We start from the raw sequence: 144,179 nt of genomic DNA on the forward strand, positions 1-144,179 counted from the left end.
GTGTCAGGCAGTCCCGCTGCAATCACAGTCTCTGGCCAGCAGCAAGACCACGATCCAGCATCAGGATGGATCCACTATAATCCACAGTCATTGTCCACCGCCGCCAGTTAGAATCCATTATCAGCTGCCGCCTCGGTCGTGGTCCCTCATCATCCGATGCCAACGCGACAAAGGATCCTCCATTACAACGACGATCAGCTGGCACGATACAGAATCCACCGAACTGGATCCACCATTGCGACCTCCGACACGCGATCCACAATCATAATCCATGGTGCGGCCACAGCTGTGGCCCTGCATCCGCGGGCGCTAAGGCACAGAAACTCCGGGAAAGGGGTCAAGTTAGTAACATGTACTGATCAGATAAGAATTATCTTGATGTGATAAATATGGAGAAAAGGAAGGAGAAGCAGGAAAGAGAAGCTCCGTGTGTCTTGTGTCATAAATTCCCTGTGCGTCTTAGCATCATCAGGGGTTTTTGCCATTTAATCAAATTTGGAACATCGCACAAATTAGCTCTAACTATAAGCTTTATAAAAAAGGAAGGTTTTGAGTCTACTTTTAAACGAACAGAGCGTGTCTGCCTCCCTAACTGAAAGTGAGAGATTATTCCACAGCAGTGGGGCTTGATGGCTAAAAGCTCTGGCTCCTACTCTACTTTTAGAGACTTTAGGGACAACAAGTAAACCTGAGTTCTGGGATCGGAGTGCTCTAGTAGGTTGATATGGAACTAACATCTCTTTAAGGTAAAGAGGTGCCATATCATTAAGGGCCTTGAAGGTGAGGAGGAGAATTTTAAATTCTATTCTAGATTTAACAGGAAGCCAGTGTAGCGATGCTAATACTGGAGAAATGTGCTCTCTTTTCTTAGTTCTCGTCAGGACACGTGCTGCGGCATTTTGGACCAGCTGCAGAGTCTTTAACGACTTACTGCTGGAGCCTGATAATAGTGAATTACAGTAGTCCAGTCTCGATGTAACAAAGGCGTGGACTAGTTTTTCTGCATCTTTTTGCGAAAGGACATGTCTGATTTTTGAGATATTACGCAAGTGGAAAAACGCGGTCCTAGAAATTACTTTTAAGTGACTATTAAAGGACAAATCAGGATCGAAGATCACTCCCAAGTTCCTGACTGTGTCATTGGAAGCAAGGGCAATGTCATCTAGCGCAGCTATATCATTAGATAATGTATCTCTAAGGTGTTTAGGGCCGAGTATTATAACCTCTGTTTTATCTGAGTTTAATAAGAGAAAATTGCGGGTCATCCAGGTTTTTATGTCCTTGAGACATGCTCGAAGTTTAGTTAATTGATTACTTTGATCAGGTTTTATTGACAAATATAACTGGGTGTCATCCGCATAACAGTGAAAATTTACCGAGTGTGTCCTGATAATGTTTCCTAGTGGAAGCATATATAATGAGAATAAAATTGGGCCGAGCACAGACCCCTGTGGGACACCATGGTTAACTTTGGTGCGCACCGATGACTCATCATTGATTTGAACGAATTGGGAGCGATCAGCAAAATAAGATTTAAACCAGTTTAAGGCCGTTCCTTTAATGGTAATTAACTGTTTTAGTCTCTCTAATAAAATTTGATGGTCAATTGTGTCGAATGCTGCACTGAGATCTAACAGAACGAGGACAGACACAAGTCCCTGATCTGAAGCTATTAGAAGGTCATTAGTGACTTTTGCCAGGGCTGTCTCTGTGCTATGATTGGTTCTAAACCCAGACTGAAAGTCTTCATATATATTATTTTCCTGGAGAAACTCACACAGCTGATTGGCTACAACTTTTTCTAAGATTTTAGATAGGAAGGGGAGATTAGATATTGGCCTGTAATTTGCTAAAACCTCTGGGTCTAGGGTGGGTTTTTTGAGTAGGGGTTTGATTACAGCTATTTTAAAAGACTGTGGTACATAACCTGATGATAATGACAGATTGATTGTGTTAAGTAACGAATTATCTATTAGGGGCAGAATTTCTTTAAGTAATTTAGTTGGAATCGGATCTAAAATACAGGTTGTTGGTTTAGAACCTGAGACTATTTTGGTAAACTGATCACGGGTGATCAGAGAGAAGCTGTCTAAATAATGGGAAGGATTCTCAGCCGTTTCTGAGATCTCTATTGTTGGGAGGGTATTAGTGCCAATTGAGGGCAGGAGATGATTGATTTTATTTCTAATAGTTAGAATTTTATCATTAAAAAAGGTCATAAAGATATTACAATTTAGGGATCGAGGAATACTGGGTATAATAAGGTTAATAAGATACAATCATTCACCAAACCAGCTTAAAAGTTCCCCACACCTTATCTGTTTAAAAATACATTATATAAATCGTCAAAGACAGAGAGAATTGATAGGAATGACACAGACTTATTAAGTTACAATGATTTTAAAGGGCACATATTTTGAAAATTCCACTTTTGTAGTGCTTCTACACGTTAATTTGGGTACCTGGCATGTCTACCGTCCCAAAAACTTTGGAAGAAAACAACTCCCGCGATTTGTTGTGGTTCCTCTATGTCATTTTGATTTTCATCTACCTTCACAAAAAAAAAAACATGCCCCATACAAAGGCACAAGGGCACACTGCTTCCTGAACTGGCCCTGAATGAGGTCACTGGATCCTAATTATGACCCCAACTGACTGAAACCATGCCTCCAGCATGCATTTCAGCTGGGATTGCTTAGTTCAATAAAAACACTCTGGGTCTATGAAAATGTTTATTACAATTTGTAATCCAACTAGGATTTTCTGCCTGAGACATTTTGCAAATACTTATAATCTTCATTCAAAAAGCGATGAATTTGTAAATCCTTTTTGGTCCTACTGTCTATTTGCTGTAGGTGCTCCATTTCTATACAGAGTGGGAACACCATGTGGCAAGGTCACTTAACATTGTACAATTAGTCCAAATGGCAGTGGCTGACCCTGTTACAAACTGTAAAAAGTGTTAAGTCAATAAACAGAATATTTAAAATATGAGTGGAAATTATGTCTTACAAGTTTTACTTGATTAAACAATACAGCATTTTGTTAGTTACGTTTAGATGCAGTAGACTTTCTCCTTTAATCTACAAGACACATTTCAGAGAGGAGGGGGGGTAAATCAGGGATAAATCACTAGCTGGTGTGAAAGAAAAGTGAGGGTCAGAAATTGCTACTGGAAAATGCAGTTTTCTGAGTTCATTTGATTGTGAACTCAAACATTGATCGAAAAATTCAAATTTGAGAATACACATGCATAGCTAGCCCTCAGTTAACATCTGTATTTGTACTACTTTCTGAGGCAAACAAATGGGGTTTCCAAACATTCTTCCAGATAAATTATAGTGAATAATGCAAGGCATTTTTAAAAACATGTTCAGCTTGAACACTATTAGAAATGTCTGATCATTCTGACATGCAGTATGTATACATACTGGCTACCCATGAAGTAGTGCTTTTCAGGTTGCGTCAACAAACGTAGTGCGAAAACTTTTTTTAAACTATCTCCATTTAAGGAGCTACACACAAATGACTAATCATTTGAACATGTAAAGAGAGTTTCTAATAAAGTCGCTCCTCCTGAGAACCATGCAGGTGAAACTAGCTGGGGGGTCATAAAAATTAAAAAAACATTCACAGTAAGAGAAACAATTTTTGTCTGTAGTGTGAAAGACATGAAGTGAGCTGTTGCACTACTACTGTAGCTTATATGAGTTTCCTGTTCCAGCTAGAAATGTCGAACCAGAATATGACCATTTAGTGAGGTTACAGTTACATCAGAAATCAGACACTTATAATTACAGTAGTAATGGTCTTATTCAGTAAGTCTTGAAAGGGCTTTGAAAGAAAGAGACTGGTTTTCCCTCTGGGCAAGGTTTCACACAAGCCCCTTTGCTGTAAAATAACTTCGGTCCGATTTAATCCTGACATTGTGATTGTTATTTATACATGAACATATAATTCACTGAAAACTCAATGTCAGACACAAGCATTTACAGATTTGGGACAAGTTTTGCAATTATGTTTATCCATACAATCTGCCCATACTGCAAAATATCAATCTTGATATTTTTCTAACCAATACAACTTTTATTTAAAATGTTTGGAATTCAATGTTATAGCACAAAGACGCTTTGAAGAAACTTCTGAGATAACAACAATCAAACGATAGTTTGACAGTGGCTTACACTTTGATTCCTCACAGCTTTCAGACACAGCTGATAAACCTTTCTCATTTCATTCAGCCTGAGTTTACTTTTAGAAAGATTACACATTTGTAAACAACACATTTGGGCGGCTGTGGCTGAGGGGTAGAGTGGTCGTCCTCCAACCTGAAGGTCAGCGGTTCGATCCCCAGTCTGAACCATCTGCATGCCGAAGTGTCCTTGGGCAAGATGCTGAACCCTAAATAGCCCCCCATAGAATAACAAAGTGCTGCAAGTAGATGCACTGTATGAATGTGTGTGTGAATGGGTGAATGTGAAACTGTACTGTAAAAGCGCTTTGAGTGGTCTTCATCAGACTAGAAAAGCGCTATATAAATACAAATCCATTTACCATTTAAACATAATTATAGTCCATTTTGCTGCTGACTGTGAGTTTCATGCCTCAAGCGGAGAGAGCTAGGATTAAAACACTGGACACCCAAAGAATAAACAGATTTTAATCGAACCTAGTTTTTCTAATACTATCACTGCCAAAACAACAGCCAGTTAACTTAAAATCTTGACTTTACTGTTCCGATTGTTTAACACATATTATCATATTAAAAATACTTCTGTGGCCAGATAAAGTAAATGTTAATAGCATATAACAAAGGGAAGAAAGATTATCAAAATATCTATCGGCTTTCAAATCCCCATATGGCAACACATCAAGAGGCTAAAAATAATAAAGGAAAACGAAATCAGTTAACATATCGTGGCATAAGTGGTATAGACTTGCAGTACATACATTGTTGTTAATGCCCACTTTCTGTTGTCATAAAGTTCTTGTTGCACTGGTGTAGGATCTTATTAAGTTAAAATGCATATTTTTTAATGTTATCCTTAATGGTGATAAGTTTGGTGCTACCCAATGGCAGAATATTCCAATGGCTTTGGAGCATGGCAGAGGTCCACTCTTTGATTAAAAAATAAATGTAAAAAATGTATTTAAAGAAAGAACTGAAAATGTAACTCCATCTTTGGTAGTTGGATGTATGTATCAAGCTGTAAAGGGTAGACAATCTTTGTTTTGGGCATTTGAGATATATATAAATAAAGGGTTTTATCATTCAAATAGTTTTTTTCATGTTTTTGAGCATTTTTGATGTATACATAGAATATTAACAATGGATTTGTTTGTAAGAAAAGCAAGGACAGTTTACAGCTAGTGTACATGGTAAGCAGGTAAACAAAGGTAAAAACAAAGTAAAAGTGCTTTTTCTAAGACCATTTCCTTTTTTCTTCAGTGTTTAGAAAGTAGTAGGCCCTTTGGTCCATCTTTGGGGCGATAGACAATCACTAAGGCCATATCTCAAGGCTCAGTCACGGAGGGTCTGGTAAGGCGCTTGGATTAGTGAACAACTTGGTAAGCTAACACTAGACTCAGAGTGGATGGAGTATTTAGGAAGGCTTTGTAGATGAAGATTCTGAAGCATGTTTAGACTAGACAAGCAAACAGTGGCTGATGGTCATGTGAATACTGCATTCACTTAAAGTTAAGCCAGGACTGACCCATCATCCTTTCATTGATTTATAGGAGCATTAATAAATCATGTTTGGGTGAAATCAATATAATCTAGGACTGGATAAAAAAAGCCAATCCAAACTCTACCAGATTTGGCCAGGCTAGGATATAAAAAACTAGGATAGATATTAAGCTCACTGATCTGGACAGGGTGAAATGTGAATGCATAAGCTACGATATCATGGATAAAATGTTTTACCTAAGTTATAAGGATACAAAACCCAAACCAGACCAGTACAATTAGGTTAATCCAGTTAATTACAGTTTGATGCAATCTATACTACATAGTCCTTGTAGTTCTTTTGAAAAGGGGCAAGACCTGACAATAGAAGTCCGCAGCCAGTCATGGAAGGTAGGCCAAAGCCATTTGCTGTTCATTTACTTTATATTGTAATGCAGTGCTGTGCAATCCTGTTAATTACAACACACATTACTCCACTTTAAGGAATTCTAATCTTCAAAGGTTAGGTAATTGGATACAAGATAATAATTCTGATTTACATTGTTCCATCAGAGGCTATGGTGTGAATCCACGGCAAATTGTGGCTCCAAATCAATCAATTTACCTCTGATCCAGTTTTCTGGTTTCTATTAACGTAATTTGGATTGAGTCCAAGCTGAAAAACTCCTTTTATCCTTTCCTATCCTAGTATATCCAGATAGACTGGTGTGGCCTTCATTAAAGTTATGAGCATCTTCTGAATGTCCTTAATGTGGAAGCGCTGTTGTGGCTCCCTCTGCCAGCAGCCCAGCATAATATCGTAGATTTCCTTGGGACACAGCCAGGGGCACTCAAGTGCCCTCCCCTGAGTAATACACTCTATCACCTGGGGAGACAAAGAGACACATGATTAACAAGACAGTGACTTGTCTGGTTTGAGAAAAGCTTTATTTTTGTGTACATAACATTTAAAGTCATATGTTGAAAACATATTCAGAATTACATCACATGAAATGCCGCTGTGTTTTGTGAAATGTATTATTGATGTGGGGCTGTTCATCAGAAGATATGGTGCATCATCCACTAACCAAAATGTTGGTGGTTCAGTCCCCATTTCTCCTATTCAGCATGCCAATACTTACCTTTGTCTTGTAAAATGTGTCTCGTCAAATGTCATTGTGCGTTGCTGTACTTTGTAAAATATTGTAGTATTTTGTGATATGTGTTTAGTCATTTCAAGAAATGCCATCGTGTTGTTTTAAATGTTGTATTGTATTGTTTTTGAAAATTGTTTGTCGAGGGTGGCGCAGGCCCAGAGCCAAGCAAAGTCGATTCTTATTACTGAGCTGTATTTGTTGTCTTTAATTATGCAGCTATATAAATAATGTTGCACATGGTAAACAATCTTTTCTAATGTTCCTTACACAAGGGGGTCAGAGGGCTATATTTTTCCTTTACTCCTATCAAAATGAAACTACACAATTAAAGATCCCATGAAAAGTAACATTGTTTGTATTACAAGTTTCTTTGAAAATGAATTTTAATATGCAAATGAGCTATACACTAATCGAATAGTCCCAAAATACACCCAAATAGGCTTAATTATTTTCTTTACTCCTACCACGATAAAACATAGTAAAAGTATACATGAAAAGTAACTTTTTTTGTATTGCAAGTTTCTTTTGAAATGAATTTGAATATGCACATGAGCTCCACACTTATTGAATATGTCCTAATTTGCATAGGCAGAAACACCATTCATATGTATGACAAATACATCGGCCCAATCTTCATCCAATCATCCTACTGCCAATGGGTGATGGCAAAGCTGCCTTTAGACTGGCCTCTAACCTGAAAACTGCCTGGCTTGGAAGGAAAAAAATAGCTCCATTGGAGTGTGTTGTTGCCTGGCCTTATCGGCACACATCTCGGATTGATGAGAATTAAACATATTTCCTCAACTAGGATTTCTTAGGACTTTTAGTATGTTCTTCTGGACACCTCATAGAAATGATCTATGCTGAAAAAAATTATTTTACAATTAATACGATTTTTGGCTCCAAAATTAGTTACTTTGCCTGGACTAGTAACCTTTCTTTAATTTGCATAGTTGGTTTCTCTTTGCACATGCACGTTACAGAGAAATAATTGGACAGGTAGATTTTGGTTTCATACAACATACTAAACTTATTTATATCTTTTTTCTGTGATAATTAATCAAGTTTTCTTTGAGCTACCAGTTCCTGGGGGTTGCTGCTGGAGTTGTCTGCCAGCTATCAAAAAGAAGCCCAGCTGCAGCAGACAACCTTAAATGGCTTTTAGCACTAATTGGACTGCACCATGTCACTCGTAATCATGGGGAGGGGCACTATTTCCTTATTCAGATTTTTAGTTGTTAATCTTTGACTACTTATTGATATTTATGTTTAAATTTTTTTCCTTAGGTGTTATGTTGTGGCTGTAGTTTGTTTTCAATGTTAGTATGTCTCACTATATCCCCCTTTTGTGTTTGAGTGGCTTGATAAGCCACTATATATGTTTCCCCTGCCTCAGTTGAGGAGCAATTTTTGGCTGCTTTTAACTTGTCTTCACTTGTTACCGGAGGCTAGATTGCATAGTTCACCTTTTCTGGCCCAAATGTGTTAAGTTTATATTTTTGCAATTTTCTTAGTGAAGGCTTTAAAGAGTTATGCTTCTTTTAACCTGTAGCTCTTAGGTATATGCTGGGAATGAAACTCCCTTGTGTTTCTTTTGCTGCACAGATCTGGTCATTGGCACTGACCACTGTAGTCTTAAACCACAGATGAAGATGACATTTGTCAGTATTTGCTCCTCACTCACTCACTTTGCCTGTTTATAGATATTTTATTACTTTTGAATGTGTTGCCTGTCCAAATTGAACACTGCCTCTTTTTGGACCTTTAAAAGAACAAATATGTCAAGAATGAAGATGATATCTGCATTAGGTAGATGGATTAATTATGGTTTGTGAAGTGTATTTTTTTTAAATGTAGTTACATTCTGAGAAATGTGATTAATTAAATGTGGTCTTTTCTGCAGGTACACAACTAAGAATAAGTCCTGAACATCTGCTGGTGTTCACTAACATCCTACTACATTAACTGGCGGTAGGCATTAATTAGTGCGCCGTAACATACATTACATATTCTCCATCTTGTCCTTCATTCGAAAAGGGTTTGTTTAAAAAGGCCAGTGTTCAGAGTAACGCGTTACTGTAATTCCACTACTTTTAGCAGTAACGAGCATGTAACAAAGTATTTTTTTAAATCAAGTAACGCAGTTACAATTACTGAAATTGAAATGAGTTTGTTACTCGCGTTACTATCTTTTGTGAAAAATGAACACTTGCAGACAGGAAGACAGGTGAAGCAGATCCCCCGAAAGATGGTTGAGACTTAAACTGATGTTCTGGTCGTTTATTTGAGCCGTCCTTGTAACACCGTACACCTTAATAAAACTTTGAACAACTTAGAAACACCTTAAAACAACCGTTGACACCGTAAGAAATAGTGCTTCTTCGGAGGGTCGCTAAAAACATAAACCTTTTCCGTAGCACCGTTGTCGTCATCACAGGATGTCCGCGACTCTACCGGAACCGTTTAAAAATAAAATAAAATCATGTAACAGAAAGTAACTTAAAATTTACTTTCCCTAGTAACTAATTACTTTTGATATACATTAACTGGTGAAGTAATTAAATTACCTTTAAAAGAAGTAACTGTAACTAATTACTAATTTTCAGTTACTTGCCCAACACTGAAAAAAGCATAGTGGTAATGGCGTCTGATCTACTGAGCTTTCATATTACTGCCATTCAAGCCAGTAGCCAGTCAAATTTATCTTTAGCCTCAGCGTACTCTTAAGTTCCTTATCAGTTAAGCTGCTGTTGACTTCCAGACACTGAATCCCGGGCCAAATGGTGCTCGGGCCACCGCTGTGTCCAGTGATGATGTAAACTCTCCAGGTGAAACTGCCCTAATCAGCTCCTGTCGCACACAGTGTTGCCAACTTGGCGACTTTGTCGCTAAATCTGGCGACTTTCCAAAGCCTCATGGCGACTTTTTTTGTCAAAAGCTACTAGCGACAAATCTAGCGACTTTTTCTGGTGTTATTGGAGACTTTCTTGAGTTTTGGAGTCTGACGTGAAAGCACGTATCGTTCTGCAGTTACTGTCCTCAACGAGCAGCGGGTGCCGCCGTGAGCCCCCCCGCCGTCCCGGAGCACTCACAGGCGGTCAGTCTCCCAGTAGCCTTGCAGGCAGAGCAGAGAGAGAGAGAGGAGAGCCAAGCTCCCGCGTCCTTTTGCCGGTGCCAAGCCCGGATAAAGGAGGAAGGTTGGACGTAGAGCCAGCAATTCCACCCCACTTAACACCCTTTTGATTAAATTTGATATTTTAACATTTAACAATATAGTACAAAATTGATTTTGTATGTGGGTCTAGACACAGCATTAAGTCATGAAGTTATTTTGAGATGTGATGGCCTATTTCAATGGCAAGATAACAAATAAAAAACAAGAATCAACAGAAGAATACGGAAGCGTGTTGCATTCACTTGAAAAACAAAAGTTGTTTTTTATTTTATTTTATTGAGAACCTATAATTATCTCAAAAAAAACATAATTTAGTTTTTTAAGTTAATGCAATACACTTCCGTAGAAGAAAGCTCATTTGTAGTTCTAAACATATTTAGGATATTTTTTTCTCACTTTTTGTACGTCCTACAGCGACCATTACAATTATGCAAATTAGGCGATGACGTCATTTAGCGACTTCTAGCGACTTTTCGATCAGCCAATAGCTACTTTCCTTACTGAGGAGTTGGCAACACTGGTCTCACAGCTACCATCGCTAACGGCTTTCAGTCACTTCTCTCATCTAAAATCTCTGCATACAGTGGTGACAGTCCACCAGAAATCATTTTTTATATGTGACTCAACTGTTAGGTTGGTTGATCTCCCAGGCACCATCACCTACTGTCTTTTTGGTGGCAAAACGGCAGATTTTATAGAACTGACACCTGCTCTGCTCAATGTCCACACCGTGCTTTTGCACACGGGTACCAATGACGTCATGCCAAAACAATCCACCAAACTTCATTATGATCTTGAGTCCCTCGTCTACACAATCGAAAGCCTAGGAGGAAGGTGTGTACTGTCTGGCCCACTTCCCAATATGAATTAAGGCTCACAGTCCTTTTAGCCTGCACATGTGGATGCAGAATTTCACAAATGCCATTGGACTAGGTTTTATAAGCAATTTTGATTATTTTTGGACTAAGTGGGATTGATGGGTCACATTCAAACAGTAATGGTGTGGGCAAACTGATTATCAACTTAATAAATGTCATTGCTCTTAGCCTAAATTGATGGTCCCCTCAGCAAGACCCTGACCAGCATCATCATTTTTTATCCAACAGCCCTGTCCCTGACATTGTGGCTCCTGCTGGTTCTGGTTCAGTTTTTAGCACTGACTCACTTATTCTTATTATGTCATCTGTAAGACCTGATCCTCTTTCACCTATTTCACCTACACACATGTGATTTTAAACAAGCCATCCATGTTATAATCAATGATAGAAGTAACAGGTATTCATCTAGCTACCTCTCTCCTTGTACAGTCACACTGTCCAATCTTATCTACAATGCCTGCCATCCTCCTCCAAACCAACTCCAGACTTCCTCACATTTTCAAACCAGGTTTATTGAATGTAAGATCTCTGACAAAATTGTGTAATGAATTTATTCTGTCACAGAATGTGGGTGCAACCTGAAGATTGTGCTCCTCTTATTGAAGCCTCTCCCCCTGGCTACTCTTTCTTTTACCAGCTTAGACTACTAGATAGGGGGAGTGTTAGCTGCTATTTTAGGAAGTCATGTCAATATTTCCAATATTGACTGAGGAACATTTACTTCATTCAAGGCTCTTTCTTTGAATTTCAAGGAGAATACCCAATGCCTGTGTCTTCTAATCTACAGAGGCCCAAAATCACTGCCTGGTTTTATTGATGAATTTTCTGAAGTTAATAATATTACCCAGATATGACAGGCTTTTAATCATAGGTGATTTTAATATTCATGTCTGCTGCTCTAACAGTTAAGGTGCAGAATTTCTTTCCCTGAATGACTCTTTCAATCTTTCTCTCTCTCAAACTGGACCAACACATTGTCTGGGCCACACTCTTGATCTTGTTTTAACCTGGTTTTACATTATCTGATGTGACATGTTTTAATCCTTGTATTTTGGATCACTATTGCTTATGTTTTGATTTTGTTTTATCCCCTGGTACTAATAGCTCTCTCCTACTCAGTCTCAGTCTAGAGTTTAAGTTATACCTTTGCCAATTCCTTTAGTAAAACTTTTAACTCTATCCATATCAAGCCTGTAGCATCAGTTGATGAGCAGCTAACACGTCTTAATTCTGCCTGCAATTCCATGCTGGATGAAATTGCACAATTTTAGATGAGAAAAATTAGGCACCTATCTCAGCCTTGGCTAAATGAAAACAATACTTATCTTATTGAATCAAATGCTTCGTACCCCAAGGTGCTTGTTAACATTGTAATTCGTGCCACTGATGCTCCCCCTATCCCCTCTGAGGTTACTCCTTAAGCCTGCAATGAGTTTTTTTAACTTCTTTAACCCCAAAAATCTCCACCATCTGTCAAGAGTATTATCACACCCGTGGATCCTCCATCAGTTTCTGTACCAACTAGGCCCAATATTTGCTTCACTGTGTTTATTCCAATCTCCCAGCCTACACTGCTCAATAAAGACAAAAAATAAAAACTCCTCATCCAGCCCCCTTGACACTCTTCAAGTTTTTAATACAGTGTGTCCTTTAATACTGAACATTTTAAATAGCTCCCTCTCCTCTGGGACTGGGCCAAATAAAAAAAAAAATGCTATTATCCAACCCCTTTTAAAGAAACCAGGACTTAAACTTAAACATGTTAAACTTCCATATTTAGCAAAACTCCTGGAGAAGATCGTTATCTAAATCTAAATGCAATACCCTTCTAAAAACAAAAAAAATTCAAATAAGAACATATCTGATGCATGATCAGTTTGCTAGATATGATGAACACAATGGTGCGCAGAGAATGGATGAATTTCTACTGAATGTGTGCAGTGCATGTTGGATGATTGCATGCTTTGTGTTTGCTGGGGGATTGGTTTGGGTAACATTACAAGCCTCTGAACAAAGTAAAGCATTGAATGGGAGTAATTAAATATATATACATATATAACTAACGTGTTGGAAAAGAACTCTAGTCTTAGTATCTGGCCCCTTATTAGACTTTTTGAAAATATTTAGGTAAAAAAGAAGCAGCCATACATAACCAGGGTTTAATAAAACTAAATAATCAGTTTAATGTTCTGTTTCTTACTACTGCTGTGCCATACTGAAAACCTAACCAAAGTGCGTACCGAACCGTGGTTTTTGTGTACTGTTACAACCCTAGTTAACACACAACCATTCAAAATTTAACGCACACCTTTTAAATCATGTTACTTAAGGACCATATAAAACTAAAATTCATCAATATTTATTAGGGTCTACGGGATAATTTGCTCAGACATGGGCAAGAAGAGCATCCTGTTAATGTTACATTTGGAACATTAGGTTTCATTGTGGTGAAAGAATACGTGAATGGTTCATCAATAACCAGCATTTTGTCAATGTTTGATTTCGACCATACTCTTCCTAAACCTTAGAAGAATTTTCTCGGCATGGCGGTTGTAAGTGTATGACCGCAAAACCCCTATAACCAAGAAAATCTCCTCAAGTCAATGGATGCAGCATGTGATCCTCTATTGCAGTGGTCCCCAACCCCCGGGCTGTGGGTCATTTGGTACCGGGCCGCAAAGAAAGAATAAACGACTTACTTATTATTTGATTCAAAATAAAATGGTGTTTTATTTTTTTGAAAAATGACCGGATCCTCTCCGTTATGACTCATGCTTTACGTATGTCAAGATGCTTGTCTCGGTCACGTGACTTTTTTGCTAAACAAAAACCACAACAGCACTAGAAACTCTGTTGCCATTTCCAACATCATATCTGTAGTGACATCAGTGGAATTTCTTTTAATTATTGAATACATTTTTTATTTTAAATAACAAAAAACTCTCCAAAGCGCACAGAAGCGCAGCGTGTGCGTGATGGAGCTTTGGTATCCGTCCTTCTCCGTCTTGCTGGTAACTTGCTACGAAATAATTAATTTGAGGCCGCATATTAACAATTCGTTAATTTCGTTAAATAAATAAAAAACTACCGATGTCACCAGAGGCCGTACCAGAGGGCGTCCGTAGTGAGGCTCCGTGAAATGGCCGGTCCGTGAAAATATTGTCTGACATCCGACCGGTCCGTAGCGCAAAAAAGGTTGGGGACCACTGCTCTATTGGATCTATTCCATCTGGATCTGATCAAGGCTGGATTCGGCACTTCAATGATTCTTTCCTTAATCTTTAGCAAGTGAGAGGATTGCCTGTGATGTAGATGAAGTCCTGTTGTCTGACCCGGCCCAGAGGCATGATGTTGAGATGTAAAGAATTAAGCATTCTTAATCAATATCAATTTGCTTATTTCAAAGTCATATTGTGCATTTTTACATACATTAAATATTTTTGGTAATGATTTTTTCTTTGTTACGCCCAGAGTTTAGTACTTTGCATTTATTTGTGTAGTGTGTAATAATTGCCAAGTAAATGGATGGTATTTATATAGCACCTTTCTAGTCTTGAAGACCAGTCAAAGCGCTAAACAGTACAGTTTGCCATTCACCCATTCCCTCACACATTCATACAGTGCACTATTAGCAGCACTTTTTCTATGAGGGGCAATTCGGGGTTCAGCATCTTGCCTTCGGCATGTAGATGGGGAAGACTGGGATCAAACAGCTGACCTCCTGGGGCGAGGACGACTGCTATACCCCTCAGCAACAGCTGTCTACGAGTATTGTTTTGTGTGTTATGTGATTGCAGTTTTATTTGCTACACAAGTCAAAGGTTTTGTCAGTGTAGCTTGTAATTTTTGGACATGTGTTTACTATTTTGAGATAAGGAGAAGAAGTTTTAGGAAATGCATTTTAGCAATCAACTGTAACAACCAGATATGGTTTATTTCATGTTAATACTATGCCAGAGGACTGTCATCAATGTAGAATGTAGGCGTAATGAAAAGAAGCAAATTTGAATATAAGCCTTGTAAACATCATTATCCATTGAAAAAAGAGGCATCACTGGTTTAACACCTGTTTTTGAAGACTTAAGAGTGAAAATTGTTATTGTTCCTTGTGTGAATCCTCTCATCAGAACTCCTTTCCACCCAGTAAAAAGAGAAGAGGCTCAAAGGGGAGAGCATTACCAAATAATGTTGCTTTAATGTAGCCGTATGGCATGTCTCCCAACTGATGTTTGAAGTCTCCAACTAAATAAGTTTCTTGGAATTCGGATTTTGTCAGGTGGTCTAGCTTAACTGCTTTTCTTGATTTGATTTAATGAAGTACTTACCATCAAAAAAAAAGAATTGAAGAAAGGAATTTAGCTAAGAACGGACACAAAGTTAAAGGCCTGCAGCCACTTGTTGAAAGAGTGTTAAATGAAATGAAATTAAATGTTCAATCTCAGCATGTAAAAGTGAACAATGAAATCAAAATGCCTCTTCATGCCATTAATTAAAATTAATATGTACTTCATTATTGGCGAGCTGGAACCAAGGCTGTTTGCCGTAAGTGAAGATCTCCCACAGAATGACTCCAAAGCTCCATACATCACTCTCCGTGGTGAACTTCCTGTACATGATGCTCTCGGGGGGCATCCAGCGGATAGGCAGCATGGTGTGACCTCCCACCTGAACACAAACACAGAATTAGTAGATAGACAGCAATAATTTAATTTACTAATGAATTGAACAAATGTATGAAAAACGATGAAATGTACACCCTTTCATCCGCGTCATCTCTATAAAAACCTGCTGAATTCATATTTATGTTTCTGGATAAATGGGGCATCACTTCTTCTGCCACAATTAAGTTAAAACACAGTTTAAAGTCGTAATCTGCAGGACAAATCTTCTGTCTGCAGGTGTGTTTGTGTGTTCGTCTCTGTCCCCATTTAGTTATTAATCGATGATGTTAGATCATGTCTCAGGATCGTTCCGCTCACTTTAAGCCTGATTTCCTGACTGCACGTCACGTCACGTCTCGTGTTGTGTAGCAGGTTCAAACGTGTGTCTCATAATCTCTAAAGTGAATCAAACAAACACAAATTAAATATCAGCACTGTACGTGTCGTAATAAATTGTGAGCTCATCCTAACGTGCCCTCTCCCCGTGTTCCGCAACTGCGGTCACACACGGACACCACAGTTGCACAGAACCGTCTGAGACGTATGAACATGCACTGTTGGGGTTTTTAACGTTAGGCAACTTCTGTCAACCACGGTGATGCTGCTTGAGGAAAACACTAATTTCTGTATGTCTTGCTTTTGTCATGGGAGAATTGTACTTCTGTCCACTGGTTTAAAGAAAGTTACAGGGATTTACCCAGGTTTGCGGGAGGCTTAGGTGCTGCACTGTGTATGTGTGTTTGTGTGTGTGTGTATGCCATAAACAATTATAAGTCTTATAGTGAATGGATTTGAACTGTGATTTTCTCATCCTCCCAATTATCAATACTTGTTTTTATTAATTTAATTATAAAATATAATAAAACTATGAATTCAGAACAGAATTGGATTTGTGATATTACAAAATATTGAGGCGGGAAGCAGACTCCGACAGAATATAGGATGACTGGACCTTTAATGAGCGTCTGTCCTGATCCTGGAGCAGAGGTGTTATAATTATTCAGTGGAGTCCACGTCCCCGTCGCAATGCATCGAAAAGAAATGTCCACAGCTCTAGTGCTCAGCTCTGTCAAGGACACAGTATTCGTCTCTTCAGTTATTACAGCCCAGGTTTAATTTTAAACATCGTCACTCTGGAGGACACGTTACAGAGAAGTGTTCCTTTTGTGTCTTTCACCTCCGACACAAATGTTTCAATTTTTGCTGTGAAATTCTTATTCTCTCTTCTCACTTCAACTTGTCTCTTCAGCGCATCGCTTCATGACAAACGGATGTCCCTATATGGCGAAATAGAGGCGTGGCAGTATTCTAATTGCAGAAAGCAGATATGCGTCAATTTAGATGGATTCTGATTCACAAACATACGCATGTTGGTGAGAACAAAATCAGCTGGTGCGCACGTGTCATGAATCCGGCGGTAATTTTGCGTACACGCTTATTTTCTGCAGAGAGTAAGAACATTTCACATATTAGTGAATGATGCCCTATGAGTGTAGGTTATAAGTGTATGAATAAAAAATTTATGACAGGGTCTGAAGTATCAGTACGACACGTCCAGTTCAAAGTGGGATTAGTCCAATTGCTATTCCAAAGGGACTATGCAAATGGTTGGGTTTAGGAGGAAACAAGTGTTCAAGGACCACAAAGATTTGCTGCCCCAAGATGATGACTAGCCAATCCGGGGACAGGACCAGGCGTCGACCTCAACCGTCCTGGGGACAGGACCAGGTGTCATCGCCCCAGTCCACGTGGGACTGGCAGCTGGGGAGAGCGTCAACATCAGCAGAGATGCAGGAACAGCAGCTGGCCCTGATTGGGCCAGGAGATGCTCCAGCAGCATTGTCTGTTCCTGTTGATTTCATCCAACCGTCCCTATGCCCCGACATTCAAATTTGACTCCTGGAATCCTCCACTGGAGCCGCTATCATGTTCACACACAGAAGCTTTCGCTCACTGGGTACATGCAGGGTGGCCGGTAGCATCGCTACTTCCGTCTAAATAAATACATTGAACTATCCTTTAACACTTGGCCCTGAGGTTAAGTATGCTGGGGAAGGCGGTCAATACATGTCAAAAGTGTTTCAATTTTAGGAGTATGTGCTAAGCAACTTCCCTAAAACATTTGCCCGTTATATTTACCACTTTATTCTATACAGTACTGTGACATTGTATTGTGAGGTAGTGTGAGTTACTCCATGAAAAACTGAACAATTTCAAATATTGGTAAAACAAACAACGATGGGATGCAGCAGCGAGATACTCACCCTGTAATAATCTGTGCTGTAAATGTCTCTGGACATGCCAAAATCTCCTATCTTCACCAGCATGCCATTCCCAACCAGGCAGTTCCTGGTTGCCAGATCACGGTGCACAAAGTGTTGAGATGCCAAGTAGATAATTCCAGCTGCAATCTGACTCGCTATGTGAAGCATTTGTGACAGACCCAGCTCTCCGTTGGTCTGTAGAGGTTGTCCATCCACCAGAATAATGGCGTCTGGCCCATGGGCTCTAAGGAGGAAGTTACACAGTCAGAATCATCAGTCAGTGTAATGTTTTTCGACATTTTTGTTTTAAAAGGCCATACTGCTGGTTTTGAATGTTGTGGCCCATTAAGTTTGAATTGGGTTTACTTTAAATTATGCTTACTATTTTAAAACACATATAACAGCTTACTCTCCTGTGGAACCAGCTACTACTCTGGGTTCTGGAGGCAGACACCATCTCTACATTTAAGGTTAGACTGGCCCCACTTTCGCCAAAGTGCTTGCTCATTGTGGGAACCGTTGGGTTTCTCTATAATTCTTAAGGACTTGACCTTCTATGTAAAGTAATGATCAAACTTTTTGGGATCGGTTTAATGTTTTTATTTAAATGTTTTCAGGGAAATTTGCTAAAATTCCTACACTTTTCAAAGACCTAATGAAAGCTAATTAAGAATTTAGAGGTCTGAGATAATCATTTAACTTTAACTCTTCTGCTAATGCTGACGTTTTCTATAGTACTACGGCTAATCGCCGATCTATAGTGACACATTCACATATATCACTCCCTACTCTCTGGTGCTCTAGTAACCCTGTGTTTTTCATCTGCGTTTCAGCAGACATCTCCGTTTGAGCTCACCCTCGTAGGGTAACAGGCTTATTTATTAGCTATGACTGCTCTCCCTCCCTCTTGCTCCACTGCTCTCATTAAAAGAAGAACATAAAAACAACTAGGGACGGGAATCGGCAGGGACCTCCCGATAGGATACTATCACGATACTTAGGTGGCGATACCATATGTATTGCGATTCTGTGTGTATTGCGATTCTGTAAGTATTGCGATTCGATATTTCCTGGGATTTCTTTTTTTTTTTTTTTAAATACTGGACCATGGAAAAATGTTGAATTATACCTTCAAATACAACACAGTCAAATTCACTTAGAGCTTTACAAGCTTTACTTCAAATATTAACATTAACTTAATGACTGCCGGGCAGCCAATGGAGAAAATAAAAATAAAAATGTTCCCTATTATTGTATAGCCCCTGTCAACTGCACACAAATTGACAGATTAAGAAATGTAAGCCACCACTACTTTTAAACAATAAATAAAAGGTAAATTAAATAGAATGGATAAAAGTTTACTTAAAGTATAAACTTTGAAATAAACAAAAAGTAGGCTATTGTTGTTTGCATGTAGGCGATACAAAGCTAGTGCTTGGGTATGCTTAGATTCTTGTGCAAAAACAAGAGCTGGTCAACATTGCTCCCCCCATATATCCCCCCCGTATAAACCAATAAATATGCTTTAAAAAAAACTTTAAAAAAAAATCGATTTGGGAGGCAGCATGGCTATTTAAAATCGTCATTCACAAGAATCACGATTTGTAACTGAATCGATTTTTCCCCCCATCCCTAAAAATAACCCCAGGTTTCTCTTCAGCACTGTAGCCACACTGACAGGGAGTCACACATCCCTGAATAGCAATATCTTTATGAAGTTCTTCAATGATAATTCCAACAATAAGATTAAAATCTAACATCTCCTGCCCTCAATTGATGCTAATATATCAAGCACAAAAATCGAGAATCCTACCAATTATTTATACAGCTTCTCTCTGATCACGGGCGGCGTGATCAGAGAGAAGCTGTGGCTGAGGGGTAGAGTGGTCGTCCTCCAACCTCAAGGTCGGCGGTTCGATCCCCAGTCTGAACCATCTGAATGGCGAATCCAACCTCCGGAGGAAGGGGAGGTTGGATATTGGTTATTGGTTGGATATCGGTCAGTTGGGGTTTAGAGCTCAATACTAATGGCATTCAAAAAGCTTTAGATCAAGGGTTTGTCTCTGTCCCCATCCTGTTCTTAGTGCAGCATTCAACAATATTGATCATCATATTTTATTACAGAATCTAGAACAGTTAATTGGCATTCAAGGCAATATTTAACCCTAGTTTAAATTCAATTTTTCAAATTGATTACTGATGAGTAATCAGTGCGCACCAAAGTTAACCACGGTGCTCCTCAGGGTTCTGTGCTCGACCCAATTTTATTCAATTATATATGCTTCTACAAGGAAACATTATCAGGACACATTGTAAATTCCCACTGCTATGCAGACGACACCCAGTTATACCTATTAATAAAACCAGAACAGTGTAATGAATTAAGTAAACTTCAAGCATGTCTCAAGGACATAAAAACCTGAATGACCCACACTTTTCTCTTATTAAACTCAGATAAAACTGAGGTTCTAATACTTGGCCCTAATCAACTTAGATATTAATTATCTAATGATATAGCTGCACTGCAGGACATTGCCCTTGCTTCCAATGAAACTCCCTCCCAGGGGAGGGATCGTTGATCTGATTTGTCCTTTGATTCTCACTTAAAACATATTTCTAGGACTGGATTCTTTCACTTAGGTAACATAAGACAAGAAAATAAGACATTTCCTCCCTCAAAAAGATGCAGAAAAACGACTTTGTTACATACAGACTTGATTATTGTAATTCCTTATTAGCAGGCCCCAGCAGTAAGTCGTTAAAGACTCTGCAGCTTGTCCAAAATGCTGCAGCACGTTACCTGACAAGAACTACGAAAAGAGATGACATTTCTCCTGCATTAGCTTCACTACACTGTCTTCCGGTTAAATTTAGAATATAATTAAAAAATTCTACTCTTTACCTACAAGGCCCTTAATAATAGGAGACCATCATACCTTAAAGAGCTCATATCACATATCACCCCACTAGGTGCGCTGCACTTCAAGAATTCAGGCTTACTCATTCTCCATAAAGTCTCTAAAAGTACGGGGTTAGGGTTAGAGTAGGAGACAGAGCTTTAAGCTACAGTATCAAGCTCGTCTTCTATGGAATCATCTCCCAATCATTGCAGTTCGGGAGGCAGATACCATCTGTACGTTTAAGAATAAGCTTACTTTATGGTACAGTAGGTAGTTGTAGTTAGAGTTGACTCAGGTTTGTCTTGGACCAACTCTTAGTTATACTGCTATAGGTCTAGAATGTCGGGAGACAAATGACACACATAGCTTCTTTTTCCTCTTCTCCCTCATTATCACATTAATGTTGAATCAAGACACTTTACTGACTTGATTTTTCCCCTGGAGTCCTTGTGCCTTATCGTTTGCGGAGTTGCGGCCACATCATGGATTACGACGGTGGATCGCGAATGAGTGATCATATTGGTGGATTGTGTTGGCGGCTGGTGATCATACTGGCGGATTCTGTATCTTGTTGGCAGCTGATGGTGAATCAGGATTGTGGATCCCGATAGAGTCAGTGGATCATGAAGATGGATTGTGGATTATGGTGGCATTTGATTCTGGTAGTGGATTCTGAGGATGGTGGAAGCTGACCGTGGACTATTATTTCTGATTATTATTAAGACTGCCTAATAAACAATACACCTACTCATATACTCTACCATTACTGACAATAATTCATTATCAAAATGGTTAATCTTATCAATGCTGCTAAAACCCTTATTTTGATGATGTTCTTTTTTACACTTGACATCTATTGCACATCTGTCCTTCCAGGGACAGGGATCCCTCACATGTGGCTCTCTCTGAGGTTTCTACATTATTTTTTGTAGGTTTTCCTTACTCTTGTTGAGGGTTAAGGGCAGAGGATTTCACACCTTGTTAAAGCCCTATGAGACAAATTATTAATTTTGAATATGGATTATATACATAAATAAAATTGTATTGATTGATGGAAAATAATGCTTTATTTTTTTAATGCTTAGCAATTTTATTGGTACCTTGATTGTTTTTTATATGAAACGGTGGTTGTATTATGTAAACAAACATTGAAGGGTCTTTATTTTATGATCAGGTCTGATAATAGTTTTAAAAGTATTTGAAAGTAAAAAAATAAACAATATTTATAATACTTTAGAGCAGGGTTATGGAGAGGACATTTTTGTCCACAAACATGCTGAGGGGGATTTTATTTGTGAAATACCACACAGAAAAATTATAAAACAAAAACTGATGTAATTGCTAATCAGTGATAATTGTCAGACTGTGTTGACACTGGACAAGAAATTCTATCATGTAGTATAAAGAAAAAATGACGTGATTGATGACGTAACTGTTGATCATCTGTCCATCATTGTATAAAGCCCGCCCTGACAATTTGATTGGTCCGAACAGCTTCTGTTCGGAGATAATTTCTCGCCAACGGAGCAACTTTAGACCAAACGTCCCGACCAAAACATTTTGTGGGCGGGGCTAAGTTCGTCTGGCACCCAGGCTAGTAATGTGTTGTGTTGTGAAATTGATGAAGATGTTTTCTTACTTTGAAATTGAATTGAATTGAAATGTTCAAAGAGAGATACTCTTGTGTAAGTCTTCTGTGAAAGAACAGAGCAAATGCTAGTTTACATTGGATATTTTTGCCTTCATCTGTTGGGCATACTGAGAAAAGACTTTTCCGTCAACATTCCACTACAAATCTGCTCCCCTCCTCCTCCACCAACTGTTGTTGCTCTGGTTGTCTGCTGAACTCACCTGAGAAACTTATTGAGATCTCCATGCTTCATGTACTCAAAGACCATGATGAGTGGGTCTCCGTCCACACACACTCCATAGAACTTTACAATGTGGTCATGCTGGAGGTTCGTCAGCAACTCAGCCTCACGCTGAAAATCTTTCCTAGCTGCAAGAGTTGGATCCTTCAGAGTCTGGAGAGAGATAAAGGGAGAAAGAAAGATAACATAAGCAATTCATGACTGAATCAAGGGTTGGTATCCATCATGTCCTTCCTGTATCGATACTACAGTGGTACTCCTGCTGTAGCCGTGGAAACATCCCCTTGTGCTTAAAAGCATAGTCTGCATTTATAATGTTTCTGTAGATTATTTTTTCTCTTTAACAAAGACCTATAGATCAGACCTAGATTGGACTACTGTAGAAAAAAACATGGCGGCCTCCGTATAGAGGACCTTCTCCTGATATAAATATAAAGTTTTTGAATATAAAGAGTCCATTTTAGGGTAAAGAAAACAATTGGTACAATTTAGATGATTACACCCTAGTGAAAACACTTGGATTATTATATATTTAATTTCTGTAGATTCCAATTTGTTAATTCTAAAATTACTCCACTTGGTTCTGTACTGTTCTCTTTAAACATGCGTTCTTTTACATCATAAATAAATGTCTTTTAGACTGGATGGCCTATGATTTTTAACTCCTAATTTCAGACAATAATTAGGGCCCGAGCACCGAATGGTGAGAGGCCCTATTGAAATTGTAAGGATTTTTCTTATTATTATTATTATTTCCCTTTTTGGTCTTTTTAAGGGCCTAGACATGCTCAAATTCCGACCAAAGTTTGCAGGAAGTACGAAGCCCAAAAAAGTAATTGTATTCTGGAGTAATTTGAAATGGGCGTGGCAAAATGGCTCAACAGCGCCACCTACAGAAAGCCCCCTCAGTTGGCTTTCACCGATCCTACCGGAAATGAAGGAGGTGGTGTATCATGACCAGATGCACAAAAAAGTCTCTCAGTGCATTATAAAAAACGCAACAGGATGGCCGCCATTTTGGATTTAGTGGCCATTTTGGCCATATTCCACATTTTTCGCCATGACACACGAAATTGCTGTAACTTCCGTGTTCATGGTTCCATCTCACTCAAACTACATGTGTGTGTTAACATCCCCCCCCCGAAGATATTCATATGGTTTTAAGAAATGGGCGTGGCAAAAAAACTGACTAGCGCCCCCTGAAGGGCAGCCCCGGCACTACGATTGACCGACATGTACAAAAATCAATTATGGCATGTGTCTTTTCATAACAAACAAATAAGTCTCTTGGATCAATGTTAGATCAAACAGGAAGTCCGCCATTTTGAATTTAGTGGCCATTTTGACCATATTCCCCATTTTTACTTTGATGTACTTGTCCCAGGGCTTTCATCAGTTCATCTTTAAATTCAGATGAGTGTCATCACAACAAGAGGGAGATAAAATCTGATTTAGGGATTGTTTTTTCGTCATACCGTGTGACTGTGGCGTGGCGTCAAAGTTCATCAACTCGCCGTGAAACACGAAAAATGTTGTTACTTCAGTGTTCATGGTTCTATCTCACTCAAACTACATGTGTGTATCAACAGCCCCCCCCCCGAAGATATATATGGTTTTAAAGCCGTGTGACCGTGGCGTCGAAGTTTGATTAAACGCCATCAAAACACATGATTCTGTATCTCGGACATATATTGTCCAATCGAGTCCAAACTAGACATGTAAGACAAGAGTCCCGGCCTGAAGACATCTACACAGAAATCATGACTTTAAATCACAGCGCCCCCTGGTGGCTACAGGAACTGAAGCGTTTATTGTCCAATTGAGTCCAAACTAGACATGTAAGACTAGGGTCCCGACCTAATGACATCTACACAGAAATTATGACTTGAAATCACAGCGCCCCCTGGTGGCTACAGGAAGTGAAGCGTTTATTGTCCAATTGAGTCCAAACTAGACATGTAAGACTAGAGTCCCAGCCTGATAACATCTACACAGAAATCATGACTTTAAATCACAGCGCCCCCTGGTGGCTACAGGAAGTGAAGCTTTTATCGTTGCCAGAGAGAGGAAAACGCATCCAACGCGGAGACGTACGCTTGGTCATCGACCGGTCTCTCCCCCGACTGCAACAGGCTTCAACGTGCAGGTGCTCGGGCCCGCAAGTGCTACAACGTAGCCCTAGTTGAAGTTATTATTTACTTGGCCCTTAACACCTCAGAGAAACATTATCTGACAAGATAGTTACCTTGGATAGTATTAGCTTTTTGCCCCAGCTTTACTGTGAGAAACCTTGGAGTTATGAATGTAATTCTACACTCACAGCTAAGCTACCATGGCTGAGCTGTGCCACTGGGACAGGGATATCATGATTCCATTAAGCAGTTATGGCTTATTAAGCAAAATGCCATTTAGGTGGGTCTTTTGTCAATTTTGTATCCACATATACTCAACAACATGGCGCATGATCCAAGATCACAATATTAGCATTGTAGCAGTTATGAATTTTGGACCACAATTCTCAGGAAATCAAACAGTAATATATTCCAGAGTATGACTTGAATATGTGAGAGTAACAAGAGTAGGCATGTGGTTTCAATTCTCTCCATATATCTAACAGCCGTAATTCTTTACAAAAATTATTTATTAATGTTCTACAGCTGTTATGGGATAGATCTAGTCCTGTGGATCTATCCATACTGGGGTTTAATGTACAATTAGGCCCAATCCCATTTAACCCCTTGGCCCTACCCCTTTGTTTTGAGCGTTCACGTATAGGGGTAGGGTGTCCCAATACCTGCTGTTGGGAAAGAGGGGTATGGCTCTATACCCCTCCAAACGGAGATTTTTCAGACCCTCACTTCAAACGGAAGTCCCTTGGTATTATGTATTGGCCCACAAGTTTTGAAAGAGTAAGAAACAGGTGTTCAAAAAAGTTAGGATCCTCTATGTTGGGACGATACAAGTCTAATGAATTAACATTTTCTGATAATAGAGTACCTTGGACTATTAAATATCATCCCATTCTATCTGTAATTACATTCTTCACTTGAAGTGGGACTGTTTTGTAAACAAGAATAATTACTCCTCTATCCTGGGATGAAAATGATGCTGTGAATACACTACCCTGCCACCTCCTCCTAATCTGTTTGTTGTCCTCCTCTTAAAGATGAGTTTCTTGTTAAAATACTATTTGAGAGTTCATATCCTTTATTTTATTCATAACTTGTTCAACTCTTCTTAACTTTTGCAGACCCCTGCAGTTCCAAGAAACAAAATTAAGATTTACTCCTTGAGATATGTTCAACAAAGAGTATTAGATTACCTTGCAATATAGAAATAACCTACTGAACCTCAAATCTTGATGAAAACTCTGTTCTCTTCGCTATTTTCTTTACTTTTCCAGCCTTCGACATTACAATATCCACATCAACACTGTGTTGGGAACATTTTGTTGCAAATTAGAGTATTTTTAGTAGGGATTGTATTAGCTAAAGCAGAGCTCTGTGAGACACGTCTTCTTACGTGGCCACCATAATTGGAAGTCCCCTTTTGGCTTTTAAAAGCTAATGTACTTACATGATTCTTGCTGTTCTGGGTTTGTAACCTCATGGTTGAATGCAGTTATTGTAAGTCGTCTCGGGTAAAAGTGTCAGCTAAATGATATATAATGTAATGTAAAATGCAAGGACACACACATCAGTGTTAATTTTGGCAGCTATTTTTGATTTAGTCTTAGTCTTTTGACGAAAATGCATATTAGTTTTAGTCTAGTTTTAGTCATTTTTATCCTTCTTAGTTTTAGTCTAGTTTTAGTCGACGAAAACAAATTACATTTTAGTCTAGTTTTAGTCGACGAAAAAAAATTACATTTTAGTCTAGTTTTAGTCGAAGAAAACGAATTACATTTTAGTCTAGTTTTAGTCACATTTTATAGCCACATTAAACTCCTTATCTTCCCTTCTCAGGTCCAGGGACCCCCTGTGTTGTGTCTACAACTGCGTACTAGTCTAGCTTTCAGTACTTAGGTTGTCCATTAGATGTCCCTCCTATAGGTCTATAGCAGGGGTCGGCAACCTTTACTATCAAAAGAGCCATTTTGCCCCCTCTTCCCCCAAATAAAATGTGTCTGGAGCCGCAAAACATATTTGATAACAAAGCTGATAAAATTTTATATAAAGTTATACTATACTAATCTGTAGATTATTGCATTTATGAAATTATAGAACAACAATAAAGAAAACTGTTACAACAAAGGTAAACACCAAATGCTTATGAAGAGAAGATAAAATACACAGGCAAGTGTAGGCCTACTTTGAAATAAATTAAACGCAGAACTATGTAGGGTTATTTGAGTCATCCCCATATTTGTGGGAAATGTATGAAATAAGAAGTACCCTATTTTGAAATAAATAAAAACATATAGCTGCAGCCTATATATTTTAGTTGGAGTTGGCGAAAAGTGAAAACAAAAAGTGAAAGCAGATCAGACCGGAGGAGGAAACTGAAGCTCGGTAGAAACCAACTGCAGCCTCTGCTCTGATCCAGAAGCTGCGGCGCTGATCTCTGATCAGCTGAGACCAGAGAAACTCTGTGTTTTCACTGTTTCCATAGTTAAGAAGCAGCCGGTGAGTCAGGGAGCGGCCTGCTTCATGTGAACGAGCTCTGATCTCACTGTCTCTCTGAGCGAGTGCGCGGGGGCGGAGCAGCGGGACCGGAGCACACACACACACACGCACACACAGACAGACACACACACTCGCCGCTCCGGGTACTTCATGACGGCCTGAAACGAGAAATGTTTTTAAAAATTGTTGTGACTTAGTCAACCCCCAACATTTTCGTTTCGTCTCGTCTCGTTAACGAAAATTAAAATAGATTTCGTCATAGTTTTTATTTTCAAAGATCCATTTCGTTACGTCTTCGTCTCGTCTTAGTCATGGGAAAAGGGGCGTTAACGAATATTTTTCGTTATCGTTATCGTCAACGAAATTAACACTGACACACATACACATCGTCTGTCTCTTACCTTTATAGCTACCAGCATCTTATCCTTGGTAAGACTCAAGTTGTAACAATCAGCCAGGAAGACTTTGCCGAAGGCTCCCTCTCCCAGCTCTCTTTTCAAGATAATGTCCCGTCGTTTAATATGCTGAACGTCTGCAAGAAAGAGAGAGTTTGGGTAGACTGCCATTACAATCTTTGTTTAATGCTACCACAACATAATAACAATAAAAATTTCTATTACGCCTTCACACTACTTATGATCCCTCAAACTGTCTGGTGGTCGGTGTGTTGTGTTTGTTTCTCATTTTGTTTAAAGCTCCATTCAGCCAAGTTACAAATCTTGTCAAAAGTTAGAACTAGAACTAACTTCAACATAATAATTTAATATGTTAAGAAAAATCTGTTTAATTACAAACTACAATATATTCTGTACCAAAAAACATTGAAAAACATACTGCCATTTTTTTTAGATTTTGTGGATACAAATACAACAAATTGTAAAAAGGTATGTCTTAGTTTAACCCCTTCTGGCTTAAAGTGGAAGTGTTTTATTCTGATGCACAGTCCCTTTAACCATAATGACATAATGACATTTTTTTGCCTGGTCAATTATTTTGCAATTTGCAGCATCTGGGCTATTTATAGGAGACTGATTTACACCACCCTAAAGCATCGCTAAATAGTGAGCTAGTGTAGGCTACACTTAACAAAAAAATATGCAACCAATACGTCCCATCAACTGCCCCCCAAAACACATGACACACACAACACGCTAAAAGCTATCATCTCTGATTCAGCAGTTTGTGCCTGTCTGGCTGTGAAGACTGATCATGCAACATAAGTGCATGGGCAGGGTACACGCTGGCAGGCAGGTCAGTTAGTGACCGACTAACCTCAGGAGGAATTAAATGAGACAGAATGATGAGGGTGTGTATGACACCCACCCTCTATATGAATCCAACCCCATATGTTAATTTGACTTTACTTTCCACACATAAAACTGTAACTTGAATTCTATCAAGAAATTTCACATTGATTCAATAAGCTTAAGCTTGTGACGTGAAAACACAAGATGATAAGTGTGTTGCCTGTTAAATACTTCATATGCAATGTAATATGCTTTTTGCTCAATTTTTTCACCAGTGTGACTAGTATGTTTCGCCTTGCTTGAAGTGAGCGCCCATTTGGGTTAACAGTACAGGTGGTAACATGCAGCTGAACTGAATGATTAACAAGTACAATTACTTTTGTTAGTAGTTCGTTAATAAACTAAAACTGTTCCAAATATTGGGATGTTTACAGACCCACTTAACATGTTTGCACAGGATTACTGCTAAGTTTTATATGAGGAAGGAATTACTGTCATTACAACTGTGCAAGGATTTCTTTGAGCGAGTTACTTTAACAAAAGCCAGCTGCAAAATTTGATGCCTCACTAAAGAAAAGTTCAAGACATCACATCAGGGATTTAGTGTGGTATTCGTCTAGGCATAGATACATAAATAAAATTTCTAATAAGTCTTGTTAGGAAAAATTTTCTCCCCTTTTGTTTTGACAAAAGGCCCAATGTTAATGGAAGCATGTACTTAGTGTGAATGCTTAGGTAGATGGATCTGCAAATACTGCTTCCACACACCCAAGGACACCAGAATTTTAACAGCTTTCATATATGTATCATTATGAGACATAGAATTTAAGAGGCTTATGAAGCCCCCTGGTGACATTGGTGCAGAACCTTTGTAGGGATGAATTTGTATCCATAGGATTTCAGTATTCTCTGAGGTTTATCCTCTGAAATTAAAAGGTTATTAAGAAAGGGGCATAATAGAAGGTGAAGGATAAGGTTTGATTTAGTCCATAACTCTGGTAAAGCCGCCAATCAAACTCCAAGGTTCATACCGCCACCTACTATCGTTGTTCTCTCAATTTACAGGCGTTACATGCTAAAACCTCACTTTGCTCTGCTTCACTTGATTAGAATGCAACGTGGCAAAGCTAACAATCAGATGTTGTACATGATGTCATAAGAATTATTTACTCTGAAAGTTTAAAACTTAGTCTTTGCGTAAATGAAAGATTTCCTTTCAGAGTGCCATAAAACATGTGCGTTGTTCGGTCCAGGGAGAGTGGTACAGAACAATTACATGTTGTGCAATTACTCAAACAAACAAAGAAAAAGGAGATTATGTATAAATTCATGTAACAAACTCCTATTATATTTATATTATCGGAATGTGTATATGGATACAGAAATGTATTAAATTTCTAACTTTTAAAATTACTTTCTTGTTACAAGCATGTCTCTATAATCCTTGTCATCAAACAAATGATTTGGGTAAATATTAGGTGTGTGCATGGGGATGTTCACAAATACCGATGGTGACAGTGGAAATTAGACACCAGGGGAAAAAGAATAGAACAAAGGTCGCGGTTAGCTCCCACCTGACGCACCCCCTAATCCTGGGAACTGATTGGCCGGGGTTTCATTCTGTAGTGGGGCAATGTGTGGGGGTGTGCTCACGACAGACAGGGACATATGACGTGATCGCTGCGCTCAGAGGTGATGCGAGGTTGTCCGACACTGCAGACAGGGGGGAGGAACCAGCAGTGATTCCACAGGAGGCACCGCTGGTTCCTGAATTTCACTCCATGGAAGATTTTCCACTCGAACAGTCTCGTGATGACATTCTACGCTCAGCCTTTGATCAGGTGATACAAATTGATGGTCACATGGTGCGCCCTGACGCTGCGCAGACGTTCCCATATTTTTCATTGATCAGGGACAGGCTGTACCGAGTGAGTCGTGACGCTCAGATAGGAGGAGAAACCACCCAGTTGCTGGTGCCTAAAAGCCGTGGCTCATTTTAACCCAATGGCTGGTCACCTGGGGTATGATAAAACACTAAGCCGGATAAAGACCCGATTCTATTGGCTTAGAATGGAGGTGCGCAGCTGGTGCGCGTCTTGCTGTGAATGTCAACTGGTGAACCAACCAGCCATTCCTAGAGCGCCATTGCGCCCGCTACCATTAATGGAGGTTCCATTTGAGCGCATTGGTATGGACCTCATCGGGCCATTTCATCCGACTGTACGTGGGTATTGTTTTGTGTTGGTCCTGGTGGATTACGCAATGCGATATCCAGAGGCAGTGCCGCTGCGCACCATCTCTGCAAAGAGTGTTGCGCAGGCACTGTTTCAGGTCATCTCCCGAGTCGGGATCCCAAAAGAGATCCTGACTGACCAAGGCACCTTGTTTATGTCACAAACACTTAGGGAACTCTACGGATTACTGGGAGTCAAATCTATTCGGACCAGCGTGTACCACCCACAGACTGATGGGCTGGTCGAGAGCCTGAATAAGACTTGTTCGGGGCTCCGGCCACTTTTCAACACCTCATGGACGGGGTACTGCATCCGCACGCTGCATATGCCGCCGCCTACCTGGATGATGTCATCATTCGCAGTGACACCTGGGCGGAGCACATGCAGCGGGTGCCAACGGTGCTGGAGTCTCTGAGGCAGGCCGGACTCACGGCCAACCCGAAGAAATGTGCAGTTGGATGGAGGGAGGTTCGGTGTCTGGGGTACCACTTGGGCGGCGGGCAGGTGCGCCCTCAGGTGGATAAAATGGCAGCTATCGCAGCCTGCCCGCGGCCCAAGTCCAAAAAAGAGGTGAGACGGTTCTTGGGTCTGGCGGGGTACTACAGGCGGTTCATCCCCGCGTTCGCTGACCTGACCAGCCCACTGACCGTTCTGACCCGAAAAGGTACCTCAGATCCGGTCCAGTGGTCGGAGCGGTGCCAGCAGGCATTCGAGAGGGTAAAACAGGTCCTCTTTTCTCTGCCCTTTCATTTGCAGACTGACGCGTCGAACAGGGGGCTGGGGGCTGTTTTGTCTCAGCAGGTGAGGGGCGTGGACCGCCCGGTGCTGTACATCAGCCGTAAACTGTCAGAGAGAGAGGCCAGGTACAGCACAATAGAAAAAGAGTGCCTGGCAATCCGGTGGGCGGTCTTCACCCTTCGATATTACCTTCTGGGATGCTCTTTCACCATCTGTTCGGATCATGCTCCGCTCCAGTGGCTCCACCGCATGAAAGATGCCAACGCGCGGATCACTCGTTGGTATTTGGCCTTACAACCCTTCAAATTCAAGGTGATCCATAGGCCGGGGGCGCAGATGGTTGTGGCCGACTTCCTCTCTCTTTCAGAGGGGGGGAGTAGGTTTGTGCACAGGTGTTTCAGATCCACTAATGACTCTCTCCCCTTATGCGCTGGGGCGCAGGACAAGCATCACAGGAGCCAGTCCACGCCCGGACGAGGAACGCTCGGCTGCAAAGCTTATTGTGAGATTTGTTTGTGTAAAGTGTCTGGAGAAATAAAGAAGCTACTGAGACACTTACCTGTGGTCCCCCTGATTCCTGACTAAGAACCCCGGTGACAGAGAGATCTTGTTACATAATGGATAGCTAAAAATCTGGGCGCAAATCATCTTTGTGTTAATCCAATCTCATCGCCTGGACTTTATTTTGGGGACTAAACATTAAGATTCCAATAAACTAGGCCAAATTTGGAAAACTGGCATAATATGTCTCCTTTAAGATACCACATTGACAAAGCAATACAGTGTTTTGTGATGTCACCATGACGTTTAACTTTGAATGGATTGAAAAATTTCCAGACGAAGAACTGACTGACATTTCAGCAGAGAATGAAACTTGATAATCACCTTTAAAAATCAATACAAAAATCCATGTGTACTCACAGGTGGTGGGTTTATTACAGTTGTGTCCATGTCTGAAATACTGTGGGTTCTCTATAACAGGGATTCTGTTCATTCCAATCACCACAGAATCTGGCCCTCCATCCAGCGTACAAGGGCTGATAATCCCATGATTCACATGATGAAGTGGGCTGGCAGAATCTTCCTCACCATTTATCACTGCTACTGGTCCTAGGAAGACAGTGGGAATTAGTACAGGCTGGTTGAATATCGAATTACTGTCAGAGGGACTCACTGTATATCTGCAGATGAAACAAAAATAACCCTAACCCCCCCCCCCCCATCACAGCCTACTCTGTCCTAACTCCTATCCATTAAAAAAGGCAATGAAAAGCCCCAAAAGTACATAAAACAAAATGCATTGACACAGACAGCTATCTTAGATGTCACACAGGTGACCCATCTTACTGACCACCAGTTATCATGGTGTAATTTTGCAGATGACCATATAATGGGTTGAGGACCATATGCTTGCCAGTGGAGGTGTGCAGGAGAGGGTTTGCAGGTCATTCCCTAAACAAGGCCCAATGGGCATCACAAGATGAGGGCCATGAACAGCATGGAGGCAGTTGACAGAGCATCAAGATGGCTTTGTTTGAAGAGACCTCATGAGTGGAGGCAACAGAATGCCACTTGCTCAACCTCAGTTGGGTCACCCAGATGAGGGTCTGTTGTATGACCCAAAACGCCCGAAAGTCCATTGCAAAAATGAGAATCGATTGTAAAAAGATAAAAAGATATTCTGTTCAGTCCAATTTATGAGCCAAATCATAACATATTAAGGTTGAGACCTTAAGTTTGTAAAGAAAAGAAGAAGATGTGTCAATGACTGAGTGCATGTCTGTGTAAGTCCGTGTGTGAGAGGCATAATCCACAAATCTGATGGGAAGGAATAACATCAGAAAACAAAAAGCATACCATGATTTATGTATTTTTACATTTTTGAAAAATGCAAAGATATGTTATAATGCCACTGACTTGACTGACTAATCAGTAATTTTACACAACATTGTAGGTGCTGACAAAAGCTTTGTGCTGACGAATAGCCGTGTTTTGACACGGCTATGCTAATTGCTGAAATTTCAGCAATTGGTTTTGTGTCTTCTTGGATGAGCTTGCACACCTGAATTTTGGCTGTTAATGATCATCAGGGTTAATTCAGCGTTTCCGCTGGTAACACTTCTGCGTTTCGATCAAACAAATCAATCATTTAATCTAGGGGTGGTGTACCTCTGTTCTTTAAGTGCTATTTTAATTTTTATATCATGTTTCCAGTGCAATACTAATGATTTGTTATTATTAACATTTATCACCAGGGCTCCAGACTAATTTGTTAAATTGGTTGCGCTTGTGTGCCTAACTTTTTCATTAAGGTACACCAGCTTATAATTGACATGCTTCCAAAATGTTTCGCTCTGCCTTTTGGCATTGCAATAATACACCTATTTAACCTTTTCTTGACCGTAAATTCTTTACAAGGGCAGTGTATCGCCACTGATTTCCCATATCGATTCGATTCCAATTGACAAGTTCTCGATTCGATTCAGTATAGATTCAGTCAAGGATATTTCATTGTACAATAACAATTTGGCTTGGATATGTGTTACTGTGCAAGGTAACCTCTATCTGTTGCATTATTAAAACCATTAAGGTAGGCCAGTTTATTTTAATTATTAATTATTATTATAAATTATTTTAATAATGATATTATTGACATAATTTTTAGAGCATTTTATTATACTAATATAATGATAATATCATAGCATATTCCTGCAAGTACAACCTTGAGCAAAGAGCAATTAACTTTTTTTCCAAAGATTATTCAGTTTAAAATTTAATTAGAGCTTAAGATGTTAAAATATCCTTGTGACTTCTGACTCCAACAGTGGTTCCATTATGCCAGACATGTCAAACTCAAGGCCTGCGTGCCACTTCTGGCCCATTGTACAATTATATCAGGCCCGCGATAAAAAATCATATGTCTATCTTAATTGGCCCACTGGTAAATAGTGTGAAAAAAAAGCTCCATAGGCCGAGCCACGGTGCGCAATGCCCGGCTAGACACACACAGAGCGAGCGAACGCTCCCCTCCACTTACAGTCCGAGTATTTGATGATATTAAATAATTTTTCCAGCGTTCCAGAGATCCCAGTGCCTGGCCCAGCAAGTTCATCGTGTCTCTCAGGCTTATCCCTCTCTCTTTTTCCTTGTGTCTTTCTCTCTCCATCTCGCTCCGGCCAGAGAGCCAGACGGCATGCAAGGGCTCCACTAGCTGAGCCACAGTGCACAATGTCCGGCTAGACGCACACAGATAATATTCAGTATAATATCTCTTAATAGATGATTGACATGAGAAGATTCATATTAAATGACGTTTCCCCAATTTTATGTGAACAGCTCAGTAAATACAAAATGAAGACTCTGAAATGTTCTAAATTTACTGTGTATTATATAGTTAATATAATCAAACATGTTGATATATATAATGTCGAAATTTTACCCACAAGCCCGACATTTGTATTCAACTCGAAACGGCGTAATTTACACTATGTTTTTAGCCTAAATTTCCGCTGATATCTTTCTACGAGGTGCATAGAAGGACTATTGGACACACATTTGCGTGGCTATGTCCGCTAGCTTATTATATACACAAGTTCTACTTCTTTTAGCTGTTGAGTCTATGTACGAATGTACCCATAGAATTGGATGTGTCATGCACTTCCTCTTAATCTCCAAAGGAGAGATACAGTAAAGGCTCACAAAGAAAGAGAGATGGAAAGCGAGACAGACACAAGCAGCCAGACACATAGATATCTTGTAGTCCTCTCTGGACATTAAAATAATATTTGATATAAAAGCAGATTACAGTGGGAGAAAGATAACAATAGTCTTCTTAGGAGAAAACACACATCATTTCCTCTTCCAGCAGAGGAACAGAGTGTATGAAGGGGAGGATATATGGAGACTTAATGAAATCATCAGTCTTATTCAGTCTTATCCATCTTCTTTCAAAAGCATCCAGTGTGAGTGGCTGAGACCCTGTGAGTGTGTGTTATCTCTTTGGGGAGTGGTGTACCAAGGTGGTCTTGTAAGACACATATTTTGTTATTGTTCTGTGGACCATTTGATAGTTGTGTTACTGACAGGAGCATTTCATAGACTAGACCTATGTGTGACAGTACTGCAGAATTAGGAGGATTGCTATTATATTGGAGAGCATACTTTTCTGCAAAGGAAACAGACCTACCTGTGCCCAAAGCAAACAAATATAAATAATAGTGAAATACTGCCCCATTGTCTTCATTACAGATCACTGTTGGTCAAAACTGCATCACTGACTGGTTCTTTAAGTAAGCAATACACCAAGAAACTGACCACACATATTTTAAGGATAATATGCCTCTTTGCTCAGATGGGAAATTGCATTTGCTAATAACAAAACTTGGATGCTGGACAGATTTTCATCGGTTGTGAAATAGGGCCCATTGAGTACATGTGCAACATTATCATTTGAAGTCTTGAAACCATATCCAACCAATAAGCATAACATTTTAACAATTAATAATCTGTAAAAATTCTGAGAATCTTGAGAACTACACATTTACTATATAATACTTGTGCCACAAATAGGCAATAGAAAGTTGGAAAGATGTGTTACCAGCAACATCATTTTTAGGTGGAAAAATATTGCAGCAACAACATCTGAAGATCAGAAAAGCACAGTTGTACAACTTGAAATAAATTACACCCAGGTGTAATCTCAGCACGCACTCTACCTGTTCTCCTCAATTTGCTTGTCTGCTGCTACATTCTACATTTCAGCAGAATCCAGTCTTAGCGTTTTTTTTCTGGAAATTCTGCTTCCTGAGACTTCTGCTTTCATGTTTGGTAAACCCATTAAAAAGGTTCTTGAGATCCTGAAACCTTGTTCTCGACCATGTTCACATTTTTTAACCTTAAATCTTTGAGTTTTACCAGGCTTGATATATACCGTAAGGAGTTACATCCTCAGTTTTAATTCAAAAGTTACATTTTCACATTTGTAATGTACAAAATAATGCACTGCTCTATGTTTCTATTTTTTAACATTTAACATTTTATTACTTCTGATAACTTCAAATAAAAAAATCCCAATAGCAATTGGCAAACTACAGAGCCCCCCAGGGGACAGGGGAAAAAAAATGATGGGTGAAAAAAAACATAAAAAAACTGACTTTTGCGAGATCCCGAGAAAGTTTTGCGAGATCTCGAGATACTTTTGCGAGATCCCGAGATACTTTTGCGAGATCCCGAGATACGGGTTGTGGGCGGGTGCCACAGAGCGGGGAAGCCGAGGCTGAGCGGCTGCGGTGACAGCCGCCTTACACACAATTATCTGTCATGGGAGACTGTGTGTGTGTGTGTGTGTGTGTGTGTGGGGGGGGGGGGGGGGGGGTTGTGTGCGTGTGTGTGTATGCTTGTCTCTGTTCCTCTTCACTAAAACTGATAATCACATGTATTTTTTAGTTATTATCCGATGATGACCGATCATGACTTCGGATCAGTGCTGGTGTTTATTGTTAAAGTGTAAAGTGAGCGCGGAACAGAGGGAAGTGAGGCGGAAGCAGACTCCGACACACACAGGACGACCGGACTTTTAATGAGCGTCTGTTCTGATCCTGGAGCAGCGCTGGTTATAATTATTCAGCGGCAGCACATCGCTAAGACAATGAACGGAGCAGAAAACATGGATCGATCCTGTTATGTCTCTGTATCGATGCACAGTCACCCACTTCCGCGAGTAAGGCGGCTGTCCCCGCAGCCGCTCAGCCTCGGCTTCCCTGCTCTGTGGCACCCGCCCACAACCCGTATCTCGGGATCTCGCAAAAGTATCTCAGGATCTCGCAAAAGTATCTCGAGATCTCGCAAAACTTTCTCGGGATCTCGCAAAAGTTTTGCGAGATCTCGCAAAAGTCCGTTTTTTTTTTTTTTTTCCACCCATCATTTTTTTTCCCCCTGTCCCCTGGGGGGCTCCGTAGCAGACACAAAACAAAAAGCAGCAAATGTTACTTTCATATAAGGCTAGACCTAGTGGTATGAGAGTGTGAATGTGCAGCAACTTAATAAAGTACTGTCTTGTAGAAAAGAAGATAAACATAGTAAATCAATATTCATCAGCCTTAGAGACTAATCTACTCTAATTGAAATAGCTCAGATAGGGCTTTACATCCACAAAGGTAAGGATTAACAAGTCAATGGGGAAATAATGGGAAAAATGGGGCCCTAAAAGTCTACATTTGGAGCCTCTGGTACATTCTAATGCTACTCTTCCTTCATATTCACTGCGCTCGAGTATGGCTTACTGAGTGTTGTATCTGATTGTTGATGGAGAATTATTTAAAATGAAAACAGGAATTTGATAATCGAGAATAAACATCCACTTAGTTTCACACAAAGCAGGAAAAAAAATAGTCAGTGACAAAATGAATCAAATATAAACCATGGATAAAATATATGATGTGGCCAAACATATTGATAACTAATATCTTAATGCAGGAAAATCCATTGGGTAACATTTACTTTATAAAACAGGAAAATCTGATACAAAAACTACATATAGCTTCTAGTGGAGTGAGATATGAGTCAGTATCTGTCTTCTCTCCTCCTCCCTCTGCTGCCGGATAGGGGGTCTGGATCGTCTCAGACAGTAGATACGTTTTTATGGGTTTAACAAATCTTGTCAAACCAACATAATTAGTAATACAGACACACAGCTTTTGTTACCTTAACTACTGTGTTGTATTGTAAAACAAGTCTCCTTCACATTGCATTGGTTGAACAGTTGGTTTGATTAAGTTCTTAATTAACCTTATACTTCTCCCAGCTTAGATTGGGTGTGTGTGAGTACCTGAGCGTGATTTAATTCTTCTAGACCCCAGGGGGATAATTCCTGTGATACATTCTGTTCCCCGCTCTCTTAATCCCAATGACATCACATAGGGGTTTATTACACTAAAGACTATAACATTCACATCACTTCCTGTGCGCATGTCAATAAATGTTGTTAAAGTGTTGAATCAAAGTCTCTGATTTAAGTATAATATGTCGTTGATTTGTTGAGTGACTGTTTTCTTGCCTGACCTTCACATCTTTCTGTGGCCATTAAATACCCTCTGGTTTCTCTTATTGTCTTGGGTTTTAAAAAAAACCTTATGCATACATCGATTTTTAGGGGCAAATGCAAGTGAAGTAATCACACTGTAGAGCCCTGTATAATGATATTGGTGAAGTTGATAGTTTGAGCCTTTACGTCCACTAGTACTGGTATTCAGATTCAATAATAGGACAAATACAATAATACAATAGGTCCATGCAAGAGTAGCAATATAAGCATGTAAGTATTTTAACAGAAAAAATAAAATAAAATATGAAATATTTATACAATATGTGCGCTCTATTTTCATGTATAGCACCAAACCACACCTTTAAGTGTTAGTTATGTCATAAACTTTGAGCCTGAATCTTCAGAAAGTCCAAAGAGATTAAGTGATATATTGGCTTCTTACCTTTCAATCCAAATTTAGAGCGTGGTCCAAACTTGTTGATGAGGAGAAGGAGAACCACCAGCATCACACAGACAAACACTGCCAGGCCTACTGCTATTGAGACCTAGAATCACACAAATCATCACTTAAAGATCTTCTGTTCAGATAAAAGAAAGTTCGAGACAAAAATCTTGTTAAGAAGAGGAACATTTTTTGTAAAGCAAACTCCTCAACAGGTGTTATGGTGCTACTGCGAATGTATTTAAATAGCTAAGTAAGTGGATTTGTACTTCATGTAAAATCTCATTTGATTATGCAAAATGTATTAGCAACATAAAAACTGTATTTGTTAGCTACAGCTGATCAGTAGTCATGTTTAGTCATTTTGGTGTATAATGGAATTTGTTTAATTTATAGTATAGCGCTCTAAACTATAATTGGAAGTGAAATTGTGATTTTGAATCTTAAGGGGACTGCTTATGTTGAACAACACAAGTTTCAAGTTCAAGTGTTAATCCCGATGATGTTTTCCTACACTTGACATCTATTGCACTTCTGTCCGTCCTGGAAGAGGGATCCCTCACATGTGGCTCTCTCTGAGGTTTCTACGTATTTTTACCTGTTAAAAGGGTTTTTAGTAGTTTTTCCTTACTCTTGCTGAGGGTTAAGGACAGAGGATGTCACACCATGTTAAAGCCCTATGAGACTAATTGTGATTTGTGAATATGGGCTATACAAATAAAATTTGATTGATTGATTGATTGAAGTTTGTGAATAGTAATATTAAGTTGAGTTCATTCGCCTTATCCTATGATCAGTATTACTCATAGAATCAGCAAAAGGTAATTTTATCTTGACCTTATTAATAGATAAGGTTTGATTTGTTTGAATGAGATGATGCACGACTGATCTCTTAGCCATGAGAGAAGATTTCAAAGAGATTCCAGAGGAAACCTTTTCCGCAACTGGATCGCGAAGATACATAACCTGTTGCCTGCAGTAAGGAGGTTCTGAACTGAACACCTATGTCTGGTTCTGCTAGAGGTTTCTTCAAGTTAATGGAGTTTTTTTCTCTTCAGTCACCAAAGTGCAGCTTATTGTGGAAACTGTTTGGTTTCTCTATAATTTCAAAGGTTTTAACCTCCAATGCAAAGTGCATTGAGATAATGTATATTATGATTTGGTGCTAAACAAATAAATTGAATTGTCTGTCGAGGTCCCACCTTCTTATAATCTGTTCAACCATTTATTATGTGCAGTTAAAATTTATAATAGTGCCCTGTGTTTGTATTTCACTATAATTATCCATCCACTTGGCTTCTGTCATTCCTTCTGAGGAATGACAAGTCTTCTGAGTCTGGTCCGATCCTTACAGATACCTTTGACACACTATTCTTCATACTGTAGTTATAGGTAACACACGTTCACTACAGTAGAAGACCAAAGACTTCAGATTGTTTTTTGTGAAAAGTAAATTAAGACCACACTCCCTGTCAGTTGTGTACCTATCCTAAATACACAGTCTTGAGCAAAGAAAAAAGACATTAACTTAACTTCAAATATTGCATCCAGCCAAAATAATTTATCTTCAATGTAAAGAGTAATTTAAAAATTACGTTTCATTGCTATATTGCTGCTGTTGGTTGATAGTATGATGCCCTTTTTTTGGTGAACATCAAACTACAGTTCAGGCAGGAATCCTACAACGCTCTTGTCTCTTTAAACGAATAACTGCTTTACAAAGACTAAAATGGAAAGCGGGGCTCTGTGCTGTGTGGAACACTTTTTAAATAACATACTTTGGGCTCGAGGTATTTTAAAGGACCCATCGTATGCCCATTTTACCACAAGTTGATATGGTTCCTTGGGGCCTTAATGAAATGCCTGTAACATATTTTGGTCAAAATACCACAAGGATCATTTAAAACAGCACCCTTTTTTACCCTGTCTAAAACAGCCCTGTCTAAAACAGCCCTGTCTAAAACAGCCTTCACCCCTCCCCCCTCCTTCACGAGATACAAGCGCCCAGATTTTTAGTTATCCATTACCTCTGTAGAAATATGGCTACTGGAGACAAAGATACAATCTTGCAACCATATCGTTTTGAACCAGAGTCAGGTGGGCCGATGCCTGGCTGCGAGAGCCCCAGCGCCGCCCCGCAGTGGGAGCAGTGGGAGCTGGAGCTGGCGCAGCAGCAGCATCCTTCCACACTGTTGAGTCAACGTTTAGAGGTGTCCCGGGGGTCTCCGCCTCGACGATCGGCATGTTTATGCGGCCACTTTAGATGATGATGGTGGGGGGTGGTCCAAGGCCATGTAGCGAGACTCCCTACATGGGCATGTTTGGAAAATTACGTATTTTTTGGTCGTAAATAATCCCATTTGACGCACTCTAGCATATTGTTTCTGACAGAGAGGAACCACAACAAATCGCGTGAGTTGTTTTTTTCCAGAGTTTTTGGGACGGTACACATGCCAGATACCCAAATTAATGTGTAGAAGCACTACAAAAGGGGAATTTTCATAATATGTGCCCTTTAAGCTTTATAGTCCAAGTTGAGTTGCAAGTCCAAATCAACAAATGTATGACTGAGTCAAGTCCAAGTCATGTGACTAGAGACTATATCATTGCTCCACAGTCTAAAGAAAAATGCCCCTTGTGTGGCATGACAGAAGGCAGAATCAAAAATTGATTATCTCTTCACAACCTCTGCTCAACATTTATCTGTCCTCAGTTAACTATAAGAATAACATAGAATTAATAAAATTTCTAATAAGCTCTCAGGCTCACTAGCCACCAAAGAATGTCAGCAGACTGAAACAAATGGCTGAACATGAACATAGGTGAAGAATATGTTAATATAGAACTGAATAATACACCTTAATTTTCTTTGAAAACACAGCTTTGGGAGGCCCTCAACAACGAGCACCTCTTTAATATTATCTGACGCTTTTCATAAAGAGAAAAGATAACAATGCAGTTATGCAGCTTGGCTCTGACTTATTATATTTAGTCTTGATTACCAACACAATCATCAAGTCAGGCCTGGAGTTCATTTAAAAATATATAAAAATAAGTAGAATTTTAAACAATACAATTCAAATATTTTTAATTAAGATACTTTAAGCTGTTCACTCCTTTCTCTATATGGGCTTTTGTTTACAGATATGTTTCTTCCTATGGGTGACTAGGAAATTAGAGGAAAACAGGCAATACTTTTCTTTAATATTTCAGTCACTCACCCCAAACGTATCCTTCTCAGGCTTATGTGTCTCTGCAGTTGGAGTCACTGGTAGAAAAACACAAGGAGATACAGATTGTATGAATGAAAGAATGAATCAATGGAAAAAAATGCAGAAACCACAGGAAGAATCACAAGTGAAGGGTCACTTAGGGACATAAGTGCAATAGATGTTGAGCGTAAATCTATATTCTCTATAAAGCACATCTATAAAATAACAGCGTGAATTAATGTTCAGTTTTCATGATCAAAGTCATTAACTTATGATCTGTTAATACTGAATACTAAATAAATCCTAACGTGAAAAGGACATTTAGTTTTTTTTCTATATCTGTTCACTAACGATGGAAACCACAAGGATTTCTGATCTAAAACTTTACCTCATTTGCTGGCTGTGTTATCACTCTACACCACCTCAAATGTTCTTTCTGTACTTTCTTTGTCTTTCTGCCAAGACAACTGCTGAATGGTTGAGTCATTTGCAAAGGTTTAAATAAAAGACAGCATGGTCTCAACCAACTTATTGCATTTCCAAAACATAAGGATCATTCAGTATTTATTTTTGTTAAGGCTATAGCTCAACAGTATGGAGGACCATACATGACTTAAGTATAAATAAATAAATACAGAAATAAATAAATAAATGAATACACAAAAAAGGAAATAAATTAATTAATACAGAAATAAATACGTTAATAACAACAGAAATGTCTAAATAAATGTCTTAAATATATTTGCACATTTATTTATTCCCTGATTTATATTTTTCACGTTTTCAATCACCTTATGCTAATGAGAAAGGCGGGCCTAACCGCAGTCTCATGTAGGATTGGTCAACTGAGCTATACACACACACACGCACACAGGTCCCGTGACTCCGCCCCCATCAGTGCCACACACTCGCACAGACACAGAGACAGAAACTGAGACTTGAGCTCGTCACCGCGATGCAGCCGCTCAGTGACTTTGTAAAACAGTGAAAACACAGAGTTTCTCTGGTCACATCTGCTCAGAGATCAGCTGCTTCATGGGCAGAGCAGAAGCTGCAGGCTTGTTTTTTTCCGAGCAGGAGTTTCTGCTTCCTCCTCCTCTCTGCTCTCTCCTTGTGCTCAGGAGAACACGAGACGTGACGCTCACAGTCAGGATTACTGACACCTTAATCATCCCAGTAAAAAATAACCTGAACTAACCCTCTGAACTTGAACTAGTTCATTTTAAGTGTGAACTGGCTCAACACTACAAACAGCTACTGGACACCAGTCAGCATTGAAAGGCTGGATAATTACACTCCTGTGACCAATCCTGCATGAGACTGCGGTTAGGCCCGCCTTTCTCATTAGCATAAGGTGATTGAAAACGTGAAAAATATAAATCAGGGAATAAATAAATGTGCAAATATATTTAAGACATTTATTTAGACATATCTGTTGTTATTAACGTATTTATTTATTTATTTCTGTATTTATTTATTTATACTTAAGTCATGTATGGTCCTCCATACAACAGATCACTGAGCCTAATATGCATCTGATGCAGTGCTGACGTGCTTGGTGGGTCCTTCCGCTACCAGCAGCGAAGATTCTTCCTTCCCAGTCCGTCTTAAATAAAGTTGAGGCTTCTTCTTCACATCTTTCCTTGAACTCATGTCATTTTCTATTAACGTCAAGAAATATCTGTTGAGAAAATAGATTATTTTTGTCTTTTCGACCGCAGCGTATATGACCAAAAGTTCTGGCTTGGCATATTCCATTGTTCTAAATTGTCTTGTTACCTTCATATACATGCATTCCAGAGTCCTTCTTAATGTTGTTTTTTTTCATGTACGACCCTTGCTAGCATCATTAGACTGCGGATATTTGCTTGCCTCTTGCCTTTTTTGTTTGTTTCTTGTAAATACTTATTGTGTATGATTAACTGAGCTGTGAGGAAAGACAACAAAAAGTAAGATTGAAATAGAATTAAACTTAAGTTTAGTACAAGTACTTTAAAAACTGTACACTCCAGTAAATGTTTCTTTTCAGCATTTAGATCAAAATAGTTTGGCCTATTCATGTATTATCCACCATATGCAGAGGGATTTGGAGACTCAATACAAGGCACATCTCACAGTACAAGACTACAATATAGGAGCTCTATAATAACCAATATCCATAATATTGACACAGTCTACAAACTTTAGATTCAAAGTCTGACAGTATATACTACATATCAGTCAAGCTTGAAGGCCGGCCCATGTGTTTTGGAATCCACATGAGTGATGGATTATAATTTTCCTCCTTTCCTGCAACTAAATATTTGACACTAAATGTTGTTCGGGAAGTTCGGTCTGGAGTCGCTCCGTTGGGGTGAAACTATGGCCGATCAGGAGCTGATCGGACCAATCAAATCGTCAGGGCGGGCTTTATACGATGATTGACAGATGATCTACAGTGACGTAATCAACCACGTCACCAGAGAGCGCTGCCTGCAGAGCTGAGGTGTCAATGCTGCCATCGAGTCTGTTTCAGCAGACATCGACAGCGCATTCATTTTGAAAGAGGAACAGAGGAACGTGATCAAGGCATTTGTAGATCGAACAGATGTTTTTGCCGTCCTCCTACGGGATTCATAAAAAGTAAAATTTTTCAGCTGGCCCCAATGCTGCAGCCACACAAGCAGTCATATAAATAAAAAGAGAGGGGGGGGGGGGCGCTACGCTCCTCAGCACATATGAGACAAAAGACACATGTTGGGACGCTGTTAATGTTGGAGCAACAAGGAAGTGTAAAACGCTCCTGCAGAGCCATGACAGCGGAGCTCTGCCACGCAGCGTGCGGATCAGCAGCTCCGTGGATTTCTGGTAGGGACGGATCTCTCTCAGAGCCCCGGGCCGGTCCCGGAGCCGGTCGCGGTCCCGGGCCGGTCCCGGGCCGGTAGCGAGGCTCTGAGAGAGATCCGTAGCGGGCTTCTTCACGCCGCCGCCGGCCGGGGCTCTCACGAGCAGCCCTGGTCTCCAGCTGCTTCCTGGGGGCTTTGCCTCCGGTGGATATACGAGCGGCATTAGCAGCATTTCCATTGATTTATTTAGAGAGTTAATAAACTCGTGAAACAGACAACTGACAACAACTATGCGTCGCTTGACATACGTCACATACTACGTTGCTCTGATTGGTTGTAGGTCTATCCAATTGAGCGAAGAGGCATTTGGTTTCCTGGTTCTGTTGAAACACGCCCCATAATCACAGCCCAATGGAGCGGTCTCAGACTCATATTCTGACTAGAATAATGAGTATGACAACATCAGGCTAGCCTTACACCACAGGCAGGTAAAATCTATGTCTGTAGTCTTCATATTCTATGATGATAATATTAAATAAAATGAATGTTTGGGGCCTTAAACATAATTTAGAGAATGCCATATTAAAGTGTTAACTCTTTCTTGACAATCCTGAGAATGAAAAAATAATTGTTTAACAAATATGACAAGAAAAAACACTTACCATATTCATAATCTGTTTCTGGAACTGTGAAAAGAAAAGAAGCATAGATACAGAAAAGTGTATAAGTGTAGCATGCAGAAAGGGATGACAAAAACCAAATGGCTAGAAGTTTTAAAGGGAGAGCATGTGTAAGACATTTTTATAATAATAATAATTTTTATTATTGTTATTATTCAGTGAAGGTTGTGTGTTGTCTTTAGACACTTGCAAAAATCTTATCTGAGATTATGTGTTGGTACTTAAAACATTTTCTCAAACCAGGACAAAGGCTTGTTGTCCCAATTGTGGTTTGTATTCTAAAAAATATCCAAACCTGAATTTGGAATCGTTTTCTTGTGTTATCTGTTAAAAGCAGGACATTTCAGGTATATGGTGGAATCGACCTGTGATTTTTGTATGATGTTTGGTAAGTTCGGAAAGTACTTTCATAACACATGGTGTTATTGATTGTCTATAACAAGTTAAATGCCCACAATGGCTTTCAGGCTTCCAAGCAAGATTGTGGTTTTGGTTTTGTTCAACATATTTTAAACTTTACCTTAACTTTTTGTCTGTGGTATGCATTTGCATTTCTGCCAGACATAACTTACTGTGTTTGTTGTACCCATTCATGCTAAGATGTCCGGTCTGTTTGACCAGTCATAACCTGCACAACACTTGTTATTGTTCTGAGTATCTGTAAATTAAATTTTGTATTAGTGCCTGACCTGGGCAAAATGTTATTCTAGGGCCAGCACAAAAGTGACTATGATAATGGATGCACACAATTATGTTAAGTTACAGTAGTTTATTAGAGCTGCATTGCAAACAGTAGTATGTGTTTCGTAGATAAGCTGGTGACTTCTAATTGGGTGAAAATGAGGTGGTGAGGAGACACAAAAACACATTTTTCTAGTGCTCCTTTTTGCTCTCCTCACTTCCTGCTGTACTGCATAAAGGGTCTCCTTGTGTGAGCTATATCACAGCCATGCTGCTATTCTTTAATAACCTTTCCTTTCATTGTTGTTTTTGTATGTGATTTACTTCTAATAGGGTTTTTCTTATATTTCTTCTTCTTTGTTCGGATTATTGGCCAGTGGAAACCGCAAGGAGCATTACCGCCTTCTACTTATACAGTCACATTTACCCTCATAAAAATCAAATGCCACTTCGCAGAACCCCAAGACTCATCAAAGGCAATGTTTTACAAAACATTTTGAGACAAAAGGTTGAACCAGCAAAGATTGCCACCTGCCAATAAGCTGAACAAAGAAGATGATAAGAACTGTGATAACTCAAGGACTGAATCATTTAATTTGAAGTAATCACGATTGATAAAATGTCTGTTGCCATCGTTGTTGGATACTAGTGTGCACACTTACCGTCATAGGGCTTGTCAAGGAAATGCCCATACACAGTAAAGGTGGCTTCCCCCAGGTAATTGGTAGCTTCCAAAGTGTAGTTTCCATTGTTATGGTGTGTTGGGTTTTTAAAGGTTAGACAACCCTCTATATCGTCCTGGTAAATATCCATATCAGGGCGCACATACTCAGTGTGGGAAATTTCCTGAGTGGGAGTTACAGATGAGCAACACATGAATAGTGACATCATAACATAGCCCCAAATCATAATATACATTATCTCAAGAGACTTTACATATTGAGGTTGAGACCATAAAAATCTTATATAAACAGTTCCCACAATGAGCAAGTGCTTTTGCGACTGTGGAGAGGAAAAAAAGCTCACTCATATCTATATACATCATCTCTCAGATCTCTTTTTCCCAAACTTTTTTATTGAAAGATTTAAGGTCTCATCCCTTCCTCGTTTAAATTGAGTATGTATTTGTTTATAAAATAGATTTGGATCCTTTACTTTACTTTTGACAATTTATACTACTACACTTATACTTCATATTCCATATGTGATGTTTTATCAGTTTGATTTGTATTATTGGGATATTTTGGTGTTAAGGTTACTGAAAGTTAATGTCAGTTATATGCTCGACCACAGACTCAGGCTCAATTCACACCCGCATCTCCCCCAAACGTAACACATGTATTTAACCTCAGCCACAAGGTCTAACCATCCAATGCTGGCTTTTTGTCCTTGCAGTGGCCACAAAAGCCATTGGTATGCAGTGTTGGGAAGGATACTTTCAAAACGTATTCCGTTACAGAATACAGAATACATGCCCAAAAATGTAATCTGTAACGTTTTCCATTACATTAACTAATCTGAGTAACGTATTCTGAATACTTGGAATACTTCCGGTTTGTATTGCATTTTTTAAGTGTATGATTGCGGCGTTGTTATAGTCAGTGGAGCAGCAGCAGTTTAATCTCTCTCTCCGCCGATGCGGCGGGCCAGCTGGATGTCCGGCTCCCATCCACTCCCACCTCTGTGCCGGCCCCACCGGAGGCAGAAGGACCCCCCCCCCCCCCGCGCCAAGGCTGCCTCGCGCCGTGCAGCGATCGTTTCGGCGTCGAGTCTATTTTTTTTTGCGCTTGACGCGAGCGTATCGCTCCAGGAAACACACTGAAAAATGATTTTAAACGATATTGATGACATTTTATATGATATAAATGATAAAGTATGCATCCCATAGTTTGTATTCCCCTTCTGTAGTCCTGGAGTTTTAATTTTACTAATTTTACCGATCACATTATTAAATGCCCCCCTCTGCCCATCCATACAGACACACAAGCAGTCATAAAGATAAAAAGAGAGGGGGGGGGGGGGGGGGGGGGCGGAGAATACGTAATTTACCCTCGACACCCGACATTGAACGGAGCAAACAGCGGAGATGTTCTGGAAGATAGATGACATTAAATTGGGACGCTGTTGCAGTTAATGTTGGAGCAACAAGTGACCATATGCTTTTATGCTACTGGGTCAACGGGTGATATTATTAGAGCTGCCCGGCGCTTCAGCGTCCGGTGTGAACCCGGCGTGCCTCGCTGGCCTCCTGCAGAGCCATGACAGCGGAGCTCTGGAAGCGCAGGTCGGTCTTCTCTCACCAGGTGCTGGAAGGGAAGCTTGCGGATCAGCAGCTCCGTAGATTTCTGGTAGCGACGGAACTCTCTCAGAGCCTCGGTCCCGGGCCTGTAACGGTCCCGGGCCGGTAGCGGTGATGCTCCTTCACGCCGCCGGGGCGCTCTTACGGCAGCCCTGGTCTCCAGCTGCTTCCTGGGGGCTTTGCCGCCGGTGGATTTACGAGAGAGTGAATAAACTCGAGAAGTACCGTCATGTAATCCACTGATTTCAACAATGTAACTGTATTCTGAATACCATCTATTTATTTTGTAACTGTAACGGAATACAGTTACTCATAATTTGTATTCTAAATACGTAACGCCGTTACATGTATTCCGTTACTCCCCAACACTGTTGGTATGTTATGATATAATTAAACGTGTGATTAATATATATAAATCTGAAAATACAGGAGCCTCCACCGATATGTGTGTATGTGAAACAAACACACCTTTTCTTTGTAGAACCATCGTAAGGTTGGGTGGGGTGAACCCCGAACCGTGAACTCTATGCAAGTATCATGGCGCCGTTCTGGCTCCTTCAGCTTCACAATGGAGGGAGGAACTGAAAAACAAAACAAGACACATGAAGATAGTAAATAATTGTATTGTTGTACACTATCACATGTACATGTATTACAGTAAAACTTGAATTTTCTGCCATTAAACTTGAAGCACTGTTGCTGTTCAAGAGAGAGCCAGACATAAAATACAGATATATCAAGGGGATCAACTTTAATTGTCTTTTTAATATGCTGGTCTCATCAAATTGATTTTCAGTGTGTAAGCATGTGTTCCAGCTCTTGTGTTTCTCTCTGTTTACTAACAACTGTCTACAAACACAATTTATTGTGTGCTGGCACAGTGTAATTTTCTAACCACAGTAGACTCAATGAAATTCAATACAGCACCAAAGAGAGAGCGAGAGAGAGTGATAGCCAGAGCGAGAGATGAGGGGGGTCATTTGTATTAGTCATTCCACCAAACAAACACACACCCACACACAGACAGAATTTCAGACAAACATAGGTAGAGCTTGAGATTAAGCAGGAAAAACGGCTGCCTTACACATGGTCCTGGGATGGGCTGTAAGGAGACTGGTTGAGCCATGTATTGTTGAACATAAGTTCTGTTTTACAAATGTACACAGAACCCATGCACCACAAAGTGATACTGTGAATTGCCGGAGAATGTAATGAATTGACAAGCCACTACTTAACGGACCTCTAAAGAAAAAAACTTTGCTCATGTCCAATAGAGAGAAAAGCGATGAGATATGAGAAATAACAATGTGAGACTACACTACAGTGAAATGAACTCTGTCCTCAGTGCTGCTCTTTTGAACTAAGCCCCTGAACCCATATAATACAAGCACACCCCGCATTAGCTCTCTGCTAAACTGGCTGCATTAAACACTATTTTCTAATGGACATTTAAATCCCTTCTCTATGTGTTGGCCAAGTGGCTCATGCTTTCATACATGTAGTAAAAGTGAGGATGGAATCACATGACCCAAAACCAAAGGTAATCCACAGGCATTGCTGCTTTAAACCAATCGTTGCTGGGCAGATGCATAGTGTGCCTACAAAAAACAGGGGTAATCTGTCAGTAACATATGACCATCTACTGCCCCAATTAGGACCTTTTTGTCACAGTTCCTCTGTGCCTCCAGTGCCCCTCCCCTTCTTGTTTCTCTTTTCCCGCAGGTGCAGCACATCTCGGTGATGACCAGGCTCTCCAGGCGCACCTGCACTAATCATCTCCGGGCTTCATCTGCCCTGGCTGTGCTGCGAGTCACCGCCAGTTCGTCCTCGTTGCTACAGTGGTAGATACTCGTTCTCGGCTCCGTAACCTGTCTCTGGATGAGACCCCTGTTCTAACCCCCGTGTCTTTCCCTCTGTTCGCCAGGACTGAAACCTTGGACCCTCGTGTCTACCTCCACGCTGAAGACCTCACGGAGATCTCAGCCTACCTGTCTACCTCCACGCTGAAGACCTCACGGAGATCTCAGCCGATCTGTCTACCTCCACGCTGACGTCCTAACGGAGTTCTCAGCCGTCCTGTCTACCTCCCCGCTGGGGACCTCACGGAGTGTCAGCGGACCTGCCTATCTGTTATCTCCTACTGCAATAAACTTCCTTGAACGCACCACCCTATCTGGCTCTGTTTTGACTCTGCTCTGGGGTCCCGCTCGAGACCTCAGTCGTCACACTTTTGTAAATTTACTTTGTACATATGATTTCAAGTCAGAGATACAAGTATCTCCTTATCATTGTTAATATGTTCTCAAAATGGGTTGACATGAAGAGAGAAAACAAGTAGAACGGATGCAGCTACTTTGATTAAATGTCTGTTCATCTCATCTCTCATCTCATCGTCATCCGCTTATCCGGGGTCGGGTCGCGGGGGGAGCAGCTCAAGCAGGGGGCCCCAGACTTCCCTTTCCCGGGCCACATTGACCAGCTCTGACGGGGGGATCCCGAGGCGTTCCCAGGCCAGTGTTGAGATATAATCTCTCCACCTAGTCCTGGGTCTTCCCCGAGGTCTCCTCCCCACTGGACGTGCCTGAAACACCTCCCAAGGGAGGCGCCGAGTGGGCATCCTTACCAGATGCCCGAACCACCTCAGCTGTCTCCTTTCTAAGTAAAGGAGCAGCGGCTCTAATCCGAGTCCCTCACGGATGACTGAGCTTCTCACCCTATCTCTAAGGGAGACGCCAGCCACCCTTCTGAGAAAACTCATCTCGGCCGCTTGTACCCGCAATCTCGTCCTTTCGGTCATCACCCAGCCCTCATGACCATAGGTGAGGATAGGAACGAAGATCGACCGGTAGATCGAGAGCTTTGACTTGCGGCTCAGCTCTCTTTTCGTTACAGCGGTGCGGTAAAGCGAACGCAATACCGCCCCCGCTGCTCCGATTCTCCGGCCAATCTCACGCTCCATAGTACAACTGCATTGTTCCTCTTCAATCTGAGGTTCGACGATCGGCCGAACCCTCCTTTCCAGCACTTTGGAGTAGACTTTACCAGGGAGGCTGAGAAGTGTGATACCCCGATAATTGGTACACACTCTCTGGTCCCCCTTTTTGAACAGGGGAACCACCACCCCGGTTTGCCACTCCTTTGGCACTGTACCCGACTCCCACGCGATGTTGAAAAGGCGTGTCAACCATGACAGCCCCTCAACACCCAGAGCCTTTAGCATTTCTGGCTGGATCTCATCAATCCCTGGGGCTTTGCCACTGCGGAGCTGTTTGACTACCTCAGTGACCTCCACCAGGGAAATTGACGACGAAACACCATCAACCTCGAGCTCTGCCTCCAACATAGAGGGCGTGTTATTCGGATTCAGGAGTTCCTCAAAGTGTTCCTTTCAACGTCCGACGACCTCCTCAGTTGAGGTCAACAGAGTCCCATCCTTACTGTACACAGCTTGGATGGTTCCCCGTTTCCCCCTCCTGAGGTGCCGGATAGTCTTCCAGAAACACTTTGGTGCCGACCGAAAGTCCTTCTCTATGACCTCTCCGAACTTCTCCCACACCCGCTGCTTAGCCTCCGACACGGCAGCAGCTGCAGCCCTTCGGGCCTGTCGGTACCCTGCAACCGCGTCAGGAGTCCTCCAGGATATCATATCCCGGAAGGCCTCCTTCTTCAATCGGACGGCTTCCCTGACCACCGGTGTCCACCACGGTGTCCGAGGGTTACCGCCCCTTGAGGAACCTAAGACCCTGAGGCCACAGCTAGCCGCCGCAGCTTCAGCAATGGAGGCTTTGAACACCGCCCACTCCGGCTCAATGTCCCCAACCTCCACAGGGATGCCAGAAAAACTCCGCCGGAGGTGTGAGTTGAAGATACCTAGGACGGGGGCCTCCTCCAGACGTTCCCAGTTCACTAAATGTCTGTTAAAAGAAGTAGTTCTCATATTAGGACTTCCACATAGAATAACCAGTGATAAGGGTTCATCAAATCACCCAGCACCAGAATAAATTGGAAGTTGCATACATACAATTGCCAGAAACCTCTCTATTAGAATTATATTCCAACAGATTTACACCTACCCAAACCGCTGATTTTATGCCTGCATGAAGTGTTGATAGGGAAACCTTTATCCACAGGTGCAAGACCACCTCTAACATCTCACAGAGCTATCTGTTTATGGAGAATGGGGTATATGCGTCTTTCTAGCTCTCATTAACATTGTGAGAACATATAACAAGCAGGTTGCGGACAGGACATCAGGATAGTATGTTTGTGCAATCTCTAAATCAAAAATCTTTCTCTTCTAGGTGGAGATCCATACCAATTGCTGCTGATGGTCGAGAGAAAGTCAGAATGTATGCATCCAGGTGCTGCAGAGATTCATCTGTGCAGCATTGTTCCTCTTCCTTGCCGACCTCTACACAGCCACGTTTTTCAGCGCACTGGCCACCTGTCACCCTCCTGTATGAGAGTAACATTCCAAAGATGCCCAAGAATGGAGGCTCAGGTGGCGATTATGCTCCGGATGAGTATGACAGTGTGAGAGATTTGTCAGTGCACAAACACAGACATATAAGCACACATGCATGCATAAACAAAAAGGAAAATGCTTCCAATTGTGCCTCAAAGCATTGCTCTAAGCATGGGAGACACAGCTACTATGACACAATGATGGTGTTCAAATGGACTAAACAAAGAAGGGAACTGTCAGGCAATTTATGACCTCTAGATGTTTTGATGGGTGTCAGGCTGTGGCTTAGTAGGTGGAGCAGGTCATCCACTCACCGGAAGGTCGGTGGTTCATTTTGCATGCCGAGGCGTCCTTGGGCAAGATACTGAAAACCGAAACTGCCCCTGACGGCTGGGCCGGCAGTGTATGTTTGATGTATGATAGAGATACTGCTACACATAGATGCACTGCATTAATGTTGTGTGAATGGGTGGATGGCAAAACTGTCCTGTAAAGCACTTTGAGTGGTCATCAAGACCAGAAATGCTACATAAATACAGACCATTCATCATTTACATTAAGAATGTATTGTACTGTACCAGATTAGGATGTTTGCTTTAGCATAGGGATAATGTGTACCTTGAGACATTTGAAAGAAAATAACAATCTTGACTTGACATGACTAAAGACCCAGATTTGAGCCTGGGCAAGGTCTTCACCTGTGATCTTAGGGACACATCAGCATAGCCAGATACCAGTGCAGAGGTCATAATGTGGCTCCCCACTCAGGACAAATTAGGGCTCCCTGATAAATGTAAGGCCTTGATATACCAACACAGAATCCTGCCTCAACTACTATACCGACTTCTAATCTAAGAAGTCCTGATTACCGTCTTGGAGGGCTTTGAAAGAAAGATCAGCCAGTTCCTGCCATAGACTGTATATATAAATGGACGGAGGGTCCGTGACGTCACCCGTTGGTTTCTGCAGAGTGAGAATGAGGCTAGTACGAGGCGTTCCCCCGGCTCCATATTGCCCGTGCTTACTCCTTCTTGTTCCTTGCTAACCAATCAATGGGCAATGACGAGCAGCGTGAGTGTCGACTCACAGCTGAGCGACGCCAGCAGAGCTCTAGTTGCCTGGTTAGCTCAGGCTACGGCTAACCGGCTACCCGCGACATGCTAACCGCCGGTGCTAGCCTACCTAAAGGTAGATAACCTTGAAACTATACAACGACAAAACCCTATTTCTTTATATATCATCATAATAATATGCTTACATGCCTCAAGTGGTTTTTAATATGTCGTTTTTATAAAAGTTACCGTTTATTTAACACGTCTAATGAACAGATTGAAGCAAGTTATCTTCAGTCGTGTGTTTGGTTGTGACTTGATTTTTTATTTTAATAAGTTAATATCAATACGCTACATGTGTAAGTTGCAATCAATAGTAATTATGTTTCTCAAATATTGATACAGGCTGGTATAGCCACCATTACTATTGCCACCTCCTTTATTTAGCCTGTTATGGAATTTTAGAATGAATTAGACAGTTTAGATATGATTATAATCTCCACGCACCAGTGTTGTAAACAGTTATCATATTAATTATATAATTATGTTTTCATACTGAGGGAAGTATCAAGAGACTTGATGTGGACTGTCATCAACAGCTCTGTGGGAGATTATCACCTTGAATATTACAGATGAGGTAGAAAGACATTTTATCTGTTTAAATGTTTAATTTCTTTCAGTACTTTTATCCAAAGCGACTTACAATATGTGCATTTAACCATCAGGGTACAAACCCAGAGCCCAGTACATCGGTTCTGTCTGAAATATCTGGTTCTTCCACCTGCTGAACACAGAAAAAACTGTATGAACCAGTCTTTGCTTGAACATACACAACACAAAACATTCTTTAATAGTGAGTTTCTTCTTTTCATTAGATGAAGCCCTGCATTACATGAGGACGACCTGCACCAGCTTCATGTTTTCCTCCCTCAACTAAAGATGGCCTGCAACTGTTTAGAGTTGGCTTCTTTGCCATAAGAGACAGAACACGGTCAGCACAGCTGTGTCCTTCAGGCTCGTCTGTCCCTAATAAAATTATAGGAAACATAAAAGTATGTCATTATTGTCGAGGATGTGTTACTTATGAACAAAGTTTGTGTCCTTATTTTCTGTTGATATTCAACTAAGTTTTTGAATATGCTTTTGGATTTAACTGTGCTCTACCAAGACAATGAATGTACAGTATGGAGTTCTTTCACATTAAAAGAATTGCATCATTTATTTAATACATTATGTATTATGTGCAATGCTTTGCTTTGATTGGTTTTAAGTAATGAAAACAGGTCTGTACCTGGAGTCAGTGTTGAAGTGATGACTCAGTGTTCAGTCTGGTTGGATTTCAGTTGTGTCTCATGTTGGACATCCTAGAGGAACATTCAACACAAATACACAGATATATAAAGTCATACATGTGCCAGGTTAACTCCTTAACAGACTTTTACATGGTAAAAAAAAGTGTATTACTTGAAAGTTCAGTTCATCATATCATAGTCATTTTAGCTGAGGAAATAGGTGGTGAACATCAGCCTCAGGTTGGCAATGTGACTGTCTATTCTAGTAAAGTTTCACTTCCTATAATTTATTTATAATTAACACAATAATTCAGTGAAGTCTGCCTAAGATAAAAGATGTAAAAACTGAAGGTAGCAGACAAGTTTAGTTTTCACTGTAACACGTTACAACACATCAATACCAATACTCTGAAAAAAAGAGCTTAAGGAGACTAAATGCTACTTTAAACAGCTGCTCTTACAATGCAGATATGACTTTAAATACTCAGGTTTCAGTTGATCACAGTAAATCTGTTTCTGCAGAATAAGAATCAGTGTAACATTGTCAAGTCAAATCAAGGGCGATTAGATATTACATAACATTAGATATCTTACGTGGTGGAGCTAATTCTCCGGGGACACACAGTCGCCTGTCTCAGTTTAAAAGATTCATCATCAACTCTAACGCTTCTCTGCTGGGTGGATTGGCTCATGTCAGCGTGTGTAGGTTCAAATGAACCTAAACAGCGTACGTACCAGCTCCTGTACGCTCCCGTGTGCATCGCTATTACTGCTGGTATCTTGCCTGCGGGCTAGCGGAGCTAAGCTAACCAGCCAGGTACAGAGACACAGATACATGCGAATCACTACTAACACATAAATAAAATACTAAACTTTACTTACCACAGAAACGGGAGCGCAGACATCTCTAGCTTATCCGTCAGGAGAACAAGCTGAACATCAAACCGCGTTATTCATCCGATGTGTGAGTTGAAGCCTCTCCACATACTCAGGTCCTGTTCACTGACGGCAATTAGCCTGTTATCTCAGGTGTAGCCGAGCAGGCAGCAGGCTAGAAAGCGGCAGTCAGCGCGCTGACTGTGACGTCGCGTGAATTTCAAACCTCTATATTGCTTAAATGAGGGAGTTAGAATAAAATTCACCCCCTCAGAGTTGTCATGAAGGAAGAACCTTGTGATTGAGACTGAAACCAATTTTTGAACCATTCTGTAAACAGGTTTAATTCTGCTCTAAAGTCAGGCTTTTTAACAAGGGAGTCAATGGGGACTACCGGTTTCTTGGAGCCGGCTCTCTCTGGTCACCCAGTGAACTGCAGCCTTTTACACTTCCTTATCGGCCTCATCGCTCAGCCCAGGATGTTGCCCCTTGGTTCCTGCGCAGGTGGTTGGGACTGGCATGAATCTTAGCAACATCACCTTGTATGGGAAGAACGCCAAGCTCCAGCTTCCCTTTAGCAGTGTGGTAGAGGAGTTTAAGGTCACGTCAGCCAGAATAATTCCTGCTCTATCAAGATTCTGCAGACATCATAGTCCAATCAGCAGGCATTGAGGTTAGAACAGGAAAGAAGTGGCAAGGTTGCATGGGATAGTTGGTAAAAGCAAGTAGCAGCACTCAACTCAGTGTGCCATCACCCTTGTGGGAGCAGAGTTGAAGCCCCAGCCACACCTAAAGACCAAGAGGGGGCGAGGGATTGGCAGCTGCTGGTCAATCTAGGGAAGCAGCTGAAGTTCCCGTACATCATTTCAGTCACAAAACGTAGGAAAAACATGGTTCTTGCTTAACCAAGCAAGAACCTAAATACAAATAAATAAATAGACAACTGTAATCAACAGACTGTATAGAGATGTCCAGGTGCAGTAAACAAAATCGTGATCCCCACAGCAGAATACATAGTTTGCATCCTACCTCTGCCCACTGTTCTACTTCGCCTGAATCCTGTGAAGGATTTGTTGCAGTTGTGACATGTCACAACAGCTTCTCCTGCCGTGTTGTGTGAAAGGCAAACTGTGGAGAAAGTCGAGACACAATTCACTGGAGTTCCTACGTAGAACATGTCTGAAAAAGGCTCATGTCTGAAGTGAAACCTTGGCAAAATTGATCATGCTACGATAAATAAAACCTGCATTCACCATGAAATTCCGTCGCTAATGTGAGAGCTTGCATCGACAGGTTTGAAAGATGTAAATGACATGCAAATTAATCATATGGAAAAAAGACATGGCATTTTTCTTTATTTTCTTATTCTTAGAAAAGTCCTCATATGGACCAAATCCAGCAATTCTATACAAAGACAAATGTCTGAACACTTCCTGCACACTGAGCCACACTTGTGCATCGGGTGACAAGCTAATTCATTACCATCAACACACACCGACCTACTGCCCTATGTGACAACAAATGTGGAATAATCTGCAACTGAAAATAACTCTCAACAAATGGAATAGTTCCTCCCATTTTGACAGGCTGTTTTAGAAAAACACCTAACGACAATGTATATTTGTGAGGTGTTTTTAAATATTTATTTGTTCAGTAGGAAGCAATGGGTTTTGGGATGAGAAACCGGGGTAGATAAAACTGAAAGATGAAAAATCTTGTTGAAAATCTTGTTGACAATTAGCAAAAATATAGTTGATTTTCACAGCAATTATTTAAGCATTTTTTGTGACCTAATATTTTGAACCAAAAAATGGGCCTACATCTGTACCTAAAGCCTAACCATATGTCTCCTTTGTCTTGAAGACAAAGGAGAGCAACCAGAATTCAGTCACCTACAGTCCCAAGGTTTTCACACCCGGGTGATCCCATCTTGCAGCCACCAGCATGAGAAGTGAAAATCTCTTCTTCATGCTCTCTACCCAGTGTCCTCTTCCATGCAGGCCTGCCTGAAGCAGATTGCTACAACATTCCAACAAGCTAGTGACATGAGATCCTGGAAGGACTAAGTACTTCAGCAGCAGAAGCCACTACACAAAGTCGTCCAAGCACCTTTCACAAAAGAACAACAGAAAGAAGCTCTCCCCAACCTAAAACTTGTTCCATCGTGGAATCTAGCACAACAAGGATGTTGTGTTCCTTAGCCTGGCCCATCCCCAATGAATTGGAGAAAAACAAAGCAAGTACATTTCTTCCCCTCTTTCAATCAAGCTAGACTAACAATGTTGACTGTTACCTTTGATCAATTCTTTTGTTTTATGAGCTTGTATGGTAACATTTTGAAAATAAATTGCATGGGAATGAGATACTAAGTCGTGGGTCATAGAGCCCATTATAGAGGCTACATCATGTAATTAAGTGCAACATTTCATCTCTCATCTAAGAGGCTTCTTCAGATAAGTTTGCCTGATCCAGTTAGTAAAGAATTGATTCATATTTCATAGCCACAAGTTATTTATTTTGTCCCCGCCAACTTGATAAATTGTGGCCACGACTTATTCTCTAATTCCCATGAGTCATTTCCAAAATATCACCTGAGGAACATGTATTGTTGTGATATTTTTGTTAGTAAGGTTACTGGAAGTTGATGTTAGTTGTGTTATGCTTTAGACACAAGTTCATACTTGTGCAATTTAAGCAACCTCTATACTGTCAATAATTCCAAATCCATCAACTTTACAATCCTGTAAACTTGATCTGGGGATTTTGATAGTTATATTGTGTATCATACTGTGGAAGATTTGTTGCTGTTGTGAGAATTGTGTATGAAATCATGGCTTTTGGCCTCCACAGTTTCCTGAAAGCCAAGACCACACTCGTTCCTATTCATTTGAACCGTTTGCAAAGGCACCTGTCTCAGCCAGTGGTGCAAACAGTCTGTATGTGTGATACAGCCAGGTCTGAATCAGTTGTGTGTGAGGACATGGAGGGGCAGGATAGGATGGGGGATATATCTATATAAAAGATGATGTGGTGTAGGGGTTAAGTTTCAGCATAGATTTGATTATGAACTTTCCAATGTGTTCTGGATTCCCACTCCCAAATGGCCACTAGTGGCATTTAATTAGATAGAGACCTCACAAACAGTTGACTTGTAAGGACGTAAGCATTGGCCCTAGAAGGTCCAAGAAGGTTTGAAACACGGGTGTCATTATGAGCTATGTTTTATAAATTTGGTTATACATTTATAATTAAAACCATGAAAGCACAGTCATACAATTTTGTTTATTATTATTTTTCTTTATAATGAACTGTAGCTGTAATATGTATGCAAACCCCTTTAAGTGGTCACATGAATACAAACACACTGCAACCTAGCAGACATGCACGCACACACACATACATACACACAAATGTACATGGCTGTAATGATAATGGATGGCCTGTTTTGCACTATGAAAACACTAGTAAATGAGTTACCATTAAATGGAGCATTTAAGAGCCAGCCAACGAGAATGCTGAATGTGTGTGTTTGTATGTGTCTGTGTACTTACAGTGAACTGTTAGTTGGACAGAAGCATTGGTCATGCCCACTATGTTGGTGGCAGTGCAAGTTAGCAGGAAGTTGTTGTCGTCTCTGCTTACATTGACCAAAGTTATGTTGATGGAATGAATGGTGTTGTTGTCGAAGACTGTAGCCTGGAAGGAGAATTGGACAGAATAATCAAATTAATAATAGTACCATAAATTTATTATGATTATATCATCCCTTAATGGTTAATCTGTGTGATAAGACAATGTTTTTATGCTGATTAAAAGCCCCTTGAGTATGGAATACAAAGGAGTTAAGCAGTAATCCATTTGGTGTACTGCTTACTATTAGCCTTAAACTGTAGTACATTTTACTTCTTTCAAGAAGTTCTTAGTTCATTTTGCAATCATGTTTTAGAATCTCATTCAAGCTCTTGCTTGCTTTCCATATATGTGTGGCATTAGCCCTTTACATGCCCTTTACATGACCTTGGCAGCGCGAGACCCTAAGCATCCAGAGGTTGGTCGGGCTGCCTTGGTCGACTGGGGTCGAGCAGGCTGTACCGGTGATGATCCCTCCGCAGGTTCACCATCAGAAACCCTGTTACAAGTTTGACTTCCTCTAGAGAGTGCAGTTTGATCGTCTTCTCGACGCTCCGCCAGGGCCGTGACCAACTCTGGCAGGGCCAATCCCAGGACTTCCCTAAACCATCCAATGGGTAGTAGCGATGTGTGTGGTCAAGGATTAATCAACGCATGCACATTCCCAATCCATTTATTGCCTTTAGAAGTATCCAGGTGCTCATGCAGGAGCTCGGTTCAGTTCAGTCTTTATTATTCTGTCTGAAATTTGGCCTGCAGCAAAACTAGACTCTGTCCAGCGATTTTTTCTTCTCTGTACTAGCACTGTGCAGGCTGTTAACAAAAGAGGAAAACTATAGTTATCATAAAGGGCATTGTAGGGCATTCTTGCCACTGATTAGAAAGTGGAAGGTCAATTTTTAGTGATATTTACAGTATTTTTTAGTGGTTATACTGTGGTCTATTAGTGTTCTTAGGCAAAAAAGGCACTTGTTTATTCTGTTGAGTTGGTACTTTGTTGTCCCTAGAAGTTCAGATGCACTAGTCCATTACTATTTGACTCAAACGTGACGGACCGGTGACTCGAACCATTCAGCAGTCCAGACCAATCAGACTGCGCTCTATGGGACTGGTTCAGCACTACGGAGTGGTATGTGTTCCAGGACAATTACATAAACACATACACGGAAGACACCATGTGCTACATCAGCAAATGCATCGATGATGTCATACCGAGGATTACTGTACGAACATTCCCAAACCAGAAGCCCTAGTGCCAGATGAACTGAACACCTTTTATTCACGCTTTGGGAGCATCTTCCCAGCTGTTGAGATACAAGAGGCCAAGGAGGACCGCAGCCCCCTTGTAATATCAAGGGCAGATGTGTGGAGATCACTTAAACTGATTAACACACGCAAGGCACCTGGACCTGATGGCATCCCTGGCCGAGCTCTCAAGGTTGCTGCAGATTACCTGGTTGATGTGTTCACAGACATTTTCAACCTATCACTGCTCCAGTCTGTAGTCCCCACATGCTTCAAAGAGACCATCCTTGTCCCTGTTCCAAAGAAAACAAAAATCCTCTGTCTGAACTACTATCACCCAGTAGCACTCACCTCCACCATCATTGAAGTGTTTTGAGCGGCTAGTCAAACCCTTCATCATCTCTTCCCTCCCTGACTCACTGGACCCACTTCTGTCTGCCTACAGGCCAAATAGATTGACTGCAGATGCCACCTCCCTCACCCTACACACTGTCCTCTCCCACCTGGACCAGAGGGAAATATATGTGAGAATGCTTTTCATTGACTACAGTTCAGCATTCAATACCATCGTGCGCCTGAAATTCGTCACCAAGCTCAGAGACCTTGGGCTCAACATCGTCCTCTGTAGTTGGATCCTAAACATCCTGACTGGCAGACCCCAGGCTGTGCGGATAGGCAGAGCCACATCCTCCCCCCTGACTCTCAACACCGGTGCCTCCAAGGGCTGGTGTAGGAAGAAGGCCAACTTGATCATTAAAGACCCTTTTCCCAACAGCCATAAACTGTTGTGCCTGGTGCCATCTGGCCAAAGTTACCGCAGCATCCAGGCCAACACCACCAGGCTCAGAGACAGTTTCATCCCCCAGGGCATTGAACTTTCAAACTCCTCCAATCTGCCATAATTCCTCAAAACTCTGCTCCTTACCATATCAGCCTAACCTTATTTGTATATATTTTTTGTATATCTTATTACATTTTTTTGATATTCTATTCTATATATATTTACATTTTTTGCTTGTGTAATATTTTGACCATTGCATGAAGAGAGCCTGTGACCCAAGCATTTCATTGCCAGCGACTGCTAAATTTAAATAGTCTTCACATGACAATAATATACCGTCTATGGTAGAGACTAGCACTGAAAAAAACAAAGTTTAATAAGTGGAATTCATTAAAATCGATGTATTCATGCTGTACTAATATCAATAGCCGATTCTAAATCACACAATATACTATGTACTATATGTTTAGACAAAACTGCCACTTTGCTCTCCATGATTTTGTCTAACTAACTACAGCTAATTGATCAATTAAGACCAAAACTTCCACTCTGAGTGAAATTCCGCTGCTGTACAATGGTCTATATCTGCTGCAACTCATATCAATGATGATGCCCACAGATTCACATAGATTATTTATGAGGCAAATGCCAGCATAACTTGGAAAATGCAACACTCCCTAATCTAGCTGTTGTTTATTTAAGATTTTGTGTGTGTGTGCGTGTGTGCGCGCATATGCACGAGCGTGCTTCCTACCTCTTGTGCATTTATGGAGTGTAAGCCTTTCACAGGCCAGTCCACCTCAGGTAATGGCGATCCAGAGCCATTGCAGATTGCAGTTACACGATCACCCTCGATAACTGTGAGGTTGCTGTGGCTGACACTGATATCTGGCAAATCTGAGAGAGAAGGCACATGACAGAAAATATAACATAAGCATCAGTGTGGTCCAACATGTTGGTTAGCAAGGCTCACAAACTTTGTTCCAGTACATGAAATACATATATATGAAATAAATACATCATACATGAAATGTATGTGTATTTTCTTGGGTGCAGCTGAGGTCAGGGCTCATACAGATCAATAAAATGATTTTATTCAAACTGGCATTTAATTAATTCAAAATACCCCCTGCAGAGTAAACCAGGAAGACAAACAAGATGACAAGGAAAAAAAACAATATGAAGAGGCAGAATATTCAGTCTTTGACACTGGACTCACTGCGGAAACTGACAATAATCTATGGAATGCCATTTAAGTCTAAATTAAATAAATAGGTCAATAAATAAATAGATAAATAAATAAATATTGCTATGAGATAAACCCTGAAATAAAAAATATATGGCAAAAAAATATAAATATATAACTGAATCCATTTACTTAAATAAATACAATGACTCATTTCAAAATGTTTTTCAAAGATGACATTTATTTATTTTACGGTTATTTAATTTCATTATGCCGCATTTATTTATTTCATGGGACTATTTATGTCCATTCTCATATGCACACAGGCCCCGGGGCCAAGCCCCCAATCACTCGCTCAGTCTGAGACATGCAGTGAGATCAGAGCTTGTTACCGTAAAGCAGCCGGTAAGTGACTACGTTGAGTCACAACTGCGCAGTGATCAGAGCAGAAGCTGCAATTGGTTTGTACCAAGCTGGAGTTTCTGTGTCCTCCTCCACTCTGTTCTCACTTTAACTAATAAACTCATCACTACTTATCAGCACCTGATCAGTACATGAAGTAATGTAGTGTTTTATTTGATTCGCTCCTTTTTCAATGTTCTTAAATTCAGAATCAAAAATTCAAGTTTGAAACATTCAAAGTATACATATTCAAGTTGCTCAAATTCAAATGCCAAAATTCGAATGCTACAATTCAGATTAAACATCAGGGATACCAAGGATAAGCAATCGATTGTTTCACAAGAAGGAGGAGCTGGGTCTGACCTCTGACCTCTCAACTTGAGTGGGCCCCCTTACACCGTACTCCCTACTGCACTGAGAACTAGCTGCTAACACAGTTAGCTTCCATCATATGAAGTATGTTTATGTTTTAAAATCTGAAAAACCAGTCGTGCACATATCCACATATTTCAGAATTGTAGCTGAAGTGAGTGTGTGAGCCAGGGGTGGACTGGCCATCTGGCATACCGGGCATAATCCCGGTGGGCCGTTGACCCAATGTGGGCCGGTCTGGTCCGCTATGTTGTTGTTTTGTTTTTTTTCTCTTCTTCCTCTCTAAATTCCCTCCAATTGGGCCGGCCAATTGGCTACAGAGGGCTAGCAGTGTGTTGCCAGCATCGACACATATTATTGGTCTATTGTTTGTCATTGTCAATCAATCATGGGCTGACAGGCTCAGAGAGCCCTGACAGTGCTGTCAATCACAACACAAACCGGGGGCGGGTGAGGCGGGACCTCATGGCATTGGCGGGGGGAGTCGCGGGACTGGCTGCTGCTGAGACAGAAACTTAACTTAATGGATAATAAGAGTAAAAAAACGCCCGGGTGGCGCTGAGAAGCATCGGGAAAAAAAGCTGAAGTCTCTGGAGGTGGAGGCTGCTAAATGTGCCAAACTGACGGACCTATGTGGTGCCGGGTTCACCAGCCCAGCAGCAGCAGGTGCGCCGGGAGACGAGCGAGGAGGACTCGACAATGATGAGCGAGTGGAGGCAGACATGTGAGCGCGCATTTTCAATTTTCAATACATTCTCCAAACTGGCTCGTTACTTGAGCAGCGGCTCTACCCACGGTGCTCTCTCTCTCTCTCTCTCTCTCTCTCTCTCTCTCTCTCACTCACTCACTCACTCACTCACTCAGTCACTCGCTGCCCCCTCCCTCCTGAGATGTGCAGGTGGCGTGTTTGCCGTTGGGGGGGGGTGCAGCGCGAGAGGTTGGTCTATCCCTCCGCAGGTTCACCTTCAGAAATCTTGTAACGACTTTTACTTCCTCTAGAATAGGATAAGAGATAGTGTCTTATTTTGTGTGCCTATAGTATAGTGGTTATACTGTGGTTTATTAATGTTCTTGGGCAGACACAAGAGGCACTTGTTTATAGTTAATTAGAAGTTCAGATGCACTGGTCCATTACTATTTGAACCTCAGCATCTAGGGTTCAAAATTGGTAAAATTATACATTATATACATTATATTCATATTGTTGTTGTAATTTTTCAGTCAGTTGAGATAAATCTTGAGGAGAAACATTTTGGGTTGTTTTGTGTCTGTATAGACCTACTATAAAAAGCACTTTGCATTTTTAATTTTAGTTCTTGTACTTTTGATACTTAAGTACATTTCAACACCAGATACTTTTGATACTTAAGTACTTTTAATATTAGCTACTTTAAGACGAAGATAAGTTACGTCAATTTATTGGCAGATGTGCTCGGCTAATTATGTGGGCCGGTCTGAGCCAAAAAATGCCCGGGCCGTTTTGTTCTCCCAGTCCAGCCCTGGTGTAAGCTAATGTTAAATAGTTAAAATATTTTCTACCACTGTGTTTTAATCTGCAGAACACGAAGAGACAGATGAGAGCTGCTACATGAACTTTAATGAATAATGGCTCCTGGACTTTTTCTTTATCAACATCATTAGTCAAACTAAACACTGTTAAACATTTAAATGTAAGAGCAGCTTGTGTTACTCCAGTCTTTGGACTTTACTCTTACAGTAAACAGACGACTGCATCAAGTGCTACATTTATTGTTGGATTATAAATGAATGTATAGTTTAAAGTGCAATAAAGCTATCTATGAAACTGTTTCACTACTCATGGTTCTTAGGAGCAGATCTGGTAAAAAGTCACAGCAGAAACATGCACAACAAGATAATAATACAAGAACACTTTGATGAACATGTTATTGGAGTTTGAAATGAATTACAGGCCTTCTACATTCTGGTTTTAATAAAACCAATCATTGATAGTTAGGATACGAGTTATTACTTTGCTTATGTGTCTTTCGACAACATTTTATGACTGAAAACGTTAATTCACCAGTGTCTGTTTGGTTTATTATGAAGAAAGGGGTAACTATGCAAAGACCAGGCAAGTCATGTGTAGTCAATGGAAAATGTACTCAGTATGGTTTAATCATAAATATCAGAGGTTAAGTAAACACTTAATCACATATATCTAATACATATTTTTTTTAAACTGAAAAGCAGTAAACATTTGTTATAGAAGTCACAATTAATCCAGGTGAACTTCAGGTTGTACAGTTGCAGCTGTTAACGATTGAGGACTCTTCATGTCACATTGGTAAACACTTTCATTTGAAGGTTGTGACTGCTGAAGTTGATCCATTTACTAACTCTGGATAAATAATTTGCAAGTTATGTTAAAAATGTTACTACCACCTCTTAAAATAGATGTCAAGTGTAGGAAAACATCATTAAGTTAAAGGTTTCAGCACCAATGATGAGGGTAACTACAATACTATATGTCAAGCAGTATTGCTGCAATCATAGTCTATGGTCAGCAGCCAGCAAGATCATGATCCACCATCAAGATCGGAAGCCACTATAGTCCACAGTCATTGTCCACTGCCGCCAGTTAGGAGTCATCAACAGCTGCCATCTCGGTCGTGGTCCACCACCATTATCTGACGCCAACCCGACAAAGGATCCACCATTCCCACTACGATCAGCCGGCCAACATAGAATCCACCACAGTGGATCCACCACCGCGACCACCAACACGCGATTCACAAATCGCAATCTATGATGATGTGGCCACAGCTGCGGCCCTGGATCTGCGGACGATAAGCCACAGGGACTCCGGGGAAGGGGTCAAGTCAGAAACATGTATTGATGTGATATGAATTACTTTGATGTGATTTTTACCTGATTAACTGTAGACATACAGCACGTAATTGCAACAAAACACAGGAAGCTAATGCTACTGTTTAACCACATGTAAAAAGTAACCTAAACATGTTAAACTGAACTATCAACATGTCTTCATCGACTTTAAATCTACATCTTTATTGAGCTTAACTTTAACACCAGGTAAACTCAGGGTAGCAGCCCTGAGGGAACTGATAGGCCTGGCATTGCAAAGCTATCGGCTAACTAGCTAGCTCGGTTAGCATCGTACTTCACAATCACTGGGACAGTTACTAGCATGCTAACAGTTTGCTCTTCTCCAATCAGAACACCTAGAAACACACAGTATCTTTCGTGGAGAATAGAGAACATATATGAAGTTAAAAACTTTAAAACTTGAATAAAACAATAGTTTACTCACTGAACAAACCGGATATCAGCTCCGATGTGTCTGTTGTTACTGGAGAACAGTGCTAAAACCCGATGAACTCATGGCTATTTATCGAAGCTAAATCAATAAGGTCCTCACACTGTGCTCGGGCCCTAATAAAGCTGTCGTTTTTTTCTCCAGTGAATGATAACAACAGAAACATAGTAAATGTAAGAGAACTGAGTGAACACGATGTCAATAAAGATGAATTATAAATACAGTCTATGGGTGAATCTCTCTCTCGTCTTACCCATCTCAGGCATCACATGACCACTGGAACATGACTTAATTGGCCAGAGATTTGGTTCGATGTGAACCAAATCTCTAGCCAATTGCTTATACTTGGTACCCTGGATGTTTAATCTGAATTTTAGCACTCAAATTTTGGCATCTGAATTTTAGCTGTGGAATTTGACCAACTTTTTATAAAGTAAATTTTAAAAGCTTGAATTTTTGATTCTGAATTTGTGAACATTGAAAAATATAAGTGGAAAAATGTGAAGACTGAAATCCAGTGTAAAAATACATTTACATTAACATTTCAGGGTAAATTCAGTGCTAGAAATTCAGTGCTAGGAATTAAAAGGCTTAAAAATATCAACAACAACACTTCAACAAATATATTAATCGAGTAATACAAAATGTATTATCGTTAGGTGCAGCACTACTTGAAACTTACCACAACTGCTAATGTTCATATCACGCAACATTATCTCCCTGTCGCCATCAGCACAATATAACTGTTGGCTGCTTAGACCTGCCTCTCCTCTCTGCTGCCATAGTTGCAGCCAGCGGATCTGACAGCCGCAGGTGAACACCACCTCCTCTAAATGACTGGAGAGAAAAGAAGAGAATTGACGGTATTAACAAAATCTCATGAGCTACATGCCAAACCAACAAAACCTTTTACACAAGAATAAGGCATATTTGTCATGTAGAATCCCTTTAAGTAAATTATATCAAAGCTATCAAAATTCATTCCAGAAAAGGAATAATGATAAAGTCCTTGGGGGCGAGAGTTAAGAATCCTGACAGCCTGGTGGATGAAGCTGTTTTGCAGCCTGTTGGAACCAGCACGAAGGCTCCAGAATCATTTTGCAGATGGAAGAAAACTGAAAAGTGGGTTGGGTCGCTCACAATGCTTGTGGCTTTTTGGACTACGAAGGTGTTGTAGATGTCCTGGAGGGACGGGAGTGAGGCACTGTTGATCCTCTCAGCTGCATTCACGGTGCACTGAAGGCTCCTGCGGTTGGCTGCTGTCAATTCTTGCTCTCTTCAGTTTACGGAGGAAGTAGAGGCACTGCTGACCTTAACTGGCCAGTGATGAGTTGTTGTTCTTCCAGGACTGTACTTTCTTGGACAATCTACATTACAAATGTAATGTGTGAAGTCACACATTACATGTGTGTGAAGTGTGAAGTCAATTAGATGAACGGTTCGCGAGGTATGCATTCCACATAAATATAGAAAGATGTTTGTGGAATTAGTCTGTATCAAAAGAGAAAATTAAGCCTGAATTTGATAATTTGGGACAGGTCACTTTGTAATCTGAGACACTTATTGGGCCCAAAAAAATAACTGCATCACCTGGATCAATATTACCAATTTTTTCAAAGCGTAATGAAAAAATTTCCTAGAAAATTACTAATAAAATTGATCCTATTAAAAAAAAAAAAAAAAGTTTATTGGGGCTACTCAGGGAACAGACAGAAGGTTAAACACCATCCTCATCGATCATCCCATTGTTTTCTCTACATGTTTGGGGAAACCAATGGCTGCAGACCACAGGACAGACACTGTTATTTTGGATCATCTCAGTCCAAGAGCACGAACTGATTATGTGCTAGTCAGCTAACAAGACAATCAGTTCAGACAGGCAGGGACAAATTGAATTTACCATTAACTCCTGTCTGACAACTGTAGACCATATGCTATATCTCTATTTTTATCTTTTTAGTTTTACTTCAGGAGTCTTTAAATGCGTATTTCCTTATTTAGAGAATGTGAGGGACTGTCGCAGATTACCCAAAGCATGGTGTCCCACATTTTCAATCATATTTGATAAAGTGGAATAACTAAAAGTAGTGTAAGTCCTGTTAGAACAAGGAAATACATGTCCCATATTATCAAATTTCCCACAAACCCCAAATTCACCCTGTGGTAGTGGGGCGTGATCAGCGTCGGCTGCAGGAGGGAGAGAGTGGAGATGGGGTTCTGGGAGCTGTGCCAGGGAGAGAGACTGATTGTACACAGGTGTTCCAGTTCAACTAATGACTCTCTCCTCTTTATCAGCGGTAGCGCGCTGGGGCGCGGCGTTCGCCGGGAACCAGGAGACAGCACATGAAGAGCTTGTCTGGCCATGTATATTTGTATGTGTGCCAGTGCAAATAAAGAGAGACACCTACCTGATTCCCCTTATGTTCATGACGAGGAACTCACGGTAACGCAGGGATTTGTTACACACCCTAATCCATATTTTAACTTTTTCTAAGAAAATAGATCACTCATACACTTCCTTCTTCCATTTGTACTTCATATGTTCCAACATTTATTCGGAACATGTTTATCTGTGTTGGATCATTAATCAACTATAATCCTCCATCTGTACTACAATGTAATGGAGCAAAGAGAGAATTACATTGCTCTTGGTAAATTGCCTGTTGCCACAGCAACCACTTATTCCCTTAAAAATCTGATATTACATTTGCAGGACACAAACCTTCTCTTTTTTTTTTCCTAATACAGGTGGATATTTTGGGCTACAGTGCACATCGCATTGAAAGGAGACAATATGTAATTTTGGCTATTTGATACCCCCCCCCCATAAAAATAGTACTGTATATGTCAGCTAATGTATGTAATAATGTATTCAAGTCAATAGGTTTCTGTGAACAAGGCCTGGCAGTAAAATCTGTTAATATAGCAAACAGATAGATTAAGGTTAGGGTTAGATAGATCTTCTTGGTTGTGTGTGTATGTCATGTTTCCTACAACTTGTTAGCCTTGATTTTTCACTTTTATACAAAGAACTTTAAGATAAGTCGTAATGAGAATGCAACTTGACAAAAAGACAGTGGCTTCAAAACTCATAAAAACTCTTACAGTTCAAAGATCTGCACAGGTTCAAAGATCTGCCAGGATAATGTGGACAACATGGGATTCTTGGACAGGTTTCTGAGGAAGAGAGTGAGAAAGAGACAGAAAATAAGATGGATGTCAGAAACATCTACACTTACTTACCATTTACTGTTGTATCTTTTATGTCAGAAGTATTCAGCAGAGATAACAGTCCTGGTGTCTAATTGTTTAATTATAACTCCTGTTACTCATTCATTCATTAATTGTAACTCATTCAGTATTTCTAATAAACAAAATACAAATAAAAGAAAAAGCAATGCTAACAATACTAGAAATATATAGTATAAATAATAATAACATAACAGCAAGCATAAATGACACAAATATTATACCTATTTTACATACAGTAGGGCTGTCAGGACAGTCTATGCTACTGATAATATGTGGTGTTCAGGCTCATACTGATTTAAAGAACTTGCCCACAATCCCCAACATCTGTTTTTGCAAAAACCTATTTGGTTAAATTGTTTGTGTTTCATTAGTGGTGTCTGCTTTCACTAATTAAAAAATCTCTGATTCGTGCAATGCTAGTAATCAATATACTGATACTGCTGTTATTAAGTGAAGTGGAAGTGTGCTTCATGCAGCTGCTGCAGAAGTGAGAAGTGGAATGTCACCATCTGGGTAATTAATGGAAAACACTGCACACATCTTCCAAAGTGCAGCAGAAGAGTGGAGCTGCCCACAGCAAAATCTGAAACTCTTGTCTTGTCAATGGTGTGATCTGTAACAGTTTATTAAGGTGGAAAGGAGATGCAAAATGTTGCACTTTCTAATAGAAATAGATAAAAGATAAAGATAAGCCAGTGTCAATAGTTTATGGGAATGTACAGTGATGAAAAAGGTGCAGCTAAACTCACTATTTGAAAGAGCATCTGCTCTGAAGATAAATATAATGATCTTTGGAAGAGTCTGGTGCTCAATAGGCAGTTTTAACAACATTTGCTTTCTGGCGAGTGAGCTAATGGCTTAAAAGATGAAACCTCATTCAGAAAGAATTTGTGAATTATCTGTATCCGTACTTGGAGTGGGCGGGGCCTAACCCGGGTTGTCTTGAAACGGGCGGGGTTTTAACCAGTATGTTATTTTAAGCATGCAATTGATATGGGTTGATCAGAAATTGTTATATTTATTGCTGATTAGAAAACTATAACAGGACAGCATCAGCATTGAGCTTCAGATCAATGATTTTGATCACAATAGCAAACAAACTATTTACAGAACAAGTTTTGCAACAATGAATACAACACATGCTGTTGCAATTATGAAGTGAAATGTAATAACAAGTGTTTTCATACTCAACATAACTTTCCTTTTTAACTTTGAAATTTTTTTATGATTTTTTTATTTTTTTGAAATTTATTTCCACACCAGGTGTGTGTGTGTGTGTGTGTGTGTGTGTGTGTGTGTGTGTGTGAATAAGAGAGAGACAGAGAGAGAGAGGGGGGCGGGGAGACTGTGACAAGATTAACAGGAGACGCGGGTCTCTCCTGCTTCGGATGAGGATAATTAAAACAAACACGGTATAATCACATTCATGTGAACAAGAGCGATGCAGCCCCGACAGGCAGAGACGCAACGCGAGTCACTTTCTACCAGCACCACGTCTGAACGAACCCACGTTTAACAGAACTCTGATGGTTAATAAGTAAGTACAAACTGAAATAAAAACAAACTTTAAAGACCCGCGAACCTGAGTGACAGAGACAGAGAGCTGTTCTGTGAGTAAGTGAGTGAGCAGAGCGCTGTGTGAAGGGGAGGAGCGCTGTGACGCTGTGTGAGGATTTTCATTCAGTCTGAGCACAGATATTGACTCGTATTACTCGTATAATACTCGTGCTCGGCAAAAGTGCTTTATCCGTACCGGAAACTCGTTTCAGCCGAGTATCCGGCTCATCTCTATTGTGCATGAACGAGTTTAAAAGAACGCGTTCATTTTTATGAGAACGATGAACTGCATGCAACTTAATGACAAATAATGAATTTGAAGGGTGAACACATTCATATTGTAGCTTCCTTGCTTATAGATGACAGGGAACTTCTCTCTTTATGTGTAACTTTTTTAAAGTCCAATGAACAAGACACACTTCTTGTTCTTAACTCCGACACTCCTAACATCCACCACCGTATTCTTCACTCCCCTTTCTCATTCACCCTTGACCCGCCAACTCACCGGTCAATGAGCGCCTGCCTTCCCACATCACCCCACAGCCATTGGTCCAGAACTGTCACGTGCCCCACCCCGACCTGTTCACTGACCCTCAGGACATCTCAATACTTATTTAACATGGTGTACTTAACTGAACATAAGTCATAAAAAACACAAAGCAATCAAACAGAACATAAACCTAACAACCAGTCCGTTACAATATTATCTGAGGTCTAGCTAAAATGTAGCCTTACCTAAACCAACTAACTTGACTTCGCACTACTGTTGTGCAATAGGAGTAGACTTGACGTTGGCTAATTATTAATAGTCATGAAATATGATTATTAAAATAATAAAAGATTATTTATTAAAAATAATTAAAAATGATAAGGCCATAACTTATCGTAGAGGGGCACCACCCTGGTTTCCAGGGGCCAACGATATCAAGCTATAATTATCAGTCTCATAATGATAAATGTTTATTAAGTAATCGTTAATATTAAAATATTGACATTATTAATTTGACATTTATCATTTATGATAAATGTTTATTAAGTAATCGTTAATATTAAAATATTGACATTATTTTTTCGAAAAATTTAAATTTTTTTCTTTTCAAATATTTTTTTTTCCTTTCTCTCATTTGGTATTGATCATGATTCGTTGTTGAAGAAGAAAATTATTTTGGAAATGTATTCTTCTTTGCAAAGTTTTATTTTTAATTCATTTGAACTTTTACCAAACCGGTATACCAGTGCCTGGTGTATCCGTAATTGGCTGCAGATTGCAATCGGTGTTTGTGTTCTCGAGGCACAAGAATCATAAATAATTTAAGAAAAGAGAAAAATAATTCTGGAAATTTATTTCTCTTTGAAAAATTTTATTTTAATCCCTTTGCACCTGTCCCAAGCAGGTATACTAGTGCCTTGTGTATCCGTGGTTGGTTGCTTCTAGCATATAAGTGGTTGTGTCATTAATGCACAATAATTATGATTAATTTTTGAAGAGAGACATAGGTTCGAAACTAATTTCTCTTTGAATTTTCTTTATGCTTAATTCCCTTTGCTAAGCACACTTTTGTGTAACTATGGTTGGTTGCTGACTGCGTTGCAGTAGTTGGTAATTTGTATAGGAGATTTTCTGCATGCTTTTTGATCTTAAGGAGACAAACTAGATTTGAGAGACTAGTTTTGAGAAGACTAGTTGTTGACCAACTAGGTCTTAAGGATTGAGCCACCGAGCTATCCTTCATTGCTACTTTATAGACACAGGGTGAAGCTCACCTGTGTATCTTGTTGTGTAGTGTTAATTAAGCGTTTTACCCGCTTTTATCCAAGCGAGCTTGAGCAGTCCACCAGGTGTCTTTTCGCACTCAGAAGATGAGTAGCATGTATCACCATGGGGCAAGTGCTCCCTCAGGACCAGAGGTCCTATCAGAGACTGTAGCCAGCCTGATTAATTTTTCTAATGATGCGGTGAGTGAGTATGATTTAAGTACCTGCGATCGTAAGATTGAAGAACTGACTATGCACCTCTACAACCCCACTGGCCCGCAACTGAAAATATCCGACGTTCTGGGCCAACTGACACTCCTCTACCAGCAGAGAGCCAAGCTGCAGGCCCAAGAACATGCGGAAGAGCTCCAGGCCATGCAAGCCGCATGTCGAGCGGAGCAGGAGCAAAACTCCCACCTGCGGCATATCATCGAGACCCGCAAAGAACAGGACCAGGCGGTGCAGGAGCACGCGCAGGTCAAAGGTCAGCAGAAATGGGGGCACAGTCAAACAGAGCTGCCCCCCCTCGAGCTGATATCCCTGATGACAGGGCCAGGAGCTGACGTCAACCCCGGTGGAGCCAGCGGAGCAGAGACACTGGGAGAAAAGCTGCAGGCACAGCTACACAACCCTCATGCAGAGGAAGCTTCACTCTGGAGAGCCAGACACACCCAGCAGTCGACAGCTCCGACCAACTCAACACCAAGGGGGAAGCCGGACTCAACCCCTAGACGTGCAGTGACCTGGGACCGCTATGAGGCAACATCAAATGCCTGTCCAGCGGACACTAAGCATCCACTCCAGCCAGAAAGAACACATCCTGCACGGAGCCATGCTGATCCACACCACGACAGAAGGACTCCGCCCTGGAGGGCTGGAGGATATTCCCAGCTAGCAAGAGACATGGCTGGCTTCAGTGCCCCGGCTGCCACTCAGGCAGAGGCGCACTATGACTCACGGTTGCGGCCTGGATGGTCCTCCACTGCAAGAGATGTTCACCGCTATGATGAATACCGTGACGAATCCGATTCAGAAGACTCTGATGATCCAGCACCCCCTCAAGGAGAGGGAATCCGCACCCGGCAGCTAGAGTCCCTTGCCAGAGACATTGATCGCTTCGACCCAGACAGCCAAGGGTCCAACATAGACGATTACCTTCGGGAGGTCCAACGTTGTCTCTGGGATTTACCAAATCCATCATCCAGAGAGAGGCTGAAGCTGATCTGGAAAACAACAGACAGGAGCGTCCATGCATTCATGGAAACACTTCCCCCTGCCACCAGAGATCACTACTATGAACTCCGTGAGGCCCTGCGAGAAGAGTACTCAACCTTCACCGACCAGGCCTCTGCCACCCTAAGTGCCTTTGCGGTCATGCAGAGGAAGAACGAACCTCCGAGGGAATACTACAGACGCCTGAGGGCAACGTATTTCCAAGGGCGCAGCGCACCGGGGTTAGAAGAAGAACCCCCCTTCAAGTCACTTTTCCTGCACAACCTCCACGAAAGTGTTCGGTATGATGTCACCATGCACTGCAGAGCAGGTGACCTCACCATGCAGGAGGTATTCCCAGCTGGCCTGGGAGACGCGAACACGCCCAAGCAAAAGACCAGCAGAAGACACTGAACCCCATTGGCAAAACTAGAAGCAGATGCCCTCCTTCTCCACTCCCAAAGATGACTTCAATGACTGGGAAGGAACAGGCGCTGCCAGAAACCCCCTCTCACCTCCACATCTGAAAGGGGGGGGAAAGAAATCCCAATTTTAAAACAAAGACCGCTCAAACCACTCACTCCATCAATAGCTGCATGCTTTAGACCCTCTGTCAGTAAATGGTATAAACGTACGTTCAGGTAGTGAACTCTTTAGACCTCGTTGAGGAATTTTGAAGTCGTTACCACTACGGTTGTGCAGCCCTCACGGGTACACTTGGCAATTCAGTCTTGGCAGTGCAATTTCAATATCTGTAGATTTGCAACCCTAGAAATAGGATTTTTCATAAATTCACAGATTAACGAACAACAGAACGGGACTTGCCGTTCTGAATAATTTGGTTTGACAGGATAACACACATGTTTATCTCAAAACACCCGCACCCACTCAAACTTTTCTTCTGTTCCTTTTTCCACTTTTCTTTCATTTCACTCTTCACCGAAATTCATTGGTATGTTAACAATAACTGCCGATAAGCATGATGTGAAATTGAAAATGTGCGCCGTGTTTTAGAATATATGTTATTTAGTTCTGTCTGCCCAGACAATTACCTCTCTCTGTTTAGACTCATGCCTCAAAGACATTTATGCCTCTCTGCCTCATGATGAACTAACTTTCAATGCTTCAATTCCACTCAAGGATTACCTCACATGGATTATCACTGGACTCTCGACCCTAGTGTGCCCTGGAAACCGGGTAACGACCCACTTTCCAGATCAAAGGGGGACTGTTGGGACTGAAGGCCCAGTGATCTGACTTAGAACAATGAGTCATAAAGCGTGAGACTTGCCTAGGGAGACCCCTTACATTTAAAAATCCAGCATGGAGCTCTTATCTCCATGTGGCAGCAGATCACTTCCTGGGTCCTGTGAAGGACCCCACTGTAAGCCACTCCCTGAGACTTGACTTCTGACCTTTCAATTGGCCGAAGGCAACACTGACCCCTGACCCCTCCTCCAGGGGGGCTGGTACCTCCCAGGTGCTACAAAAGAACTGTGCTCCCAGAAATCTCTCCTTTCCACTCTGCTCAAGTCGTATCCAGACCCTCCAGGGGCCTAACTACACGACTCAGTAACTAAGGAGGCGATTAGACGTTTGTTTAATATCATTTTATTTGAAGTCGTTTCATTTTCTTCTTTTATCTCAGTCAAAGTTTTATCTTGATAGGACTTTTTGCCGTTTTAACTTGAAAGACCGAAACAGGAAGTGCCCCGCTAGACGGACTCCGACACTTCCATAGACTTTTCTTTTTTCCAACGATCCACAAACGGCTTCCACAAAGCCGTTCCCTGCAGAAGCGCGACGTTCATCCCGCTGAGGAGTAAGAGGCAATCCACTCCGTTCCTGTAAAACAGCACGATCTCCGCTGTTACAGAAGAAGACGAAGTTTAATTCCGTCAAGGCAGCAAGAGAAATTCGCTTCCTTTTCCGGTCCAGCGGCCGAGCCCGGAGCTCCGCTCGTGAGAGAGACCACGTGATTCACTGGCCCCCGACACATTCGCGCAGGCACATCGCGAGGGTTGTACAGTAAGAGACTTGATTATCTGGGCAGATACGTAGCATATTGTTTAATATTTGATTGTATTTGTTGCGAGACCGCTGAGTCTCATTATTTAGCCGGGTTTTGTGTTAGTGTTTGAGCGCCGCGAGGAAAGCCTCCAGCCACGCTGTTAACGTCTGTGTTAGTCTGCAGTGAGTTTACCGATCAGAAACTCAGCCCACAACGTGCGCTTGGGGCTGAGTGGTTAAATCACTGTTAATCTATCTCTGGCGTGTTTTAAGAGCTTCGTTCTCTTTCTCTCCTTGCATGCCTTCTCTCTCTCTCTCTCTCTCCTTCTAAGCCGACCTATACACCCGTTCCGATCTGTATTTATAATACAGTTCATGTAACATAGTTAAATCTATATTTAAAGGGCCTGAACGCATCTGGCCGCCATTTTGAAGCCAAAACTGAGCTAAAACAAAGAACCCCTTTGTTCTGCCTCCTCCTTGTGTCTCACACGTGGTCCGGCGGCCATTGGAGATTATTCATCTCTAGACCCTCCCTCCATTCTGGCTCTAAATTCATAACGAACCCGCCATTTTGTTTTGTAGTTTTAAGCCTAACATTGTCGGCCTCCATCTTAGATGTGATGTCACTACGTGACTGCGTCATCGCCACGCCCCTTCTTTTTCTCTCTCTCTCGCACACACACACACACACACACACTGATAGACACAGACAGATACACACACACAGAGACACATAGATGGACCAGAGGTTACATGCGTGTTCTAAATTGTGATAAGCTGCTGTTATCTTTGAAATATGGGAGTTTGTTAAAATGATAAATCATTAAATAACACTAACTTTATTTCACATACACACACATAGACACACATACACAGAGAGACACTTTGACACAGACACACACACAGAGACAGACATACATAGGTAGACCGCAGGTTTTACATGTATTTTCTGAATTGTGATAAGTGCTGCTGCTGTGTTTATCTTTGAAATATTGGAGCTTGTTAAAATGATGAATCATTGAATAACATTATAACTTTATTTCCCCTTTTTAATAAATACTTTTGTAATTAAAGTATCTGTAGTCTGTGATTATTTGTGCATAAGTGTGTGAATACAGCTGGATTATGATTGCCTGTGCTCGAACTTAGAAGCCTTCACTGTTTATTAAGTAATCGTTAATATTAAAATATTGACATGATTAATTTGACATTTATCATTATGAGACTGATAATTATAGCTTGATATTGTTGGTCCCTGGAAACCAGGGTGGTGCCACTCTACGATAAGTTATGGCCTTATCATTTTTTTTAATTATTTTTAATAAATAATCTTTTATTATTTTTATAATCATATTTCATGATTATTAATAATTAGCCAACGTCAAGTCTACTCCTATTGCACAACACTACGTTACCCATAATTAATCGCACACACATGTAGACCAAACAAGCAACGTATTACAAGACAATAGCTCTCGGTCTCATATAAAAATGGAAAGTGAAAGCAGAGACGCAGACTCAGCGACTACATCCGATGCACATTCTTATTATTTGCGGGATTTTTACAAACTGTTTGATAAAGATTCCGACAGTAAAAATCTCACCTTTCTGTGCAAATTGTGTCCTCCTTCGCTGAAATGCAAGTTCGGACATCAGCCAAACTTTTTGTCCTCTGTCCACACATTTATTTTATAAATTTAAATGATAGAATTTAAGGTCTAGCCCAGGGGTGGGCAACCCGCGGCTCTTCAGCCCCTCTGCAGTGGTTCCCTGTCCAGTGTTGTGCATTTCGCGCATATTTTAAGCGAATGATGAACATAAGTCTCGGAGGATGGGAAAACTCACCTGATCACTGATTAAAGTGACAAGTTTCACTTGTGTTGAACTCTGCTGAGTTTCTATTGCCGGGCCATTACCACCTGGTCTGTGATTGACTCATGAGCAGGGGGTGTGGTGAGCTGTAGCCAACCATCAGTGATGTATAAAGTACTTGAAAGCCATACTTGAGTAAAAGAACAGATATCTTACCTGAAAGTGACTCCGGTAAAGGTAAAAGTCAACCGGCAGAAAATGACTTGAGTTAAATTCGCTCATATTAAATTAACTTAAGTATCAAAAGTATCTGGTGTTGAAATGCACTTTAGTATCAAAAGTACCAAACTTAAAAATGCCCAGATGCTGAGGTTCAAATAGTAATGGACTAGTGCATCTGAACTTCTAGGGACAATAAAGTACCAACTCAACAGAATAAGCAAGTGCCTCTTGTGTCTGCCTAAGAACACTAATAGACCACAGTATAACCACTAAAAAATACTGTAAATATCACTAAACATGGACCTTCCACTTTCTAATCAGTAGCAAGAATGACACACAATGCCCCTTATGCTAACTCAGCACAAGGAAACCAGTTCTAGGCAGACAAAATAGGATAGTTTTCCTCTTTTGTTAACAGCTTGCACAGTGCTAGTACAGAGAGGAAAAACTCACTGGACACAGTCTAGTTTTGCTGCAGGCCAAATTTCAGACAGAATAATAAAGACTGAACTGAACCGAGCTCCTGCATGAGCACCTGGATAATTCTAAAGGGAATGAATGGATGGGAAATTTGCATCCGTTAAGTCCCTGCCCACACACATCGCTACTACCCATTGGATGGTTTAGGGAGGTCCTGGGAATGGCCCTGCCAGGGTCGGTCAAGGTCCTGTTAAACTCGTAACAAGGTTTCTGATGGTGAAACTGCGCAGGGATCGTCACCGGTACAGCCTGCTTGACCCCGATCGACCAAGGCAGCCCCCACCCCCCCAGACCTGCGCCGCCACCAGACCAGCGCATCCCCCAAGGCAGGGGCACGCGAGTGAGCGAGAGAGAGGTGCGCCGTGCGTAAAGGCGCACATTGCACCAACCTCCGCTTCTCAAGTAACGAGCCAGTTTTGAGAATGTAAGAAGTAGAAAGTACAGAAAGTTGTGTTCAAATGTAACGAGTAAAAATAAAAAGTACAGATATGTGAAAAATCTACAGTACAGTAACAAAGTATTTCTACTTCGTTACTTCCCACCACTGCCAACCATCATCAACTCTGGTTTAAAAACCAGGAAGTGTATGGAGCGTCAGCGTCTGTGAAGACTCATTGTATGAAGACTCGGAGGATAAAGACAAAGGAGTCTTTCGTTGGAGTCTTCGAGGCAGGCTGAGTATTAAGCTGCTGTTTCCTTTTTATTTTTGAATTTGTGTATACTTTCCGAGCGCATTACTACTCGTAGATACTATAGGCCTTGCACTTGTTCACACCAATACCTTAACCTTTCCGATCTTATCTATCCCACCCGTTCCACCCATACCCAGCACCTTGTCACTAGGGTTGGGTACCGAGAACCGGTTCCAATACAACCGGTTCCTACCCGGACCGAAATGCAACGGAGATTTCGGTGCTTCATTTCAGTGCCTGAGCCAATTGAAGCCTGAGGTCTCCACTCGTCCCGCCTCCTCACACTTCCGCTCCTTCCTTCACGGGAAACGGCGCCTCCCGCCGGGCCCCCGCATGTCGGCCGCGGCTGCTGGTAGACAAACTCTTGTCTCCGCGCTGCCCGCGCCCCGCGTGCGTCAGGGTTTCCGTGCAGGTGTGGGGGCATCTCCTCCCGAGACCTCTCCCCGGCACTGGCTGGCCCCCGCCGAGTGCATTTCGGCTCCGGGTCGGCTTGGAAAGGCTCGGGCAGGAGGAGCGAAGACCACGCCGAGAAAGATATCACAAAAGCGTCTGCATTTGGCGGGGCGAAGGGGGGCCGAAGCCTGCCTGCGACAGCCCCAGCCGTGGAGAAACGGGGGTCTCCGAGTGAAAAGCGACCCTCAGTCTTCAATTGGCTCAGGCACCGAAGTCAGAGTGTGTGTGTTTTGTATTTATTTTTATTTATTTAAGTATAGTGTAAACTTTTGTTAACAGTTCACATATTACTCATAGTTTTAAGTTAAAAAGTTTTTGTATTCATTTATATTTATAATCTACTTAACAGTTCATATATTTGGCAATAAAAAAGCCTTTCTTAAATGACGTCAAGCTTCGTTTTGTGCACTTAAAAAAAAAAGAAGTATCGGTTCAGGAACCGTTTAGGCACCGGTATCGGTTAGGAACCGGTATCGGATAAAAAACAAACGATACCCATCCCTACTTGTCACAGGGGGCTTATGGAACTGCCAGTCAGCTACCCGCAAAACAGACTTCATCTCTGGCTTTGCTACACAGCAATGGCTTGACTTGCTTGCTCTCACTGAGACTTAGATCACACCGGACAACACATCCACCCCAGCTGCTCTCTCCTCTGCCTTCTCTTTCACCCACACACCCAGACTCACTGGTAGGGGTGGTGGTACAGGTTTACTCATCTCCCGCAAATGGAGTTTTTCTCTCTACCCTCTTCCACTTTCTTACCCCAACGTCTTTTGAATTTCATGCTGTGACAGTTAATCCGGTATAATTAACTATTGTTGTTCTCTACCGTCCACCAGGTTCTCGGGGAGATTTTTTGGAGGAATTAGACGTCCTCCTGTCAAACTACCCAGAAAATGGCCCTGCACTTATCCTTCTGGGTGACTTTTACATCCAGACAGAGAAGTCATCTGACCTATTACTTTTACTGTCTTCTTTTGCTCTCTCACTCAGTCCTTCCCCTCCTGCTCACAAAGCCGGTTACCATCTTGACTATTTTCACCAGAAACTGTTCAACATCTAATCTCACTGTAACCCCACTTCATGTCTCCGACCACTTCTTTATCTCTTACTCTCTCCCACTATCCCAAACTGACAACCCTACCACATCAACAGACTCTGTACCTGCCCGTCGCAACATTCGTTCCCTCTCTCCTGTTTCTCTAGACTCTTTCTCACTCATGCATCCTAACTCTGCCACAGACATTCTCCTTTCTACTTTGTCCTCCTCTCTTGACTCTCTCTGTCCTCTTACGTCACAAAAGGTCTGCAAATCGCTTTGGATAAAAGCGTCAACTAAATGAAAGGCTCTCGCATGCGGCTCTCCAGCCCCTCTGGAATGGCTCACTGTAAAGTGTTGTGCATGAATTATATTTTTTCGTGAACAATGAACTGAACTTATCAGTTTTCATATGATGAACATGAGTGACATTCACTGCAACGAGAGTGAACTTTATTGTTGAAAAACAGTGAAAACACAGAGTTTCTCTCTGGTCCCAGCTGCTCAGTGATCAGAGCAGAAGCTGCAGTTGGTTTGTACTGAGCTGGGGCCTCATTTATAAAAGAGTGCGTAGGATTCATACTAAAAGTGTACGTACGTACAAAATCCGGAAATGGCGTACGCAAAAGATAATTCCGATTTATAAAACTGTGCGCACGTACAACTGAACGCAATGTTCGCTTTAAAAATCACAGTCCACTTGGAAATGTTCGTACGTGGATCTGCCTCCAAATCCGCCCTCCACACGCCCACTTTCAACCATAAATGGTCAACGCAAAGCACAGCGTGAATATTAAATGATGCTGCTGACCAATGGGTTTCCACCGTGAGTCCTGACGGAGTCACGGCATCAAGCGATGTGAAGAGGAAGTGAAACTTTCTGACACTGACAGCGAGGTGTTTGTTAGTGAGGTGGAGGTGAAGAGTGACTTTATGGGACAGCAGCGATGTCACTAATAAAGAAAATACACTGATACTCTGCTGCTGCTGCTGCTGTGGATAACACACAGTGTGAGATCAGAGATCGCTGAAGCCTCGCTTCCTCCTCGTTCTTCCAGTCACATGCACACATCGAGCAGTTCCCCGCACCGGTGTCACAGCAGTATTTATTTATTTAGAGCATCGGACCGATTCCCTCACATCAGTGGATCCTCACCTCTTCTGGGATATTATTTGGAAAGTTTCCTCATTTCTTATAAGTAATCTCCAGTGCGCTCTGTGTGCTCTGTGCGCTCTGTGGCTCAGTCCCGTTCACTGCAGCGATCTGATGATACACGCACAGTGTTAGAAGATATTATTAAAACCTATTAATGACTCGGCTCCGTAACTCTGCCGTTAAATCGAATCTGAACCTTATTTGCTTAAAGTTGTTTTATATTTTTTTAATTAAAAGGCTCATGTGGAGCAGATACGTCGCGCGAGAAAAACTGTTGGTTTTATGGTAAATTATGAATTGGATCAATAATCTGCTGCAGTTCACCACCTCACGTCTGTGTCGCCGTTTTCCCGTCTCCCCAAAACGCTCGTACGGGAGGGTCTAAGTTTGCGTAGAAATACGCACATTTTCCCATCAAGTTTGTTTTTATAAATCCCAACGTTGGCGTGAGAAGTGGCGTACGCACGTTTCAGGCCCGTTTTGTGCGTACGCAACGGTTATAAATGAGGCCCCAGGAGTTTCTTTGTCCTCCACTCTGACCTGCTCTCACTATAACTAATAAACACTCATCACTAGTTATCACCTAAGTACATGAAGTAACTTAGTGTTTGTTTGATTCGCTCCAGAGTTAATGAGGCTGCATTTAAACATCATGAAAATGACACTACAACATTTTGTGCTTAGTACAACACGAGATGTGACGCTAACAGTCAGGACTCTGTTAAAATGAGCGGAGCGACACGCAGACATGATTCGACACCATCGATTCAGAACCACACACGACACGAACAAATGAACGTGAAATAGTTAATTTTAGGAGCCAGGAACTTAGTTCAAAATTGGAAAGATTTAACTATGGACGCACTCTAGTTCAGATTAATCTACATGAACTTAACTCTGAACTAGTTCATTTTAAGTGTGAACTGGCTCCAGACCAATTGTATTTGGTGGAAGAGGGGGGGAAATGGCTCTTTTGATAGTAAAGGTTGCTGACCCCTGCCCTAGTGCTAACAATATTGTTTTATCCCAACACTATAAAGGGACCTTTTCGATTTTTGGTGGGGTTTCAGACATTTTGCTTTGCCTCAGAGTAATGTGTTTGTGTGTACTCACATGTAACGCAAGTGGGGGTTCTTGGAGAAAACACGAGTATGGATTGTATGCAGGTTGCTCCTTGTTATAGTGCTGAGAGAGAGAGAAAGACAGAGAGACAATGACTTTCTGTTCCATCTCTGAATGAGTTAAACAGATTAGAAACAATCATCAAAGACAATTCAAGCAACGATAGAGTGAGGAAAAGAAAGACAGGCAGAATTAAAAACAAAAGCTCATATTACGAAAAACAGATGAAACAACACAGTAAGAATGAAGACATTAATTTCTTAATCTCATCCATTTCAAAGCTGCAAACATAAATTATTGATTGGGGATGAATGCTAAATAATTAAAACAATGACAAATTAATTTCCATACAATAGGAACGCTTCTGTATTACATCTACCAACAGAGTGTTAATATCACATAAATGAGAGAAGGGACCTCAATTATAAAACTGTCCATAGGACCCAGGTCAATAGTTAACATCTCATTTTCATAGTAATGGATGCAGGTGTTATGTGAGGTGCCTCAAGAAGGCAAGTTGCAAGTGGCAGCCCAGAGGAATTTCCAGTGTGCCCTGTGCACATACTCTCCCGAACAAGCATGGTCATTTGTTCAATGCCACTGATAAGCTTGCATACAATAAAAGCCCTGAAAATGAATTAAAACCACAAGACGTTGTAAGAAATCTACTAACACTGTGCTCTTGCTCTACAAATAGATTTTATATAAAAATTGCCCCTTCTCAAAGAGGGTTTTTCTGGAGCTACTTCAGAATTATTACTTGTCAGCCCTCCTCAAACAGGTCTACAATATTTGTTGATGTACATTCTATGGTGCAGAATGAAGTAAGAAACAGTTTTTCATACCTGGTTTATCTCCAGTGAAGATTTTGTGGTCAATGTTTCTCATAAAACATTGCTCATGTGTTAATAGCTTTATATGATTTTACATAAGTGGGGTTAATATATAATGTAAAGTATTGTAGCAACACAATTTACATTGTGCTATTTCTTTGAAGACAAATTGCCAAATAGAAGGTGATCCAATGAATTTTGTTGCTATGGCGAAGCTCAGTCCCCACTGCACCCGGGACTGACTGTGTCTGCATCAGTGCATATGGTGAAATAAAAAATAAAAATAAAAAACAACTTATGAAAGTTATCTAGTGGTGATTTTGCTCAGTGTTTGTTTCATGGTTTATCTTCATTTCTTTGGACATTCTTTTCAGTTAGTGGTTCATTTTCTTATTCCATTTTTAGTTTTGGGAAGGGCATTTTTGTGTAGATTTACTTGATTTTACTTGAATGCATCCGGCTTGTTGTTTTTTTTTTGGAGTGTCGGTTGCCATTGCGATAAATTTGTATTCATATTGAACATATCCTATGTCCAAATCGCACCAAACTTGGCACTGCACTTCCCATTACCACTAAGAATACATTTGTGAAGTCGATTAAAATAAGTTAGACGGTCAGACAGAAAGATAGACGTTTGTTTAATTAGTATGTTCATGCACGGGAATAGAGTTAAATATTGTTTGCAGCCACAAATTTTAGTTGTGATATGTTCTACAATTACAACACTGCATGAGCAAATGGACACAAATGCATTGAGAAATGTTTCTTCTTACAGCCTCTCTAAGCCGGTGTAGAGCTCCATATCCACATCCCTCAACGTTTGCAGACCAGTCCAGGACTCAATGTATCTGAAAAGAAGGAAAGTAAAGACTTATCTGGTGGACCACGATCGAGGCGGGGGCTGATGATGGATCCTAACTGGCAGCAGTGGACAATGACTGTGGACTATAGTGGATCCCATCTTGATGCTGGATCTTGATCTTGCTGGCTGCTGACCAGAGACTATGATGCAGCAGGACTGCTTGAGGAAAAACTACTAAAAACCCTAGTATTGAAGTTATCCTTCAAAATGTTTACCCTCATCGATGCTGCTAAAAACTTTAATCCCGATGATGTTTTCCTACACTTGACATCTATTGCACTTCTGTCCGTCCTGAGAGAGGGCTACCTCACATGTGGCTCTCTCTGAGGTTTCTACATATTTTTACCTGTTAAAAGGGTTTTTAGTAGTTTTTCCTTACTCTTGCTGAGGGTTAAGGACAGAGGATGTCACACCATGTTAAAGGCCTATGAGACGAATTGTGATTTGTGAATATGGGCTATACAAATAAAATGTGTTTGATTGATTTGATTGATTATCAATCGGGCTGTGAAGATTATTTTCTTGAACCGTTTGGCCCATAAAAAAAAAAATTGTGAAAGATACCCATAACGTTTTCTCATAGTCATTGTTTCTTCCAACCAATGGTACAAAAATATGTCATCAAAAATAAATACTGCAGTACCTGTTGTAAACCTGCCTGTTTGGAATGGGCTGTTTGCTTAGCCCAGACATTTGCAAAGTACGGCCCGCGTGCCCCAAATTTTTTTTTTTGTGGCTGCAGCTCAGAGGTTGGCGACTAATTTACAGACTCAGCAACATTTTTTTTTCACAGACAAACTGCGATTAAAGAGTCATCTACCAAGGCATGTTTTTTTGGGGCCATTCGAAATAGCAAAGGCTAGCAAGCCTTTCTCTGAAGGCGAGTTTTTGTTAAATGGCCTTGCAAATAAGTGCTTTGCTACTTGGTAAAGGCCAAATCCTTTCATGTAATGATTTTTCCATGTCATTTATATTAGTTCACAAAAACACTCCATCCATCTGTTCCTGGCCCGGCCCCTCTGTCAAATTTTAGAACCCATTGTGGCCCGCGAGTCATAATGTTTGGCCACCCCTGGCTTAGCCTGTGGTCATGTGGGGAGCCTAATAAAGAATTACTCCTTGTCATTAGTGCCCTTGGGCAATAAACACAATCTCAAGACCTGAGTTCACAACTTTTCAAATTAAAAGCTCTGTAATTCACCTGGATATAAGCAATTCTGATTGTTATTGCCCCGGCAGGAATCAGCTCTCGTGACAAAAATGAACATCTGTCAGTCCGATGTAGTGTTGTCACGATACCAAAATTATGACTTCGATACTATACCTGCCAAAATATCACGATACTCGATACTTTCGATACGATACCACAAATACGATACCACAAATACGATACGATACTGGTATATTTATCTATGATAGTAATAAATAAAACATCTGTAGGGTTCCCTTTTTTACCAGCTTGTTCCTGCCCAGCTTTTTGAACACTTAACAAATGGCATTCATATTAGTGTTAGCCTACAGAAAGATATTAATGAAAACTACATGGTGACATCATAGCATTGATTATATACGGCTATGCAGGCCTATTGTCCGTATCTGACTATATGACTACATAGTTATTTCCACAAGAGTTAAAACATGCCACCTGAGCGAGTGAGTAGGGGCGGGGCCCCGGGGCCTGTGTGTGTGTGTGTGCGCGCGCTGCCTGGGCGCGCGCAAACGCACACACACCCCCGCTCCTGTTTTTTCATGCTGGTCTGATACCATGCTGATTTGACAAATGAACGTGACGTTCCCGTTCAACATATGAACACTGTAGCCTACTAGGAGCACTGCAGAGGGGCCGAGGAGTCGCGCGCTGAGACCCCCCCTCCCCCCCCACCCCTGGCTCCGGAGAAACAACGACTTGTTTTACTGCTCCGCCGTGAAAGAGATGCGGACGTCAAAGCATTAGTTCTCGCATCCCGCCCCCCCCCCCTCCGGTTCGCGCGCTCCACCTGTTATGTCTCCGCCCGGTCGCGCCACATAGTTTGAGAGAGAATCACTTTCAACAAGCCGAGGACGGTTGGCTCGGCCATGTCTCCCTGAGATCACTCGCTGTGAGTGAGCACTGCCTGTTGCGTGTGTGAGAGCTGGGTAGCCCCGCCCCTCGCAGTCAGTGCATGCAGGCAGCGGGACAGGGAGCGGAGCAAAGAGTGCGCTCTGACTGCTGCTATTTTAATAAAGTACCGGTACTAAATGGTAAATGGATTTGTATTTATATAGCGCTTTTCTAGTCTGATGAAGACCACTCAAAGCGCTTTACAGTACAGTTTCACATTCACACACACATTCATACAGTGCATCTACTTGCAGCACTTTGTTATTCTATGGGGGGCTATTGAGGGTTCAGCATCTTGCCCAAGGACACTTCGGCATGCAGATGGTTCAGACTGGGGATCGAACCGCCGACCTTCAGGTTGGAGGACGACCACTCTACCCCTCAGCCACAGCCGCCCAAAAATATGCTAAACCGTATCGTTTTTAACGTAAGGGTACCGCGGTACCTTTCTAGTACCGGTACACCGTGCAACACTAGTCCGATGTTGTGAAATGAACAAATTATCAAAATTATTTAGTGGCCATTTTGACCTGTGGTTTAACCCAGTTATGGACCACTGCTGTTGTTTATCAGATGGTAAAGAAGAGGACATGATCAAATCTGTTCGCAGACTAACATTATTGATCATATCTTGTCCCACCATATTAAGCACTGCTCTGCCCCTGGACCACTACAAATATTGATTAACAGTAGGACAATACTGACAATATGCTGAGTGGTAGGTCGATATGACGAATGGTTTACGAGATATGCATTCTACAAACAGACAGATAGGTATTTATTCATGCTAAAAAAAGTGAATGTGTAATCACATGAAACTTTGTTTCTTCAAAAAAGGGTCCCTGTTAATACAGTGATTTGGCTTTTGGTAGGCTAATGTCATGCTGTCTTACATTCATGTCTATTTTAAACAATTTCAAGGTATAAACAGGAACACTTTTGAAGCATCAGACAAACATAACATTTGGACATCATACAAAAAAAGTGGCACTTGTCTTTATGTTTAAATAAAGTGTCTACATGTTATGTATTTGTGTGACAGTTAGCATGCATGTATGTGAATTAGAATTAGAAATCTTTGTCATTACCCAAAATGATACAACGGAATTTGCTGTGCAAAAACGATACATGCATTCACACATTCCCAGTGTGCAGTGAAATATTCCTTTATGCCTAACGTGGCTTCTTATACACTTTCTCTCTCCCTTTCTGAAGAAAATCAAACCGGCCCACAGTGAAGGATTTTAGGAGCTGCAGTGTGTGCATTGTTGACTAAAAGATAATGTTTTCTGCCTCCATTTAGCTGTTTGCTACAACATGTCGGATTCATGTTAAAGTGTATATAAAGACGTTTAAATTTGTGAAAAAAAAATTTGTTGGAATTTTTCTTTTTTTTTTAAATAATTTTTTTTTTCTAATCATCCAACAATTTCACGACCCCCCTGCAGTACCTCCGCGGACCCCCACTTGAATACCTCTGATCTAGAGGAGGTAAAACTCTAATCAAAGTTTCTGAAGGTGAACCTGCGGAGGGATCATTACCGGTACAGCCTGCTCGGTCGACCAAGTCAGCCCGACCATCGACAAATACGCCACCGGACCTGCACATGTTTTGGCTCCGGTCCTGCACATCTCCTGAGGCAGGGGCAGGCAACCTCCGTTGCTCAAGTAACAAGCCAGTTTTGAGAATATAAGAAGTAGAAAGTACAGAAATTTTTGTTCAAATGTAGTGATTAAAAAGACGTCAGGAAAATAAATAATATGTACAGGTATCTTTTGTTATTTATTAGCATTAATACTTTTTTGTAACACCCACAGATTGTTGTAATGAAATATGTAAATTAAATGTTTTGTAAACTAAAAATAAATGTCTCTCTCTCTCTCACACATACACATGTCTACTAAGGCATATATAAGTATACAAATACTTGTGATATGAAGAGAAAACAGAAGAGGGTACCAAAGTAGTGAGAGAAAAGGTTGGCATAAACCCAAAATAAGGCAGCCTTTAGCCTTATAATCCTGTATAGCTTTGGTGCATAAAACATCTTTGTGGTAAACATAGGTTAAAAATACTGCTGATAATGAAATGTTTTTGGGTCAATAATAAGTAAAACTACATTTATAATTCATCTTGTCAAATTGTATGTCAGCAGTTTAACATGAGTTTAGTAATCAATCACGTATGCAAAGTTTACATTTCACCATAAAACGTATGCATTCTGGAAGCAACCACTTTGAGGGCCTGTGTCACCATATTTCATACACTGATTAAGTGCAAGAATAAGTCCTAAATTGTTTTAAAATCAGCCCAATAAAAAATAAATTCTGAGTTACTTTGTGAATTTCATTTGAAGGTCAGACACAGAACTGGGTTTTGATGCCCAACACCCAATACTGTCTTTGTCCTCTTCCAATCTCCCTCTCTCAGCATCCCTTTCTTTCCTGATTATAAATGTGCCTTGAAATCTGAGCCAACAGTCATCATGCCTGTTATAGGGCTATTGTGCTAATTTATTACATGCTTTGTGATAATTATTCTAAATTAATTACATATATCAATATTTTCCATGAAAAGCAAGTGATATTATAAATGTGCAAAATAGAAGGTATGTGGTGGTCGTTATTACATCTGTCCCTGCTGAATATATAAACTTCATGCTTATGTTCCAATTTCCAAGTGTTTTTTTTTTTTTTTACAAGTTTATAAGGCACCTAACCTTGTTAAGTTTCTAGTGTGTCCTTCTTGGTAAGATCAAAAGTAGCCTTTCTGGATTGTCTTCTTACCCAGGGGCTTTGCTTTGCTTTCACTGGCGTCCACTTAAGGCTGCTCAATTAATTGAAATTTAATTGTGATTATGATTATTGGGTCAAACGATCTTCAAACTACTATATTCAAGTTGAAACAATTATTTTGGCATCTTTCGTTGAAAGAGACACACATGCGCAATTCAGTCATTCCCCCAAAGCATGCAACGCGGCCTTGCTGAATGCCACCCCCTCTCATGCAGCAGTGAAGGAGGCGAGTTGTGTGTGTTGTGACCGGCGGCAATTAAAAAACAGCACGAGTGAAATGGCAGAGGGAAGGCAGCCCCGATTGATGGATAAAAAGGGTAAAAAAACTTCAATTATGTGGGAGCACTTCGGATACGAAGAATCGGACAAGGAGCTGCTGCACACAGTGTGCAAGATTTGCTTCAAGGTAGTATATGCGCCACTTGGTAACACAACCAATCTATTTAACCATTTAAAACTAAACCACAAAGTCATTCAGGGCGAATTAATATAGACACAAAAAGACAAGGCCACAACCCCCACGACATCAACGCAGAGACAGACATCAATCTCGGCCACACTGTATAATGCGACTAATTATCCGTCAAAATTCGGATAAGCACAAAAAAATAACAGCTGCCATTGGACACTTTTTGGCTTAAGATATGCACCCGATCAATACAGTCGATGGCGAGGGTTTCAAGGAACTAATCCATATCTTGGACAAACGTTATGCGTTGCCATCTCGGCACCATTTCAGCAGAGTGGTTCTGCCAAATATGTACGAGAAATGTCGAGAAGAAGTGGAAAAAGAAGTGTCTAAAGTGGACGACTTCGCGTTGAACGGCGTTCATGTCTGGCGACCACACTGGACAAAACATCGCCCATGGACTGAGGGTAGCTCTGGCGGAATGGGGACTGAACGAGGGAAAGCTGGTGTGCATCACCTCCACAATGCCGCTAACATGAAGCTGGCGGTTGACATCAATGGATGGCTGAGGCTCCAATGTTTCAGGCACAGACTCCACCTGGCCATAGGTGAGTAGCAATTATTTTTATGTGAAAAATGGCATGAGGGTTAGATTAGTGATGATACACCGGGCGCTGAAGCGCCGTGCCATTCTTAAGCGCGCAGCCGTCTGGCTGAAAACACCGGACCGCGATTCTCCACTTGTTGTTGTATGTAAACCATTCAATATTGGTTCGGGGGTAAATGATGATGGTCCTCAAAGCCACCCCCCATCTCTCTCTCTCTCTCTCTCTCTCTCTCTCTCTCTCTCATGGCGGTGTGAGCATGGAGCTGAGAGCTGTGTGTGAGTGTGAAAGATATTGTGGGGTTAAGTTTAACTTTACTGAGCTTTATCATTTAGGTGTATGTTTATTTGTGTCGTCTTTAGTTGTCTAGGTGTTGTTTTTTTTCTGTTTAGAGTAGTTTGCCAAGTGAGTGTGTGTGCGTGTGTGCTAACAGGCAGCATGCCTGTGGCAGCGGCAGCAGACTTTGAGAGTCTGACGCCGGCCACACACCGGACGCGTTGGCGTCGCGTAGGCGTCGCGTAAGCGCACCGCCAAGCCTTAAATAACAGCTGGCTCCCATCCACTCTCATGTTAATCCCTTGTGCCGGCCACACCGGACGCTGAAGTGCAGCGCTGCACCAAAAGTGCCTCGCGTCGTGCAGCGATCGTTTCGGCGTCGAGTCTATTTTTTGCGCTTGACGCGAGCGTAACGCTCCGGGAAACACAGTGAAAAATGATTTTAAACGATATAAATGATAAAATATGCATCCCATAGTTTGTATTCCCCTTCTATTTTCCTGGAGTTTTAATTTTACCAATTTTACCACATTATTAAATGTCCCCCTCTGCCCCTCCATACAGACACACAAGCAGTCATAAAGATAGAAAGAGAGAGGGGTGTGTGTGCGTGTGTGTCTACGTACTCTCCACATAGGCTTGAGTGGAGAATACGTAATTTACCCTCGATACCCGACATTGAACGGATCAAACAGCGGAGAAGTTCTTGAAGATGGATGACATTAAATTAATAATTGAAGTGGAGATGTAGTACAGTGAGCTGTATGATCCTCGGCCGTGTTGTTTAAAGACAACATTAAAAAGGACAAATGCTGGGACACCGTTTCAGTTAATGACAAATATCAGCTGTATGTGTGATCACGGAGAGGAATCGCAGGATGACCGCCGCGCGTTCCGCCCGAGTTCAGCCTGTCCGGTGTGCAGCCTGGCCCCGGCGTGCTAGGGATCTACGCGACGCTTACGCGTCCGGTGTGACAGCCTAGCGTTTACGCGACGCTCACGCGACGCTAACGCGACGCTAACGCGTCTGGTGTGAAGCCGGCGTGACTCGCCGACATGCCATTAAGCTGATCCCCGCAGTGGCATGCAGTGTGGCAGAGGCAGCGCTGGCTGTGGGAGAGGTGGTCGGCTGTGACTCGGTCAGGTCGGCCTCCCGGATGAACGGGGCCATTGTTATGTTTTTAGATAACACTGCAAAGGTGAGCGAGGTGGTGGAGATGGGAGTGGAGATCAACGGTAATTTTAGCCCTGTTTTCCCACTCGTAAACCAAGCCACGAGGGTGATTATATCTAATGCACCCCCTTTCATTAAAAACGACATTCTTGCCAGAGAACTGTCCCGGTACGGCCAGATTGTGTCCGGAATTAAAATGGTGTCTCTTGGGAGCAAATCCCCCAAACTAAAGCACGTGGTGAGTCACCGGAGGCAAGTGTTCATGGTCCTCAGGGACAACACCAAAGAGCTGAACATGTTTTGCTCGTTTAAAATTGAGGGGTTTAATTATATGGTGTTTGTGTCATCAGAAAACATGAAATGTTTTGAGTGCGGGGAGGAGGGGCACCTGGCCCGCTCCTGCCCGGGGAAGGGTGGAGTGCGTCGGGCTCTGCCCGCAGCAGCTCCGGCCGCGGCAGCTCCGGCCGCGGCAGCTGCAGCTCCGGCTCCAGCTGCCACTGGCGGGGAGCTTCCGAGAGCAACCCAGCCCGAGGCTGCTGTTGGCGGGGCTCCGCCTACAGAGCCTCCCGCTCCTCTGGTGGAGGGGGGGGTTCCGGAGACTGAGGCAGCCTCCGAAGCCCCGGAGAGTCCGCTCCCGGAGGAGGGAGTCGAGGGGGGAACCCCCCCTGCAAACAGTCACTCTGAGCAGGCAAAGAAAAAAAACGACAGCCAGCCAGAGCCAATCGAAATAGATGAGACTGATGATGATGACATGAGTGAGGAAGAAATGTTTAAAATGTCACAAAAGAGGAAAAATTCGGGGACTGGGCAGAGCTATGCAAAAGCAAGCAAGGCAAGCCGCGGGGTGAGGTCCAGTCAGGGTGTGCTCCCCTCTCAGGTAGACACCCAAGGCCTCTACCCCCCCTCTGATATAAGAACCTTCTTAAAAACCACTAAAGGCCAGAGGCTGCCCTCGCTTAAAGATCACTTCCCTGACCTAAAAGTGTTTTTAAAGTCCTCTAAACCGCTGGCCAGAAAAACAGGCATCAATGGTGTTTTAACAGATCAAGAAATCTTTAGACTCCGGAAACTCATGTTGAGAGTAAGCGGCGAAATGATCACTGATGAGGAGGAGTTTTAAAAAGTCCTTTTTACTCTTCTTTTTTACTGGCCTGTTTCCTGACTGTTTTTTTCCTGCTATCCATGTGTTATTTTATTTTTAAACTCATGGATTTTAGTGTTTTAAAAGTGTGGAACCTTGGGACAAAACAGCGAAGGCAACAGGGGGACCCCCCTGCACTGGCTGCTGCAAGGGCCTGTACTGTACGGGACCATTGTAGATCCCCCCCGCTGGACACAAGGACCCTCTCCGGACTGCTGCAGGCTGCTGGGGTCTCTACGCTGTTTTTTTTTTGCTCCGCCACTTTCCTGGCACTGGACATAAAGGACTATTCTGGAGCTCTGACACTGCCGGCTGGCCCTGTCTCCCTGGACGGAGCCGCCGGGAAAACTCTATACCGACTTTTTTTTGGAAAGAACTACCTGGACTCTGTGGTGTTTTTCAAGATGTTTAATGTTCTGGAAAAAATTGAGAACTTGTGTATGCTGATTATCTTGTATGAATCTTTTATTTATTTATTTATTTATGGCCAAATGTGTTTTTTAAAATAACTTAGTTGTTGTTAAAAAAATAGTACTTTTTTTTTTAAAATAAAGTTTTCAAAAATCAAAAAAAAATCTCTCTCTCTGCGTGTGTGCTTGTAGTGTGTGTGTGGGGAAAGATGGGGACATTTAATAATGAGAGGAAAATCAGCATTTGTCAGAGTGTTTTCTGGCGCGACCCCTAGAGGGAGCGTCACAGTGCCAATGTGATACTAAATATGTTTTAATTTTAATCTTATTTTTGCAATGAAGGATCCCAGGATCAGCCGTGCAATGGGGGTCTGCAAGAAGTTGGTCAGCAGTTTTTCCTATAGAAGCCATCAATAAGTCACTAAGCCCTCTGGTTGAATTCACGGATGCGCTTTCAGGAAAGAAACATGTTAGTGTGTCTTTTGTGAAGCCAACACTTCACCTCTTCAACAATTCAATCTTGGAAGACCAGGAGGATGACACATAACTTGCCAAAACCATCAAACACAACATACTGGAGTATCTCAATGAGAAATACAGTGACAGAGCGACAAAAGAGCTACTTGACATGGCCTTTGCCCTGTCCCCAAGGTTCAAGTTAAAATATGTTGATGAAGACATGACTGGATGCATTATAGATCGACTGAAAGTGGAGATGAGGGATTTGATTACTGCCAGTGCCATGGTAATAACAATAACAATAATTATAATAATAATATCAGATTAAGTGAATTTATGTGTTGGCAAATATTGTGATATTAACACAACTGTTAAATATGATTCACATTTTCTTTTTTGCCCCTAATGAGAAAGCCCCTCTGGAAACAGCTGCTTTGCCTGCTGATACAGAGGTTGCTGGTGCTTGCAAGAAGAGGGAGAAGGGCCTGGGCAGCTTCTTCAAGGTCAACGCAGACAAGGCTGCAGGGCCTCCTCTGCATCAGCCATTTCTCTTGAGATCCAGTCTTACCTCCAGGCGGAGACACTAGATTCTGAGGAGAACCCTCTGACTTGGTGGAGAGATGCCAGAATGATCTACCCACGTCTTTCAAATCTGGCCAGGAAATATTTGTGTATTCCTGCCATAAGTTCCTCTTCAGAGCGAGACTTAAGCACTAGTGGAAAGTTTATTTTGGATACATTTAAGTTTTTCTAGGTCTTAATTGATTTTCTAAGTATATTTATTTTATTTGATAAATGTTTTATAGAAACTGCAGAACAGCTGGATACATAGTTTATTTTGGATACAATTAAGTTTTTCTATGTCTTATTTAATTTTGTAAGTATATTTATTTTATTCAGTAAATGTTTAAAAAAAAAAATTCTGTTTTTTTGGAGAGAAATTCTGAATAAATGCTTCATGTTTTATAACTCAAAAAAAATCGTTTGAATAATCGTGATTTCAATATTGTCAAAAATAATCGTGATTATAATTTTTAACATAATCGAGCAGTCCTACGTCCACTGTACATCTGGTCTTGGCAGGGTCCATTGGAACTGGTTTTTCAGCTATCTGACCCATTTGTTAGACAGTTTGTTTGTTGCATTCTTGCAGCTGTAGGTTAGCAACTTGTCTTTATTAACTATTCAAATGAATGATTATACTTGATCACTCTAGGGTAACTGTTGACATAGTGATGATAAAGAGAAAACATTACACATTCAAACGAACCGTGGTGTGCTTTTGCAGCAAAACATACCCAGTGCGATTTTGGCATCCAATAAATGATAATCATTAAGTGTTTTAAAAGTTTTTGTAAATTAGTCTGTCGGCGGAATATGTCAACATGTGGACATGAGTTTTGTTAGAATTTGATATGATACCAACAGTCTGTCAGTCTTTCTGCTAATCTCTTTATTTGTTTTGTGTTGTGACGGCCAAAGTGGGATATGAGTTGGTTTGACCTTTCAAATTTTTGTCAAAAAATAGACATTTATTTTATCATTAGAGTACTCTGCAGTTCATTTAGAAAATAAACACTGTTGGAAAACTATTGAAAACACACATATTATGTATATTGTATATTACATATTATATCTGTACCGGGGTATAGTACCTGTCTAATTCCTCAGATACTCCATTCTCTCTTTAAACAGTACCCAAGGTCAGGTTATAGAACAAGGGCCAACCGACAGTACATTGTAGTGTTCTTTAAGTTTGGCACCACTGATGTAGCGAAGAAAAATGTGGAAAACTGTGGAAGGAAGCTCTGATGCTGCAGCAGGGTTTAATGAATGTATAAGTGAATGTATTTCACTTTTCAAATTGATGTGAATGTGCCAACAAGGGAAACAATCAGTCCACAGCCTAGGTTAAAAAATAAATAAAAATAAGGCAAATCTGAAGGCAAAGCAAAAGGGCCAATTAAATTGAATCAGTCCACCGGTGATAAATGGGGAAAACAAGGTGCCTGTTTCGAAGCATGTCTTGCTCCAGAATGCCAGCTGGATTCAGAGTCACATAAATAGATAGTGTTGAGATATCTATGTTTTGTTTTCTACCTTATGAATATATTCTACTATATTTTACCTACATTATATCCTGTGAATCAATATTAGCTGTGAAGTCTATAGAATTAACAATATTACAACTGTTTATTTTATCCTGGAGTGATATATAATTTCTGGACTCAGGTACAGGGTCAAACACAGAGTGCAACCATCTGAGGGTCAATCTAACCGCAAAGTGCAGCTTGGGGATGCGTGAGAAGGAAATCCATCTTGAGATAACCATTTTCCATATTTATTATGAGAAGAAGATATTAAATCCTCCCCTAAGGTCTAATCTACTGGGTCTCTCCACTGTGAAAAACTCCCTTTTTTAATAAGGGCATAATGGTGGGAGGCACCTGGTGGAGTAAACCTTCTCTCACAATGATGTGCTTGCAAAAAACTGCACTTTGAGAGACAGTACACATCTGGCCAATTGCTGAGTGCGCTCGAGAATAGACTTAGAGAATATTGAGTCTTTAACTGCGCTCATGTGTGAGTTAGGGCTGGGTTGACATGTCGTATGAAAGGTGGCTGCGCAAAGTCAAAGCATTAACTCACCAGAAAAGCAAGCTGAACCGAAAAAAATCGCGAGAAGTGGTGTACGTATGTTTCAGGCCCATTTTGTGGGTAACCAACGGTTATATATTAGAACCCAGAACCCTATTGTTTATACTCTGGTTTGTTAATATTATTATTATTATTATTTGGTGTCTGCCACCTCTGCGGTAATTCCCCTGAGATGGAATGAGCTAGAAACACAAAACTTGGCACAATAACTGGAATATGTGTTCATCAACTTTCTATGAAACATGACCTTAATGAGCGGATCTTAAAAGGACATTGGCCATAACTCAGCAACCTTTGGTCCAATCATTAACAAATCATCCAAAATTTAGGATAAAGCATTGTGAGACTGAGTTACACATTTCTCTTTTAAATGATCAGGATTGGTCAAAAAACACTGCTGTTATTAGCCATAAACTTTTGTCGAGGGAGGGGCTTGGCGGAAATTGGCCATGACTCTTTACCTTTTTGTAGAAATATTATGAACTTGTTATATACACTACCATTCAAAAGTTTGGGGTCACTTAGAAATGTCCTTATTTTTCAAAGAAAAGCACTGTTTTTTTCAATGAAGATAACATTAAATTAATCAGAAATACACTCTATACATTATTAATGTGGTAAATGACTATTCTAGGTGAAAACGTCTGGTTTTAAAGTAAATATCTATATAGGTGTATAGAGGCCCATTTCCAGCAACTATCACTCCAGTGTTCTAATGGTACATTGTGTTCGCTAATCGCCTTAGAAGACTAATGGATGATTAGAAAACCCTTGAAAACCCTTGTGCAATTATGTTAGCAAAGCTTTAAACTGTTTAGCTGGTGAGAGAAGCTATAAAACTGGCCTTCCTTTGAGCTAGTTGAGTATCTGGAGCATCACATTTGTGGGTTCAATTATACTCTCCAAATGGCCAGAAAAAGAGAACTTTCATGTGAAACTCGCCAGTCTATTCTTATTCTTAGAAATGAAGGCTATTCCATGCCAGAAATTGCGAAGAAACTGACAATTTACGGTGTGTACTACTCCCTTCAGAGAACAGCACAAACGGGCTCTAACAAGAGTAGACAGAGAAGTGGGAGGCCCCGGTGTACAACTCAGCAAGAAGTATATTAGAGTCTCTAGTTTGAGAAATAGACGCCTCACAGGTCCTACACTGGCAGCTTATTTAAATGGTACCCGCAAAACGCCAGTGTCAACATCTAAAGTGAAGAGGCGACTCCGGGATGCTGGCCTTCTAGGCAGAGTGGCAAAAAAAAGCCATATCTGAGACTGGCCAATAAAAAGAAAGGATTGATATGGGCAAAAGAACACAGACATTGGACAGAGGAAAATTGGAAAAAAGTGTTATGGACAGACAAATCAAATTTTAAGGTGTTTGGATCACACAGAAGAACATTTGTGAGACGCAGAACAGGTGAAAAGATGCTGGAAGAGTGCCTGACACCATCTGTCAAGCATGGTGATTTGTACAAGGTAAAAGGGTTTTAAATAAGGAAGGCTATCGCTCCATTTTGCAACGCCATGGCATACCCTGTGGATAGCGCTTGATTGGAGCCAATTTCCTCCTACAACAGGACAATGACCCAAAGCACACCTCCAAATTATGCAAGAACTATTTAGGGAAGAAGCAGGCAGCTGGTATGTCTGTAATGGAGTGGCCTGCGCAATCACCAGATCTCAACCCCATTGAGCTGTTGTGGAGCAGCTTGACCGTATGGTACGCAAGAAGCAGTCCAACTTGTGGGAGGTGCTTCAGGAAGCCTAGGGTGAAATTTTTACAGATTACCTCAACAAATTAACAGCTACAATGCCAAAAGTCTGCAATGCTGTAATCGCTGCAAATGAAGCATTCTTTGACGAAAGCAAAGTTTGAAGAACAAAATTAATATTTCAAATAAATATCATTATTTCTAACCTTGTCAATGTCTTGACTATATTTTCTATTCATTTTGCAACTCATTTGACAAATAAATGTGTGAGTTTTCGTGGAAAACACAAAATTTTCTGGGTGACCCCAAACTTTTGAACGGTGGTGTACGTTCATACCATATTGTAGAATAGCCATGTTTAAGGATTTTAAGTTTTGCACATAAGGAGCGTAACATTTTTTCTTATTGAGATGCTTCCTATAATTGAGCTGTTTCCTATGGTCGGCTATGGCTGAGGGGGTCAGCAGCTTGAGTCCCAGCCCATGCCAACGTGTCCTTGGGAAATATGTTGAACCCCCAATAGCCCCTCATAGATGTTGAATGCACTAAGTATAAGGCACTTTGGATAAAATCATCAGCTAAATTACATATAATGTGCCACTTCCTCCTATTGAGCAAATTAAGGCTTGAACCCGCTCATTGCCGCTTGCATATATTTAATTTATTGATTTTGTATGCAGTGTACTCCAAAGCTGCAGGATTCAGACGACATATTATTAATATATTTATTGTTGCTGCTATCATTTAAAACATCTTTACATCCATAATTATCATTCTTGTTGTTTTAATTTCAACAACTAGTCTTTCAGAGCTGTTACCTGACGGTACACAACTGTTCCTTGTCTCTCTCTCCTCTCAGATTGAGCATTCTTTGCTTTCATGCTGCTGTCAAGGGTAAAATCCTTCATGTGTAACCCAGACTAGAAACTAATAGCAACCAAATATTGCCGCAAATCTCCATCGACACCTAAAATATAAATATCTAGGATATGCAAGGTCACTTCCTTTAACTCCAGTCTGGCTGGTTTAGAAGTTAATGTGACCTGTTGGCGCTAGTTTCTGCTACATTCATGGCAGGATGAAATGCAGAATTCCAATTGAGAAACTGACAATTTAATGTAGGTAGTGATTTAGTAAAGTGTGAGTAAATACTGTATATGTATTTTGGTTAACTATTTTTCTGTGTTTAATTGTTTTTCTGTGCTTAAGACAAAAGTTTCTGCTTTAAAAAAGATCAGAGCAAGGATGAATTAATTTGGAAAGTTGCCTAAAATGTTCTTAAATTATTACTAACTATGCATTGTAATCAAGCATAGTTACTATGCATGATTAAAGGGCTCAGATCGAGCCCTTTAAATTAACTTCTGTCTCTTCATTGTCCATCACTCCGCATTTCAATGACATGGCACAGTTCCTACCTGAAAGCATTTTGACATCAGCACCTATCTTTTCATTTGGCTGTGTTTCCATTTGACAAAGCCTTTACATACTGCTGAGTCCAATTGAAGTTTGGAAAATTGTGACTGCTCTTTAAATGAGGGAGAGACACACACACACACAGGATGCACTTTTGCAGCTACTTTGGTCTTTGAAAACAAACAGGAGGCCGATGGCTTGAAGCAATCATCTTATTCAATAATGAAAAGCCTTAAATTATACAAAGGGTGGGATGTGGGAAAGCAGACAGTGCCAGAGGCAAAAAGGCTTGCTTCTTTTATATTCTCTAACAGAAATATTTCTCTCATATTCCAAACGAACAGGTACATACACATGGACAGGATTTTGTTCCATTAGTAGAGAGTGGGATGGAGAGGGTGGATGATTCTTTAGGGCAGTGGTTCTCAAAGTGTTGTTTTCAGCAAACAAGTTTCTGATTTGTTAAAGTCAGGCAACCGATGCGCCAGTTGTGAAGAAGCCAAAGCTTCGCAAATATGACGAGAGCTATTTGCAGTTTGGTTTCACCGTCACTGGCACGACTGAGCAACTTCCTCAGTGTGTTTTGTGTGCCGAGGTGCGGGCAAATGACAGCATGAAGCCATGCAAATTAAAAAGGCACCTCGACACCAAACGTCCCGAATTGAAAGAGAAGCCTGTGGACTTCTTTAAACATAAACGTGATGGCCTCCAGCAACAACAAGCCACCATCTCCAAGCATAGCAATGTCTCCAAGCAGTGTCTGGAGGCATCGTATGTAGTTGCTCATAGAATTGCTAAGCTTGGCAAACCCCATACAATTGCCGAAACACTGATTTTGCTGGCCACGCAAGACATGGGTAGAATAACAAAAGGAGAGAGTACAGCTGCTAAACTCAGTGCAATACCTATGTCAAATGACATTGTGTCACACCGAATATCAGAAAATGCCTAGTGATAAAATAGAAATAATAATTGTCTGTATGGGCTAACAATAACAATAGCCTAACCTTGACATGTCAGGCCTATCAATAACAATATGCTATCTATCTATATGTGTGGAAGACCAAAGAGAGAGAAGGGGAAAGAATGAGGACAGCAGCATATCTAAAGTGCAGCAGTGTGATTTCATCTCTTCTCTCAATGTGGCGACGCCGGCGAGCTAGTTCTGGCAGGCAACTCGAGCTGCGCTGCGCCAATCATGTGACATACCTCACTCTCCATAACCATCATAGTACACACCCACCTTATCAGGTGGTCTATTTAACCAGAGAGAGATTTCCCATCATCCCCTCTTGCTCGCACTGCTGCTGCAGTATTGACACCTGTTGCTTCAGTCCCTCCACCACCCCAGCATCCACCTGTCTAATCATATGGGGGAGTGATTAAGTTGAAGCCTAGACGCCAAACACTAAATCTGTTGTAATGCTGCAATAAATGTTCTAACGTGAGTTGTCTGACTGAAATGTGGTGACGCCGGCGAGCTTGTTCTGGCAGGCAACTTGAGCTGCGCTGCGCCAATCATGTGACATACATCATGTGACATACCTCACTCTCCATAACCATCATAGCACACACCCACCTTATCAGGTGGTCTATTTAACCAGAGAGACATTTCCAATCATCCCCTCTTGCTCGCACTGCTACTGCAGAATTGCCACATGTTGCTTCAGTCCCTCCACCACCCCAGCATCCACTTGTGTAATCACATGGGGGAGTGATTAAGTTGGAGCCTAGACGCCAAACACTAAATCTGTTGTAATGCTGCAACAAATGTTCGAACGTGAGTTGTCTGACTGAACTATATATACACCAACTCTATCTGTGGATAAACTGGTTCCTGTTCAAAAGACAATGGTTTCACATAACTTTTCATTCATCAGTTGTCGCAAATCCTACAGTAAAATCATTAACACAATACAGTATCGACTACTTTCAAAAATGAGAGATTGATGGGAATATGTGCTGAGACTTTTATAGTGTCCAGGTCTTAAGCCAGATGAAAACCTATAAGAGGTTTTGTAGCACTGAATTGATATTTAAACAGATTTAAAGATTAAAAACAATTAAAAAACAAAATTTTCTGAGAACATTTGGAGTTCTAATGTACCCCTCTACAAAAAAAATTGATGAATATATTTGCTCACTGATGTCTCCCCATACAGACATGTCACAATTCCATGCTACACCACTTGGATCTTACTTTTTTCAGTGTGGCATTTGATTGCATCAGCTAGAATTACCCTGTACGGACTATGGTTTATAAAATATAAGTTTACGCCCCTGCACCTGCCCAGGTTCAATGTTGGCTTGCGGGCCACCCCCATTCTCTCTATCCCCATTTCACATCTAGATATGTCCTATTAAATTGGCCTTATATGTTCCAAAACAAACTTTAAAACATTTTGACTATATTTCTAAATGTAAATTTTTTCTCAGGCATAGCAGCTGCCATATAACATACATTTACAATAGTGCATAGACGAGACAAGTGTGAATATTAATGCATTCAGGGCTTTTATACCTGTTCAGAGACAAGTACTCTTTCTTTTTCTCTCTCTCTCTGTCTCTGATATTGTGCTGCTTTCAAAATCCAAGGAATTATAATTTCTTCTTTTGAATAGCATATTGGGCGGCCTACTTACAAAACAGAGGACCCATTTTCAAAAACCAACAGAAAGTCAGCCATTTTGGATTAAGTCGTCTTTTGGCAATTCAAACACATCGTACTTTAAAGAAATCCTCCTTGAGGATTAATCAGATCTACTTCTAACTTTTGTCAGTGCAATAGAAACACCTTGAAGATGAAAAGGTGTTACCTTTGTGAGTTTTTGTCTTTGTGATGGGAAATTTCAACGTTTCACCCTGAAACATGAAGTTGTTGCAGCTTCATTGCACATTAGCCAGTCTGCACCAAACTTGACATGTTTGATAAGAGTCCCGGCCTGAACACATCAACATGCCAATATTCAGTCACAGTCATAGCCCACCCTACTGGCAATAATAAAGTACATATTATATACTGTGATGAACTCCTCTTAGCAGATTGACCACATCCAGCTGAAAATGTGACTCAGGAATGTGGTCACAATTTTGAGTGGCAAAAAATCCCAGAAAAGTCATTACACACATCGGACATAACAAATATTTACTTCCAATATTAGTCTTGCATATGGGTGTGGCAAAAGGTAAATACTTGCAGAAACGCTGCCTGGACCCATACCCGAAACCAAGCAGGAAGTCAGCCATTTTTAATGTAATGTAAATTCTTTGTGAAGTTTTTGCTATTTCCATGCATTGTACTTCAATGAACTCCTCCTAGATGATTAATCAGATTAGGTGAGTGTAATCTTAATACCTTCAAGATGAAAAGTTTTACACTTCGTGAGGTTTTGACAGAGGTAGTTCTTCCAACTTCACTATATATTGTCCAATCTGCACCAAAATTCACAAGACCAGATGCAGATGAAATTTGGTTCAAAGACTCTTAAAAGTGTGATTAAGAGATCTTGTTAATGTTTGTTTTCATTTAACCTTGTTACCGTGGCAACACATGTGAATCTTTTACAGTTGCATTCCTTTTTCAAGGCTAAACATGCATGAGAATTGATGAAACTTGGCCAACATTACATTTCATTTAGCTGACGCTTTTTTCTTAAGCGACTTATAATAAGCATTCAACCATGAGGGAACAAACTCAGAACAAGAATCAAGAAAGAACAATTTCTTCAAGAAAGCCAAACTACAAAGAGCTAAAAATAAGTGCCATTTAAGTGCTACTAAATTGTAAAGTTTTATTCAAGGTATAGTCGGATAAGTCAATAGTTTCCTTTCAAAATGGGTTTTGCACATCGTCGCAGCAAAATGACATAGTGCCCCTTACAAAATTTCAACAAAGCAGCCTCAGCGGCATGTTTCACCTGAAATTGGTATGTTGACACCACTATAATCAAACTCCCGGAATAGAATGTGTGTAAGATTAGTACAACACAGGCACAAACAACCAAACCTCTCAAACATTAGATTCAGACAGCAAACTTGCAACAAAACCATCGATAAGAAGTCCTTTACTAGTCCCGCAATGTGAAAATTTGCAATGTTACAGCCGCAGAAGACAACAAATAAGTAGCATGCAGTACTTGAGTGAAGGAGTATAAAGAAATAGAAATATACAACAATATATAGAAAAAATATATAAATGTGATTTAACAGGTATATACAGTGTAAAGATATATATTATGTTTCAGAATATGTACAGTAAATGGATTGCACATAACGGTTTATATTGCAGAGACATTTTTACAATTGAGTATAGTATGGTGAATATTGCACAGTTGAGAATATTAAAATACAGTCCATATTGGTGGTGCATGTAGTTTTACTTGGAGCAGAGCTGGTTTTAATCATTGCTTTAGATGACCTTTGCTCTGTAAGGACAAACCTGGTAATGTGTGGACACATCCCAAACACATCTTACCTTTTGAAATAGAACTACCACAATCAACCTTTATTTCAATGAGCTTTGTTATTTACAAGCTGTAGTTGTCTACTAGCGAAATTTAAAATAATCCAATACACTTGACCTACTAAGATAACGACACAACCATTAGATAACAGAAGAGCTGTGGGATCAGTCAATCTTATCATGATTATACAATTAAAACTTTTACCTTCTTTTCACTATCACGCATCACAAACAACAAAAACAACACAGTGCTGCATTTTTAAATCAAATTGATTGACTAGATATTTTCATGGTCTGGTCTCTGCAAATGCATATACCAAGCCGTGTCTGATTTCTCATCCTTATCACTACTGACTACACGTTGTCCTAACTGTGGAGGAACCTATACTATTACTGTATACACTATACTTAACTATACTACAGTCTGAGGAATGAATAACTATCCCTGCACAAATGCAAAAGGGCTCTGGCAAAGTTACAACGGCAACCACTATGCAGCCACATAGGCATTCCATGAGCCAATCTGCTATGTGTTCAGATTGGCTCATGGACACACTGAGGCGGCTTTGGCTGAGGGGTAGAGTGGTCGTCCCCCAACCTGAAGGTAGGCAGTACGATCCCCAGTCTGACCATCTGCATGCCGAAGTGTCCTTGGGCAAGATACTGAACCCTGAATGGCCCCCCATAGAATAACAAAGTGCTGCAAATACATGCACTGTATGAATGTGTGTCTGAATGGCTGAAAGTAAAACTGTACTGTATAGCGCTTTGAGTGATCATCAAGACTAGAAAAGCACTATATAAATACAAAACCATTTACACTCAGGGAGCTATCCAGTGCTGAACCTCTGTTGTTCACCTACAACAACCTGAGGATTTCTGCTGGAAAGGAAACAAAGGGAACTGAATACCATCACCAACAGTATAGTAACAAAAAATATCAGTATCAAAGAGACTCATAATAACAAAATGTGAAGTTTTTTTGTTCCAGTTCCTTAACCTTCTGTTATACAGTATCTTTGTATTGGGGACACTTCTACCTCTACTCTACTAAAATGACAGAAACCATGAGAAAGAGTATCTAAATTGTGGCCAGTCACCAGGGGGGGTTCCAAGTGTTTTGGCTTCACATTTGGGAGCTGTCCTTGCCATTTAACAAATGTAGCATAAAACTGTAAGCATGCATCAGACAGGACATAACAAAAGTTCCAAAGCAGAGATCAGCGTTTTGTTTACTTAATACAACAATCTTCCATAGATTCATCTGATAATTTTGGTTTTGGCCCTTACAAAAAGAATTCTACAAATCCTGTCTCTGTCCTCTCTCTTTGTGTAGAGTAGAGGAACTCATACAAATTTAGGGTGGTCCAAATAGAAAAATTTCCCCCCTAATGTTTTATTAGCATTATTATTCAGTGCAAAATATATAGTAATAGGTGATAGATGTATCAAAAACTGATCAAATCAAATAAAACATAATGTAATGAGAGTTAAACAAAAGTTATTGTTAGTTCTCACATTGAACTGGTGGGATTACAAATAACTACTGTGATTTTAAAAAAAGTGAGTTATTTTATTTGTAAGTGTAAGTTTCCGTTTTTCTTCTTTTTGACAGGATTAACATCATTTACATGTTTTTTTACAATGCCTCTTTTAACAATTAGCGCCATCTCATAACATAGGAGACATACTGTTTATGAACTGCCTGTTTCGTTAATGCACATGTAACAGTCTTTCCATTTTTTATTAAAAACAGTTTTCACTGTTTACCTTTCCCTTTAAGATCAGAAATGAAGTTACTTTTTTCTGTTTTTTCTTTTACTTTAATTTTTCCCGCTGCTACACCCACATCGTGGATAGTTGATCATGGATCATGATCGTCGATTGTGCTGGTGGATCGTGGTGGCAGTTAATCATGGTGGTGGATCGTGCAGTTGAATCATTATCATGGAACGTGGTGGCAGCGGATCGCAGATTAGGATTACAACTAGATTGCTTGGATATACAATACGTTCAATCACATACTCTATTTCCATCAAATACCATATTCAATTAAAAGCCAGGATGCAGATAATGACTGGGGGCATGGCCATCAGGAACTAAATAAGGACGGGCCACAAATACTGGCTGGGTGAAATAACAAGCATGATAGTGTGGAGAAAATTCCACTGACCAGGGGTCTTCTTGTGTGGCAGCAATCCTACATCACAAGTCAAAACTGCGGAAAGCAGAAGCAATAAAGTGACAGCAAGTAAAACCAAAAGTTGTTTATTAAAGTTAATTGCGTATTTGCCCTACATTACTGTAACCATTTTCCAATTAAGTGTTTACACTAAACTGACACAGACTGGAACACTGGGTAATCTGCACTGCCAAAACCAAAACTAGTGTGAGTGAGTGAGTGATCTGGGCACTAATGTTAAAGGAAACCTAAATCTAGCCATTTTCCGACATGACCTCAAAATAAAATCCGGAAAATTGGGTCCGGAGGTTACCCAGTTTGCCTTTCACACATGCACAACACAGCAACAAATCTTTTGGATTAAGGATTGCAGTCGGGTGCATCAGACAGAGACAGAAAGTGACCTATTAACTCCTCTGCGTAGATCACGTGATTTTCTTTGCAGGACCGTTATCACCACAAACTCTCTTGACATTTTCGTCTTCTATGTGTGGGACAACACTTTTTTACCGGGAGATATGTTTACTTTTTTTCATTTATTTTTGGCGCCTGTCGTGTGTTAGAAGCGTTGTAATCTAGCATCAAGCAGGGGATTCCAACTTCTCCTTGATTTCTACGGACTTTATAGTAGGAGGCCAGGCTGATACAGTCTGAGGAAACTACAGAGCATCTCACTCGGACATTTGCAGTCTAGGATTGCCATTGTTCTCTGTTTCAAGGTTGTTGTACACCAAACACTGACACCAAATAACAATGCTTAGCCACAGTAATAACTCATTCTGCGATGTGGTCTGTACACTCGACCTTGTAAACACTGACATCCCGTTATCTATGATCAATAATTCCAGAAATTATAGATATTCACATACAGCATTAGTGCATTACTGAAAGAAATTGACATTTTTCATAATTGACAGGATTTTAATATTGACATCAGCACAGCATTGAGCCTCAGTCTTTGACATTCTGTCATAATGTGTCCCAGAAACAGCTCCATTTAGCCAACTACAGGACTTTGGAAAAGACAGCTGATTTTTTAAATTGGATTGCGTCACTCATACAGATGTTACTCTCTCAAATCTCAAACATTCGCAGATTATAAGATTTGGTAATAATGTTTTTTATTGTCCAAGAGAGAAATGAGACAATTGGTGCAACACTATCTGTTCTTAACCCTCAATACGAGTAAGGAAAAACTACCCCCAAAACACGTAGAAAACACAACAGAAGTGCAATAGATGTAATATTTATCTATCAACATGTACTACACTGATTAGAAGAAACAGATTTTATCAGATTGAAAAGGTGTGTCTGAATATATTGTTGTTTATGTAAAGTGCACCAACCACACCATGGTAATTTCCAATATATGCAAATATAATTGGCAATAAAAATAATTCTGATTCTGACACTTAAGAAATTGTCTGAAAAAGATGAATGGAGCAGCAATTACAATTGAAATGGAGGGGTTAATGACCATTGGCCAGGAAGTGTCTTTGGTCCCTGAACACTTCTCTTTTAATCCTTCCACTCATGTGTCACTTCATTGTTTCTGTGTGCAGTGCTCCTAACCCTGCTGTTGCTGTTTTTTTTACTTGCTTTCTCTCTCAACTTTAGAGAAACAGCATTTAAACAATAACATCAGTGGAACAGATCGATAGCTATTTTATTTTCCAATTAATGTAAAAGGTACTGCTCACACAACAGCACAGGCATGTGTGTCCACATAGAATTTAGTGACATCTAGTGGTAAGGTGGCATGTTGCAGCTTATACCGTTCACCTCACTCAGTCCTTTTAACACTGAACAGCTTGGGCGAACTGATGCTCTACAAGCTATGGCAAACTGTGTACATACTGAATGATGAAAAATTCCATTTGAGACAGATGACTTAAACCATTAACTCACTGTGACAGACAGTGATTTGGTATTAGAAATTTGCAATTGTGAGTGTTTTATTGTTGTCATAAATAAATTCAGCTTTGTTCATATGTGAACACATATATTATAAACACCTTGTGTGATACGCATCTGTCTATGGTTAATGATTAATATAGCAATGTCCTTTTTTAATTAATCACATTTAACAAAAGTCTAATGTAAGCTCATCATCATGGCCTCATATAACGTGACAGCTTCTCCTCATATCACATGAAATACTGTTAATGTTTTAACATTTGCTGTTCAATTTGTTGTTCATGGAATAAATCTGCATCACGTTGTTGTAATTGTATGAAAGTAGTAATGATGCAATGAGGGCTTCATACAAAAAAGAATAAAATGAATACGAAACTATGTTAAAATGTCTAAATGTTGACTTTGAGTTCCCTGCAGCAACTCAGTGGTGGTGAACAAAAGCTGTTATTGGAGGCTCTGAGCTCTATAATGAGTTTTTATTATCTGATTGGTTCACAAATACTTGGATATACAAAAATTGGGATGGCTGTATTAAGTTATCATATCAGATTCTCTAAAACATGTTTTATAAAGTTAAATATAATAGAGCTCCATTCATTAACATATAAATCATCAATATTTTTCTCCACAACATACATTTTATCCATGGTTTAGAGAGAGAGAGAGAGAGAGAGAGAGAGAATTTTCACAGCTGTACTTTAGTGTTTATGTGAACATTTTGTTTAATATCATTATGAAACTCTGTCGGGGCAAATATAGTAGCCTATATACAACACCTGCACAGGGTTTGCATCACCCCTCTGATACTCTATTAATTTTGTTAAATTTATATCCAATCTCTCAACAATGAAACAATGCGTCATATTTGTGTAGAATTCTGTATACCACATTAGTCAACACGGCTCTTTGGTTTTTGACATTGCAGATTCCTTTCATGATCAGTTTGTTAACAAATGCACATGCTTACTGCTGTCCAGGGAGGCACAGGGTGACCCCAATTATTGATGTGTATGTTTTACAAATGCAGAAGCAACCCCGGCGGCACAGGTTACAAACATGTATGAAAATCGGTAGGTATCTGGGACCCATACCCTAAATTGAACAGGAAGCTGGCTTTGTTGACTGCAATGTTTCAGTAAATTCTCTGTGACTAGCATGAAAAACAAGTGGAAGCAGCTCTCTGTTGCTCTCTCCTACACACAGTAGTAGGTGGAAAAAGAGGTCAGGAATTACTGCTGCTTCTTTTCTCCCTGAAAATGTTCACAGCAAGACGGATCAATGACCAAGTGAGGTTTTGTTCTCATAAAATAATCAGTGCAATCACACACAAAGCCTCTCAGTTATCTTTTTACTCCTTTTTCTTACCACCTCTGTTGTAAATACTTATTTATAATGTAACTTATGTTCTTCAATGTTGCACTAATAGCACTTTCTTCGTTGCCATCATAATTCAATGCATTGCTGTGCTGTGGAATTCTAATGCACTGCAATATTTTGGCTGGTGCTAGCTGAAAGACCAGAGATGGTATCAAAAGCAGGGACACTGAGCACATAGAAGTGCTCATTATCAAGCTAGAAATCCTCCCAGCGAGAAAAAACACTTCTGTACTTTTACCAACCAAACAACTTCACAGTGAACATGACACAGCAGGGAGCAAGACTCCATACTGATTACCTGAGTGCAACTGCATAAAAAGGACTATTTTATGTCACTGGGAAATGGTTCATCGATTACCAAACTTTTCAAGCAACACACACGGTTTTGCAAATTTTTCGCCTATTTTCTACAAATCACTTAACAATGAAGACTTGACTCCTGTTTAATGACTGTGAACATCCTCTCTTCCTTCACTGTTTGCTGTCAAATATCCATTCAAATTGTGATGGTGATTTCATTTTAATATATTTATGAATGCTGATTCTGACAAATAATTGTGTAGTATTTTCTTGTTTCAAAGATGTTCAGATTTGTGATGTAGTATATACAGTATAAACCATTAATAGGCACAGTAGCACAAATATTTTCATTATTATTCATTAGTTTATTTTTTTTGATTAAAAAAATGTTCAGTTAACATTGTATCAGAATAAGATGTGAAACATGTCTGTTACAATATCCAAGAACCCAGCATGACAACTACCAACAGTCCGAAACACAGACATAAAAAGTCACACACAGCGGACAAACTTAAACCAGCAAATATCACGTCATCAATGTCATTTAATCAGATGAGTTAAGGTGATTTAAAAAAGGCTTTTGTATCTTGTGGCAAAAAGTAAGCATTTATGTGAGGTGCATATTATTTGTTGTCAAAAAATTGAATCTACCACGTGAACTTTTTCTTTATGATGTTGTAGCTTAAGATCTCAGCATTTTCCTGCACTCTACTAATCTTGGGTGTCCCAATTACTGTATGGAAGCTTTCTGTTTATTTCACTGTTACCAGCAACAAGATTGGTTCCACACAGACCGAGAAAGATAGTTTGAAGAACTACTTTTCAATAAAGTACTCACACTAACTGGTGAGATGCAAATTGCAACGGTAGATTCAAAGCTTTGAGTAGAGGCTGTGTGTGTGTGTGTAGTAAGTGGCAGCATGCTCCAGAATCTGATGGACTACGAGTGCTTGGTTAAACAAAAATCCCTCATGCACACAGCTACAAGGCGATGAAAGGAAATTCATGTGAAAATAATAACAGCCAGAATTATACAATACAGCATATTCCTGAATGCAATATTGACAAAGTCCCAGATTTTACCCTGGTTCAATGAGCTATCATTCAAGTTTGCTCGGGCCAATTTAAACAGGTACTTTGCTGAGGAACTATTATTCAAGATAGTACCATTACAACACATTGTGTGCCCAAAACATGCATTTGCTGTGGGTTTTAAATGTAAAAGGAACTCCTCTGCCTATTCAAAACAGTTACAGTAGTTACTGGCTGCTGGCTAACATCAACTTCTGCTGCAGCTGACTGGCTATCAAAAGCCGCGGGTTTTTGGCAGGCAGTTGTTTATCGCAAAAGTAAAGTTAACTGACAAAATGAGTCAGGATGTTTTATTCGAACGACACGCACAGCAAACAAGCTACGTGACTACAATGAGTTGTTCTGTAACTCTGGCATGATAACATGTAACATGCGCAAATGTACTTCCTAAACTTTGAAGGGTGCGTTTGATCCCATAGGCCTACTCAAGAATTTCTAGTGGCATGGCACACAATATCAAGTGTATATCATCTGTATTTTGCCATAAATAAATACTAGTTACATTTTATTTTAATGTGAACATTTAAATAAATAATTTAATATATAGGTGTTTGTAATTACTCACCATACAGGTGGTTTAATGTGTGTATAAGTTGGATGAAGGAGGAGAATGTGAAGCACTGAAAATTGGGGTAGTACCAGCAAGAACTCTAATCTACTCTCACCCTTGACTGTGTATCAACCACAATTGTTTTAAATGTAATTGCAATACTTTGTTTTACTTAAAGAATTCAGCTATGACACAACATCTGATTGGGAATGCTGGGTGGGTGACACAGGGATGCTTGAGAAACATTGTACACAAGGCAACACACAGTCATGTGTTATGAGCTTGATCAACCTTAATACAAATCCTTAATACCATTGGTTTGGTCGTAGAACTAACCAAAAATTCCCATTAAACTCAATGACCTATCGTAGATTTGGTGTTTTTCTGCCATTCTCATCCGAATGAAGGAGCATTTAAAAAATGAAAATCAGCTGTCTGGGTCAGAGAAGAAATGGGCAAGCAAAGAGAATTGGCTGTCTAAAGTGTTTTAGATGCAGAAACTAACAGCCCTTTATGGAAATAAATAATAATAATGAATGCTGGTTTATTGCAAGAAAACTGAAGTCTGAAATAGCTTTTTAGGAGATATGTGGCTCTCAGGCTTTGCTGTTCTCCGTCATCAGAGGATAAAAAAGAGGATATTCAGGAAAGTGTAGCAGAAGGTGACTGCGAGGAGAAATACAACATTTAAAGGTACAAAATCAGGAAATCTTTTACTGCTGTATTTGATTCGAAAAGTAGATTAATAATCATCTTATCCTTTCCAAATTACGGAAGGTAAATGGTTTTGTATTTATATAGCGCTTTTCTAGTCTTGATGACCACTCAAAGCGCTTCACAGTACAGTTTTACATTCACCCATTCACACACACATTCATACAGTGCATCTAATTGCAGCACTTTGTTATTCTGTGGGGGGGCCAGTCAGGGTTCAGCATCTTGCCCAAGGACACTTCGGCATGCAGTAACCACTGTTTCATATGGAGACTAAATCACATTATGTACAACTGGAGCATTCCATCTAGTTTTGGTTAAGATCAACTTTTGAACAACAATTAAGAGGAACAATCCTTCAGGTAAGCTAAAGGTGCTTTACCCTGCAACTAATTTTCTAAATAATTGACCAAGCCAGGAATTCAGAATCTTTCACTTGCAGTACAAGCATAATGATCAAAATGTCTTAGTTTGTAATTTAAGGAAAACCAAACAAGCTCCTCTGGGTTTGGGGGTAATAAATGGTTCCACGGTTGTCTTTTTGGGGTACTAAATTAGGATTTGCTGGCCATCTCAGACAAAAAAAAAATTGTTATTTAAATTTGACATGAGTTTCTAACAAGGAATAGTCACATTTAAAAGACAGTATAATCTCACTTTTGTCAAACTCAGAAACCGTTTCTCATCAGTTGTATACCAGATATGTATGTAGCCTGCAGATATTCTGCAATGGGTTTTCTCACTCCAAAACAAATTATTAACATATTTCCATAATCAGCTGTAATACGCACGACTTACGACTTACTAAAGTGTCTGAAAAGGTGTCTGAAAACGAGCTCTGATAGCAGCAGCACTTACATTGAGGTAATGTTCTGGAAAAGATCCTCGATGCACCCGGTACTGTTCCCGGTGCTGCCGGTGCCTTGGAATGACAACAGCGGGAAGAATTTACTGATGTCAGACTTATTGCAGTAGATTTCTGTGGGTGAGCAGGTACAGGTGGGCGGACAGTCCAGCAATGAGCTCAGGTACATGTGAAAGAATACACTGAGAAGAAAGAAACCCTTCCAGCAGCACCATATCCTGGTAGCGCTACGTGCGCCGAATGCACAAAATAACGCACCAGATTCCTCCATTCTCTCTCGATTCAAGTTCCCAGATTTCTTATAACTTTGCAGCGCAAATGAAAAAAAAGGGGCTCAAGTCCTCTCCTGAGTCCTCTCCGCTCTGAGTGAGGTGATCAGTCTCCACACCTTATTTCCCTTGGTGCGTTAAAACGTTAAAATTTTACAGACGTTATCTTCTTTCATGTACGTAGCATCCATAGGCTATACGTGTGTTAGTGTATCAGATATCGTGATGAAGTCCTGCAGTCACGGGTTCTGCTCGTTAAGGTACAACGCAAGGAAGGAATAAAGGCAGGGAAACATCTTTCTCTCGCGCTCGCTCGCTGGTCTACGTCCAGGCTTTGAGTATGGCCAGGAGACATAGAAAGATGGGGGAGAGTCGAGCCTCCACCCACTTGTGAAAAAGTGACACAATTACGTGCGCACATATGGGGTGCTCAAACACATGTCGCGTAAGAGTAGTAACCCCACAGAGAGATGACGACCCCCCCCCCCCCCCACACACACACACACACACACACACACAAACACACATATATACAAAGGCATACAAAAACACTGAGCTTACTGTCTGTTTAATAAACTTACCTTGTTTCCCACTTTCTTCCAGAATCACGTATCTGTTAACAAACAAATTTGATATTTCTTATAGCCAGTATTAGCCACTTGGGGGCAGTAGAACACTACGTAAACAGAATGTTATACATATATACAGAATATAAAAACGAAGGGGTTGATAATGGTGACCATCACTCACTCACATGAAATGTTATAATAATCAGGAGTCAATACATATATATAGTATAAACCTAATAACAGCACTCTCTCTCACAGATATACATACACATATTTGTTTATTATTTTTGTATGCTGTATTCTGACGTTTTTAGTTGCATCTTCACAATGTATGTGTGAAAAAGCGTCTTTTCAACTTGACTTTAACTGAACATTCAGTGCACAAGTAATTTGCTGACTGTAGATTTTTATTACTAACAGAAATCATGAACAAATATAGTAAATTAAGGTCTACATTGTCGTAAATAAATAATATTTTAATAGCATTTTTATTTGAAGACTCAAAAACGAAAAAAAAACATATATTCTTAAACCTTAAACAATAGGGTCGTTATATTGTTTCTTAAACCCTATTACTTCTAAGACCAATCCCCACAGCAGTGCATCAGTCTGACTCCTCAGTCTGTTTCTTATTAACCAGGGTAGATTTTTGGTCCTTTTACTTGCTCTCTCATTTTAAAAACTAATTTGCCCCTTCCTCGGTCAAACTTGTAAACAATGCCGCTTTAGTTTTTTTTTTAAAACAGTGTCATGGTGTTTTTATCACCTTGTGTGTTCCACCTGTGTTGTTTGCAATGCATATGCAATTTTTTTGTTAGGTGCAATTGGGATTATGTGCTGTTGTGATTTTAAATGTAACGTGTGATTGTTGATTTTACATCATAATGTATCGCTTCACATCCTCTATTGGAAAAAGGAAGGGGGTAACAGTGGGAGTCTGACCTGCTCAGGGGATGCAGAAAGTACTGTTTGCAGTACATAGATTGCATTTAGCAGGACTCCTTACCTTTTAATTAGACTTCTTCCAAAATAGTCTAATTCCAGATAAGTTAAATGAGGGAGATCAGGTTGGATTTTTTTCCAATGAATCTGCTCTCTTCTGCTCTCCTGTCCTACCTTTGATACACTGACAAATAAATGGTAAATGGTTTTGTATTTATATAGCACTTTTCTAGTATTGATGACCACTCAAAGCACTTAACAGAACAGTTTTACATTCACCCATTCACTCACTGCATCTATTCGCAGCACTTTGTCTTTCTATGGGGGGCAATTCAGGGTTCAGCATCTTGCCCAAGGACACTTAGGCATGCAGATGGGTCAGACTGGGGATCGAACTGCCGACCTTCAGGTTGGAGGACGACCACTCTACCCCTCAGCCACAGCGGCCCAATAACACACTTAGAGATCATTCTCTACACTAATTACTTTCCTTTGATAACCCAGTACATCTGATCTGAAAGAATGTGATTTTGTCCACTGTGGACAGAACATTCATGAATGTGCCTCAGGCATTGCACATCTAGTTAACCCTCAACCTACTCATATGATGCCTTCATCCAGCATATGGTCAAGCCTACTTACTGGATTTCTGCTCTCTGGATGGGGCTTTTTCCAATGCTGCCATTTAAACTTGGAATGATTGCCGCTGATAATGAATGATGGCCGATGATAGCCACTCCGCACTGTGTGTGGAGTGGACCTACCCCGACTCATTGGTTATTGTCCTCACTGATTATAACAAAGGAAGTTTAGGCCACAAACTCCCCAAATACAGAAAGTGTATTGTCTGACCAGAGAGGAGAACACTTTGGATCACTGCTACTTGACAATCAGTAGACACTCTGAACAGTAATGGTCCAACTGATTCCCACATACAGGCAGAATTTAAAGCTCTCAAAACCTGTTGTGAGGACATGTAAGAAGTGGACCAGGGCGGCTGTGGAAGACATTCAAGGGTGTTTGGACTACACTGACTGGGATGTTTTCAGGACTGCTACCAACTGTCTGGGTGAGTACACAGAAGCTGTGACTTCTTACATCAGTTTCTGTAAGGAATACTGTATACCATCACTTACCAGGGTGAGTTACGACAACGACAAACCCTGGGTCACAGCCAAATTCAGACAGTTAATAGGTGACTCTCCACACCTACCCACCACAGTGCACCCTTCCCCCTCTACCAAAGTGTCACCCCTTTCTATACTGGAGAGGGACGTCAACAAGCACTTCAGGCGACAGAACCCCCGTAACGCAGCTGGACCTAAATCTGTCTCCCCATCCTCCCAGTGTAGGAAGACATTTTCAAAACGTCACTGGAGAAATTAAAATCCTCCACCCTCATCCCCATCCCCAAAAAACCAAGGACCACAGGACTTATTGACTACAGACCTATCGCCCTGACTTCTCTGATAGTATATTAAAGTTCTTGTCCTGTACCACCTCAAGGACATCACCAACACCCTGCTAGACCCTCTACAGTTCGCCTAGAGAGCCCACAGAACTGTAGACGATGCTCTAAACATGGCTCTCCACTTTATTCTCCAGCACCTGGACTCCCCAGGAACCTACGCTAGGATCTTGTTTGTGGACTTCAGCTCTACGTTCATAAACATAATCCCTGCAGTGCTCAAGGACAAGCGTTCATAGCTGAGCATGCCCGACTCCATCTGCAGGTGGATCACAGACTTCATCAGCATCGGATCTTTAGGTTTAGGAATTAACCCTGGTTCTCTGAAACATGAGTGAGGTATCTCACTATGGGACACGCTCTCTGCGCTGTCCCCCAGAAGCAATTTTACACTAAGCGAGTCCTGACTGGCAGGCTCTCTCTCTCTTGCTTCACCATCCTAAACACATGGAAGCACTTTCTTAAAGGAGCCACACTACTCTTATAACACTAGAACAGGTGTCGCCAACTGATAAACTTACGTTCAAATCGAAACCGCGAGAGGTTTCCATCCGGACCCCGACTCTTCTTCACTCAAAATTTTTTTATAAATCAAAAATAAAAACATCAGCATCCTTGTTTCACATTTAAGAGACTTTTAATTCGGCATAATGATGCCAGCCCACGGGGGGCGTCTGGGTCCTATGTGTTGCTATCATACACTGTGTTGGTTGCTAGGTAGACAGAAGCACGCAGATAGAGACACTCATATTTAAGCGAAATCAGGAAAGTTGACGTTGAAACCAGAGTCTTCCGAGCAGAGTGGACAGCAAAGTATGCGTTTATTCTTCCTGCAGTGAGCTCAACGAGACCGTTGTGCTCAAATGCTCAGAGTCTGCTGCGGTTGTCAAAAGTGGCCATTTAAAACGCATTTGAAACTAAACAGACACTTTGAAGACTCTTACCCGCAGAAGTCCGAGGTAAGGAAGCGGAAAATAAATGAGCTCAAAGCCCAGTATGAGCGATGTAAGCGGGTCCTCTCTCATATCCTCTCCGCACAACAGTGGACATGCGAGTGTTCGCTGAGAATACAGTGGATTTTGGGGCAACATAAAAAGCCCTTTACAGTTGGGAGCATCGTTAAAGAGTGCATGAATGCTGTGTCTGAAACAAATGCAAGAAAGACAAATCCTCCTTTCAGCCACAACAGCCACAAGAAACACGGAAATATTAGGACAGGATGTTAAGTCACAGCTCACACAATGCCCAGCTTTTGGTTTATGTCAGATTTTACCCTGCAGGATCACAATCAAATCGGGTTTGATTGCCAAGCAGATTTACACATACAAGGAATTTGCTGTGGTGTGTTTGTGCTATTATAAATATAGAAAATATAAAAATAGGAAACAAAAATTTAAGTTAAAAATTAAATAAAACTATAAGCAGAATAAAAAATACTATAAGCAGAAGGGATTGTGGAAAATGTACAGTTACTGTTTTTTGTGAAGTGTCACAGTCACAAGCAGGAACATCAGTTAAAGAGAGATAGAGAGGAAACATTTGTGAGGAAACATATAAGTGAGCGGAACGATTCAAAGACATGATCTAACACAATCGATAAATAACTTTATAGGGACAGAGATGAACACACACACACACACCTACAGACCAAAGAGTTCCTGCCGCAGATTACGACTTAACGCAGTGTTTTTAACTTCATTGTTGCAGAAGAAGCGAAAAGAATTGAACCGCTTCCTCCTATTGAGCGAATAGAGGCCCAAACCCACTCATTGCTGCTGGCGGCTATATATTATTTCGTTATTTTTCTCATTCTCTTGTATTTATATGCTATTTGCAAGGTATTATTTATATGGTTATACACTGCCGCAAATTGTCCTGAAACTCATGATGTTAATGATGCTTAACAATACCTGTGTCTCCTGTTCTTGGTTTCTCTGGCCTACTGAGTCCATAGCTCCTCCAACTTCCCTTATTGTACTATATTTTCATTTGATTATCTATCTGTTGGACTTCTTGCAGCCCTTAGGGGGAAATAAAGTTGAACATTGAAGTTGAAGTTAAGATGAAAAAATCTGTCCATTCTCATTACACAGTCACTCGGCGTGTAGAAAAAACTGACGGACAGTTCTCTGGTGAATTGTCAAAAGAGACAGTTGACTTCATGTAGTTTGACAGGGATCAACAACATATGTGAAAATAGTGAAGATTGTTTTGCGAGGGAATCGATGAGGGGAACAACAAGGGGATCTGACCTCTAGCACTAAACTGCTGAATGATACAACCAATGGATCTCTGACCCTAAAAGATTCCCTACTGCTTGAAGTATTGCCTTTGCTCTCTCTTTTGTTCCACAGTGTATTTGTCGTGATCAGTGAATCACCCTCACAAGTGATGTAATAGCATGTTTAGGAGGCATGATCTGTCTGATCAGGATTTGAAGAAAGGATATGTTGATGTCTTGTTAGGACTGTTACTCTCCATCGCAGTGACTATACAAGTCTTCATTTACCAGGTTTAAATTCCCATTTTATAATCACACATCTGAACTTTTGATGAACTTAAATTTTCCACATCTTAGCAAAACTGTCAAACTAAGAATTAAATTGTTCTTTGAAGTATTCTAATTAATATTCAATGTGCAGTATATTTCAATGTGGAGATGCACTTGTCTAATGTCATATTGTAATCAACTGTTATCAGTTAGTTTTCATTTTGTTTTTACTGTAAAGCACTGCTACTGCTGTTATTTTAGTTCTACTGTGCTTTTTGGCTAAGAGGGTTCGGTCCTACCCATTCAGATGACATCAATCAGATATTAATGGCATGAGTTCTTAATGTACCTATGACCATTATGCATTATGGATGAACCATTGATTCCTAATGGCCAGTTAATGTACTGCATGTAACCAGGCTGTGGTTTCATGATAGATGGATGACCCAGGCACTCCCTCCATTTCTCTCTCTCACTTGCCTGGCATGCTCTCTGTCTCTGTCTTCCTCAAACAGACACAATGTTGTAACATGACACTTTTGGGACAATACATAGACTTTCAATTATTTCCTGGACACTTACTCTTACCCGGAAACATAATCCTAACCTCTCTAACCTTGACCAGTGACCCAAACTTTGGCTTTTTCTCAGCTAGGTTTAATTTTAACATTTAACTTATCTTTAGTCTGTAATTTCATTCCAAAGAAAACTTAAAAACATATGTACCCAGCCATATATTGTTTCTAGTAGAGTGTTTATTAAGAGGTTAATATCTTGTTGAATTGTTGTTTACGCCTTTCATAAAACAGTGGACAAACTCAAGACTGACTTCAGCAACTGCTCCTTTCAAAGGAAAGATAAAGGAAATTTGTATTCTTGTTGTTCTGGTTTTGTACCCTCATGGTTAAATGCACTTATTGTAAGTCGTTTTGGATAAAAGCGTCAGCTAAATGAAATGTGTGTGTTAGGGTTAAGCCAATTAACTTTTACAAGCACAAGTACCATCCCAGTAAAATGTGTCAATATATGTACTCATGATGAATGAAAAAGTTCCCTGCTGCTGCGCCAGTAGCGCCACACAACACAATTTTGTCCTAGTCACAGCCACTCTAACGTTTAACATTGTTAAATGTGATATTTTCAGCATCTACTGGCCAAGTCAATGTGCACCCAGCCCAGCTAGACGCACATGGAGCATGTGGTCTTCTCTCTCACTCAATGACATACATACCCACAACACATAATTACCATTGTGTTTTACTTTGTGGAGAAATAAAAAAATACAGCACCCCCCCCCCCCCCCCCCCCCCCCACTACAACAACAGGTGATCATCAAATCATCACTTTGTTTAAATTGAGTATGTTTATGAAAACCTGCATTTTTCTCAATACTGCATGTGTTGTGTTCATTGATTGAATAAAGTTTTTAAAAACAGCTTACTCTTTTGATAGAAACATTGATCTGAAGCTCAATTCTAAGGCTTTTCCGTAAATAGTTTCCTAATAAATATAGCAATATCCATGTCAGGCTTCTAATACCAACTTTCAGTTTACGTCCAGCCCCTTCTGAGTACAGATACAGACACGGATAATTTAGCTCATTTGAAACAGAAACAGATAATGGTGTACTCACTCATCCCCAGGGTGTGTGTGTCTGTGTGCTCGGACAAAAAATCTGACAGAGAGAAAAGACTTGTCAGTAGAGAGTGTGATATTGATTTTGAACAAGCAGGCAAGCTGTCAGAAATAGCTTTCTGTATGCTATGCTGGCTATGAGTTACCATGAACAAGATAAGAGTCAGGAAGCTGTGGAAACAGGACAGATATGTTCCCTACTTCTGAATACATAAACTGAATAAACGAAATGAGAGACTGGAGAAAAATTTAGCACGCTCTAACCAGGGAGGTTTTACATATGATGCTGTCAGTTACATTGCATCCTCACTGTAACTGACAGCGCATCAGCATGATTAACAAGTGCTGGGGTATAAACATGACAGTCTTTACCATGACAGGATGACAGAGCTGACTACCCATTGCCTGTCAACAGTACTTAGTTATACTTAGTGCTCCATGTGCGTCTAGCTGGGCTGGGTGCACAAGGTAATTAGGACTTGCCAAATATTTACAAATTCACAAAACTGTCCTCAAACTCTCAAAGCCCCAAATGCAGAAGCATTGTCAGTTAGCAATGACTGCAGTCAGGGAAAGTATAGTAATCTCTTTATCTGTAGATGCACAAAAATATAAATTGTTGTACTTTCCCTATTAAAAGGTAATGTTATGTGCTGTGATTGTGATGAAACTAATGATCCCAACCTCTAGCCCTAATGTTATTATTTAGGGCAACGTTTTGGCTATTGCACTCTTGTATAAGTTATATAACGTCTACAAAGCCAATTGCTGTCTTTAATGATAAGATAATAGATGGATATTTGGCAATTACAGCATCTTAGGGAGAATGATTTTTCTTTCTATTCTCATGTCCGTCATGTAAATCATATAGTGGGATTGACAACGTTTTGGTATTATTTCTGTGGCATGTGTTGATGCCACCGGGGTCTCCCAACAACAGCCAGAAAACACTATTTGCTTTTTAAGCATATTTAAATATTTAACTGAGCAAACAAACAAAAAAACCTCTAATGTAATTGGCGAGCAGTTTCTGCTCAGGCTTCTTGGCCACATGCTCAGCTCTCTCCAGTTTATTCATGTATCTCTCTAGTCTCTCCTTCTCTCTGTGGCACCTCAGCTGCCACCTTTTAATCCAAAAAGAGCTAATTGACCAACTAATCTCAGCTGTGCCAATCAACTCTCCCTAGTTCACAATTTCTTCATATGGGCTTATTACTCTCAGTGGTGTATAAAGTAGGGCTGCTCAATTCATCGAAATTTAATCGTGATTATGATTATTGGTTCAAACAAACTCCAAACTACTATAATCGAGTTGAAACAATTATTTTGGCATCTTTCGTTGAAAGAGACGCGCATGCGCAATTCAGTCATTCCCCCTAAGCATGCAACGCGGCTGTGCTGACTGCCACTTCCTCTCATGCAGCAGTGAAGGAGGCGAGTTGTGCGTGTTGCAATTTAAGACCTACTGCGTGCCCGGCAGGTCCATGGTGGACCTCGTTCGAGACCTTTTGGATGTCTCCAGTTCATTAGATGTAGATCTAGGCTTGATTTCCCTAGACCAAGATAAAGCTTTTGACGTCGTTGAACGCAGCTTCCTGTGGAAAGTAATGGGGAAGTTTGGGTTCAGCGCTGGCTTCATAGCTAGATCAATGTGCCTTACAGTGACGTTGAGAGCGTGCTAAAGTTCAACGGCATTCTGAGTGCTCCTTTCAGGGTGGGTAGGTCAGGCAGGGCTGTGCTCTGTCAGGGATGCTCTACGCACTCTCCCTGGAACCTCTCCTCCGCAGAATAAGGTCTAGCATTCAAGGTGTGTTTTATCATGGTTTTAGTGGGAACATGATTTTATCTTCTTACGCCGATGATCTTATTGTTTTTATTAAAGACCAGACAGATGTGGATATTTTAGCCAAAATATTAAATGATTTTAGCGTGGCATCGGCAGCGAGGGTCAACTGGGAAAAAAACGAAGCCCTCGCTGCCAGGGAGTGGACTGGCGGTCTCCCAGTGCTCCCCCAAAACCTGAAATGGAAGCGGGATGGAATGAAATACCTCGGGGTGTTTTTAGGAAACAATAATATATGCAAGAAGAACTGGGAGAACGTCACAGAAAAAATTGAAAACAGACTTTTAAAATGGAAATGGCTGCTCCCAAAAATATGGGAAGGGGGTCTACCCAGTCTGCCGGGGGGGTTGATGTGGAGGAGAGACGGTCTCAAGTACCTGGGGGTTTATGTCGGCAATGAGTCCATGGTTCAGAAGAACCGGGAGGGGGTGTTGGAGAAAATGCAAGGGAGGCTCAACAAGTGGAAATGGCTGAAACCACAATTGTCATACAGAGGCAGAACCCTGATCATAAATAACCTGGTAGCTTCTGCTCTGTGGCATCGGCTTGCATGAATGGAACCTCCGAAAGGATTAGTACAGAAAATACAAGCATTTTTAACAGACTTCTTTTGGGACAGGTTACACTGGGTGCCCCAGTGTGTATTGTTTTTACCAAAGGAGGAGGGGGGACAAGGGCTGGTGCACATCCAAAGTAGAATATCCACTTTTAGACAAACCACCTTTAAGGAAGAGGACTGGTGACCTGCAGTGGAGGATTTTACACGGAGCCATCGCGGTTGACAGTTTTATATTAAAAAACAACCCCTGATTTTTCAACGTTTTTTATGAATGTAAACGACTTTTTGACATTTTTAATACACTGCAGAAGGTTTTTAAACAGTTTGGTGAGACATGGAGTAAGAGGGCCTTCATTTTAGGAGTAGGATATAGGAAATCAAATGAGTGCAAATGGAAACTTTTAAATTGGATGGTAGGAGAAGCTAAGATGGCAATGTACAGCAGCAGGAAGAACAGAGTAGAGGACAGGGCAGGACAAGAAGAGTTTCCTGTTTTTATTTCGTTGCTGAAAGCAAGAGTCTGGATTTTAGTTTTTTTTTAAGAAATGAAGGACATGGATGGGTTCATCAAACAGTGGTGTTTTAATGATGTAGTATGTTCTGTGGTTGAGGATGTTTCACATTTAATATAACTTTCTAGGTAGGTTTTAATATTGTTCTGAAACGTACTGTTCATATCCTTTGAAACATTGACAGTAGTTTTGTATAAATTTTGAAAATAAAGGTTTCAAAAATCAAAAAAATATCTTTCTCTTGCTTTTTCTACTTTTTCTCGTCTTTTTTGCTTAATTTTTTTCACGTTTTTTGTATGGCTAGTTGTGGGGATTTTTAAGGTTTAGTTTGGGTGGGTTGTTGTGGAGTAGGTTTTTGTTTAATTTCTTTGCTGAGGCGACCACCCCGGCCGGGGAGCATGGCGGCCGTAGGCACGGGAATGTTTGGGCCTTTAATACGCTCAGCCAGCAAAGACTGGACGGTTTGCTCTCCGTTCATCCACAATAGGCTGCATCCCCTGACGTCATTACGGTAAGCGTGCTGCATCATTTCGTCACTTCCTGTTATTGCCACGGGTGGTGTAGTCGCTATCTGAATCAGCTCCTCCGCTAAACACAACTGTCTTTCAGCCCCTACTCTCTGGTGCTTTGTGATTCTGTGTTCTTTTTAAAACTCACCCTCGTAGTTTTAGCAACAATGTGTTCTCTCTCTCCCTCTCACTCCACTGCTCTCTCTTGCTCCGAGTGTCTCATGTTTACTTACTCCTCTGCCTCCATTAACAGTAGTGGTACATGTAATAAATGTAGTATGTTGGTAGACATGGAGGCGAATCTTAGCGACTTAGAAGCTCGGCTCCGCAGCTTAGAACCCCCGTTAGCTGTAGTTAGCCGGCCCGCGCTAGCCGCAGCGAAGCCACGTAGCTTAGCCTCAGCTAGCAGTCCCTCGACCTGCCCGTGCAGCCGGGAGCCCAGGGCGGCTGGGTGACAGTCGGAGGGGGCATAGTGCTACCATTAAAAAGCCCACGATTAAAGACCCACCAGCTCACGTTTCAATTAGATTTTCTCCACTCAGCGACACACCCGCTGAGAAACAAACTCTGGTTATTGGCGACTCGGTTCTGAGAAACTTTTTTGAGGAAACCTGGTCTTGTTAGGAGAGACGGCGTTCATCCCACTTGGGATAGAGCAGCTCTCTTATCTAGGAATATAACTAAGTCTATTACATGACAACCCAGAGTCGGGACCAGGATGCAGAGCTGCAGTGCTAAACACTTCTCTGCGCTCCCTCTGGATCAGTCACCCAACCGCATAGAGACTGTCTCTGTCTACCGTCCGATTAAATTATTTAAATTAAACAATAACACAGCGAGAACTCCACACAATAATCTTATACAAATTAACACAACCTCTTGAACAACACAGGAAACTAAGACTTTCAAATGTGATCTTTTAAACATTGGATCACTGTCCTCAAAGGCTATTTTAGTTAATGAACTAGTCTCAGACTACAATATAGATTTATTGTCTCTTACTGAGACTTGGCTGCATCCTGATGAATATGTCAGTCTAAATGAATCTACTCCCCCCAGTTATATAAATTCACACGTTCCCAGGGAACTCGGGCGAGGAGATGGAGTTGCTGCTATTTTTAACTCCAGTCTATCAATTAATCCTAAACCTAAACTCAGCTATAACTCGTTTGAATGTCTTGTTCTTAATCTTCCACGTCAATCCAGGAAACACCAACAGCCAGTCATATTTGCTGTAGTTTATCGTGCTCCTGGGGCTTATACTGAATTTCTAACAGAATTCCCTGAGTTTTTATCAAACCTAGTCCTAAAGACCGATAAAATTATTATTGTTGGTGACTTTAATATTCATGTTGACAATAATAAAGATAGCCTGAGCGTAGCATTTATTTCAATACTAGACTCAATTGGTTTCAGTCAGTGTGTACATCAACCTACTCATTTTTGTAACCACACACTTGACCTTGTGTTATCATACGGTGTCAAAATTGAACATTTAACAGTACTTCCGCGCAATCCAATACTTTCAGACCATAATTTAATAACCTTCGATTTTTTTTCATTATCTGAATATATGCCCCTAATAAAAAACTAATTTTCTAGATGTCTACCTGATAGTGCTGTAGCTAAATTTAAGGAAATAATTCCGATTATATTTAAACCCGTATTATCCGTCGACATAAACAACAAATTCTTTAAAAACCCGAGCTCTATTGAGATTGACCACCTCGTAGATAGCTCTGCAGACTCATTACGATTAACATTAGACTCAATAGCACCTCTAAAAAAGAAATGTGTAAAACATAGTCAATTAGCTCCGTGGTATAATTCCAAGACACATGAGTTGAAACAAATATCAAGAAAATAAGAAAGGAAGTGGCGCTCCAGCAACAGTGTTGAAAATCTCCTAGACTGGAAGAGTAGTGTTAAAGAATATAAAAAGGCTCTCCACAAAGCAAGAGCTGCCTATTATTCAAAACTAATAGAAGAGAATAAAAACAACCCAAGGTTTCTCTTCAGCACTGTAGCCAGGCCGATAGTCACACCTCCTCCGAACCCAGTATTCCTCGATCCCTAAATAGCAATATCTTTATGACCTTTTTTAATGATAAAATTCTAACTATTAGAAATAAAATCAACCATCTCTTGCCCTCAATTGGCACTAATATCCACCCAACAACAGAGATCTCAGAAACGGCTGAGAATCCTTCCCATTACTAAAACAGCTTCTCTCTGATCACCCGTGATCAGTTTACCAAAATAATCCCAGGTTCTAAACCAACAACCTGTATCTTAGATCCCATTCCAACTAAAGTACTTCTGCCCCTAATAGATAATTCGCGACTTAACACAATCAATCTGTCATTATCATCAGGTTATGTACCACAGTCTTTTAAAATAGCTGTAATCAAACCCCTACTCAAAAAACCCACCCTAGACCCAGAGGTTTTAGCAAATTACAGACCAATATCTAATCTCCCCTTCCTGTCTAAAATCTTAGAAAAAGTTGTAACCAATCAGCTGTGTGAGTTTCTCCAGGAATATAATATATATGAAGACTTTCAGTCTGGGTTTAGAACCAGTCACAGCACAGAGACAGCCCTGGCAAAAGTCACTAATGACCTTCTAATAGCTTCAGATCAGGGACTTGTGTCTGTCCTTGTTCTGTTAGATCTGAGTGCAGCATTCGACACAATTGACCATCAAATTTTATTACAGAGACTAAAACAGTTAATTAACATTAATGGAACCGCCCTAAACTGGTTTAAATCTTATTTTTCTAATCGCTCCCCATTCGTACAAATTTTCACTGTTATGCAGATGACACCCAGTTATATTTGTCAATAAAACCTGATCAAAGTAATCAATTAACTAAACTTCGAGCATGTCTCAAGGACATAAAAACCTGGATGACCCGCAATTTTCTCTTATTAAATTCAGATAAAACTGAGATTATAATACTCGGCCCTAAACACCTTAGAGAAACATTATCTAATGATATAGCCGCGCTAGACGACATTGCCCTTGCTTCCAATGAAACAGTCAGGAACTTGGGAGTGATCTTCGATCCTGATTTGTCCTTTAATAGTCACTTAAAACTAATTTCTAGGACCGCCTTTTTCCACTTGCGTAATATCTCAAAAATCAGACATGTCCTTTCACAAAAAGATGCAGAAAAACTAGTCCACGCCTTTGTTACATCGAGACTGGACTACTGTAATTAACTATTATCAGGCTCCAGCAGTAAGTTGTTAAAGACTCTGCAGCTGGTCCAAAATGCCGCAGCACGTGTCCTGACGAGAACTAAGAAAAGAGAGCACATTTCTCCAGTATTAGCATCGCTACACTGGCTTCCTGTTAAATCAAGAATAGAATTTAAAATTCTCCTCCTCACCTTCAAGGCCCTTAATAATATGGCACCTTTTTACCTTAAAGAGATGTTAGTACCATATCAACCTACTAGAGCACTCCTATCCCAGAACTCAGGTTTACTTGTTGTCCCTAAAGTCTCTAAAAGTAGAGTAGGAGCCAGAGCTTTTAGCCATCAAGCCCCACTCCTGTGGAATAATCTCTCACTTTCAGTTCGGGAAGCAGACACGCTCTGTTCGTTTAAGAGTAGACTCAAAACCTTCCTTTTTGATAAAGCTTATAGTTAGAGCTAATTAGTGCGGCAGAAAGTAACTCACCCTATGTTCCAAAATTGATTAAAAGGCAAAAACCCCTGATGATGCTAAGACGCACAGGGAATTTATGACACAAGACACACGGAGCTTCTCTTTCCTGCTTCTCCTTCCTCTTCTCCATACTTATCACATCAAAGTAAATCTTATCTCATCAGTACATGTTACTAACTTGACCCCTTTCCCGGAGTTTCTGTGCCTTAGCGCCCGCAGATGCAGGGCCACAGCTGTGGCCGCACCATGGATTATGATTGTGGATCGCGCGTCAGAGGTCGTAATGGTGGACCCAGTTTGGTGGATTCTGTATCGTGCCAGCTGATCGTAGTGGTAATGGAGGATCCTTTCTCGCGTTGGCATCGGATGATGGTGGACCACGACCGAGGCGGCAGCTGATAATGGATTCAAACTGGCGGCATTGGACAATGACTGTGGACTATAGTGGATCCCATCCTGATGCTGGATCGTGATCTTGCTGGCTGCTGACCAGAGACTATGATTGCAGCAGGACTGCTTCACACATAGTATTGAAAAATGTTTACCCTCATCAATGCTGCTAAAAACTTTAATCCTGATGATGTTTTCTTACACTGGACATCTATTGCACTTCTGTCCGTCCTGGGAGAGGGATCCCTCACATGTGGCTCTCTCTGAGGTTTCTACATATTTTTACCTGTTAAAAAGGTTTTTAGTAGTTTTTCCTTTCTCTTGTTGAGGGTTAAGGACAGAGGATGTCACACCATGTTAAAGGCGTATGAGACGAATTGTGATTTGTGAATGTGGGCTTTACAAATAAAACTTGATTGATTGATTGATTGATTTAACCATTTGCCATTAAAATAGCAGCAAAAGCCAGCGTTGAAGAATGTAGTTTGGCTGTTGGTGATTTGGTTGGGCACGACAAAATTCTCTCTGCAGCCCGTATGAACAAGGCAGTTGTTTTGTTTCTAGCGATGGTAGAACTGTCAATTGAGGTGATTGAAAGGGGAGTAGTAATTGGTGGTATTTTCACCCCCGTGCTCTCTTCATCAGCACCCTCTAAAAAAGTAATATTATCAAACATTCCGCCCTTTATTAAGGATGAAATCTTAATTAAAGCTCTATCCCGTCAAGGCAAACTGGTATCACCCATAAGAAAGATAGCGATTTTCAGCAGCAATCCACTCCTTAAACATGTTGTGTCGTTCAGACGTTTTGTATATATGATAACGAAAGATAACAAAGATTTAGATTTTACTCTGAATGTGCCGGTGGAGGGTTTTCATTATTCAGTTTCTGTGTCCTCCTGTCTGATGAAGTGTTTTGGCTTAGTGTGGGCTTGCCCGGACAGAATGGGTAATACTCCCACTGTTCCACAGATGAGACTGAACCGTTTGTGGACTATTGTGCAGGGGTGTGCAGCGTTTTCGTATTTTTTTTTCAATCACATGTCACAGTAGTTTATTTTCTGGTGGTTTAGGCTTTCTGCTGTGGCTGTCTTTCCCCTCACCAGCGTCTTGCTGGTGGTGTGGCAGCCGCCATGGCCAGCGGGAATTTTAAGGTAGCAAACATACTCCACGTCAGCCAGAGGGAGGAGTCTGGCCTCACAGACCAGGAAGTTTTTAGACTAAAAAAAATGGTGCTCAGAGCAAAAAGACAATTAACTCGTGATGGAAAGGACAGCAATGTGTGTATTAATTAATTTATTGTTTTCTGTTTTTGTTTCTAACATTTTAAACAACATGGATGTTTTTAAAGTTGGGGTTTTAAACGTGAACGGTCCAAGAGCGGAGACCTTACAGCAGCTGGTGGATGCAGTGGGGCCGGCACTCAACAACTCCCAGGCCCTGGGCTCCCTGCTGGGGCTGCAGTCTAGCCGGGTGGCCCAGAGGATCCTGGAGCTCTGGACCCAGAGGCTCTCCAAACATGAAAAGGACCTCCTGAGAGCCTACCAGAGGGGGGAGATCGAAACAGATACTGCAGACCCCTACCCGTAAACTATCCTGAGCCTAGGCCTGGGAGAAAAGACCGGCCCCCTACTAACATAAATAAATGAACACAAACTAACGATACGCAGAGCGGACAAAGAGACACTATACATGAACTGTGTCAAAAGCATCCACCAGACCGGACTGAGTAACAGACCCCCTACTGTGTGGTCACGGAGGTGGGGAGAACATGGACCCAGCCCAACCTTTTATCACGTTTTTACTGAGTGCAAGAGACTGAAAAGTTTTGCCGCTCTTTTAACTATGGTTTTTAGTGATTTTAATGTTTTAATGACATCCTCTGCACAGTCACGAACAATGAGCTGTCCTTTCCACACTTTTTAACAGACTGAGTTTTTTCAACAGCATTTTTTGTGTTTTTAATGAATAATACTGTAAGCAGGTGTTTTGTAAAGTGAAAATATGTGAATAAAGTGTTTGTGAAAAATCAAAAAAATCTCTCTCTCTGGAAATGGGGACGTTTAATAATGAGAGGAAAATCAGCATTTGTCAGAATGTTTCCTGGCCACGACCCCTAGAGGGAGCGTCACAGTGCTGTTAGCCAATGTGATACTAAACGTGTTTTAAATTTAATCTTATTTTTGTTATCTTAGAGAATGCAATGAAGGATCCCAGGATCAGCCGTGCAATGGGGGTCTGCAAGAAGTTGGTCAGCAGTTTTTCCTATAGAAGCCATCAATAAGTCACTAAGCCCTCTGGTTGAATTCACGGATGCGCTTTCAGGAAAGAAACATGTTAGTGTGTCTTTTGTGAAGCCAAATCTTCACCTCTTCAACAATTCAATCTTGGAAGACCAGGAAGATGACACACAACTTGCCAAAACCATCAAACACAACATACTGGAGTATCTCAATTAGAAATACAGTGACAGAGCGACACAAGAGCTACTTGACATGGCCTCTGCCCTGTACCCAAGGTTCAAGTTAAAATATGTTGATGAAGACATGACTGGATCCATTTTAGATTGACTGAAAGTGGAGATGAGGGATTAGATTACTGCCAGTGCCATGGTAATAACAATAACAATAATAATAATAATAATATCAGATTAAGTGAATTTATGTGTTGGCTACTGTTAAATAAGATTCCCATTTTCTTTTTTGCCCCTAAGGAGAAATCCCCTCTGCAAACAGCTGCTTTGCCTGCTGATACAGAGGATGCTGGTGCTTGCAAGAAGAGGAAGAAGGGCCTGAGCAGCTTCTTCAAGGTCACCGCAGACAAGGCTGCAGGGCCTCCTCTGCATCAGGACCAAGCCATTGCTCTTGAGATCCAGTCTTACCTCCAGACGGAGACACTAGATCCTGAGGAGAACCTCTGACTTGGTGGAGCGATGCCAGAATGATCTACCCACGTCTTTCAAATCTGGCCAGGAAATATTTGTGTATTCCTTCCACAAGTTCCTCTTCAGAGCGAGTCTTTAGCACTAGGGGAAATATTGTTTCCTGCTTGCGCTCATCTCTGAAAACTGATCACGTTAACAGGCTGGTATTTCTATTTTTTTTTTTTTACAACTTTATTTATCATTTTTCCAAACATTTACATCATTAATTATGCATTTCTTACAAAAGTTGCGCACCCGCCCCCCGCCCCCCACCCCAACCAGATGGCATCCCAACAAATAAATCCACAAAAACACTCACGTATCACACTGACAGACAGAACACCAAAAGAAGAAAGCAAATATAGACAAATACAAAAAAGAGACAGGCCAAAGGAAAAAAATAAAAATAATAATAATAATAAATAAATAAATTTAAAGAAAAGACTCAAACCAATCTATGTTGATCATTATGTTCATAACACCAACATCCAGGACCTTTAACATAAGAAAAATTTCCCAACAGTCAGAATATAAGCATTGAGAAGACCAGGAAGGCAATCAGAGAAGGAAAGAGGGAAAGATAAATACATATTAAATAAGAACAAGGATTCAGGCAAAAGGCAAACTCTTGATATGTGTCATGAACTGTGACCAGGTTCTGTCGTATTTAACCTCCGACCCGTGTACTGTATATCTAATTTTTTCCAGAGCCAATCCCAACATCACCTCTCTAATCCAATGAATATAGGCAGGAGGATTCTTCCCCTTCCAATTCAGCAGAATCAGACGTCGGGCATGCAATGATGCAAAGGCAATTGCATTTTTATGGAGACGGGACAGCTTTAGCTCCTCCCTTACTACACCAAAGATAGCTATCAAAGGGTCAGGCTGCAGTGTTTTGCCAGATATTGCTGAGAGTGATTGGAAGACTGAGGACCAGAAGCCATACAAAGATGGACATGACCAAAACATGTGTCCTAAAGAAACAGGAGAATATTGACATCTAGGACAGTTTGGTGTAACATTAGGGTATAATTTAGACAGTCTATCGTTAGAATAATGCAACCTGTGGACAACCTTAAATTGAATCAAGCCATGTCTGATACAGAAAGATGATGTGTGTATACGCTGTATGGTATTTTTCCAGGTGTCTTCTGGTATTACTTCTCCAACCTCTCCCTCCCATGCTGCCTTAATTTTGTCCCACGAATGAGGGCAGCCATCCAGAATTAAAGCATATATTTTTGATATTGCTCCTTTATTGAGTGGATTAACATTGAGCACTGAATACAGTAAATCTTTAGAGGGTGGGGATGGGTACCCCGGGAAAAATTTTAGATTTTCGTTTAAATGATGCAAAGCCATCATCGGTAAAGAGATCCTGAAAGTAGACCAAGCCCCTTCTGTGCCAAACTGCAAATGCCTGATCTATTTGAGATGGTGCAAAAAGATAATTAAACATTATTGGAGAGAAGCTACATATATTTGTCAAATTAAAATGTTTTCTGAACTGACGGCAGATCTTAATCGAATTTTGGACCACCAAATTTGAGTTCAGTCCAGGTGCTTTGATATTTACTGTGAGAGGGGCAGTTAGGACCGAAATCGGAGAAACTGGGAGTGTAGCTCCCAGTTCCATATCAGTCCAGACCGGACCCTCCTTATCTGCGAACATGGTAATCCAATGTGTCAGCTTGACAATATTAGCTGCCCAATAGTAAAATAAAAAATTAGGTAAACCCAAACCACCATCAGATTTCACTCTCTCCAGGCTTGCCTTCTTTATACGTGCAGGTTTTTTATTCCATATGAACACAGAAATAAAGCGATCCAGCCGAGCAAAATAGGATTTTGGGAGAAAAATGGGAATCATTTGGAATAAATAAAGAAACCTGGGCATTACAGTCATCTTCACTACATTTATCCGCCCTGCCAATGAGAGTGGGAGATTTGACCACCTATCCAAATCAGTTTTGGTACGGTCCAAAATCGACCTAAAGTTATACTGAAAAATAGCTTTAATTGAACCTGCTATTTCTATTCCCAGATAAGTAAATTTGTCATTTTCAATTTTAAAAGGCAAATTTTCATAAGTGGTCTGTTTTGCCAGATTATTCAGTGGAAATAATAAAGATTTTGACAAATTAACTTTATACCCCGATATGCTACTGAATTTTTGCAACCAGTGGAGAAGGTAGGGCATGCTCTCAGTTGGGTCTGATATTTGCAAAAGCAGATCATCAGCATAAAGCAAAGTTTTATGGTTTGTTTCACCCCTGGATATACCTTTTATCCTGTCATCTGATCTAATAGCAATCGCCAGTGGTTCTATCGCAATGTCAAACAGAAAAGGCGACAGACAGCAACCCTGTCTTGTACCTCTGTGGAGCGGAAAATATTCCGAAATCAGGCCATTTGTCCTGACTGCCGCCATGGGTGTTGAATATAGGACTTTGATCCACTTACAAAAAGTTGGCCCCATTCCAAATTTTTCTAAAGCTGCGAAAAGATAGGTCCATTCAATTCTGTCAAACGCCTTTTCAGCGTCAAGGCTTAGAATAACTTCAGGTTGTACTGTTGAATGGGGGGAAAATAACACATTAAATAATCTTCTCACATTAAAAAATGATTGCCGCCCAGGAATGAAGCCTGTTTGGTCCTCATTAATAATGGTAGGAATAACAGGGTCTAATCGTTTTGCAAGAGTTTTAGTTAAAATTTTATAATCACAGCACAAAAGACTTATTGGCCTATATGAGCTACACTGTACAGGATCCTTATCTTTTTTTAGTAAAACTGAAATTGTGGCCTGGGTTAGCGTTTGCGGCAATCTTCCATTAGCCAAAGATTCATCATGGACTGATTTCAGAATAGGTGTGAGTTTTGAAGAAAATTCCTTGTAAAACTCTGTGGGGAATCCGTCCGGACCTGGCGCCCTTCCTGTTCGAGACAATCTGATGGCACTCGTTATTTCCTCAAGCGACAATGGCTGCTCTAGAGATGACTGAGCATCTGGAGAAAGCCTTGGGGTATCAAGAGAATCAAGAAACGAGTAAATCTCAGATGAGCTACCATCTACCTCTGACTGATATAGAGTAGAATAATATTGCTTAAACTGGTCATTAATGACTCTGGGACTGCGAGATATCGAGTCAGCGCCTGTATTAATTCCTGGGATAATTTGTGCAGTTGACTGCTGTTTAAGTTGAAGTGCAAGGAGTCTCCCCGCTTTATCTCCATGCTCATAATATACCTGTCTGGATTTAAAAATATTTTTCTCGGCTTTCCATGTCATAAGCTTATTGACTTCAGTTTGCAACAGTAATTTCTCCTTAAAAAGATCTGGTGTAGGTGAAAGAGCATAACGCCTATCAATATCTGCAATTTTGTCAGCAAGCTCTTTAAGTTGTTTGGAACGCTCCTTATTCCTATGTGCCACATAAGAGATAACTTGGCCCCTAATATAGGCTTTCATAGACTCCCATAAAATTCCCCTTGAAACATCCTGAGTATCATTCATTTCCAAAAAGAAGTCAATCTGACTGTTGAGAAATGTTCTAAAATGTGTACATAAAAGTAGCTGGGGGTCAAGCCACCAAGTTCGTTGAGGCACTACATTGGCTGGAAAAACTAGATCCATCTGTACTGGGCTGTGGTCTGATAGCACTATACTGTGATATTTACTGCTGGAAATTAAGGGGAGTAGCTGGTTATCGACAATGAAATAATCAATCCTGGAATAACTATGATGAACGGAGGAAAAGAAGGAGAATTGCTTCGTAGTTGGATTTTTTGTCCGCCAGGGGTCTGATAAGCCATAAGAGTAGAGGAGGGAATTAATAACCACTGCGGCTGATGAGAGAGTATTATTTGCCCTTACACTTGACCTGTCTAGCTGGGTATGAAGGACGCAGTTGAAGTCTCCACCTAAAATTAACTTGTAGGAATTAAGGTCTGGAAGAGTTGAAAAAAAATTAAGAAAGAATTGTGCATTGTCCCAGTTTGGTCCATAAATGTTAGCCAATATTACTGGTGTATTAAATAGCTTGCCCACTACAATAATATATCTGCCATTAACATCTGATATTACTTCAGAGTGTTCAAATGGGATCCCCTTTCTAATCAGGATTGCTGTTCCCCTGGCTTTGTAATTAAAACGTGAATGATATATTTGTCCAATCCATTTACAACTTAGTCTTTTTTGGGAATTAATATTTAAATGTGTCTCCTGTAGCAATATTACATCAGGTTTTAGTGATTTCAGATGACTAAATATTTTGCTCCGTTTAACCATGTTATTCAGGCCTTTGACGTTCCAGCTAATGAACAAAATTGCTCCTTGTTGATTATTTGCATTATTCAGAATCATAGAGCAACAGAATGTAGTGAACCGGTCCTGCATGTTGGCTATATCTGAGTACTTTAGTGCATGTTTGAGTCAAACCATAAACCACAAATGAAACCAAAAGAAAACGGACAAAAACAAACAAATAGACATATATAAACCCCTTACCATCCTGGACTCCCGGGCTGGTCCTCCTTAAACCTGAGACTGCCCTGAAAACTCTCCTCTCTCTTCTAAGCATATAACACGTCTACACTAACTTAAACTCTTGCATGAACTCTGCAAAGGCAGAACAAAATGTAAAAGGGCTTTCTTCTCGATACTATTCTTGCTGCGTGTGTGCTGGCACCATTTGTTCACAGGCTGATAAGGTTCTTAACATTTACAGTTGGAAGATTACCCCACCAGAAAAAAAAGAGAGTAAAATCAACTAGAATTAGTACTGCTTGTGGTGGGTGAATTAAACAAATTTTTTACATTTTCATTTATATTCCTCAGATGACTGAAAAATGTCACTTAAACTTGTCCATAGTCCAAACATAAAATGCATCCAACTGCAGTGTGGTGACGACCATCAGTCAACAAAAAAAAAAAACTCAGCATGTGCAGACTAGTGCAATATTAACACGCAGCATATGATACCTGTTATGGCCCCGTGAATTAACTCTCACTCTCCCTCCATCTCCCGTGGGTGCAGACTGGTCTCGATGTAGTGCTTTGCCTTGACCGGGTCGTCGAAAGATCCCCGCTCGCCAGCTGGGCCCGTGATCTTCAGTGTGGCTGGAAAAAGGAGACCGTACTTCACGCCCGCACACCGGCGAAGCAATCCCCTCACCTCGGTGAAAGCGGCCCTCTTTTTTCTGACGGCGGGTGAGTAATCTGGGTAGATGTAGAAACGCTTGCCTTTGTGGGTGATGGGACCTGCACCCATGGCCTTTCGAAGAATATCCACTTTCTCCTGAAAGTAGTGGAACTTGTTGATTATTGGCCTCGGGGCATCCCCATCCTTTGGTCGCGGCTGCAGGCCCCGGTGCGCACGGTCGAGCGTCGGCGTGTAGTCGAGGGCCAGCGCTTCCTTCAGCAATTTGGCAACGGCACTCTCCGGTCGGATGTTTCCGAGTCCCTCTTCCACTCCAATCAGCCTGCAGTTATCTCGCCGCTGCCGGGACTCCAAATCATCGGTCTTATCTGTCAGCCGGACGACTTGTGTAGACAGCGTATTAACTTTAGCTTCAAGTGCTATAACTCGGTTAGCCTGACCATTAGCTTCCTCCTCGAGATCACCAATGCGAGTTGAGAATGTGGCGTTTTCTTTCCGAATTTCTTCCGTCACCCTCGTAAACTCTGCGCGCACCTTCAGGATTTCTTTCTTTAAGTCACTTGCCAAGCTGTCTATTTCCTTGTGCAGTTTATCTGCAGCCGCTGTCACAGACGATTCGATCTTGGTGAGCACACTCCGCTCCGACTGCTTAACGGCCGCCATGATTGCCCCGAGACCCGGCCCTGAACTTGCTTCCGCGGTCGGATCAACATCAGGCGAGTCCGTGGCGTCCGGCCCTGACTTCGGCTTTTGACATTTAGGCATTCTGAGCAGCTTAGAAATAAATAAAAAACGACTAATTCGAGGGACCTGGCACTTTAGAGACACTTTCGCACCGGAAAGGACGAGAAGGAGAGGAGGAATATTAAGTAAATGTTCAATCTAAGCAGAGCTCACCAAGACACGTCTTCACATGTCGCTGCTCCGCCGTCCCTCTGGCAAAAAAAACTATAAGTAACCATACCAGCATTTGCCATATTCACCTTAAATTATTCTGTGTCGTTTACAAAAAAGTTAGGTTCAGAATTTTGTGGCAGTGCACTAAAACATGAGAAAAAAATTATTTTGGATACATTTAAGTTTTTCTAGGTCTTAATTGATTTTCTAAGTATATTTATTTTATTTGTTAAATGTTTTATAGAAACTGCAGAACAGCTGGATACATAGTTTATTTTGGATACATTTAAGTTTTTCTATGTCTTATTTAATTTTGTAAGTATATTTATTTTATTCAGTAAATGTTTAAAAAAAAATTGTGTTTTTTTCGGAGAGAAATTCTGAATAAATGCTTCATGTTTTCAAACTCAAAAATAATCGTTGAATAATTGTGATTTCAATTGTCAAAAATAATCGTGATTATGATTTTTACCATAATCGAGCAGCCCTAGTATAAAGTACTTGAAAGCCATACAAGCCGTAAAAGTACAGATATCTTACCTGAAAATGAAAGTAAAAGTCACCCATAAGAAAATGACTTGAGTCAAAGTCTTAAAGGAGCTCATATTAAATTTACTTAAGTATCAAAAGTATCTGGTGTTGAAATGTACTTAAGTATCAAAAGTAAAAGTACAAGTACCAAAATTATAAATGCAAAGTGCTTTTAATTTTGTATACAGACAGAAAACAACAAAACATTGTTCTCTTCAGGCTTTATTTCAACTGACTGAAAAATTATACAAAAAATATACATATACTATATAATTTTACAAATATTGAACCCCAGATGCTGAGGTTCAAATATTATTGGACTAGTGCATCTGAACTTCTAGGGACAACAAAGAACCAACACAACAGAATAAACAGGTGCCTCTTGTGTCTCCCTGAGAACACTAATAGTGTTAGGGTTTGTTGTTAGATGCTGACTGTACGTCTTAGATAAAAAAGAGTTTATTAGCAAGAAATCACAGATGCAGGCTGGGGCAGCAGGGTGCTAGCTGGCTCGGATATCCAAGACGAAACGAGGACGAAGCTGAGCGGCAAGGCACACGGAAGGTCTAGGCATATGAAGGAGAATACACGGGTTAGTAATAATACGGGTGTAGACACGAGGGCCAAGAGAATCTTTAGAGCGTGCTCTATCGGACAAGACAGAATAATCTGGCAGCATATTATTGTGAGGATGATTAGGTGAACATGAGATCAGGTGTGCCTCGTCAGCTGCAGCGAGGAACCAACCACACCCCCTGCCACACACACAACCTGCACAGGAAGAACAGAAAAAGGGTTGGGGAGTGAAAGAACAACAAACAGCTAACAGAATCATCACAAATAGACCCCAGTATAACCTGGCGGAGCGCCGAGAAGACGATCAAACTTAACTATCTAGAGGAAATTAAACTCTTAACAAAGTTTCTGAAGGTGAACCTGTGGAAGGATCATTACCGGTACAGCCTGCTCGACCCCGGTCGGCCAACATCCGGACGCTTAAAGGGGACATATTTGTGTTTGCCATCGCCACCCACGGTCCTTTAATACATACGTTTTTCCTGCATAGAGATTTTGAGGGGAAGGTAATGGCACACACATACAGTACAGGAATAGTAAGAACTGTCGAATTTGTTAAAGTGAAAATGATAAGAGTGATATTTATAGATGTAATGATGTTATCAATGAAAAGAGCACCAATTCATTTAATAATACTTGTTTTTGTAGTTGAGTCCGGGGATACGATAATATAATACCCTCCCAAAATAATTAAATATATAAAAATAAACCAAACCACCCACCAGCCTGGTTAACCTATTTAATGACCCATAATTAAATCATCTTTAGCTCTAGTGTAGTGCAGTTTGGTCAATCTGTTTCCAAGGTCAAACAGCAGTAATGCCCCACTCGCTCTGAAAACTTCTGTAAAATGTGGTCACAGAAGATAAACAGACCTCATCATACCTTGCTAACACTTTTCAACACTGCAATTTATCCTCTATGGCTGCATGCATCGCTGAAGGTTTCCTTCCTTTGTGATGGGGGAGGTCCGGCTGAGGGGTCACCAGTTAGTAAAAAGTCACGCATGGAGATCCCTAAAGTGTGTGCACTTCAGAAAACAATTGAGCTTCCCCCAAAAAATTATTAACTGGTCCAAGCCAAAATGGAGGATAGGGAGCTACAGCAGTTTATAGACTGTAATTGCAGAAGTGTGTCCCTGTTTGGAGTCACGTATATGTACAAAGGTCTAGGCTAGAGACAATCTCTCCTGCCAATTCTGATTCTGCAGCTAAAATACAGGTGTTCCTTCTTCATTCTTTCGTACCTAAGGTTTTTGCACAGCTTCATGATGACTCTGTGGGGGTCATTTAGGGATGCAGAAGTTGCAAGGGAAATTAAAGAATTGGTTCCATTGGCTGTTTTGGGATGTTAAGCAATGGGTTAAATAATGTGTTGACTGTTCCTAGTGTCAGACCCAGGAGAAGCATCCGTGTGCTCCCTGCAGCCATTTGTATTATTTGTATACCCCATATTCACAAATCACAATTTGTCTCATAGGGCTTTAACAAGGTGTGACATCTTCTGCCCATAACCCTCAACAATACTCAGAAAAAACTACTGAAGAAAACCTGAGGCCCTCTTTAAGAAACTCCTGGTAACAATAGGTAAATCTTTGGTGTAGCTGACTATATGTTAAGGATTGTTTTTAGGTTGGACCCCAAAGCAGACACTGGAAGACCGATCTGAACAAAAGCAGAGTTTATTTGGACAAATCGTCATAAGGCAGGCTGTGGCGGCAGGGTGCTGGCTGGCTGGAGTATCCTCGGGAAGACAGGAACACAGGAACAGGAAAGGGGAGGATACGGCACGGGAAAACAGAGACGAGCACGAGCAGCAAGGCACACGGGACACAGATCTGGGTAACACGGAGGGAAAAAGACGGATTAGTAATCTTCAAACAAAAAGGACACAACAGCCGAAAGAATGATATGCGAGTGCACCACCAAACAAGACGGAATTATCTGGCAGAGTAGTGGAGTCATCGCCAGGCTTTTATGGAGAGGTTCGAGTGAGTGAGTGAGTGAGAGCAGGTGTGCCTTGTCTGCTGCAGAGGAGAAACCAGCCACACCCCCTGCCACACACACGACCTGCCGGGAAAAAACAGAAAGGGGAGGGGGAGAGAGAGAACACCAAAAACAACAACACAGAATCATCACACTATTTTTCTAATTGGATTCAGGTTTTTCCCTTCCCCAATCAAGAGACCAGTACTATTGCTTAAAGGGGACATATTATGCCCATTTTACCACAGTTGATATGGTTCCTTGGGGTCTTAATAAAATGTCTGTAACATGGTCAAAATACCACAAGGATCATTTAAAACAGCACCCTTTTTACCCTGTCTAAAACAGCCCTCCTTAGATTGGCTGGGGACGGCGAGACGGTGGAGCCCGGCTCCACGGGGAGAGACCGTCTCTCCGCAGGGAGACGGTGGAGCACCGTCGGGGAGAGGGTGGAGCGTGTTAGCTCACGAGCTAACCGCCGCCCGCTAACGCCGGAGCTAGCGTTAGCTGGCGAGCGCCGGGGTGACGGATCTCAACCCGGAGCTCACCATCATCACCACCATCTCACCGGTGGGGGGTCACCGGTGAGATGATGGTGACCCCCCACCATCATCTCACTGGCTCCGGTGGTGCTGATGGCAATGGTGGTCCAAAGCCATGTAGCGAGACTCCCTACATGGCTATGGTGTGACTATGACGTGTATTCTGAACGTAATCCCATTGGACGCACTCTAGCGTATCGTTTCTGACATAGAGGAACCACAACAAATCGCGGGAGTTGTTTTTTTCCAGAGTTTTTGGGACGGTAGACATGCCAGATACCCAAATTACGTGTAGAAGCACTACAAAAGTGGAATTTTCATAATATGTCCCCCTTTAAGTGTTAACAGGGGTGTGGGTGTGATTTTTTTGGAGTCCCCCGAAGTATTCATTCAGATAAGAGCAGAAATTTTGAGTCTCTGCGTTTAACCTGTGGTTCAAGTAGGGAGAGAGCACATTGTTTGTCAGGCTGTGGAGCTTGTGTGTTCTGATAGCTGTGCTTGATCTGGGAACAGGAGGGTGTCGTTTGTGGCTTGTTAGGGCAGCCTTTAACGAAGACGTTTAGGATAGGGGATTCGCATTGCAATACTGCTGCGTCGTCCGACAAAGCTGTGGAGTTGGACGGTGCCAAGCTTTGATCAAGAAAGGAATGTACAATAATTGCCCTCTCTTATTTGTGTGGTATTGATGTGATATCATCAGGTTTAGTGAAATAAAGTCTTCAGCAATTTGTAATTTGCTAATGTGTGTTTTTCATCCCTTATGGTGATGTGTGATTATGAATTCAAAAAATAAAATCATTTTTGTCATTTTATAATCCACTCTCTTTCCTGGAATGTTCATTCAGAGGTCTGACATCCTTTTCCCAAATCACATTTAGTTTCTGGTAGACTATTTGTTCACCTGCCCCCCCCCCCTTTTTAATGGATACAATAATTAAAATAATTATATTAATACATTTATAGTTTGTATATATACAAACTGTCAATAACCCTGTTTTTCAGTGCAGTAGACTAGCTCACTATCATTATCTCAACCACATGCATGCACGCGCATATGCGCGCACACACACACACACACACACAGACAGGAATAGAAACCGCAAAAAACCACAAGCACATATTGGTTTTATAGAGCTCCATTTCCTTTTAAAGGAGCAGTAAAATGAATTTCCTGCCTGTCCTGGTCCTTCCATCTGGCCTCAGGGCTCTTTGTGCCTCTGCTCAATGGATTGCAGGCTGCTAAAAAGCTAAACCCATCACGGGTGTGGCAAAAACCACATGCATCTTAAACCACTAGCAGCACCCCAGGAGCATTACTAACTTTAATGTAGAATTGGTTTAATGTTTTGTAGGTCATGGTTATAAACACTCATTGAAAATGCAAACACCATTTATTTGTTTTCTTCCACAGAGACAATTGTTTTTTAAAGTCTACCTGTGTCTGTTCGTTTATAGTCCGTCAACCTATGCCTAATATATTGTTATTGACTGCTACTGTATTTTAGGTTCATAAACATGCTCTTATTGCTGCAGCATTTAATTGGTATTGTCAGTTTCCCTGACTGAGTTTTTTGACCTATGTATTAGGACAGTGTTATTCTGTTGAAATGTGAGTATGTTACTGATGCTTGACCAAACATTGTGAGCTGGGGAGCAGTTGGCTCCTGTGAGTCTCAAGTTCAGGTTTATTATAGAAAGAAAACTGTTTCAGTAATGTATGAACAATTAAAACAACATTTTCAAATAAATATGTAATATAATGTTTGAGTATATTAAATTACAGTTTTGTGCATTCGGCCTTGGTACACAGTTGAACTAAAGCAGATTTTTGATCCACCTCATTCACATTAGAACCAACATTACATTACTATTACATTTCATTTAAAATTGACACTTTTGCTTACCAATTTACAGACATATGTTACTATGTTTTGACTTCATATAGCACATTTCAGTGCATAGTCATAATAAGGGTCACGCCGTTGACGTTGTTATATCTAAAGGCCTTAAACAACAACCTGCCAATCAGTGTATCATTCGTCATTATTTTGTTATTCATTTAATAATCTGATACCATCAATATAAGCTTTCATATTCACCAAATTACATTACACATCTAGGCTCCAGATACACAGTATTAGAGTTAAGTTATTAATACAGTTTCACAATAAAGCTTTCCAAAAAATATGCAAAATCAAATTTTTTCAAATTAAGTATTGTAGTATAACTAGCCCGAGACACTTGATGTGTGACTTGGTTTGGTGAGAATACACATTATTAAAGTGAAGTTATTGAATATAACATCTATTTTCGGTGCTGCACTTTGTAGACGGTCCATGTGCACTTGTCTCGGAGGACAGCTCATATTGATGAAAACAGGCTTGTAGCCTGTTGTCTACCTTACTACAGTGTGAAAGAGGGGGCGT

At 40.8% G+C, this 144,179-nt stretch overlaps 1 protein-coding gene across 1 annotated transcript; it reads right to left on the minus strand.

Moving 5' to 3' along the window:
* Nucleotides 1–6,368: 6,368 nt before the first annotated feature.
* LOC133009767 (NT-3 growth factor receptor-like) lies at nucleotides 6,369–114,545 on the minus strand. The gene is made up of 18 exons (XM_061077301.1): nucleotides 114,268–114,545; nucleotides 85,573–85,647; nucleotides 83,958–84,029; nucleotides 70,304–70,375; nucleotides 67,881–68,035; nucleotides 62,695–62,837; nucleotides 59,836–59,980; nucleotides 49,068–49,180; nucleotides 46,963–47,146; nucleotides 45,602–45,625; nucleotides 42,124–42,170; nucleotides 38,903–39,005; nucleotides 32,340–32,528; nucleotides 27,601–27,731; nucleotides 22,555–22,727; nucleotides 17,804–18,047; nucleotides 15,385–15,543; nucleotides 6,369–6,554 (listed from the first exon to the last, which is right to left on the minus strand). Exons 1-18 carry the CDS (start codon nucleotides 114,543–114,545, stop codon nucleotides 6,369–6,371), a joined length of 2,493 nt encoding a protein of 830 aa, XP_060933284.1.
* Between the last annotated feature and the right edge of the window lie 29,634 nt (nucleotides 114,546–144,179).

The sequence above is a fragment of the Limanda limanda genome, chromosome 8, assembly GCF_963576545.1.
Source record: "Limanda limanda chromosome 8, fLimLim1.1, whole genome shotgun sequence".
Taxonomy (NCBI): domain Eukaryota; kingdom Metazoa; phylum Chordata; class Actinopteri; order Pleuronectiformes; family Pleuronectidae; genus Limanda; species Limanda limanda.

Excerpts from the sequence above, each read along its gene's own strand:
- LOC133009767 (XM_061077301.1), bottom strand. The coding sequence starts at position 114,545 with ATGGAGGAATCTGGTGCGTTATTTTGTGCATTCGGCGCACGTAGCGCT. Across the intron at positions 49,181-59,835 it reads TGTCCAACTAACAGTTCACT|TTCCTCCCTCCATTGTGAAG; the intron begins GTAAGTACACAG and ends TTTGTTTTTCAG. Across the intron at positions 39,006-42,123 it reads CTGAGAAGGATACGTTTGGG|GTCTCAATAGCAGTAGGCCT; the intron begins GTGAGTGACTGA and ends GTGTGATTCTAG.